The 144,179-nt window shown below is 39.4% G+C and overlaps 8 protein-coding genes and 1 long non-coding RNA gene across 25 annotated transcripts; 3 read left to right on the top strand and 6 right to left on the bottom strand.

Moving 5' to 3' along the window:
* The first annotated feature begins 23,686 nt into the window (after positions 1–23,686).
* On the top strand, positions 23,687–39,955 carry LOC133709459 (uncharacterized). 16 transcript variants are annotated; one of them, XR_009846293.1, is made up of 12 exons: positions 23,693–24,336; positions 24,898–25,079; positions 32,434–34,070; positions 34,174–34,397; positions 34,533–34,648; positions 34,758–34,877; positions 35,014–35,215; positions 35,505–35,633; positions 35,749–35,931; positions 36,397–36,476; positions 37,285–37,338; positions 37,413–37,686. XR_009846293.1 is itself a non-coding variant. In XM_062135209.1 (6 exons), exons 1-4 carry the CDS (start codon positions 23,880–23,882, stop codon positions 38,653–38,655), a joined length of 543 nt encoding a protein of 180 aa, XP_061991193.1. In that variant the 5' UTR covers positions 23,687–23,879; the 3' UTR covers positions 38,656–38,717; positions 38,977–39,063; positions 39,158–39,955. The 16 variants fall into 16 exon arrangements, 4 of the variants coding, with proteins under 4 accessions (XP_061991193.1, XP_061991195.1, XP_061991194.1 ...); XR_009846292.1 differs by having other exon boundaries at positions 37,285–37,686; XR_009846289.1 differs by lacking the exon at positions 36,397–36,476 and having other exon boundaries at positions 23,694–24,336.
* Positions 39,956–43,149: 3,194 nt separating this feature from the next.
* On the bottom strand, positions 43,150–50,246 carry LOC133711058 (phloretin 4'-O-glucosyltransferase-like). The gene is made up of 3 exons (XM_062137234.1): positions 48,595–50,246; positions 45,979–46,351; positions 43,150–43,670 (listed from the first exon to the last, which is right to left on the bottom strand). Exons 1-3 carry the CDS (start codon positions 49,596–49,598, stop codon positions 43,317–43,319), a joined length of 1,731 nt encoding a protein of 576 aa, XP_061993218.1. The 5' UTR covers positions 49,599–50,246; the 3' UTR covers positions 43,150–43,316.
* A 149-nt stretch (positions 50,247–50,395) lies between these two features.
* On the bottom strand, positions 50,396–51,819 carry LOC133711056 (uncharacterized). 2 transcript variants are annotated; one of them, XM_062137232.1, is made up of 2 exons: positions 51,685–51,819; positions 50,396–51,431 (listed from the first exon to the last, which is right to left on the bottom strand). In XM_062137232.1, the coding sequence occupies exon 2, from the start codon at positions 51,335–51,337 to the stop codon at positions 50,600–50,602; it is 738 nt and encodes a 245-aa protein (XP_061993216.1). In that variant the 5' UTR covers positions 51,338–51,431; positions 51,685–51,819; the 3' UTR covers positions 50,396–50,599. The 2 variants fall into 2 exon arrangements, with proteins under 2 accessions (XP_061993216.1, XP_061993217.1); XM_062137233.1 differs by having other exon boundaries at positions 50,396–51,450; positions 51,685–51,793.
* A 35,496-nt stretch (positions 51,820–87,315) lies between these two features.
* LOC133710850 (uncharacterized) lies at positions 87,316–88,681 on the top strand. Its single transcript, XM_062136989.1, has 2 exons — positions 87,316–87,740; positions 88,361–88,681. The coding sequence occupies exons 1-2, from the start codon at positions 87,471–87,473 to the stop codon at positions 88,481–88,483; spliced, it is 393 nt and encodes a 130-aa protein (XP_061992973.1). The 5' UTR covers positions 87,316–87,470; the 3' UTR covers positions 88,484–88,681.
* A 1,720-nt stretch (positions 88,682–90,401) lies between these two features.
* On the top strand, positions 90,402–90,912 carry LOC133708091 (uncharacterized). The gene is made up of 2 exons (XR_009845562.1): positions 90,402–90,612; positions 90,705–90,912. It is a non-coding gene; the product is annotated as an uncharacterized LOC133708091 (long non-coding RNA).
* A 364-nt stretch (positions 90,913–91,276) lies between these two features.
* LOC133708459 (uncharacterized) lies at positions 91,277–92,067 on the bottom strand. The gene is made up of 2 exons (XM_062133918.1): positions 91,892–92,067; positions 91,277–91,799 (listed from the first exon to the last, which is right to left on the bottom strand). The coding sequence occupies exons 1-2, from the start codon at positions 91,969–91,971 to the stop codon at positions 91,481–91,483; spliced, it is 399 nt and encodes a 132-aa protein (XP_061989902.1). The 5' UTR covers positions 91,972–92,067; the 3' UTR covers positions 91,277–91,480.
* Positions 92,068–92,598: 531 nt separating this feature from the next.
* Positions 92,599–97,839, bottom strand: LOC133710454 (uncharacterized). Its single transcript, XM_062136520.1, has 5 exons — positions 96,409–97,839; positions 94,302–95,573; positions 93,777–93,896; positions 93,566–93,703; positions 92,599–93,067 (listed from the first exon to the last, which is right to left on the bottom strand). Exons 1-5 carry the CDS (start codon positions 97,702–97,704, stop codon positions 92,849–92,851), a joined length of 3,045 nt encoding a protein of 1,014 aa, XP_061992504.1. The 5' UTR covers positions 97,705–97,839; the 3' UTR covers positions 92,599–92,848.
* Positions 97,840–101,751: 3,912 nt separating this feature from the next.
* LOC133711440 (protein argonaute 4A-like) lies at positions 101,752–104,430 on the bottom strand. Its single transcript, XM_062137566.1, has one exon. The coding sequence runs from the start codon at positions 104,428–104,430 to the stop codon at positions 101,752–101,754; it is 2,679 nt and encodes an 892-aa protein (XP_061993550.1).
* A 24,038-nt stretch (positions 104,431–128,468) lies between these two features.
* LOC133711439 (F-box/kelch-repeat protein At3g23880-like) lies at positions 128,469–132,916 on the bottom strand. The gene is made up of 5 exons (XM_062137565.1): positions 132,909–132,916; positions 132,455–132,514; positions 131,680–131,689; positions 130,454–131,622; positions 128,469–128,743 (listed from the first exon to the last, which is right to left on the bottom strand). Exons 1-4 carry the CDS (start codon positions 132,914–132,916, stop codon positions 130,462–130,464), a joined length of 1,239 nt encoding a protein of 412 aa, XP_061993549.1. The 3' UTR covers positions 128,469–128,743; positions 130,454–130,461.
* Between the last annotated feature and the right edge of the window lie 11,263 nt (positions 132,917–144,179).

Raw genomic sequence — 144,179 nt, 5'->3', positions numbered from 1 at the left:
TGCCCTTAGAGGAACGTAATAAACAAATATAGTGTTACTATGGTGTCATTGCTTGACGATATGGATTGATTTATTAATTTTCAATTTCAATTTTTTAGATCGCACAAAATCCTTATATGTCTACTAATGTGGTCCAACTTGTTTATTAGTTGTATAAGAAAATATACCGTCCATAAACAACAAGGTGGCGGAAATAGATTTTATCGAAATCGACTGTTGGATGTTAACACACTATAAATACATGGGTTGTCTCAATTTTTCAATTTCCATATTTCGAATATATTGATTGCACAAAATCATTATATCCCTACTAATGTGGTTTTAACTTGTTTATTAGTGTATAAAAAAATATACCTTCTATGAGCAACAAGGTGGAGGAAATAGAATTTATCAAGATTGACTGTTGGATGTTATCATGATAAAAAGAAATGGTTATGGTCAAAATTTTAGCTATTTTTGTCGTCGTTTGGGTCTCGATCTATTAGGTCAACCGTAAACCTTAAATACCCTATAAAATTAATATGCTTATAACCGCTCACTCGCAACTTCTTTTTTTGATCTGTCAGCTCTCACACTCTCGTGGCTATGAGCTACATCAACTAATGTAAACATTTCAGAAAATTTATCTACTCATGGTTAAGCTCCCCTTAGGGAGCTATAAGTGCATAAATGGTTGACCGCTTTATTGGACATCTAAATAACAGTGGATCGGGTTAAATTTTTTATACAATACCTATCAATACACTACAAGTAGATGGGTAATGTCAAATTTATCAATTTTAAGTTTTAATTTTTTGGATCGCACGAAATCCTTGTATCCCCACTAATGTGGTTTTAACTTACTAGTGCATGGAAAAATATACCTTCTATGAGCAACAAGATGGAGGAAATAGAATTTATCAAGATTGACCGTTGGATGTTATCATGATAAGAATAAATGGTTATGGTCAAAATTTCAGCTATTTTTGTCGTTTTTTGGGTCTCGATCCATTAGGTCAACCCTAAACCCTAAATACCTTACAAAACTAATATACTCATAACTGCTCACTCGCAACTTCTTTTTTTGATCTGTCAGCTCTCACACTCTCGTGGCTATGAGCTACATCAACTAATATAAAATTTTCAGAAATTTTATCTACTCGTGGTTAAGCTCCCCTTAGGGAGCTATAAGTGCATAAATGGTTGACCGCTTTATTGGACATCTAAATAACAGTGGATCGAGTTAACTTTTTTATACAATACCTATCAATACACTACAAGTAGATGGGTAATGTCAAATTTATCAATTTTAAGTTTCACTTTTTTGGATCGCACGAAATCCTTATATATATATCCCTACTAATGTGGTTTTAACTTGTTTATTAGTGTATGGAAAAATATACATTCTATGAGCAACAATGTGGCGGAAATAGATTTTATCAAGATTGACCGTTGGATGTTATCATGATAAGAATAAATGGTTATGATCAAAATTTCAACTATTTTTGTCGTCGTTTGGGTCTCGATCGATTAGGTCAACCCTGAACCCTAAATACCGTATAAAACTAATATGCTCATAACCGCTCACTCACAACTTCTTTTTTTGATCTGTCAGCTTTTACACTCTCGTGGCTATGAGCTACATCAACTAATATAAAAATTTCAGAAAGTTTATCTACTCATGGTTAAGCTCCCCTTAGGGAGCTATAAGTGCATAAATGGTTGACCGCTTTATTGGACATCTAAATAACAGTGAATCGAGTTAACTTTTTTATACAATACCTATCAATACACTACAAGTAGATGGGTAATGTCAAATTTATCGATTTTAAGTTTCAATTTTTTGGATCGCGCGAAATCCTTATATCCTTACTAATGTGGTTTTAACTAGTTTACTAGTGTATGGAAAAATTACCTTCTATGAGCAACAATGTGGAGGAAATAGAATTTATCAAGATTGACCGTTGGATGTTATCATGATAAGAAGAAATGGTAATGGTCAAAATTTCAGCTATTTTTGTTGTCGTTTGGGTCTCGATCGATTAGGTAAACCCTAAACCCTAAATACCCTATAAAACTAATATGCTCATAACCGCTCACTCACAACTTCTTTTTTTGATCTGTCAGCTCTCACACTCTCGTGGCTATGAGCTACATCAACTAATGTAAAAATTTCAGAAAGTTTATCTACTCGTGGTTAAGCACCCCTTAGGGAGCTATAAGTGCATAAATGGTTGACCGCTTTATTTGACATCTAAATAACAAAGGATCGGGTTAACTTCTTTCTACAATACCTACCAATACACTACAAGTAGATGGGTAATGTCAAATTTATCAATTTTCTGGATCGCACGAAACCATAATTAAATTGGTTGAATTTTTTTATCACATCCTTAAAATAATGTAATACACTCATCTAGCGGTCAGCTTCTCCAAATTAAGCTTTCATTGCTTTGTCACTTTTGAGAGTCCACATATTCTTATATGTAATGAACATGTTATACTACATTAGTAGACACATTGATATTACTTTCTAATAACCAAATTGATAAGTTTTATTTTTGACCTTTTAGATGTATCGACCGAGTAGTTACACATGTCGTTTGAAATTATTGGCATGGTTGTTGGCGAATACGGCATCGGTCAACCTAATAGTTACAAAATTAACACTTCAGTTACAAACTTAATAATAAGTCTCGACGAGGTTATCCTTCGAGTAATCTAATGTATAATTATAGTATTGTTATAAAATTACAATAGATTAAATTGATCGAAGTCGATCTGAAAACAAAATTAACTGAATTTTCTACAATAGACATAAGTATTACAATTATCTCATCTAGTGATCGGTAATTAACTAATTACTGACTGGAAACCAATGTACAATCAAAATCACATGTAGTGACAATCATAAGTCCCCGTTTGTCTAATATTCAGTACATAGAGACGCTTTAATCTGGTCATATCAAGTACTTACACTAACTTTGAAGTTAGGATAAGCAAAATAATGAAAACAGCCAATTTCCTCTTTATACAATGTTTTTCTGTAACATGTACTAGAATTGAAGTTCTTTACCTTCAAATGCAATTACATATTATCTGCAAGTGTGCAAGTTCAACTCTTTCCCTAGATATGAACCGTCTAATAAAGGCGAGTCGTCCTTGGAGACTTTTTAACTAGCGTAGATTTCTTGGCTCAGGCATGTCTTGAATGGCCTTAATCTTTGACTGGTCTACTTCAATGCCATGATGTTTCACAATGAATCCAAGAAAGTTGCCTGAACTGACGCCAAAAGCACATTTGAGAGGGTTCATCTTGAGCTGGTACTTGCGTAGTCTATCAAACACCCTTCTTAGATCTTGCAAGTGATCCGTCCTCTTTTTTGACTTCACCACTAAATCGTCGACATAACATTCCACGTACTTGTGAAGCATGTCTCCGAAGATTTTCTGCATAGCACGTTGATATGTTGCACCAGCATTTTTTAACCCGAATGGCATGACTTTGTATCAATAAATGCCTTTGGGAGTGTGGAATGCAGTAAACTCTTCATCTTCTAAGGTCATTCTTATTTGATTGTATCCGGATGTCCCATCCATGAAGGATAAAGTTTCATGCCCTGTTGTTGCATCCACCATGAGTTCAATGATGGGCAAAGGGAAGTCATCTTTCGGACACACGTCATTTAAATCGCGGAAGTCCACACATACACGGAGTTGTCCGTTCTTCTTCTTGACAGGAACAATGTTTGCAATCCACTTAGGATATTGAACCTCTCTGATGAAACCTGCAGCAATCAATTTATCAACTTCAGCTTCAATTTGAGGAAGGAGTTCTGTCCGAAAGCGTCGTTGTGTTTGCTTGATCGGTCGAGCCTCAGGTTTAATTGCGAGACGATGAACCGCTACCTTTGGGTCAAGGCCAGGCGAGCGTAGTCGCTTCCAAGAAATTCGATTCCAAGAGGGGTTGAATTAGATCGAAACAATGATGTTTGCGGTCGATCGTTTTATCTCAACAAACTCTAAGTTTGGAGGACTCTACAAGCTCCAAGCTTGGAGTGAGCACGAACCCCCACAGTTCGGCTTAATTTGGTCTCCCCTATGATAAAGAAAGGGGGGTAGAAGAAGGGAGGTTGCAAGTCCCCGAAAAAGAAGAGAAATTGAATTTAAAAACTCTAAAAAAACGGGAACGTTTAGTAAAAAATACCTCGAAATAGGTCGCCGGAAAATTTGGGCGGAAAAAGTCGCCGGAAAGTAGCTGACCAGAAGGTTGACCGGTGTTGACCAGAAGGTTGACTGATGTTGACCGGAGGTGCTGACGTGGCTGCTGGTTGCTGATGTGTCACTCTGGTGCTGACGTGTCAGCTGACTGGACGCTGACTGGATGCCTGCGTGGCAGAGACTCTGGGCTGACGTCAGTGGGCCGCTTTGTTGGGCTTCTGGGCTTCTGTGCTTCTAGGCTTGGTGGGTCCGCTTCTGCTTCTGGGCCTAGGGCTGCTTCTGGGCCTAGGGTTGACTTCTGGGCTTGGTTGACTGAAGCAGAGGCAGAGGATGCAGGTCGCCGGCGGTTCGGTGGAGCAGTCACTTCAGGCGGCCGGTTCGGGTGGTTCGAGGCCGGTTCCGGTGGTGATTTTTCGGCTCCGGTGATCTGGGGTCAGGCTGCAGCTGCTGGCGGAGTATGGTAGCAGTAGGCAGGGAGGAAGGCTTCGAACCGGGCAGAGAGGAATTTGATCTCCTCAATGGTCAGCTCCTCTTAGGGAAGTAGAAGCTTTTAAAGGGTTGACCGGTTTATTTCATGTCAAAATGACGGCAGATTTGGTTAATATTTCATAACAAGAACAAATGGTAATGGTCAAAATTTCAGCTATTTTCATCATTATTTGGGTCTTGATCTACTAGGTCAGCGCTAAAACCTAAATACCACATAAAACTAATATGCTCATAACCACTCATTTGCAACTTCTTTTTTCAATCTGTCAGCTCTCACACTCTCTTGTGTATGAGCTATATCAACCAATATAAAATTTTTGAGAAGTTTATCTCCTCATGGTTCAGCTCCCCTTAGAGTTGACCACTTTGTTTGATGTCAAAACGACGACGGATCGGATTAATTTCTTCACACAGTACCTATTAAAACGCTATAAATATATGGGTAATGTCAAATTATCGATTTCAAGTTTCAATTTTTTTCATCGCACAAAATCCTTATATGCCTACTAATGCGGTTTAACTTGTTTATTAGTTGTATTAAAAAATATACCTTCCATGAGGAACAATATGGAGGAAATAGACTTTATCAAAATCGACCGTTGGATGTCATTATGATAAGAATATATAATTATGGGCAAAATTTCAGCTATGTTCGAAGTTGTTTGGGTCTCGATCTACTAGGTCAACCCTAAACCCTAAATACCATATAAAACTAATATGCTCATAACCGATCACTCACAACTTCTTTTTTCGATCTGTCAGCTCTCATACTCTCGTGGCTATGATCTATATCAAGTAATGTAAAAATTTCAGAAGGTTTATCTACCTTTTGTTAAGCTCCCCTTAGGGAGTTATAAGTGTATAAGTGGTTGACCGCTTTATTTGACATCTAAATGATGGCGGATTGGGTTAATTTTTTTTACACAATACCTATTAATACGCTATAAATAGATGGGTAATGTCAAATTTATCGATTTCCAGTTTCGATTGTTTAGATCGAACAAAATCCTTATATGCTACTAATGCGGTTTAACTAGTTTATTAGTTGTATTGAAAAATATACGTTCCATGAGGAACAATATGGAGGAAATAGACTTTATCAAAATCGACCGTTGGATGTCATCATGATAAGGATATATAACTATGGTCAAAATTTCAGCTATTTTCGAAGTTGTTTGGGTCTCAATCTACTAGGTCAATCCTAAACCCTAAATATCATATAAGACTAATATGCTCATATAACCGCTCACTCGCAACTTCTTTTTTCGATCTGTCAGCTCTCACACTCTCGTGGCTATGACCTATATCAAGTAATGTAAAAATTTCAGAAGGTTTATCTACTTTTTGTTAAGCTCCCCTTAGGGAGTCATAAGTGTATAAGTGGTTGATCGCTTTATTTGACATCTAAATGATGGCGGATCGAGTTAATTTTTTTACACAATACCTATTAATACTTTATAAATAGATGAGTAATGTCAAATTTATCGATTTCTAGTTTCGATTAGATTGCACAAAATCCTTATATGCCTACTAATGCGGTTGATTTCATGTCAAAATGATGGCGGATTGAGTTAATTTTTTTATACAATGCCTACTAATACGCTATAAATAGATGGGTAATATCAAATTTATCGATTTTCAATTTTTATTTTTTGGATTGCACAAAATTCTTATGTCTACTAATGTGGTATAACTAGCTTATTAGTTGTAATGAAAAGTATACATTCCACGAGCAACAATGTGTAGGAAATAGACTTTATCAAAATTGACCGTAGGATGTTATTATAACAAGAAGAAATTGTTATGGTCAAAATTTCAGCTATTTTCGTCGTCGTTTGGGTCTCGATCTAGTAGGTCAACCCTAAACCTTAAATACCACATAAAACTAATATGCTCATAACCGCTCACTCGTAACTTATTTTTTCGATCTATCAGCTCTCACACTCTCGTGGGTAGGAGCTATATCAACTAATGTAAAAATTTCGGGAATTTTATCTCATCAAGGGTCGGCTCCCCTTAGGAAAGTAGAAGCTTTTAAAGGGTTGACCGGTTCATTTCATGTCAAAATGACGGCGGGTCGGGTTAATTTTTTTACACAATGCCTATCAATACGCTATAAATAGATGGGTAATGTCAAATTTATCGATTTCCAATTTTAATTTTTTGTATTGCACAAAATTCTTATATGTCTACTAATGTGGTATAACTAGTTTATTAGTTGTATTGAAAAGTATACCTTCTATGAGCAACGATGTGTAGGAAATAGAATTTATCAAAATTGACCGTAGGATGTTATCATGATAAGAAGGAATGGTTATGGTCAAAATTTCAGCTATTTTCGTCGCCGTTAGGGTCTCGATCTATTAGGTCAACATTAAACCCTAAATACCACGTATAACTAATATGCTCAGAACCGCTCACTCGCAACATCTTTTTTTAATCTGTCACCTCTCACACTCTCGTCTCTATGAGCTATGCCAACTAATGTAAAAATTTTAGAAAGTTTATCTACTCGTGATTAAGCTCCCCTTAGGGAGTTATAAGTGCATAAATGTAGATGAGATTTAGCAATCACACAAAACCCAGAAAGTCGTAACAAGCGGAAAAATTAGATGAAATTTGTAAAATGTAGAGCAGAAAATTGACGTAGATCGAGAGTCGTAAAACTAGAGAGTTGATGTAATACCCGAGACATTTTAGAAATAACTAATTTTATTTGCATATTATATTTAGTGATAAGAACTTATTAGCATAGAATATCTTTCTCGCATAAGAAATGTTATGAAACCACGAGAGAATAGGTTAAATATTTTCTTATTATCTCAATAAATTTGAGAATTTATTCACAAACATAAATGAGTTATTCTTAATAAATGAAGAAATTGACTATTATTACTTTTATCAAGAAATTAAATATCTTCATATAATAAATATGTGTGGGTTTCTAAGCCTACGGGGGGCTATTATTTTTGGTTGACACATAGCAAAATCGGGAGAGACCCAGAGGCTTCGGGAAAAAAAAAGAGAAGAGAGAGAAAGAAAAAGGAGAGCAGGCAGAACTCTCTTCTGGAGAAGGAGAGTAAGCTAGAGAGAGAGAGAGAACGAGAGCTCGGTGCTCTCAGAACCGAAACACGACCCGACAGAGGAAACCCAGCCAGAGCGCCGACCTCCGGCCACCGATCGACGACGCAAGACCCCCAGTCCCTCCGACTAGTCGACGCCGTAGCGCCTGTGGCCTTGGATCGCCCATGCACGGGACGAGGAGGGCGACTCGACGGTGAAAAGTGGTGACTGCTCTGGCGAGTTTCCGCCATTTCCGGCCACCGTCTGAGCTTCTTGTGCTTTTCCGACTATCCTGGCCTTGGCTTCCACTTCGATTACGCCTGTAGACGAGGAATCGAGAAGTTTTATGGATTGTAGAGCGAGAGCCGTCAGTTCATCTCCATTCCAGTTTCAACAGAGAGCTCGGGAAGCTGAGTTTGAATGATTGAAGTGGGATTCTGATTTTCCGAGGTATAATCTCGATCTGATGTTACAAATGGTACTCTGGGATAATCAGATATTAATCCCTGAGAATTGAGAATTCGGGTTGGGTTGTTACAGTTGAAATTTATAGAAGTTAAGAAGAACTCACTAGGCTAGCTGCTGACTGCGAGTAGACAAAAATTGGGGATTTGAGAAAGAGTTTCGCCGATGTCAACAAATTGGAGTTGAACCAATCTGGAATTGAAATAGCCTAACATAAATTTGGAGGAGGGAGACGAGAACGACGCCGTTTCATTCGCCGGGATATCCATGGCTACCCATCGGCGATGAAGAATGTCCAGTGACCATTTGAGGATGAGCTGTGAGCCTGTGACAAATAAGTGATTCCTAAATCCTTCTGATTTGTTAAAGTTACAGTAATTTTTCAACCAAAAGAGAATAGAAGAGCAGGTCATCCGGTTGACATTTTGCACCATTAGATTTTAAACTTCATATCCAACGATCCAAAATAAGGTGATGTGCCCAAGCATTGCAAGCTCGGAGCACGGAAGAATTTTCGCTAATTAGGTGATATATGTATGCCTACTTTAACTAGGGTATATATATATATATATATGCCTTGCTGCCGCTAACAGATTTTTTGGGGAGAGAGTGAGACAATTAACCTAATTGTATTGGAGTTTTGGGTAGAGAGTTTTATTACTAAACTCTAGTTGTATTCTCTCCAATTGATTATAGTGGAATTTCTGGCCAGCTCCGAAAGTGGACGTAGCTCAATCACATTGATTGAGTGAACCACTATAAATTCTTGTGTTCTTGTGTTTGTTTTCTTTTTCGTTGTTTGGTTGCTCATCTAGTTCCATATCAATATTGTGTTTGTTACGTTTTCGCACAACAAACTGGCATCAGAGCTCTGGTTCTGAATTGGGAGTTGATTCATTGATTGGAAACCATGGTTGACGAGAAAAAGAAAGGGGCTGAGTCTTCAGGTTCTTCGCGTTGGTCGACTACCAGGCCATCAATTGGTAATGCCAAATTTCAAGTTGAAAATTTTAATGGCACCAACAATTTTGGCATGTGGCAGTGTGAGATGATGGATGTCTTGTGTCAACAAGAATTGGATATAGCTCTAGAAGATAAACCTGCAGATATAGATGAAGTGGAGTAGGCGAGAATTAACAAGCGGGCTTGTGGTTCTATCAGAATGTGCCTTGCTAAAGATCAGAAATTTTTTGTCATGAAAGAAACTTTTGCAAAAGAGTTGTGGAAGAAATTGGAAGACCAATATATGATCAAGAGTGCTGAAAATAGATTTCACGTGAAGATGCTGCTTTTCCGATTTAATTATCGACAAAGTGTTTCTATGTCTGAACACATCAGTGATTTCAATAAGATACTTGCAGATTTGGCTAATTTGGATGTGCAAATTAGTGATGAGGATAAAGCTTTGTGTTTGCTAAATTCTCTTCCTGACGAGTATGAGCATTTGATTACAACTTTGTTGCATGGAAAGGATGATGTGTGTAATTAATTGATAAACAATGAGTGCCGAAAGAAAGAGAAGCAACTTCATAATGTTTCAGGTGAAAAACTTGTAGTAAGGGGCAGATCTAATGAGAAAAAACCTATTGAAAAAAGAGGTAAATCTCGTTCCAAGTCAAGACGTAAATTTCCTGCAAAAGATGAGTGTGCTTTTTGTCGCAACAAAGGTCATTGGAAGAAAGATTGTCCTAAGTTGAAGAATAGAGACAAGAAGGGTTCTGAAGTGAATGTTGTAAGAGATGATGAAGATGACAACTTTGATTTTGCTTTGAGTTGTTCATCCGCTTAATTTTGAATATTTTGAAGAAGATGAGATTGAGTTTGCTTTGGCTAGTTCATCTGCAGTTGGTTATTCTGATAAGTAGATTATGGATTCAGGTTGTTCACATCATATGTGTCCTAATAGGAAATGGTTCTCTACTTTCAAGGAGTTGAAAGGTGGAGTAGTTTTGATGGGAGACAACAGTCGTTGCAGAACAAGAGGGATTGGTACAATTCGTCTCAAGATGCATGATGGAGTAGTCAAAGAGTTAACTAATGTCCGGTATGTTCCAAATTTGAAGAAAAATCTTATCTCTTTAGGAACTTTATAATCAAAAGGGCACACAATTACATTGAAAAGTGGAGTTGCTAAAGTTGTCTCTAGTTCACTTGTGATGATGAGAGGTGAAAGATTCAGAAATTTGTATTTTCTACAAGGGAGCACAGTGACAGATGAAACAACAATATCTGAGACTATAGATGATGATGCAAATTAAAAATACAAAATTATGGCATATGCGTCTTGAACATGCTGGTGATCGAGAAAGCAATGGAGGGATTAGTGAAGCAAGGTCTATTGAAAGGTGCAAAGACCAGAAAATTAGAATTTTGTGAACAATGAGTCTTGGGAAAACAAACTAGAGTTAAATTTGGCACCGTAGTTCATTAGACTAAAGGTACTCTAGATTATGTTCACGCTGATGTATGGGGACCTACCAAAACTGCATCTTTGGGAGGTAAGCATTATTATGTCTCTTTTGTTGATGACTTCTCTAGAAGAGTATGGGTGTACATCATGAAGCATAAAGATGAAGTCTTAAATATATTTGTGAAGTGGAAGAAGATGATTGAGACTCAGACCGGTCAAAAAATTAAGAGGCTCAAGTCAGATAATGGTGGTGAATACAAATCTGATCCGTTCTTGAAACTATGTCAAGATAAGGGCATTGTGAGACACTTCACAGTTAGAGAGACACCACAACAGAATTGGGGGGGGGGGGGGGGAGCAGAGCTCATGAATCGGACTTTATTGGAGAAAATTCAGTGTATGTTGTCTAATGCTGGATTAGGCAAAGAATTTTGGGCTGAGGCAGTTATGTATGCAAGCCATCTCATTAATAAGTTACCTACTGCTGCACTTGAGGGAAAAACTCCCATGGAGAATGGTCTGGTAAACTTGCTACTGATTATCACTATTTACATATTTTTGGTTGTCCTGCTTATTTTATGTCAGGGAAAGCAAGCTTGATCCAAGGGCCAAGAAAGCTATATTCTTGGGATTTAATGAGGGTGTTAAGGGATTCAGGCTTTGGTGTCCGGATGTGAAGAAAGTTGTTGTAAGCAGAGATGTAACTTTTGATGAGGCTATTATGGTTTATTAGAACAAGCAGAAAAATTCTAAAGAGCAGAGAATGACCGTAAAGAGTTTACAGCAGGTGGAGTTAAAGAAAAAAAATTGTTGAAACTCCAATTGATCCAGTGAGTCCTATTGTTGATTTAGATTATTCAAATATTGAGGACATGAGTGTTGAAGTAGAGGCTCCAACCCAAGAGCCTACACAACAAGATGGACCAATTGCAACAAGAAAGGGAAAAAGGAATCCTCAAAAGCCAGCTTGGCTTAATGATATGGTGACTTATGCACTTCCAGAAATTGAAGAAGAAATTCCTACTCCTTATGAAGAAACTTTCATACATGCAGATTGTGTAAAGTGGGAAAAAGATATGCGTGAGGAGATGAAGTCTCTTCACAAGAATAAAACATGGGAGTTGGTTCAGTTACCGCATGGGAAGAGAGCAATTGGTTGCAAGTGGGTGTTTGCTAAAAAGGAAGGATCACAGTACAAGGCTAGGTTGGTAGCTAAAAGATATGCACAAAAAGAAGGAATTGACTACAATGAGGTATTTTCTCTTGTTGTTAAGCATTCTTCTATTCGTATTTTATTGGCCTTGGTTGCATAGTTTGATCATGAGTTAGCACAGCTTGATGTAAAAACTGCTTTCTTACATGGGGAATTAAAAGAAGAGATACATATGACTCAGCCAGAAGGATTTAAAATTGCTGGTAAAAAAAATTGGGTCTGCGAACTACATAAACAATCTCCAAGGTAGTGGTGCAAGCGGTTTGATAAATTTATGTTCGGTCAGAAGTACACTCAGAGTCTTTATGATCCATGTGTTTATTTTCGCAAGCTACAGGATGTGACCTTCATTTATTTACTCTTATATGTTGATGATATGTTAATTGCATCTACGAGTAAGGTGGAGATAAATAAATTGAAATCACATGTGAGTGGTGAATTTGAGATGAAGGACTTGGGAGAAGCTAAAAAGATTTTGGGCACGGAAATTGAAAGAGATAAATCAAGAGGCAAAGTTTGTTTGTCACAGAAGGAATATTTGAAGAAGATACTTCATCGGTTTGGCATGAATGATAAATCTAAACTTGTAAGTACACCTCTTGCCTCTCACTTTAAGCTTAAATCTACTATGTCTCCTAGCACAGATGATGATATGAAATATATGGCCAAAGTTTCTTATGCTAGTGTTGTTGGTAGCCCGATGTATTGTATGGTGTGTAGACTTGATTTTTCACAGTCCTTAAGTGTGATGAGCAGATATATGCATAATCCAAGTAAAGGTCATTGGCAAGCAGTAAAGTGGATTATACTGTATATTCTTGGTACTGTGGATGTTTGATTGGTTTTTTAACAAGATAAGACAAGTCAGCGTGTTGTTGGATATGTGGACTCTGATTTCGCAGGTGATTTGGATAAGTGCCTATCTACTACAACTTTTGTGTTTACTCTTGCTAGTGGACTGGTGAGTTGGAAGTCGAATTTGCAATCTACAATTGCTTTGTCGCCTACAGAAGCTGAATACGTGGCGGTAACAAAGGGTGCAAAAGAAGTAGTTTGGCTTCGTGGTTTGCTTGAGGACTTGAGAATTATTCAAGAATATGTGGATATTTATTATGACAGTCAAAGTGCTATTCATTTAGCAGAGAACCAAGTTACTCATGCTCGTACTAAACATATCAATGTCAAATTTCACAAGATTCATCTGATGGTGGAGGATGGTGATGTTCAACTCCTCAAAATTGGAACTGCAGATAATCCTGCTGATATATTGACAAAGTCGGTTCCATTGAGCAAGTTCAAGCATTTGTTTGTAGACTTTGAAATTCCCTAAGGGGATGTCGGAGCGGCGATTGGTTTTGAAGTTCTACTTTGGGGAATTTACATCAAGTAAAGCCAATGTGGAGATTATTGAATATTGACTTTAATTTGATTGGTGAGCAAAATCCAATGTGAAGGGCCCATGGTGAAGATCACGTGGGCATGACTCTCTAGGTTAATTATGAGATATATGTATGCCTACTTTAACTAGGGAATATATATATATATATATATATATATATATATATATATATATATATATATATATATATATATATATATATATATGTGTGTGTGTGCCTTGCTGCCGCCAACAGATTTTTTGGTGTGAGAGAGTGAGACAATTAACCTAATTTTATTGGGTTTTTGGGTAGAGAGTTTTATTACTAAACTCTAATTGTATTCTCTCCAATTGATTATAGTGGAATTTCTCGTATGCTCCGAAAGTGAACCATTATAAATTCTTGTGTTCTTGTGTTTGCTTTCTTTTTCGTTGTTTGGTTGCTCATCTAGTTCCATATCAATATTGTGTTTGTTACGCTTCCGCACAACACTGGGGTCAACATGGAATGTGTAAAAAAGCTGTGTCTTTGTTTCACTTAGTGAAGAGATCTGGCATTGTACCTTATGCCATTACCTTTGTTGCAATATTCTTGTCTACTTGCAGTCATGCTGGTTGAGTTGATGAAGGTCTTCCTTTGTATGATTCAATGAAAATGGAGTAGGCATGTTAGGAAGGCTAGTTGATCGAAGCATATGAATTTGTTCAAGGTTTGGATGAAGAAGGGTTATGTGATGGAAATTTGGGGTTTCGCTTCTTGGCGTCTGTAGAATTCATAAACAAATTGAAATGGCAATCTAATGGCAAGACATGTTACCATGTTTTACTCTCCTATATGTATGGGGAGGAAGGAAAATTGGAAAATGTTCATAAAGTGAGAAACCAAATGAGGAATAAGGTTTTCAGAAGGAGTTGTAGTTGGATTGTGAATACTGGTTCTATGAACTATTTCATATCTCAAGACAAAAAATTATTGGTTTTATGAACCTGTTCTTGTCTTGAGACCAAAAGCACCTTCAGTATTTGTTGAAAGCAGATTTTCTCAGACCCCTCATGTCTGCATATTGAGAAATGGGGACTTAGCCTGAGTAGGTTAGTCAGTTGCCTAGCTATATGTCAAGCGAGCTCTATTCCTGTTGTTCATGTCCGTCAAAAAGCATGACTTCTACATATATATACAACATGATCATTTCTACATATCTAAAAACATCACACGCATGTCATCTCTTCAATTAAATGATGCTTTGATCTCAGTACTCAGCATCGTTCAATAGTGACTCTTTCTTCCATTTGGAATATTGGTCACTCATATTTCATGATTTCATCGACTCTTGAACATGTTTTTGTTTTGTACTCTATCGGTTTCCACTGGGAATATAAGTGCTAATATTACGATATGCATGTAGAACATGCTTAAGAAAAATAAAAATAAACAGAGCTCTGGTAGTTTTCTTCTCTTCATAAACCAAGAAAAACCGAACTAATTAAGAATTGATTGACATGCTTATTCGGGAAGATGCTTGCTAAATTTGTCATCAAGCCATACAGCATGTATAAACTATAATTTTTTTGCAGATGGAGGAATTTTTTCCCATGAATTCCATTTGAAATGCTTGTCAAAGTACTCAGCAATTACTGTCTAATTGAGACGAGAACCAGTTCAACCAGTTCATTTGAACCATGTATGAGCTCTACGAAAATTGATGAACTCATCATTGTTAAATACATGATGGTTGATAAACCATATCGAGATCAAATCATACAACAACATATCATGAACTATAAATCTGCTGCACAACAAACACAAAATATCTGCAGAATAGCTTTCCTAGTGAAACTAGGACTCCACCTGGATCAATAGCACTCTGGATGCCAGCAGAAACAACTTGGCCTAGGTTAGACATCTTGAGCAGCAGGAACAAGGATCAAATAGCAGCAACACAACTCAAGCAAAAGCCTTATGTATGTCAACACCAACTGCTTCAGAATGGGGCTGAACAATATGCAAATTACTGGTGATGGATACAGGGACTTTGCTCCCTATATATATTGGCCAAAAACAAGGGTTAGACTCATCCCGTAAGGAGTCTAACATCGACTCAATGTTTATCAATTAGGAGACTTATGGTTTATCACAAATACTTAATATAAATCAGGTTATTTACTAATGAGTTTCCTATACTTCTATTAAGAGATATACATCTCAATAGATAACCAAAATTAGAGTCATATTCGTGTACTTCTTGTTATTTATATTTAGCTAAATCAATTGGCTTTAAACTCAATGTATATCAGATAATGTTAAGTCCACATTTTTCTAACAATCATCTCTAGTCTGAGCTGTGTTGTAGCTCTAACTTGCATATGTTTGTAGCTGATGTTGCTAAAATAATTATCAGAGGGCTTTAGTATTCCACAAGAGCTACTTCAAAATAGTTTACTTGATATCCCTTACTTTTGCTATATTCAGCAAAGGTATCACATCGCTTCCAATTATAGGAGATTAATTTTGATGATATGTACGGCAACAACTTTAATCAACCACCTGTTGTGGTACACCAGAATATTTCATACTTAGATGGTCGTGGATTAAACTGATTATGAAGGCTTACTGGCTGAAGCATTGTTAAGAATCATCATTCACATTTCAAGGCATTGATTGATCTCCTGGGTAACCAACCTTCATTTTTCTGCAAATATTCTGTTGATACGTGTAGCCACGTACAGTTATTTCTTTGGCACCGGTATGTGAATCATTTGTTTATTACCTTTAGCAAGGTGCAAAATGAACTCAATAAACTTGCAATAATTTTGACAGTCTGCAAAACCGTGTAAATTTTATATAGCGAGCCTATGGCTATATATTTGCAGTTCCCTTTCATTTTTATTACCTCTATTTCCATATTGCCATTGATCATTTTCCCTCTCTCAAAGTCAGATAATTTGAATTACATAACAATTGCCTGTACTTCATCCTCGCATACACAAAAGAACAAAAATGAAAAAAAAAAAAATACTTCAGTAAGTTGTAAATGTTGAAATTGTTGAAGGAAAATCGACTTAGTGTGCCTTATCAAACTAGGAGTAGTAATAGGAGAGAAGGTTCCAGAGATCCTAATCCTACTCGGATTAGTATTCCTTGTAACATTAGAATATGTACTTTGTAATCCCTATATATAGGGCTCCTATTCTCAATAATATGATATACAATTCTCTCATCAATCTCTGTCAAATCTATCATTCTTAAATAAGTTATCAGCACGAGCCCTAACCACGAGAATAAAATCCAAAAACCGAAACGTCTTGATAGGGACCTCAGATCAAAATGCTTCCTTCATCAAAGTTGTTCGTCTCTGTCTCTTCTATCTGACCTCCAAATTTCAGTCTTATCGGAGTTGTTTTGAGACTTGTACACCAATCGAAGTGAAAGCTGTTAAGAGGCAAATCTGCTCCGATTTTCAACAAAAAATCCTTGAAAACCGCTGCTGCCACCTTCAAGCATCACTGCAGCAGCTCCTAGCCCGCGCTAGCCTCATCTGCATGCCTGCCCCTGCAGCGCCTACGCGCCCCTGCGCACGCATCTGTCGGCCAGCTCCTGGGCTTACCTCGGCCAGACCTATATCGGTCACACGGCAGGGATTGAAAGATTGTTTGCAATCCCTGAACCAGGATCGATAGCACGCCTGCAATCCTACACACCTGCATCAACACGTGCGTGTATTGAGAATTTCAAATTCCGAAATTCATGAGTAAGTTTTCACTAGTAAGTTGTTCCTATTGTTGAAATTTAAATTTAGTTTTATTTTTCTTCGGGGACTTACAAAATCCCTTCTTCTACATCCCACTTTTCTGTAACGTGGGTTCGATTTGCTAAAAGCGGAATCGTGGGGATTCACGCTATATACTAACTAAGAGCGTTCGTGATCTTCGGACTAAGAGCGTCCGTGAGCATCGATTTTTACGAACTAAGAGTGTTCGTAGGCTACGGACTAAGAGCGTTCGTAAGCATAAAAATTTGACCATATAAATGTCATTGGTTTCAATCTAGATCCAAAAAATTTGGAAACTATCAACATAGACAGTGGTTATAACTTTTTCTCACTAGGCGTACTCAAGAGTAATTGTGCTGTCTAGGAAAGGTTTGAACTGAGAGAACAGTTTTAAAAGTGAGCAACGCTCCACCAAAATCTCGCCTTACCTTACTTGGTCACAACCAAATTGGAATTACCAAACAGATTGAGTAACTACTACTTGTCTAAACTTGATTATCCTTTTGGATTAAATTTAGAAACTTTGACGTAATCATTGGCTTTCATTGAAATAAAGTGTCGTTTTTGATTCGAACTTTATTCATTCAAGTATGTTTCCCGGAGAGCTAGAATGCCTCGTGGATAGTGCTACTACGCACACCATACTTCGAAATAGGCAGTTATTTCTTGAGATGATGCCTACTCGATCTTCAGTGACTACGATGGCAGGGTCATCTAAATTGATTCATGGTCAAGGACCAGCTCAATTCTTGTTGCCACATGGCACAATCATTAATGTCACTGAAGCTCTCTACGCTCCTAGGGCAGGAAGAACCCTATTGAGCTTCAAAGATATAAGAGCCAATGGTTTTCATGTGGAATCACATTGTGAGAATGGACAAGAGTTCCTTTGCATCACCTCTAATGACTACGGACATAAACGAGTATTAGAGAAACTTATGTGTCGATCTAGTGGGTTGTATGCAACCACTATTCGAATAATTGAATCCAATCATGTTATGGGAGATGATTTATGGGATTCTGACACATATAGGCTTTGGCATGACCGTTTGGGACACCCAGGTCGTGATATGATGATCTGTATATTAAAAACTTCACACAGACATCCATTTTTCAGAACGAAAAGAAGTAAAAATCAGATTTTGGACACCGAAAGAGCACCTGCGCCTCACGGCGCCGTTCAGCCCCAGAACCGGCCATCCTTGGCCGACGCCGCCATCCCCCTGTGGCCTCAAGGTGGCATTGACGCCACCAATGCTCTTTCTACTCCAAATTTTGCTTCTAAAGTCAATTGTGACTTCGTGGCTCAACCAAAATCCTCATTGGTTGTTTCTAAAGCCCATCATTCGTTCTGCAAAGCCTGCTCTTTAGCAAAATTAGGATCGACACCATCCTATGCAAAGGACACCAAAGAAAATATACCATTCTTGCAGAGAATCCAAGGTGATATTTGTGGACCTATTCAACCACCATGCGGACTATTTAGATATTTTATGGTGTTGGTTGATGCATCGACACGCTGGTCACATGTCATGTTATTGTCCACAAGGAACGCTGCATTTGCTAAACTCCTAGCACAAATAATTAAGTTACGGGCTCACCACCCTGATCATCCTATTAAGTCTATACGATTAGACAACGCTGGAGAGTTTACATCAAAAACTTTTGATGATTATTGCATGTCCATTGGGATTGAAGTTGAACATCCAGTTCCTCATGTTCACACCCAAAATGGTCTCGCAGAAGCCGCCATTAAACGACTACAAATGGTCGCTAGGGCATTGGTAATGCGCACCAATCTCCCTATTTCTGCTTGGGGCTATGCAATATTGCATGCAGCTGTGCTTATTCATCTGAGGCCCACTGCCACTCAACCCTTTTCTGCGTCCCAGATGGTGACTGGGTATGAGCCTAATGTCTCACACTTACGCATATTTGGGTGTGCAGTTTATGTGCCAATTGCGCCACCACAGCGCACCAAAATGGGTCCTCAACGACGATTAGGAATTTATGTTGGATATGATTCTCCAACCATTGTCCGCTACATAGAACCCTTGACAGGCGATCTCTTTACCGCTAGATTTGCGGATTGCCACTTCGATGAGACAGTCTTCCCGTCGTTAGGGGGAGATAGGAACATAAATGTTCAACAGGAACGACAGGAATTGTCGTGGTCTGTCCCCACTCTGTCTCATCTTGATCCCCGAACCGCATAGTCCGAAATTGAAGTGCGGAGAATTCTCGATCTTCAAAACGTAGCATAATCAATGCCTGATGATATCACTAAAGTGACGAGATCACACATACCTGCTGTAAACGTGCCTGCAAGGATTGATGTCCATAAAATTAGAGGACATGACGCCATCTCAAGGGCAACTGAGCATGGCGCCAACGTCCCCTCTCATAGTGATGGCGACGTTGTGGCTAGGCCCATGGCTCCTGCCAAGAAGCGTGGGAGGCCTATTGGTTCGATGGATTCTCGCCCAAGAAAGAAAGCGAGTTTGGCACAAAATAATCCATTAATCATCGATGTAAATAATCCATCTCATGAGAATATTCCGGATTATGGTTATGTCCAAGAGACATCATTGGGGGACGCTCCAATGTCAGAACCAACTCCAGAGAATAGAGAGATCTCCATGAATTACACTAGTGTACATGAGATGATGGATAGAAATTCTATGGCAATTGATGATGCATTTGCATATCATGTTGCAAAAGGAATTATAGAATATGATGATATCGAACCTCGCTCTATTGAAGAATATCAACGAAGAGCGGATTGGCCTAAATGGAAAGATGCGATCCAGGCTGAATTGGATTCACTAACAAAGAGACTGGTGTTTGGGCCTATAACACAGACACCCCCTAATGTAAAACCTGTTGGCCATAAATGGGTCTTTGTTAGAAAACGTAATGAGAAAAATGAGGTGGTAAGATATAAAGCCCGCCTTGTGGAGCAAGGTTTCTCACAACGCCCTGGAATCGACTTCGAGGAGACATATTCTCCAGTAATGGACGTTATAACGTTCCGCTACCTTGTCAGTTTGGTAGTTTCCGAAAAACTTGACATGCAGCTTATGGATGTGGTTACAGCATATCTCTATGGGGATCTAGATTCAGAGATATATATGAAGGTTCCAGATGGACTTCAATTACCCAAATCAAGTGGCTCTAAACCACGGAGCGCGTTTTCAATAAGATTAAAACGCTCACTATATGGATTAAAACAATCCGGACGGATGTGGTATAACCGTCTAAGTGACTACTTGATTGGGAAGGGATATATTAACAATGAAATATGCCCATGCGTGTTCATTAAAAGAAGAAGTTCAGGATTTGTAATCGTAGCAGTCTATGTCGATGACATGAACCTAATTGGAACTCTAGATGAGTTGAAGGAAACTGCTAAATACTTGAAATCCGAATTTGAGATGAAAGATCTTGGGAAAACACGGTTTTGTCTCGGTTTAGAACTCGAGCACCGTAGTGATGGGATTTTGATCCATCAGTCTGCATATACTCAGAAAATTCTAAGGTGCTTTCATGAAGATAAAGCAAAGCCTGTGAGTACTCCCATGATTGGTCATGGTCTTGAGCCCGGAAAAGATCTTTTTCGTCCAAAGGATGAGGACGAAGAATCATTAGAGGCCGAAGTGCCCTATTTAAGTGCAATAGGCGCATTATTGTACTTAGCTCAATGCACAAGACCAAACATCTCCTTCGCAGTGAACTTGTTAGCTCGACATAGCTCTGCGCCAACACGCCGCCATTGGATTGGTGTAAAGACAATCTTTCGATACCTAAGAGGTACGATTGATATGGGCCTATTCTATCCCTACAAAGAGAAAAGGAATGACGGAAGGATGAGATCGGACCAAATTGGATCAAGAGCCATCATCCAAAATGCCATGGTCGGCAACATTGCCGCCGCCACCACCAAGGGTGGCCGGCCTCACCCTCCTCCACTCCATCAAAACGAAAATGATATTTTGATGGGTTTTGCTGATGTAGGGTACCTCTCTGACCCTCACAAAGGTCGCTCCCAAACAGGTTATGTCTTTACCATGGGAAGCATTGCGATATCTTGGAGGTATACGAAACAGACCCTTGTTGCTACTTCCTCGAATCATGCAGAGATTATTGCTATACATGAAGCCGTTCGTGAATGTATATGGCTAAGGTCTGTAATTAGACATACTCAAGGAAGTTGTGGTTTGAAGTCTACCACAGATGAACCTACATGCATTTATGAGGATAATGCAGCTTGTATTGAACAAATGAAGTTAGGTTTCATCAAGGGCGACAACACCAAGCATATATCGCCTAAGTTCTTTTATAATCAGCAACAACAATCACTTCTAAAGATTAAAGTGAATCAAATCCGATCAGAGGATAATGTAGCGGACTTATTCACTAAGTCGTTACCTAAATCCACATTCGAGAAACATGTGAAGAGCATCAGATTTAGAAAGTTATCCAAACTCCCATGATTGTAGCAATCAGGAGGAGATATCGACGTCAGGGGAGTTATGATGTCTACATGTTCAATCTCGAAGAGTGAAGGACGTGTTGTGCTCTTTTTGTCCTTCGACCAGGATTATTTTTGTCCCACAGGGTTTTTGTTACCTGGCAAGGTTTTTAACGAGGCAACGGATGAAGCGTCACCACCAAGTTTGAGCGGCACAAGGGGGAGTGTTGAAGGAAAATCGACTTAGTGTGCCTTATCAAACTAGGAGTAGTAATAGGAGAGAAGGTTCTAGAGTTCCTAATCCTACTCGGATTAGTATTCCTTGTAACATTAGAATATGTACTTTGTAATCCCTATATATAGGGCTCCTATTCTCAATAATATGAAATACAATTCTCTCATCAATCTCTCTCAAATCTATCATTCTTAAACAGAAATGGCAATTACCAACAATAAAACTCAACAAATGTGATCAAGTAAATTATGATCTGAGCAAGTACCAAACTTGCAAAGTAAAAAAATGCCAATTCCCACCATCCAACTAATTAGCCCAATCCCAGTGCATAAAAAATCAGTACAATTAAAGAGTCTTAAAACAATTGGATCAGTTATCAAGTTCCAAAACAATGGATCAGCTATGAATATGAAGCATACCAAACATTGGAACCACAAAATGACAATACACCTGAAAAGCCCTAACATACACATGGCTAGGATGACAATGATGATTGTGATGATGATGCATCACTGGGGCATGTAGAGGCTTTACGTGTGTTTTTGCCTTCTTGGGTGCTCTTTTCTCCTATATATATAGAAGATAAACTGTGACTTAATAAGGTATAAATAGATTTATCTAAGGCAGAGTAAAATCTAATTTGGTATTCATCAATTCAAGCAGAGTAATAAGAGCTAACATCCATCATTTAGTAACACATCCATCAAGAATTTGACACTCGAAATAGAATAATAATAGAAAATAATAGGGCTAAATATTGGTTACTACCCTGTGGTTTAGGTCCAAAATCAATTCAGTCCCTGGACTTCTAATTTCATCAAAAACACCTCTGTACTTTCAATTTTGATCTAATAGGTCCAATTCGTTAATATTCTGCTATGGGTTCAACTTATAGTTGGATTATTTGATGAAAAACTTTTTATTTGATAGATTTCTAATAGTGAGATCCACTCCTAAATTGATTATGCATGCCACCTCAACACCACATCATAAAACATAGACCATATATGAGCCACGTCAACAAGTTAAATGAATCAATTATTGGAAGACTAACAGATTGGACCTATTAGATCAAAATTGAAACTGGATGAGTGTTTTTGATAAAATTAGAAGTCCAGGGAATGAATTGATTTTGGACCTAAACCACAGGGTAGTAATCAGTATTTAGCCCAAAATAATAACACATCTATCATTTGAAACCATATATACATTCTTAATCTTCAACAACAAGCACAAGACTTGACAACTAATCAAACCAACAATGAACTTATCATTTTAAAGCCTCTTGCTATGTAAGCATTAACACTCTGACTTGAGCTTCATCAAACCAAGCAACCTAAAACTAATAATTCAACCAAGCAACCCCTAAAACAGTCATCCCTTAATCAACCAACTGTAACTAATTACCTAATATTTATTTTATCTGCTACAGCTTGCTAGATTGCACATTCCCTTGATTTAGTCCATTAGCATTCACTACTACAAAAATTGAATCAGACGACACCTCTCAGACGACGCATCATAGTTTTCCGTCGTCTGATTGATTTTTATTTTTTTGTACGTCGTTTTTATAAAACTCGTCGTCTGATATGGAATTATGAACTAGTTCACAAGACGTTTAAAGATAAAACTGTTGTGTGACCCTAAAAAAAATTGAGCGGCAAGTTTCCCACCATGTCTGTGGTGCCAAACCTTGTCTCAAACCCCAAATTTTCTCCCAACATATATTAATCATACGACGAGAAACAATAAAAACTGTGGTCTGATTAATATGTTTGGCAGAAAGGAAGAGATGTTTCACCATCATTTTTCTCCAACTCCCCAACGAGGGAAGTCAAATTGATAGGAGGCAAATTTCAAATTTTAAACTCATGTACTCAGACAACATTTTTATAAAATTTTGTTGTGTGAGTCTTTGTAGGGCTTGTCCAAATTCATAGGGCAGGGCTTGAGACCCTACACTTAAGCCAAAAAAATAACAAAAATAACAGCATATCGACCCAAAATCCAAAACCCTCACTCCTCACCCTCGACAGCGCCCCGCGCCTCAGTCTCTATCGACACAAACCCAAAACCAAAACCCTCACTCTCTCTTCGACAAAGCTCTCTCTCTCCTCGACAAACCCTATCTCTTCTTTGACAAACCCCACCAAAGAGCTCTCTCTCTTAGACAAGCCTCGACCACATGGGTTATTCGATCTGGGAAATAGCGAAGGCCTTCATCGACGACCACTCCGAGCTCACCGCTGACCTCTACACCCAGGCCATCGTCATCGACCCCAACAACTCTGAGCTCTACTCCGACCGCACTAGGCCAACATCAAATCCAACAATCTCACTAGTAAAAACCCCTCCTCTCTCTCTCTCTCTTGCAATTTCCGAAGCCTGTTCTTCGTCGTCTTCTTGTTTTGTTTCTGAGACCTAAAATTGAAGAAATTGAACCAGAGATAGGAGACCTCAGATTGCCAGGGCTTTGAAGTTTTCTCAATTAGATAGTTGCTTCTCACCTTGTTTACGTTTTCATGGTGTTCTTCTCTCCTATTTGTGATTCTTCGTCACCATTCTCTTCTGGATTGTCAAGTTCCTGAATTTCCTCATCTGGGTCTCATTCAATTTATTCTGTTCTTCAATCTTCTGGGCCGGTGAGTTTTCTCTTAGCTTCCTTTATTTTTCCACTTTTTCTCATCTGGGTCTCCTTGTTTTCTCAATTTCAAGTTTTCTGGGATTCAAAGTTGGGGGTTTTTTCCTCAATTGCTTGTTTCAGTGACACAAAGTTGGGTCTCTTTTGTTTTGGGTTCTGGATCTTGTTGCTACTACATGTTGGGTTTCTGGAGAGATTTTGGTTCTGGGAGTTGATCATTCTCAGTAGATTTGGTTTTTCTTCCTTGAATGTTAGCTACTAGGTGGATTAGAGTTGGAATTTTTTATCAGAAAGTTGGAAATTGAGGCCAGTCTCAGTGTTGTAAACTAGGGGATGTGATGGTTTTTGGGCTCTTAAGTTTTGTGTGAGGAGCTTGAGCTTCTTTGCTGTTGCCAACTCTGTTGGGGGTCTTCAGGGAAACAATGTTTCATGCTCAGGGAACTTGTAGTGTTCTTCTTCCTTGAATGTTGTTAGAAGCACGTTTTTGTTCTCAGCTTATTAAGTGAATTGGGTGTTTTAGTTTAGTTTATAATTTTACAATGTCTTGACTGTTTGAATGTAGGTTCAAACTCTGACTAACCGCAAAGAGGAGTTCCTTAAATTGCTTGAATCGTATAAGCCGAGTCTTGTATACTTGCAAGGAGAGCAGCTTGAAAATGATGAAGTTGGTTCTTGTGTCTGGAGAGATGCTGATTTGCCAACTGCTGAATCTATATCCAACATCTTTCCACATTGCCTACAATTGTAAGTATTAATTATGTTGAACTCGTGAAATGTTTAACTTTTTTCTTTGTGACTGTGTATATGCATTCTATTCTCTTTGTTGTAAAACCATAGTTACATGCTCACAACATATGCACAACAATCATAAAAGGATTAAGGCTTACCTTCAGCAATAACAGGCATGGATTCCATCTTATGCAACTGCTTAACTCGATCACTGAATGTGGTCTTCTGTTACTTACCAACTTGCTTCTCAATGGACAGAACAATATGCAATAGTCGTGGTAGTAATCAGGGACCAATTCATCTGTATATATATGAGACTTAAACCTCAAGAAGCTTCCCATTAAAGCATTCCTTGTCGGTTTAGGTTTCACGGTTAGATTCCTAATGTATCACAACTTGTAGCCTTTCTTGTAGACTAAGCAATGGATTACTATCCTTAATGAATTGATACACTACTTCATTAAGTCACTAGTATTGATTTACTGTTTGTATCCATGTTAAACTAGGATTGATATTAAGCTAATCATCAATTACTTTATGATGATATGTGTTATGTCCATATTTGATCTTACAATCTCCCCCTTGGACTCACACATATCATGCTCGATGATTTGAACCAGAAAACATCAAAACCTACTTAACTTACTGAAGTGCGCGCCAGATAACAAACTCAAATCGAAAATCCATTCCAACATGGTCAGATCACAGTTACTTATGTAGAGCAAGAAACAGTATACATTTTAACAAAAATGCAGAGTTTCAAAACCACTAACACAAGCTTCTGCAATCCACATATGTTCAACCAGAAGTGATACAATATATGTTAATGTGTATCAACAAGTAAACATATATTAGGTCCTACTTTATGTTTCTAAAACCAGAAACTCAAGCAAATTCACTGAACACTGATGGCTTAAAAATATTGCTTGAACCTTAACATCATGCTTCACATGATTTAAGCCATCTGATAGCAAGTATAACTTTAAACACAAAATCGATAATTTTCAGAACATTCAACAAAAAACTGCAGCAATAACCAGAATCTGAAAATACCTCAAAATTTATTAATAATAAAATCTGTCATTACAAACAAGTTGTGATAAATAAAGTCAAAAGATCACAACTAAAAAATACAAGAACTCAAAAACCTTAGAAATTTAAATTGCTCCAACTGGATTAACTCTCTACTGAACCTAAGCATCTAGATTAGCTAAAACTCCAATGCTGACTGTATGTTTCTGGAATGCTGCTACTGACAAGGCCTTGGTGAAGGGGTCTGCTAGCTGCGAATTCGTGTCAATGCTCAAAACAGCTATCTCACCATGCTTAACCCTTTCTCTAACACTGTAATACTTTAAATCAATGTGTTTAGAATTATTTGACCTTTTACTGTTCTTACTGAAGAAAACAGCTGCTTCATTATCACAATAAATCACAAGTGTGCCTACCACAATGTGACTTAACACTTTGGTCTGCATCAAGAAATTTTTGATCCAAAGTCTTTCACACACAGTTTCATATACTGCAATAAATTCAGCTTGCATGGTGGAGGTTGAAACTAGAGTTTGCTTCATGGTTTTCCAAGCAACTGCACCTCCTGCTAGCATGTACACATATCCACAAGTTGACTTCTTGGAGTCTGGATAGTTCCCTGCGAAATCAGAATCTGAAAATCCAACGAGTTTCAAATCCTCCACTTGCCTATAAACTAGCATGTGATTCTTTGTTTTCTGCAGGTACCTCAACACTTTCTTCCCAGCTACCCAATGTTCATGGCCTGGATTAGACTGGAATCTCGATAAAATCCCTACTGCAAAAGACAAGTCTGGCCTAGTGCAGACTTGTGCATACATGAGACTTCCTACAAGTCTAGCATAAGGCTTTGACTCCATATTTTCTTTCTCAACATCACTTTTGGAACTTTGCTTCTTGGTTAGTTTATCACCCTTGGACATGGGGACTTCTCCAGCTGCACACTTCTCCATACCAAATCTCTTCAAAACTTTGGTGATATAATTCTGTTGAGACAAACCAAGTAGTCTCTGTGCTCTATCTCTTTTAATCTCAATGCCTAGTACATAGGATGCTTCTCCTAAGTCTTTCATGTCAAAATTCTTTGACAGAAAGCTCTTGGTGTCTTTAAGCAGTTTAAAATTACTGCTAGCCAAAAGTATATCATCGACATAGAGTACTAGGAAAATAAAATTGTTCCCAATTGTCTTCAAGTAAACACACTCATCAACAAGATTCTCTGTAAATCCAAAAGTAGAAATCACAGAATCAAATTTCTTGTACCACTGTCTAGAAGCTTGTTTTAGGCCATAAATTGATTTTCTTAATCTGCATACTAAGTTTTCACTTCCAGCTTGCACAAAACCTTCTGGCTGCCTCATATAAATCACTTCATCTAGTTCACCATTCAAGAAGGCTGTTTTAACATCCATTTGGTGCAGCTCCATATCAAAATGAGCCACTAAAGCCATGATTATCCTAAACGAGTCTTTTGTAGAAACTGGAGAAAAAGTCTCAGTAAAATCAATGCCCTCCTTCTGTGTAAAACCCTTGGCAACTAATCTTGCTTTATGTCTCTCTACATTGCCATTTGCATCTCTTTTGGTTTTGAAAACCCATTTACAACATATAGGTTTCTGATTAGGGTCAGGTTCAACTAATTCCCAAACTGCATTTTGGCTCATGGAATCAATTTCTGCTTCCATTGCTAGCTGCCATTTGTGAGATTCATTACTTTCAATAGCCTGGTTAAAAGTAGTCGGATCATTGTCCTCTGCACAGTCCATTTCAATTTCTGCTTCTTGCAGATAAACAATGTAGTCACTATCTTCCCCCCCATAAGTTGGTTTTCTTGCTCTCTGTGATCTTCTAGGCTGAGGGTTGACAGGGACTTGATCAGTTACATGGTCAGTTACTTGACCAGTGACAGTTACTTGGTTAGTTACTTGACCAGTGACATGGTCAGTTACTTGTCCAGCGACAGTTACTTGGTCAGTGACTTGACCAGTGACAGGTACTTGACTAGTTACATGGTCAGTTACATGACCAGGTACAGTTACTTGGTCAGTTACATGGTCAGTGACATGACCAGTTACATGACCGGTTACTTGATCAGGGACAGTTACATGGTCAGTTACTCGACCAGTGACTCGATCAGTTACATCTTGTTCTAAAGGCAATACAACACTTATATTCTCATCCGACACAATTTCCTCAAAATCTGAGGTTAAATCCTCAAGGTTTGTATTGTGAACTTTTTCACTTAGAAACTTTACTTGATGTGTTTCAAAAATTCTAGGTGAATGATGAGCAGAATATAATTTATAGCCTTTAGATTTATCTGGATAACCTATAAAATAGCAACTAAGTGTCTTAGGATCAAGTTTATTCAAGCTTGGATTATAAATCCTAGCTTCTGCATGACATCCCCAAACATGGCAGTGATGAAGACTAGGTTTTCTGCCACACCAAAGCTCAAAAGCAGTCTTTTCTATAGCTTTGCTAGGTGTTCTGTTGCAAATATAATTTGCAGTTTTTAAAGCCTCACCCCACAGAAATTTAGGCAAACCTGTTGTACACATCATACATCTAACCATGTTCAAAAGAGTCCTATTCTTTCTCTCTGCAACACCATTCTGTTGTGGGTTATAGGGTGTTGTATATTGAGCTTTAATTCCATTGTCTTGCAAAAACAAGGCAAATGGACCCTTTTGTTGGCCGGATTCAGTGTACTTGCCATAGAACTCACCCCCTCTATCTGATCTTACTGTTTTGATTTTCTTTTCTAGTTGATTTTCTACCTCAGACTTAAAGATTTGAAAAGCTTTCAATGCTTGTGCCTTTTCTGAAAGTAGATAAACATAACTGTATCTAGAAAAATCATCAATGAATGTGATAAAATACACATTCCCACAGATAGTTTGATGCCTAAATGGTCCACATATATCAGTGTGTATGAGTTCTAATAAATTTTGGCTTCTATATGCAGTCTTCTTTCTAGTATTAGTTATTTTTCCCTTAAAGCATTCAACACAGTCTGTTAGATCAGAAAAATCAAGTTCATTTAGGATGTTGTTTTTCACCAAAATTTTTAGTCTCTCTTTTGAAACATGGCCGAGTCTTCTATGCCATAAAAATGCAGACTTTTCATTTAGTTTGGTTCTTTTAACACCTGTTAAAGTGCTAGTACTGTTGGTGTTATTTTCAACAAGTGAAATTTCTTGTTGAGCCATTGAACAATTTAACTGTAAATAATCATTCATAATAACACCAGAACCAATTTGAACAGAATTTTTAGTAATAAGAATTCCATTACTATCCATAACAAGTCTACAACCAAATTTTACTAAAAGAGAAACTGAAACCAAATTCCTTCTCATGGAAGGTACATAAAAAACATTGTCCAGAACTAATAATTTTCCTAATCCTAAATCGAGCTTTAAGGTTCCAATAGCCTTGACTGCCACTCTCATGCCATTGCCTACACACAGGTTCACTTCATCACTTTTTGGGATTCTCCTCCTTATGAATCCCTGCAAAGAATTAGTAATATGAATATGTGAGCCTGAATCTATCCACCAAGACTGTGGTTCAACATTTATAAGATTAATTTCTAAGGAAAAAACTGTATTAGAAAAAATCTTACCCTTTTTGGCTAACCAATTCTTATAGCCAGTGCAGTCCTTTTTCATGTGTCCTACTCTTTTGCAAAAGTAGCACTTGAACTTGAATGACCTGTTTTCCTTGGCCACTGCAGCTGTTGAACTCTTAGTTATGGCTTTGGTAGGCTTGAGCTTGTTCTGGGGCTTTTTCCTTTTAGGCTTCTCAATGAGGTTAATGGTTGTAGCAGGTTCCTTTTCTTCCTTGATCCTAGATTCCTCATCCACACAGATGGATATAAGTTCATCTAGAGTCCAGTTTCCCTTTTGAGAGTTGTAACTGGTCCTAAGATGACTAAAACTGTTAGGCAAGGAATGTAGTGCATAATGCACTACTTGCTCATCCCTAACCCCCATTAAGAGTTCCCTGAGTCTGCCATTTATATTGATCATCTTCATAATATGCTCTCTAACTCCCCCTGAACCCATGTACTTCAAATCATGAAACTCCTTAGTCAGCCTAGCTGCTTCTGCTTTTTCACTTTCTTTAAACTTAGCACCTATGAGTTCCAGAAAATCTGATGCTAGCTCAGGCTCTTCTATACTTCCCCTGACAGTCTTAGACATAGATGTTCTGATGAGGTTCTTAGCCATTCTATTGGATCTATGCCACTTCTTGTAAAGGTCAGTATCTTTCTTGGTGCTCTTTTCATTTAACTCTTCAGGCTTATCCTCAGTAAAGCAGTAGTCTATGTTCTCATGCATTCCCATATAATTTTCCACAGAGTCTAGCCAAGCTCTATAGTTGGTTCCAGTTAACATCAAGACACTGTTCAAGTTCATGTAAGAGTTACCTAAGGAGCAAAACAAAAATTCGAGTGAGTTCTCAGTTTGTAAAGAAAATATGTTTAAGTTTTCTGTGTTTTATTTAGCTTTAAGTAACCAAAACAAGAGCATACAGAAAACGTAAACAACCATACTTGCATTCATGTCAGTCCATAACAAAAACAATATTAAGCATCACTTTTGAGCAGAAACTTAATATCCTGGAGCTCTTTATCAATATGCCATGTTCAATGAAAACAAGTTATCCAAAGAAATTTATCCACATCTTTAGACAGAAGAAAAATTTCTAAGTATCCGAATTTATTTTCATCAAGCATGCATACTGCTGTTTTGTATTCTAAAACCACACTTGACCACTTCTTTGGAAGATAAAATTGAAGCATAGTTTTAAAACACAAAACACAATTTCAGTTTTGTTACTCGATCAGGTACAGTTACTTGGTCAGTTACTTGACCAGTTACACGTACCTGATCAATGTTTTCTGCCAACATCAATGAAAGATGCTTTGTGCATCATAATCACTTATGCCAACAGAAAACCACAAAACATATGAGCTCTTTTACTTTACATTCTATCCAGATTCATCCTTGTAAGAAAATTAAGCTCTTGTATCTGTCAACTTTAACGTGTAAACAAAATCTGGGAGATTTCTGTTCTTCATACAATTTTACACAATCACAGATACAATACCATATCATCAATCAATTCAACATGCATATTCAATCATAACCAAAATTGATTCGATTCCAAGAAACCACAGAACAATCAAGAAATTGTAAATTTCATCCGGTCACCATCTACTCTAGCCTAACGCACGCCGGGAATGCAACTAGGGTTCTTGGGCATAATCAAAAATTCAATTATCATGCTATGAATCAAAATCAATCTCACAGAAAAACCTGTTTTTTTTTTTTGTTTTTTCCCCAATTTGCTGCTAAAGAAATCATAGCGGAAGCGTGAATTTTATAATTAACCAGATGCAGCAGTCGACTTAAGTAACTTACATTGATCAGGTACCTGACCAGTTACTTGGTCAGTTACCTGGTCAGTTACTTACTTGGTCAGGTACCTGATCAGTTACATGACCAGTGACTTGGTCAGTAACCTGATCAATTACTTGACCCGTAAAGCAAAAACCCTTAAAAAAAAAAAATTTATGTTTGTTTTGCAAAACCCTAAAACGATTTTCATATTTGTGAGCCTATGCTCTGATACCAATTGTAAAACCATAGTTACATGCTCACAACATATGCACAACAATCATAAAAGGATTAAGGCTTACCTTCAGCAATAACAGGCATGGATTCCATCTTATGCAACTGCTTAACTCGATCACTGAATGTGGTCTTCTGTTACTTACCAACTTGCTTCTCAATGGACAGAACAATATGCAATAGTCGTGGTAGTAATCAGGGACCAATTCATCTGTATATATATGAGACTTAAACCTCAAGAAGCTTCCCATTAAAGCATTCCTTGTCGGTTTAGGTTTCACGGTTAGATTCCTAATGTATCACAACTTGTAGCCTTTCTTGTAGACTAAGCAATGGATTACTATCCTTAATGAATTGATACACTACTTCATTAAGTCACTAGTATTGATTTACTGTTTGTATCCATGTTAAACTAGGATTGATATTAAGCTAATCATCAATTACTTTATGATGATATGTGTTATGTCCATATTTGATCTTACATTTGTGACTGTGTGTTTAACTAGGTGTACTGCAGATTGCTGCATTTCATTTCCCGGGTTTTAGTTGATGATTCTTGTTTTGTTCTTTGCTGCATTTCAGATCATAAAAGCATAAAATTGGAATGCTACTTTAGAAGAAATGAGGATAGTAACCCTAGTGTCCCCCCATTATTGTCTCATATGGTTAAAATAAAACCAGTGTGATTATTTGTGCAGAAGAAGAGAATCTGAACGAAGTCTGGAAGAAAGAGGTGGAAACAGTCTTTGAATCTCATGGCCTTTCATGCGAATTGAACTGGGATGAGTGTAAGATGACTGTTACTGCAACAGAACGTACCCTGTTTACAGGGGTGCACGTGCTCTCTGTGTTCTGGCATGTGGTCTTGGCACTAAATGGGTACTGACATCAGATCCTTTGTCATTGTTTTCTTATCCGATATGATCCTATATGTTCAACATGATTTCTTGATTTAACTAGTTGCTAAGTTAGGCAGGTGTTCTTTCACCTTCTTTAGGCATATAACGTAATTATACTTGTTCTTTCATTACAACACCAATAATCACTACACAAATAACCTCAACAGACAACACTTTTTGCACAACGAATATTTTTTTTTTTGTTGTGTGATGAGGGAAATTGAATCATACAACACCTTTAAAAAACTTTCGTTGTATAAGGCTATTAAAATTTTAAAGTTTTTAGCTAAAAGGTAATTGCACAACACTTACAAGAATAGTTTGTTGTGTGAATGAAAAAAAAAAAGAGCGGCACATTTTCCTCCTAGCTCGACGCAAATATGGCTCCAAATTTGTACTACTTAGTACAACAGAATAGTTATATCTGTTGTCTGAGTGTAGCTTCTAAAATATCATACAACCGTTTTTTACTTTTCGTTGTATGATAAAGGAAGATGTATTAGGAAGATTTGGATGTGTCTAAATTTGCCCCAAAATGGCACCTATTCCCCCCTAAAACCTACAAATTTTGATCGAGATATATTTAGTGATTGTATGCTTCCACAACCAAATTACTTATTTGTATTGTGTGAATGAGTAATTTCTAAACCTAGAGCCAAACTACATGCTTTGATTGTATAGAGCGGGAACTTTCCCTCTTTGGAATGTTTAATTTTTACATAATCAGATAACATAACTTGTGTTTGTGTTGTCTGATTCATAAATACAAAAGAAAAGAGAGCTATCCCACTTGGATAAAAACCCAAATATTGGGTCAGCTTCTTCGAGTCATCTCCTCAAAGGCTCAGTCCCAACTCCTTAAACAGCCTTTCCCCAATTGATTCAATTTGAAATCTCAAATCACCAAACCCAGACGTCTTCATCTTCCGTTTTTCCTTAGTTTCCTTTTTGTTTCAATTTACAGAAATCCAATCGAAGATTAACTCCATTCCCAAATTTCCTTCTAAGCCCTAATTTCTCTGAATCCCAGTTTCCTTTCAATTTCGAACCACCCCGTCGTCGTTACTGGGCCGCCGTCCTGCTCTGAACTGTCGCCCAACGGCTTACCCCCTGCCCTCTCCCGCGAGATTCTAGTCTACCATAGGCTAGAATTTGAGGTCGATGACGGCCTCCATCAAACCCTTGCCGTCCGATTTGGTCAAGAAGCTTCTCTTCCAGCTCTTGAAGGGCGTCGACGACTGTCATGATAACAGCATCCTCACCGAAACCTAAACCTAAGAATCTGCTGCTTGATAAGAAACAACAGAGCCTCAAGATCGGCGATGGGATCAGTCAGTCTTTCGCTTTCTTCTACGAGTCTTTTGTGCCGGAGGTTTTGCTTGGATTCACAGATTACTCGACTCCGAAGGACATTTGGGCTGTCGGCTGCATCTTCGGTAACTTTCTATTTCCATTCATACTTTCTTGATTCAATTGAGATTTTAATGGTTCAATTAGTTGATTTAGTACTGTTTTGTGTATTCTGAAATTGAATTGTAGCTGAGATGGCATGGTGACTGGGGATGTACAGTTGATTGGAATTACTAAGATTCTCCCAGGTGGGGCTTTGGGGATTTGAATAAAAACTCCTTTACTGGGATTTATAGCTTTCTAGCAAATGGGTTCTTCATGAAGCCCAGCATCCTTCATGGAACTTGTTCTTAGCAAATGGGTTTGCACATTTCTATTATGCTCTTGGCTCATCTTCTCTCCAGTATACTCAGGTGAACTCCAATGCTTCTATTTCTTGGATTCTTTTGGTTCTTCCTAAAAGTTTCGAGCTTGAAATGTATCAATATCAAGAAAATTAATTAGTGTTTGTTTTCTATTAATGTGTGTGTTCTATTTATTTTTCCTAGTGGTGGGATTACATGGTGACTCTAAAGTGAGAGCAGTATATTTGGGAGGGTGGTTGGTAGTGGAAGGTTGGATCAAGCCTTCACTTTTTGATGGCATTCCCAATGGAGATATGCTTGTGAGCATCCTTCCAGAAATTTCTTTTTGATTTTCAGAATGGTTGGAGTTTTTCTTTTCTGGGTTCTCATTGTTGTTTCAGCTAACTCATTTGTGGCCATTGACATTAGGATGGAACAGTGGTACAACTAAAGTCGGTAACTTTGGATAAGTATGTCTTTGCAGAAAATGGGGGAGGGGCCAATGTCTCTGTTAGTAGAGATGTTGCATCTTCATGGGAAACGCTGAGGGTAAGATGCTCAATCAATGGTTCCAATTTTCTATTGGTTGTTAGCCGATTATTTGGAATTGAAGGATCTGCCACTATACTCAACAGGGCATGATCTGTGTGTTTCTGTTTCTCTATTAATTTTACACTTTCTGCAGGTTTGAGAAACAAGATGGGGTTGTATTGATGGCTACTACTGGAAATCTCAAGCAAATTGATGATGCCTTAAAGTGGCCTGGTCGCATGGATAGAGTATTTCATCTTCAAAGGCCAACTCAAGCAGAAAGGGAGAAGATACTACACATAGCTGCAAAAGAAAAAATGGATAATGAGCTCATTGATTTTGTAGACTGGAGAAAGGTAAAATGTGAGGATGGTTGCTGCAGCTGTCAGTTTTCTCATTGCATTGTGGTTGTTATATATGTCCTCTGAGAGTTATGTCAATGTTCACATCATTGCCTAAATATAGTCTTAAATCATATAATCTCTTTTGGTGACTTGTGGCTTCTAGGACTTGATTACTTGTACCAGTCCTTCTATCTATATTAATTTCTGATACTTCTATCTACCTTTATTATATGTTATTTATTTATCCTTGATATCTTTTGTTATAATCTTTTCTTCACATGGCAACATTCTATACATTCAGGTTGCTGAAAAGACTGCTCTTTTAAGGCCTATAGAATTAAAGCTGGTACCTGCATCGTTGGAAGGTAGTGCCTTTAGGAGCAAGTTTCTCGATACAAATGAGCTTATGAGCTACAGTAGTTGGTTTGCGGTAAGGCACAATTGATGCTGTTTTCTCTCTCTCTCTCTCTCTCTCTCTTTTTTATCTTTTTAAGCCTTGATGCATTTTTCAAAATGTAATGGGTAATCCTTATTGCTTTTTGCAGACTTTCAGCAGCATTATTCCAAAAGGAGTGCGGAAAACCAAAATTGCAAAGAAGCTAAGCAAAATGCTGGTAAATCATCTGGGGCTAACATTGACTAAAGAAGACCGGCAGAGTGTGGTTGATCTAATGGAGCCATATGGTCAGATAAGCAATGGAATAGAACTTTTAAACCCTCCTCTTGAGGTAATAAGTTATCTTATGCATTTTGGTTGTAAATTAACATTGCTTTACTTGTGTAAAGCTAATACTGTGCATCATTAAATTCTCTCATCTCATTTGTACATTAATATCGGTGCAACTCTGTGTTCTTATTTAATTTAAAGTAAATTAGTTGTTTCAATATACTTGCTTTTCATTAGTTAGCTGCAAGAGTGTGAATAGCTTGGTGAAGTATAATTTTCTCTTCCAAAGTTTTCACTGTGTCAAATGATTTCTCCTATTTCTGCTGTTTAATCCCAACATAGTAAGCAGCTTAGACTGAAGTTATCAGTGCAGTTTGTTGTCTATGCTTAATTTATTGAGATTTTTTTTTTATTTCTCAAAAAATGCTGATTTATTTTTTTCACTGATGACCTTTGTTATTATCCAAGAAAATAAATTGTCAGTTTATTTTACTCCTGGAATTCACTCCTTTTTTCATACTCATAGAGTTGGGATGGAAGCTTAGGTTCCATTTGTTTCTGCAAGACAGTGAATTAACATAAGTTCATTAACATAAGTCTTGGCAGGTTTGCCTCCTTCTCTATATCTCTATAAGTATTTTGTGCGTATATTGTAACTCTTTTTATCTTTATCTTCCAGTTGTCTTCCTCAAAAATGCTGAAATTGGCTATTTGCTTTCCTCTGATTCTGATATGATGGCTTAAATTATGTTATAGATGCATTATAAGTTACACCAATATGCTCTTACTGTTTTTATTCATCTATCTAAAAAATTTAAAAGTTTGTTCCTCTCAGCTAATTGAATGTAGAAGTAGGAGAACTAGATGAGAACTAGGCTGAACTTTTGTATTGCAAAGAAAAGTAGGAAGTCCATTGTCCAACTGTGTCATGGTATAGCTACTTGTTTGATAGATTGTAGTTGAATAGCCATGCTTACGATTCTAGCTGTGTTCATGGTTTATGATGTGAGGTTTAGTTACCTGAGTTTTTGTAATGGCCAATGCTTGATGAGTTTAGTACTTTAGTGCTTTTATCAGATTAATTTGGTCCTATTTGAGTGTGTCCAGTGCGTTAATAAGTCTGACTTGTTGAGTGAAATTTCAAATATTGAACTCTTTGGTTCTGGAAAATGTAGAGGTTTTAGGAATTAGGAACCAGAAAATGATTCCACCAGAAGATGATAATTAATTGAGCTGTGATTTTTGCTTGAGAGTTGTTCTATTTCTAAATGCTATATCTGCCTTTATAATTTATGATATATAACTGCATGAATCATGATCATTTCACAATCGCAGTTTATGAAAAAGTCTTGCTGATTTTGTATGATTTCCTTGCCAAAGTATCTTCATTTTTTCTTTCATTGATGGCTTGCAGATCATGTTGTTCAAGTAAAGGACGGTGCATGTAGTTGATGCTGGATAAAGACAGGTGGGGAACTAGATTTGATTCCATGGCTAAACAAATCAAAATTTAACTCACCAATAATCACTTCAACTTTATAGGTTTGACACTATGGCTGCACAGACTAAGTTCCGGGAATAGTGGGAAGACAAGAGTTTGTATCAATATGTTGGCTGTAGAAACCAAGTTCCTGCACACACTATATGTGGCATGTTTAATTTGGAACAACGTAGTTGTATCAGCTTTTGATGTCCCAAGTAGATGGCCATGCATTTGAATACTTTTCTTCTATTAATGGTTGCTTGGATGATTGGGAAATGCTCCCTTTTAACATTTGAGATATATGGAATGGGTTTTTGATTACTCATTTGAGCATTTGCAATGTGTTTTCTTTCCAATTGATCAATGTTCATTAGGTAAAATGGAGCTATATATGCACAAAATATAGTAAATGAAAATGATTGTACAACAGTTTTATAGTGTGGCAATCCAACGTTGTCTGAATACAAAAATTGGGTCATTCACTCAATACACTCTTTACATATCACACAATGGTTGTAAAAGAACTATGTCTTCTGATTTTACAATCACACAACAATAAGAACTGAATTATGTTGTCCAAGACCAATTCACACAACAACCATAGTGTACAACTGAAGTGTGATGGTATATCAGACGACGGTGAAATGAAAAAAATATTGTCTGACAAGGGTTTCCAACAACAGCTTGGAAACAAGTTCTGTTGTATGAAAGATGCACGTCATGCTGCGCGGCAGCTGTGCTTGGCATCTGTCGAGAGATGACACAACGCTGATAACAAAAATATGTCGTGTGTTTGTATATCATACAACGGTGCACCACCCTTGTGCAAAATTTAATCAGACAACGCTCCGATACACAACGGTGAGCCTCCAAATCACACAACGAAAAAAACCCGTCGTCTGTTTCGTTTTTTGGTGTAGTGAATATTGTCATCATGTACGAAAACAATCACAATACCAAATCCCGCAGCAAGGCGCGGGCAAATCTTCCTAGTTGGTTCTATAGCATGGTGGTATTGCCTTCTGTTTATAGGTTGTTGGTGACTTCCTTACAGATTAAAGTTTCAGGACTCTTGGGCATTCAATAATATATGTTACTAGATTGCATTTTACTCCTTTCTCACTTGGTATATTTGTGCTCTTAGGTATGATCATGTTCTGTTTGCTTGGCTTGAAATAGCATATTATGTTTTGAACATATGATGATATGAAGGCACAAATCTTACTTTAGAAGGAAGAACATAAAATAGCAGTTATATATCATCATTACTAGAACCTCTTTTGTTTGGTTGGCAGGTGGTAGTCAATGTTGGCTGTGACACAGGAATTCTTTCTATCTTTTGTGCTCAAGCTGGTGCAAAATGTGTAAGTACTTTACTTGATCATTATCTTTTGCATTCAAGATATTCAACAAGTTTATGTCTTGTTATGTTCTCTATCCTATACTAAGAGATAACACTTCGCCACCATAGTTTCCTCTTTCTTTTATCTGATACTTGATGATTATGATTGGTTCTATTTTATCTAAATATTCTTTCTATATAGGCTTCTTAGAGAAAACAATTGGTGAACTTCCTGATCTATCACCAGCGTTCAAAACTGACTGAAATTTTGTTTACTACAGTTTATAGGAAAGAAAGCTGCCTATGCCTTGAACGAGGGTCTGGGAGTAATTGAAGATAGGTCATGTACAACGACTTATTGTATTCTTGTAAGTACTTTGCTTTCCCTTGCACCGACTTATTAATCTGACTTACACATGTATAAGCCAACCAATGGTACTGCCAACTTTTTTAGTTCTGCAGGATTTGATATTGATGAGAAGGTTGATGTTATAATTTCAGAGTGGATGGGATACATGCTTCTGTATGAGGTAGCTATCAAAAATTTTGTATATTATATTCTTAAAATGTTGGTTATTGGATTGTATAATTACTGCTAGTTTATAATTGTGCCTCTGAACATATACATGGGCATATATGGTTCGAAATTATTTTGTTGAAATGCTAAATGAATTTGGTACAACATTAGATGCTAAATGAATTTGGTTCTGTCATGCTGATTTTGTTGTTGACTGCTTGCATTTGTACATAGCACCTATATATTCATGTTGCAGGTTTCATAGCTATGTATGCTACACTTGCCAGTCGCGATGTGGACTATTGTTTGATTCCAGATTCCCACTTTCTTTCTTAAAAGGACGAGGTGGACTTTTTGAGTTCATTGAAAAACGACTCAGAAAATGGACATATGGTTATTGTGATTGCTGAGGGAGCAGGACATGATATTCTTTTATAGAGCTTGTAATCCATGAACCAGCAAGATGCTTCAAGAAATAAGCAACTTAAAGACGTTGGGTTATGGATATCTCAGAGGATCAGGGTATTACTCGCAATCCTACAGAGTTAGTGCTTGGAAACTTCCAAAGCTAGACTCCAATGAGGCCATGAGAGCAGCAAAGCTTGCAAAGCTAGACACAAGTAAATTTCTGGATGTATTTTGCTAGGAGAGTACTATTAGATGTACTCCTTTTGGGGATAAAAGATTAACTTTGCACAATCCATTTTGGTGCATGATGTGAATTATAACAATTTCTTCTATATATATATATATATTGATCAGTTAATTTGGTCTTTTTTGATTCCACATCCAGCAAATATAATGCATTGAATCATTCTATTAGGACAACAATAACCACAAAAAAACTGTCGTATGTGCACAATAGTCACAATGACCCAAAAATAAAAACTGTCGTCTGAATGTAAAATAGATAATGGATACTTTGAAAAACTGTCGTCTGAATGAAAGTCACACAACGGGCATAAAATAAAGCGACCTCTGAATTGCCTTCACACGACAGTTTCTAAAGTCGTCCGTCGTCTGAAGAATAGTCACGCAACAACTAATGCTGTCGATAGGCTGCCGGCATGCTGCGCGCCATGCTGTCGAGCCCTTCACACGACGGTTCCCTACAATCGATCTTCATCAGACGGCGCCTCAATAGACAACGCTTTGCCTTCATCAGACGACGGTTTTTAGCCGTTGTCTGATTCAATTTTTGTAGTAGTGATTATATTGCAGATTCCATTGATCTGCTGAATCAGCTTGCACATTTTCTTGCTCCTACAGCAAAAGAGTTTGAACCAGTATCATTATACGTTTGATTTAGATGTAAAATTTTATAAAATGATAAAAGTTATGCAGTGGTAGATCCAGAAATGAAAGTTTGGGTGGGCTAAAACAGAAAATAGCATGAGAAGTAGCATCACCCTCCCTGAACAGAAAAGAAAATTCATAAGAATGAGGAATTTCAGCAATGCTAAGTACTAACGGTCCATCTTCTACATACTGGAGAAATAACATAAACATCTTGTTCTCTAATGTTCCATCCCAGTAACAGCAATTCATTAAGGACGTATTGCCCCACTCCTGCAATGCAAAATATTCCTATTGTATTTGTAGCATGAGAAATGGCTTCTATCCTCAAACACTTGACAATTCAAAACACGATATCATTTAATTCAGAAATACACATGATCATCATATATTTATACCAACGGCGAGTATAGGACTATACCCTTTACTTTGCTTAGGATCCTGTGGAATAAAGCTCATGCTCCATATACCACATGATATACTATTTTCTGGACTCTAGCAACACTCACATCAACTTCGTTTTCGGGGGTATACTTCTGATTACCATACCAACAAAAAGACTCAGTTTTTAACCTTTGATCTAAAGCTACTACAAAAGACTTAGTTTTTACTGATTACCATAGAAACAAAAACACATAGACAAACCCTTTGATCTAAAGCTACTACCTTTCATATAAACAGAGCTAGAAGAATTGATAAATAAGTAATCAGAGAGTAAGAGAGAGACTTTTCATCTGAAATGAACTCTAATTGATCTAACCACAAAGCAGAGGGGATGAAGTCCTAAATCTGGGTTGGCTTCAATAACAAAACCACATTGTTTGTTAAAGACTATATAAGTACATGTTTAAGGAAAACAAAATTGGGAGAGAATTTGCTATGCTTTCATTAATAATAGGGGCCTCTTTATATAGAGGATTACAAACATAGAGGAAGAGTTGTACATGGAAACATAATCATACAATGATTGGATATCTACGAATATCTCCGAGAATATCTCTAACATAAACCCTATTACAACATGCACAAGTAACCTATAGTTTGGGTCATACACATATTCTGGATTTATTTGAACAGTACAATTCTTTTTCCCAAAATTCTCAGGAGGGTTTTAGCCCACCCCATGCTTGCTTTGGATTAACCCCTAGAGTTATGTCAGGTGAATTACATTTTTAAGTACCGACTTGCATTTTACCTTATGTATGTAGAAACTCATCTCACACAACCACTTATTTAATAAAAAAAATTTAATAGATTAGAGTTTGTGCCACATCAACTGCTACATAAAGTGATATCCAGTTGATATATACCTAATAAGGTTGTTCGTCTACCATTGCTCAAAAGACATGGATGACAAATTGCGCGCTAAATAAGGATGAAGATCATGAACTTAAAATAGCTAAGTGATCGAAGAAGAGAATGGTGACCAACATTCTTCGCTAAAAGTTAGTAAAACAAAATCTCTTCACTAAAGTTAGTAAAACAAAATCTCACAGAGAATGGAATGATTGGTTATTGATCGACTAGTTGGTAGTGGTCGTGGTCCTCATGGACGAGAGAAACAGACTTCTTGAGAAAGATGGGGAATAGATGAGGACATGCAAAGAAGTATAATAACTTTTTGTTTGTCATCAAATTTTTTTTTTTGTTTCTTCTCATTTGATTAATGGGCTAAAAAGTTCAATCGAATAGGTCGAAAGGTTTCCTGTTCTCTAATGTTTGTAATTTCGATGTTAATGAAAATTTTGTTACATGCACTAAATATATAGAAATTTCAAAATCGACGGATAATTATGTAAAATCCGATTTCATTTGTTTTAAAGATCGCTTAGTTATCAGTAAAGAAAAAAAATGAAAATTTTGATAATTTTAAATAAATTTAAGCAAATTAGCATTAGTGATTATATTATATTTCTAAATAAGTTCAAATTCCAAGACAATTAGAGAACTCCTTTAAAATTGAAAAGGAGCAAGCACTTATATATATATATATATATATATATATATATATATATATATATATATATATATATATATATATATATATATATACGGAGCGGTTCCAAAGAGGACGTTCGCACTGTTGCTAAAGTGCGGACGTCGATGTAGCAGCTTGGCTCGGGGCGTGACGGAGCGGCGGAGCTTGCCGGACGGATGCCAGGGGTCGGATGGACGGGTCTGCAGTGGGTGGAGTCGCCGGCGACGTGGTTGCAGCCTTGCCCAGAAACTTGCAGTTGCAGGTGAGCTTGCTGCCCAGAAACCTGCAACTCCGACCTCGAACGCTGCCCAGAACCGTCCGCCAAGCCCCGAGCCGCCGTCGCCGCCTGGAACACCGCCGCTGCATCGCCGTCCGCACTTTAGCAAAGTGCGGACGTCCGCTTCAGAACCCGCCTGTATATATATATTTGTCAAATTAATTGGTGGTTAGGTTCATATATGCGTCATGCATCAACCGGGTTGTTGCTAAAATGTTGAAATTCAAGAGAGGTTGTTGAAGTGTATTGTGTGAGTATAGATTAAATTTTTGTCATCCAAAAATAAGTTTACATAAAAATAAAATGGTGACACACTTTTGTTAACGAAATAGCCACAAGACCTATACATAATCACTATAGTGAACGAGAATCACATGAGATTACAATTCGTCAAACATCATCATGCAATCTATATATTCAATAAGAATAGTCACTGAAATTAAACATAAACTTATAATTTTCCATCAATATATATGACCAAATGTCAATATAAATATATTGAATTTCATATGCAATCGATTTTATTTTTTGCAGTAGATAGGCATTAATCGCTTTAGGCTAGCAAATAGCCACGTCCAATGTCATCCAAAAATGCCTTGAGATTGTTATCGGAAGATCCACCTTCACTCACAGCCTCTCTTGCCAACTCCTTCCATTTCTTAGCATTGCTTCTCAACTCTTCACTTCCCATGACCAAATCCAGACACCTCTTGAGCTCCTCACCCACAACAACACCCTCCGCATTCGGTGCTACCCTCACCCCTGTTTTCCACATGTCCTCTATCAACTTGGCATTTGTGCCTTGGTCTGTCCACTGGGGAAATGCCACCACTGGTACCCCACAAACCAAACTCTCCAAGCTTGAATTCCACCCACAATGTGTCACAAAACAACCCAATGAAGGATTCTGATGTAGGACGAGAATGGGCTTGGTTTAGCCAGAAAGTTAGAAAAATAAAGAAGCGGCGTAGAATCAAGAAGAATGATTGGAAAATAGGTAACTCACGCATAATGAGGTTATTAGCTGCTGGAATATTCAAGAAGATTAGCTTTTGGACTTTTCGGGTTTCTCGTGCGAAAAGTCAGATTCTGAATTGTGAATCAGATTGGAGTAAATTTTGGCCAGAATGTCCGTTTGAGATGCATGATACCTTTCCGGAATGGGAACGACGAGATCTTCAAGACTCACTTTAGTGAGCTCTATCAAATTTAGGCCAAAATGTATCGCCTTAATTATACGATTCGTGATTTAGTATTTTTAGGCTAGTTTTACATTCTTTTTATTTTAGGCTTTCTAGTTTATTTTGGATTTGTTTTGTTTTAATCCGTGGGCTTTAGGGTTTCATTGTTAGTCGCCCTAGGGTTTCTTTTCCCATATATAAGCAACCTTAAACGGCTGCAGAACTATCTTTTATCATATTATCAATCAAAATTGAGATTTTTCTCTCTCTCTGGTGGATTCCAGAATTATGTCTTTTAGGGTTTATCGCTTGTAAACCCCGTTACTTCCGCCCGCGTCAGTTGGTATCAGAGCGGGTATCGCCCGCTTCTTAGCAGACGACGATCCAAGGGAGAAGTTCACTACCACCAACCTCAACGACGCTGGTCGTAGAGTATCTATCAAAGAAAGTTTCGTTGAAGAGGAACATACCAAGGGATTTGCCCTAGGACAACCTCATCAATCAAAAAAAAAAAAAGGAAAAAAAAAAAAAGAAGAAAGAAGAAACATGGAACATTGGATATTCACAACGCCAGATTACGACGACTTCCGAACTACATGTGTCATCAAAGACAAGGTATGCTCTGTAATAATTGACAGTGGTCTACGAGAGAATTTTGTAGCAAACAAAATTGTGGATTATTTTCAATTGCCGACAGTGAAGCTGAGTGATCCATTCTGGATTCCATTTGGAGAGGATGAATATGCACAAGTAACAGAGGTTTGTAAAGTTCCTGTCTCTATGGGAAAATTTTATAAAGAAGAGATTACTTGTCATGTGATTGACATGGATGACACTAATGTGCTTTTTGGAAGGCCATGGCATGAAAGCGTCAAAGGTGGTTATTGCAAAGATGACACATATTTATTTAGGTGGGAGTCACACAAAATTAAAATCAAGCCTGGAAGGAAAAGCATCAAGAATTATCCTCCTAAGGTTTTCGAGAAGAAGTTAAAGTCCAAGTTTTCTTTGCCGGTTGAGATTAATAGTTTAATTGAAGAAAAGCCAGAAGAATTTCTAATGGAAGCAGCTCCACAAGAAATCATCCATGATAACCAAGAAGAGGTTAAAGATGAAATTGTTCATGTTGACATGGTTATTAATAATGAAGAAGTCTTGGAGCCTGAAACTAATCATTCAGAACCAGATGTCATTCAAGCATGCAACCTTGAGAGCCGAGAAGAATCTACTAAGGATGCTTCTGAAAGCCAAAATGCATATGACAGACTCATCTATGGTGTTGGGTTCATGATTGTGCCATTAGAATATGCAGAAGATCTAGCCAATAATCCACAAGTTCAAATGTCTAATTTTTTCTTAGGTCTCTTGTCTGCCTATTCTTGTTTTTTATTCAAGATGAACTCGAGGGCGAGTTCTTTCATAGTGGAGGAGAATGATGTAGGACGAGAATGGGCTTGGTTTAGCCAGAAAGTTAGAAAAAATAAAGAAGCGGCGTAGAATCAAGAAGAATGATTGGAAAATAGGTAACTCACGCATAATGAGGTTATTAGCTGCTGGAATATTCAAGAAGATTAGGTTTTGGACTTTTCGGGTTTCTCGTGCGAAAAGTCAGATTCTGAATTGTGAATCAGATTGGAGTAAATTTTGGCCAGAATGTCCGTTTGAGATGCATGATACCTTTCCGGAATGGGAACGACGAGATCTTCAAGACTCACTTTAGTGAGCTCTATCAAATTTAGGCCAAAATGTATCGCCTTAATTATCTGATTCGTGATTTAGTATTTTTAGGCTAGTTTTACATTCTTTTTATTTTAGGTTTTCTAGTTTATTTTGGATTTGTTTTGTTTTAATCCGTGGGCTTTAGGGTTTCATTGTTAGTCGCCCTAGGGTTTCTTTTCCCATATATAAGCAACCTTAAACGGCTGCAGAACTATCTTTTATCATATTATCAATCAAAATTGAGATTTTTCTCTCTTTCTCTGGTGGATTCCAAAATTATGTCTTTTAGGGTTTATCGCTTGTAAACCCCGTTACTTCCGCCCGCGTCAGATTTGAAAGAACCTCCACTTGACTACACCACGGGACTATCATCCCAAGCTCTTCTAGTTCCTCTCTGCAACTCAGCTCCTCGTCTTCTTTCTCTTCCTTACCTTGTCCACTCTTTTCGTTTTCTCTAATCACCCACAGAAACGGACGTCCGGAATCCAACAACCCTTTTGCAATTTCCTCCATTTGAATCTTGGACAGGACGGAAATGCTCCCAAACGAGACGTAGACGACAGACTCTTTTGGCTTTGAGTTCAGCCATTCCAGGTACGCTGACTCCTTCGACTTCTGGAAAAGATCGCCTCCGAATGATTTATCGGACTGGTCCTTGCCGTCCAAGAAAGCCGATGGCATTAAAGGTGACGCGGGCGGAAGTAACCCTAGGTTTACAAGCAATAAACCTAAAACAAAGATTCTGGAGTCCACCAGAGATAAAAGAGAAAGCTCTCAATTTTAATTGATAATATGATAAAAGATCGTTCTGCAGCCGTTTAAGGTTGCTTATATATGAGAAAAGAAACCCTAGGGCGACTAACAATGAAACCCTAAAGCCCACGGATTAAAACAAAATAAATCCAAAATAAACTTGAAAACCTAAAATAAAAAGAATGTAAAACTAGCCTAAAAATACTAAATCACGAATCGGATAATTAAGGCGATACATTTTGGCCTAAATTTGATAGAGCTCACTAAAGTGAGTCTTGAAGATCTCGTCGTTCCCATTCCGGAAAGGTATCATGCATCTCAAACGGACATTCTGGCCACGCACGAGAAACCCGAAAAGTCCAAAACCTAATCTTCTTGAATATTCCAGCAGCTAATAACCTCATTATGCGTGAGTTACCTATTTTCCAATCACTCTTCTTGATTCTACGCCGCTTCTTTATTTTTCTAACTTTCCGGCTAAACCAAGCCCATTCTCGTCCTACATCATTCTCCTCCACTATGAAAGAACTCGCCCTCGAGTTCATCTTGAATAAAAAACAAGGATAGGCAGACAAGAGACCTAAGAAAAAATTAGACATTTGAACTTGTGGATTCTTGGCTAGATCTTCTGCATATTCTGATGGCACAATCATGAACCCAACACCATAGATGAGTCTGTCATATGCATTTTGGCTTTCAGAAGCATCCTTAGTAGATTCTTCTCGGCTCTCAAGGTTGCATGCTTGAATGACATCTGGTTCTGAATGATTAATTTCAGGCTCCAAGACTTCTTCATTATTAATAACCATGTCTACATGAACAATTTCATCTTTAACCTCTTCTTGGTTATCATGGATGATTTCTTGTGGAGCTGCTTCCATTAGAAATTCTTCTGGCTTTTCTTCAATTAAACTATTAATCTCAACCGGCAAAGAAAACTTGGACTCTAACTTCTTCTCGAAAACCTTAGGAGGATAATTCTTGATGCTTTTCCTTCCAGGCTTGATTTTAATTTTGTGTGACTCCCACCTAAATAAATATGTGTCATCTTTGCAATAACCACCTTTGACGCTTTCATGCCATGGCCTTCCAAAAAGCACATTAGTGTCATCCATGTCAATCACATGACAAGTAATCTCTTCTTTATAAAATTTTCCCATATAGACAGGAACTTTACAAACCTCTGTTACTTGTGCATATTCATCCTCTCCAAATGGAATCCAGTATGGATCACTTAGCTTCACTGTCGGCAATTGAAAATAATCCACAATTTTGTTTGTTACAAAATTCTCTCGTAGACCACTGTCAATTATTACAGAGCATACCTTGTCTTTGATGACACATGTAGTTCGGAAGTCGTCGTAATCTGGCGTTGTGAATATCCAATGTTCCATGTTTCTTCTTTCTTCTTTTTTTTTTTTCCTTTTTTTTTTTTGATTGATAAGGTTGTCCTAGGGCAAATCCCTTGGTATGTTCCTCTTCAACGAAACTTTCTTTGATAGATACTCTACGACCAGCGTCGTTGAGGTTGGTGGTAGTGAACTTCTCCCTTGGATCGTCGTCGGCTAAGAAGCGGGCGAAACCCGCTCTGATACCAACTGACGCGGGCGGAAGTAACCCTAGGTTTACAAGCAATAAACCTAAAACAAAGATTCTGGAGTCCACCAGAGATAAAAGAGAAAGCTCTCAATTTTAATTGATAATATGATAAAAGATCGTTCTGCAGCCGTTTAAGGTTGCTTATATATGGGAAAAGAAACCCTAGGGCGACTAACAATGAAACCCTAAAGCCCACGGATTAAAACAAAACAAATCCAAAATAAACTAGAAAACCTAAAATAAAAAGAATGTAAAACTAGCCTAAAAATACTAAATCACGAATCGGATAATTAAGGCGATACATTTTGGCCTAAATTTGATAGAGCTCACTATAGTGAGTCTTGAAGATCTCGTCGTTCCCATTCCGGAAAGGTATCATGCATCTCAAACGGACATTCTGGCCACGCACGAGAAACCCGAAAAGTCCAAAACCTAATCTTCTTGAATATTCCAGCAGCTAATAACCTCATTATGCGTGAGTTACCTATTTTCCAATCACTCTTCTTGATTCTACGCCGCTTCTTTATTTTTCTAACTTTCCGGCTAAACCAAGCCCATTCTCGTCCTACATCAAAAGGCCCGATTCCGATCAAGTTGTACCTGTCTATTGCTTTTAACGCCTCCGGTTCTAGTGCATCAAACGTGTTCACTAGTATGATTGGCCTGCTTTCTTGTCCGAGCTTCTCGAACTGTTCTTCGAACAATTGGACAGCTCCGTTGTACGGATTCGTAGCAACAATGAAGGAAGGAAGGTCGCGGCTCTTCAGCGCTAGCGGCAATCCTGGTATTTCTACTGCATAGGAAGGGTCACTATCAGCAGCAGTATTGTTGTTGATGAGATCTTTGTAGCCGTTGAAGTAGTAGTAGTATATATCGAAAACTGTGGCTGGCTGAATCCAAAGGAGCGCGGTTGGGAGGTGGAGTTCACGTGCCAGTTCCGCCACCCAAGGAAGAAGTAAGGCGAACAATAGGCAAGTGTAAGGGTGGTCCTCGCTTGCACTAGACACTACAAGATCCGTGATCGCTTGCTTGCCACGACGCTTTAGCTCGGACATGAAGTGCTGAAGATCGTCCCCGGACTTTAACCCTCGGTCATATCCGTCGGAAAAGGAGGCGAAGGTCAAGCCACTAGGAGTACTAATGCTATTGCCAATGCGGTGGTGGGCGGAGAGGGACGTGACAAATGTTACATGTACACCGGTGATGCGAATGAGACGCTTGGCGAATTGGAGGGAAGGATTGATGTGGCCTTGAGTGGGAAATGTTACCATAATGAAGCGGTGTTGCGTCATGGCGGTGGTTGCGGGTATGGAGGCGCGCGCTGGAGCTCGGATTAGTTGCGAGTTACGAAAATATAATAGATTGGTGAGCTTCAGGTAGCGCAGTGAAGTGAAAGTAAAACACTCGATAATGTTGGGAGATGTAAGGTGGCGATAGTATATCAAGAGTTTAAATAAGGGATTGGGAGGAAAACAAATGACGTTTGAGGTGACGAATTGGACATGGTTGAGATAAAAAAAGATGAGAAAGGACGTGGTCCGAGTCCGACAAGCAGATTTAAACCAAAACATATATGCATACATGATTTGTCCAGCTAATTTGGTTTTGTTTTTAAGATCAAGAACAAATCAGTTAAAACAAAATTTAGGAAGACCAAGCTTGTTGCGATGAACTAAGGGCTCCATTGGTCGTTTGTATAGAGCATCGGAGTAGATTCAGATCATTCAATTGTACCGGAACTTGTAAATAACTCAGTGAAAGATAAGAATAAAGAGACCAAGTTCTAGTTGGCCTGTTGAAGAATTGCAGAAATGAACAACACCCTTTAGGATCATTCTTGAACAAATTATTTCTAAACATTAGCATACAAAGGCATCGTGACAAGGTTAAACAGGACGATGAACCAGCTTAAGGTTAAACGATGATCAACCAGGTTACAGATGAAGTATGAATCTATACATAATGAATCCACATCAATTAAACCAGGGCGAATTGTCAAACTGAAACGAAATCTCACTAGAAGTCCATTTAATTTTGAAACCATTTGGTTAGGCACACAGATGTAAGAGCTTCAGTGCATAATGACAGCAAGCCTGCATATAACAGATCAAGGCCATTGAAGGTAAATCCATACGGTCAAACCTGATAAGGCTTCAACCTTTTTACACAAGGAAGGCACACTCCCTAAGTTTGCACTCCGCAAAAACAAAAACAAAAACAAAGTCCATCATTCATTCGTAAAATGTCTACCAAGTAGGATTTGGACTCGATTGTATGGATATACATGTAAAACATTAGGGTACTACCTGTAGGAAATGTCACTAATAGATCATGATAGTATACAGCCTTCACAAAGTCGCTACCTAGGGATGTTAAAGACTGAAACTCGAAAAAATCTTGATGTCTTGTATATCAATCTAATGGCAAGATATATCAAGTATACTCAATACCAAAAAACCTTTACACTAAACTTATAATCCTACTTCACACCAGAGGTGATGACAAGCTTTGTACCGAAAAAAGAGAGAAAAGAGTCAATGACAAGCAAATAATAAATAAATAAAAAGTCAATGACAAGCTTTTACTAAGTTTCATCTTCAATATCCTGCAGAACAGCACCACGTACTTTTGCCCTGCGATATGCAGGCACGACCCGATTAACAACTTTTGTTGATTTTGTATCTCTAGTGGCTTGTTTTTCTGGAGAGTTTTGTGCGCCATTAATGTCCGAAGAACCAATCCTTTGTATCTTTTGCCTCTTAGTATACAGCTCAAGTTGGCTCTGGATGCTGTCGTTTCTTTCCTTTTCTGCTGATACCACTTTGGACAATTGCATAGACCGCTCACGTTCTTCTACATAAGACTCGTTGATGCTTTTGAACTCTTTGAAGAGCTGAAGAGAGAGATTTGCAATAGCCTCAGTAGCAGCCGAGCCCACAAGCTTTGTCATAGCAATGGAAATTTTAGGCATTCCTTTAGCCTTCTGAGCAACTAACTTTGCAGCTGCAGCACCATCTGAGTTTAACGGTCCCTCCAAAACAAGCTTTGTATCCTCAGATTTTATGGAATTGACAAGATAGTCTATGAACTCCGACCAAGTGCCTCCTATTCCAATGCTGTCCTGCATATCATCCAACTGACTAACCGACCGTACAGCCTCCCACGTATTAGAGTGGAAATCAGTGACATGGATTCCGAGGTGCAAAGAATCCGGCGCATGAAGGTGGAACAAGAATTGACGTTGCGGCGGAGTTGAGCCCATAACCGCCCGCTCAACCGAGAGCTGGCCGAAAGCCGGCTCCAACCGGACCTCTAACCCCATTGTCACAGACTCAGCCCTTGGCCTATTTATGCAATTCTAGGTGAGATTTGAGTGAGCATTGCCCCTAAACCCCTCTCTAATCAAGAAATTGGCCCTAAAATTCAACAAAGAAACTGACAGAACCTTAGCTGAGAATATAGCACGCATCAATACTGAAACAGAAATTCGAATGCTAAATATCATGATTTCCACAAACAACAGAATCTCAGCAGTGTATTCAATCTAACAATCCATATACCTATCCAACAAATTTCACCACCCATCATATGATTGAAATATAGAAAATAGAGAAAGCGACTGAATTTGCAACTTAATATAGATATTAGATTGTTGAGAGTTGACGGTACCTAATTTGAGGCCGCGAAGTCGGTTGAGGGCGTCCTTGCAGAGCAGAGCGGAAGAGGAAAGCTCAATCGAAACAATTAGGGCGAGTTGATCGTTTAAAGCTCGTTTTACACCTACCGCACAACGCCGTATTTGAGCATTGAAACGACACAGTTTCTAATTTATTATTATTATTTTTTTTTTTTTAACAATATGTTACCTTCAAGGCTTCAACCAAATCAATCCAAATTGGTCTCTTGATTAAAACTTTTAGAGGACAATTTATTATTTCACTGAATTGTAACACTATCACCAGTGTCGCACACAACCATTTATTAATAAAAAAATCTATTAATTAATACAAGTAGTGTCATCACTTGACTGTCTCTCACTCTCTCATATATGGGACATTGTTCACTAGTTTACAAAAGAAATGTCTATTAACTGGATTCTGCTCAATCCCCGGAGGGATAGATTCTTCAAGAAATGAAGGGTTTAGTTGGATAAAGAGGCCAATCACTTTTTTCCTACCAACACTAGGAAATAGTACTTAACAAAATATTTTTATCCAAAGCATTCTAGCAAGATATGTCCACGAACTTTCATTCGATTTGAAGCCATCCAAGATATACAATTTGCAGAAACAACACTACTAACAATAATCCCCACAACAAGTTGCACTGGGGTCAACATGGAATGTGTAAAACAGCTCTGTCTTTGTTTCACTCAGTGAAGAGATCTGGCATTAATGTACCTTATGTCAATACCTTTGTTGCAATCTTGTCTACTTGCAGTTATGCTGGTTGAGTTGATGAAGGTCGTCGATCTTTCTTTGTATGATTGAATGAAAATGGAGTAGACATGAAGCATATGAATTTGTTCAAGGGCAGGATGAAGAAGGGTTATGTGAGATGGAAATTTGAGTTTCGCTTCTTGGCGTCTGTAGAATTAATGAACAAATTGAAATGGCAAGATAGCTTACCATGTTCTACTCTCCTATATGTATGGGGAGGAAGGAAAATTGGAAAATGTTCATAAAGAAAGAAACTAAATGATGAACATGGTTTTAGGAAGTAGTTGTAGTTGGATTGAGAATACTGGTTTTATGAACTATTTCATATCTCGAGACCAAAATTACTAGTTTTATGAACTAGTTCTTGTTGAGACCAAAAGCACCTTCAGTATTGTTAAAAGCAGATTTTCTCAGACATTGCTCAAGTCTGCAATTGAGAAATGGGGGCTTAGCCTGAGTTCGTTACTCAACTGCATGCCTAGCCATATGTCAAGTGAGCTCTATTCCTGTTGTACAGGTCCGTCAAAAAGTATGACTTCTACATATACAGCATAATTTCTACATATCTGAAAACATCATATGCAGGTCATCTTTTCAATTAAATGATGCTTTGATCTTTATACTCAGCATCAATAGCAACTCTTTCTTCCATTTGGAATATTGGTCACTCATATTCCATCGACTAAAATAAAAATAAATAGAGCTCTATCACTTTCCAATGGGAATATAGGTGCTGATATTATGATCGATATGCATGTAGAACAGAACATGCTGAAGAAAAATAAAAATAAATAGAGCTCTGATAGTTTCCTTCTATTCATAAACCAAGAACAACCGAACTAAAAATTGATTAACATGCTTATTCGGGAAGATGCTTGCTATATTGGTCATCAAGCCGTACAACATATATAAACTATAAAGTACAAACACAGGTTTTGCAGATGAAGGAATTTTTTCCCATGCATTCCATTTGAAATGCAGCTCAAAGTGCTCAGCAATTACTATCTAGAATCAGTTCAACTAGATTTACCTGGCATACTGTATACTTTCATTTGAACCATGTATGAGCTCTGTGCAAATCTATGAACTCATCATCTCTACCAATAAGTCTGAGCTGTGTTGTTGTAGTCTAACTTGCGTCTGTTTGTAGCTGATATTGCTAAAAAATTATCAGAGGGCTTTAGAACTATTCCACGTACAAGGGCTTCTAGAAGAACTATCAGAGGGCTTTGTACTATTCTACAAGAACTACTCCAAAAGAGTCTACTTGATTTCCCTTACTTTTTCTGTGTCCAGCAAGGCAGCAAAGGCATCACATCACTTCCAATAATAGGTGGTATGTAAGGCAACAACTTTAGTCATCCATCTGTTGTGGTACACCAGCATATTTCTTGAGAAAATAGATAACTTCATTGCTTATCCATGGCCAGAGGCAAGTACATCAGATGCTGTCTCATACCAAAAAATCTAAATAGCACAAGCCGCCAAGCAAAAGACAGATGACCCTCACTGTTAACACATACGCTCACTTATTGAACCTAAACAATAAGAAATCAAGTCCTCATTACTAACCCCTCTTTGAAAAGTAAACCCAGTCACCTAGAGACCTCAATTGGTGTACAACTAGAGAAAACTTAGAAGAAAGTAATAGAAGACCCAATTTCAAGTTGTAGGCAAGAGACCAGGAAAGCCTAAGGCTTTCCTTTGCCCTTATCTCTAGGGCTAGAAATCGAACCTCCAATTGCAGCTGGGACGTTGGCTCTTGTTCTCATTTCCGGCGGTCTACCCGTCTTCTTCTTCAGAGTGACAAGATGCACATCATTGCCATCCTCGATCAAAGGTTTGCCAAGTAGAAAAGATTGGGAGGACCTGCGCACAGGACCACCGCCAAGCTTTCCCAGATCCGGGGCGCTACCACCCCCTGCGAGAGCAAGATCGAGGAGCAGCAAAGCTTGCTGTGACGGCATCTATGGAGGCGATGGAGAGGAGGAAGCAATAGCAAGTGGCTAGAGGCTAGGGCGCCGTAGAAGACTAGGTTGAGAGAAATATTCTCGTAGGGTTTTTACTTTCTTTTTTTGTACTTAGCAGGTTACACCAGCATATTTCTTACTCAGATGGTCATGGATTAAACTGATTATGAAGGCTTACTGGCTTAAGCATTGTCAAGATTCATCATTCACATCCTTATATTCAAGGCATGCATTGATTCTCCCAAGTAACCAACCTTCATTTCTGCAAATATTTTGTTGCTACGTGCAGCCACAGTTATTTCTTTGGCACCGGTATGTGAATCATTTGTTTATTACCTTTAGCAAGGTGCAAAATGAGCTTAATAAACTTACAATAAGTCTGACATGCTGCAAAACCCTGTAATTTTTATATAGGGAGCCTATGGCTATATATTTGTAGTTTCCTTTCATTTTTTTTACTTCTATTTCCAGATTGCCATTGGTAATTTTCCCTCTCTCAAAGTCAAATAATTTGAATTTGGTATCATCCTATTTGCCTGTACTTCATCCTCGCCTAAACAAAAGAACAAAATGAAAAAAAAACTTCAGCAAGTCTTTAAATGTTGAAATGGCAATTACCAACAATGAATCAAACTCAACAAATGTGATCGAGTAAATTATGATCTGAGCAAGTACCAAACTTGCAAAATAACAAAATGCCAGTTGCCAACAGTCAACTGATCAGCCCAATCACAGTGCATAAACAATTGGTATAATTAGATAGTTAAAAACAATTGGATCAGTTATCCTCAAGTTCCAAAACAATGGATCAGTTATGAAACGTACCAAACATCGGAACCACAAAATGATAATACACCTGATCGAAAAGCCCTAACAAACACTTGGCTGGGATGACAATGATGATGATGATGATGACGATGATGATGATGTATCACTGGGGCATGTAGAGGTTTTATGTGTGTTTTTGCCTTCCTGGGTGCTCTTTAATTTTCTCCTATATATATATATAGAAGAGAAACTAATAAGGTATAAATAGATTTATCAAGGTAGAGTAAAATCAAATTTGGCAATCATTTATTTTGAGTCTGGAAGAGTACTGTACCGTCTATACGGGCGATTGGATACAATATCTAGAACAAAAATGCACAGTCAGTGTCTGAACACTTTGAGGACTGTCAAAATGATACCTGGACTTTCAAACGTATCAATGTGATACCTGGACTTATAATTTGTTGTCAACGTAGTACCTACGTCAACTTTCTGTCACGGCACTGTCAAGTTGACCACGTGTGACGCACGTGAGGCCCAAAAAGAGAAGTAAATGACTGATATGCCCTCAAATGACTTTTTTATGAAAAAATAATTAATTTAAATGAATAAAATAATTAATTCTTAAAAATGAATTTTATAATTAACAGAAAGAAATAAAGAAATAATTAAAAAAGAAAATTTTCTCTCTCATTCATCATCAGCTACACACAATTGTTCTTCGCAGGGCTTCGTTTATGTTCACTAGCCTCCGAGAATTAGAAGCCGCTGTGCGAATTGCGAACAGTACCGGTGAACCTCTATTTGTTCAGAGATCTTCACACTCACTCAGCCCCTAAATTCTACCTGCGTCTCTTACCCAAAACCTCACCTACTTCTGATTAACCGTCGTCTCTGCCGCTAGGGCCTTAGGGTTCTTTATTAGTCTACTTTGGTAGCCAACTAGCGATGAATCCAAATCCATACCAACCTACAGCACCTCCACCTCCCGGGCCTCGAATGCTGCCGCCTAACCCTCCAATGATGCCACCAATGCTCCAATGGTGCCGCCCAACCCTCCGGTGACGAGCACTTTCTGGGAGATCACAATTGTGCGTGATCAATTCAAGAACTTGCAGGACGCTCTTGGTGGGATGAGGGGAAGGAGGGAGGAAGCGGAGGATGGAGGCGTACCAGCGGCGGAGGGAGGAGAGGCCTCGAAATCGTCGTCCAGCTTAAGAAGATGAACATGAATGTTGGATGAGGAATGGCCGTGCCAGCTTCTGTACTCGAGCAAATGCGCTGCTCAGAAAGAACTTAACTTTCCAGGTCTCTCTCTCTCTTCTTGTTTGGGTTCAAATTTGGTTTTTTTATGAAATGAAAGAGCCTCAAGATTTCTGGGTTTGCTTGTTTTTGTGCTTTTCTTTCATTTTGGTACATAAAGATCGATTCTTTGGTTGCTTTTTTTGTCAAGCTGTTACTTTTATGGGTCCATTTCAGTTGCTAAATTATAGTGATACAAAGATTATGTATTGGTTTAATCACCCAATGTTAAGATTCTTGTTTGGGTTCAAATTTGGTTTTTTTATGAAATGAAAGAGCCTCAAGATTTCTGGGTTTGCTTGTTTTTGTGCTTTTCTTTCATTTTGGTACATAAAGATCGATTCTTTGGTTGCTTTTTTTGTCAAGCTGTTACTTTTCTGGGTCCATTTCAGTTGCTAAATTATAGTGATACAATGATTATGTATTGGTTTAATCACCCAATGTTAAGATTCGAGTTATGTAATTCTGTATGTTCTTTTATGCAGAAAAGGAATATGAAACAGAATGTTCGGCATGTTTCAGTCCCAATTTTGCCATGTATAATGCTCCTTCTCATCCAAATTTTTGTCAACCATGAATTGGACAAGCCTGAGAATAGGTGTGGCTGTGTTTGTGTTGATACTGACGGAGACAACGAATGTGAGAAAGTTTGTGGATTGGAATACTCAACTGTGGATCAAGGGTTCACTTCTCTTCCAAAATGGGTCTGTCCAGCTTAAGAAGATGAACATGAATGGGTTCAAGAACATGAACAATTGCTGGGAATTCTTTTGCTTTTTTTTTTTTTGCTGGGTTTAAGAAGATGAACATGAAATTCCTAGGTTCAGATACTTATTGGATTGGGATTTTTTTTTTTAGAATGTATTTGATTGCGATCTTGATTAATAGAACAAAGAAAAAAAAATTATTCAACTTTTATTTTCAATATAATAATTTATTCAGTTTTTATTTTCAATTTTGAATTTATTCACTTTAATGTTTGATGGAGTGAAAAAGTCTTTTTTGCCCTCATTTTCAGCCTCATGTGCGTCACATGTGATCAAAATTGACAGAGCCGTGACGGAAAGTTGACGTAGGTACTACGTTGACAACAAATTATAAGTCCAGGTATCACATTGATACGTTTGAAAGTCCAATTATCATTTTGATAGTCCTCCGAGTGTTCAGACACTGACTGTGCATTTTTCCCCAAAAAGAATTACCACAAAGAAAAAACGACAGAGAGAGAGAGAGAGAGAGACTAATACTAGATCCTTCGAATTCAAGAGTAAAGCTATTCAATTTTGTATATTTAAGTGAGCATTCCTCTTTGGACATGCATGCATGGCTAAGAAGGGGCTTACCTCTATGTGGAATACAAATACATGGATAAATTACTGACCAAAACCAATTGGAGAGAAATTGAAAATAAGGACTGTCAGCCACTATTTGGCAACAGTATACAGAATCACCAGAAACATGTAGCAAAAGCTTAAATGGGTTTGATATGTATATTATTTTAGCATGAAAGATGAGGTGCTTAACTGGGTTTGATATATATTACCTTTGATTGGTAAAGTGAAAAAATGATTGGGATATAGACAACGTCTGCAGTCACCAGAGAGGTCGCCGAAGACTTTTATAGAACCAATAAATTTTTAAATTTTTATTGGGGCAATAAAACCAATAAAATTTTGGCATTGGGAAAGGGAGACTAATTTCCTTAAAATTAGATAAATAAAACTTTGATTGAGGAAGAATATCCCGGATGTTACAATAGGGGGACTATTGTAAAGCCTCTAGCACTCGGGTTACAGGTATTACGTCTACCCCCCCCCCCCGATGTTGCAATAAGCCTCCCCGCTTGACTGGGTTCCAAACACCCATTTTCAAAAAAAGAATATGAGAAGATTACATAAATTCAAAATATTTTATTGGCGGGAAATAAAAGTTTATTGGAAGGAAGAAGAACTAATCTCCCCAAAATTAGACAAATAAAATTTTGATTAAGAAAAAAGATGAGGAGATAACTAATTACATCAAATTAGGGATCAATAAATGTTGGAAAATGTTTTATTGCCTCCCAATTGCGCTCAATAGAATGTTTATTGCCCCCCAATAAATATTTTATTAGGAGACAATAAAACATTTTTTTTCTTTTTTCTTTCCTTATGGGCTTTCTGCCCCCATTTTACCAAAAAAAAAAAGGTTCAATGATAGCATGCATTCAAGCCTTTTGCAAGTCCACCAACTAAAGAAATGCTCTGTCCATGCCAATGCCAAGTAAATAAGCAAACTAGAACTGAAATTATACTCATTTCAACATCACTGATTAAGTAAAAACAGAAACCAATATACTCAAAGAGTCATCACATTACCAGCAATTTCTTCACCAATTCAACGTTTCCACCATATAAGATCAAAAATAAGTCGTGACTTTAGTCTTGAACTCCTCGTAACAAACTCGGACTTCGCTCACCTATTCATCCAGCAACAAAACTTCAGTCGTCCTCAATTTCAGGCACACGACATCGACAAAGTTGATGTCGACGAAAGGATCGACGACGTGCACTCATGTACGATTTCAAATCTCCGGCGAGCGTGGCTTCCAGAAGGCGCTGTGAAACCTCGGCCTCGCAGTCCACTGGAAATATCTGTTTGCTAGAGATAACCGTCATTTTCCGACAGTGTTTGAATTTTGTACTAGTAGTAGTGATCGGAACTCGGGTGAGAGAAAAAGAGAGATGAGATAGTTTTTTTTTTTTTTTGATCCAAATAATCATTCATTCATCTCAAGCCAGAATGGCACAGATACATACCTTCCCTTGTCAACTCTAGGGCAAGTTTAGGATGTGGTATGCTAACACCACACATTAGACAATCAGTGCTCACTTATTCAAAAGCGAGCCTACACACTATAAAATAGTAAATAGGCTAAGTTCTAAACAAAATACAAAACTTCATTTTTTCTTGCCCTTCATAGTAGGGCTAGGACATTTAGAGAGATTAGCAAAATAAAGACTCCCTTCTCCTGGATCCCAAATACGAAACCCTAAAGCCTGAGCCCGTCAGCCTGGTCCATACTTAGGTCCAAATCCAATTTCGGATTACTCTGGACACCCACAACGTTTTAGAGACCTAAAACAAATTGGGCACCCAACAAGGTTTGGACCTCCCAAAACATCTGGGCATCTAACCCGTTTTGTCTTCGGCACTTGCCTCTGTGAGCACCGCCGTCTCAAGTCGATGAGTTAGGAATCTCGTTGCTCCATCCCGGCTAGAATTCATCCCCGCACCTGCAAATCGGGGATGGACCACCACGGTGCTTGAATAACAAATCGTCATCGTCTTGTTTTGGGGACAAAAACGATCCTCTGCCGCATCCCACAATCGGCCAGAGCTGATCATCCGTCTCTTTCCTCTCGTACCACCACCAGCCCATTCCAAATGCAAACAAACAAAGAAGCATCGAATTAAAAGCCCTCCTGGATCCTTCAGTCACTTACCACCAGGAGTCTGAGGTGGATTGGGCAGCCAATCAAGAGTGATCAGCCTTTGATACGCACCGCAGTTCTCCGTCGTCGCCAAAATCAGTCATGGAGACAATGATTTTGTTTGAGCCCTACAAGGGTGAATCCATAATTCTCGCGCTCCATTAGATGGTTTTCTCAGATCAGCCCATCTATTCCACTCACCCACAATAGTCGATACACTTTTACTAGGAGAAAAAATGATGCTGGGACTTGTTTGGTGGTCGCCACACAAGATTGGCGTTGGAGAGCCATCAGTAGATGGCTTTGGAGGGAGGCCAGTGATGACCACCATTGAAGAAACATAGAGATCCAGCGGCTAGGGTTTGGGGACCACATTCTTCTTCTTTTGTAACTTAAATAGAGAGATGAGATAGTGGCATATGTAGTTCATTAATTAAGCCGAGAGTAAAATCATCGTTTTACCTTTAAATTAGGTGGATGAGAATAAAATATGTTGGTTGGGTAAGTGAGAATGTCTAGGCTACAATTCACTACTAGAATAACTTAATCACACGACAATCATCAGACGACACATGAGTTTTTGCTGTCGTTTGAGTTAGTCAGATGACAAATTTTTGATTGGCTGTCGTCTCACCTCAACTCAGCCAACACATCGTCATTTAGAAAATTTAAGAAATTTCAGACAACAGTAACAAGGACATCTGTTGTCTGATCAACCGAAAAAACAAACAAAAAAATCATTTACATTTATTTTTTCCACTCAAAACACTCCAAACCTATCTGAAAAAAATCAAAAACCCATGCTCCCTCCTTTAGCTAAAAAAATTAGGTCACTCTCCCTCCCAAATCGCTCGCGGTCGCACTTACCACTCGTCGAGCCTCTCAGCCTCGCACTCACACTCACTCGATGCACTGTCAGCGACTGCGTCTCTCTCCATCGCGCGTGCCGTCAGTCTGTCCACCACGAGTTCTCTCTCCGTCAGTCTCCCTGGGTCGCGACTCTCTCTCTCTCTCTCCCGGTCCCCCCCCCCCCCCCCCTCTCTCTCCTTGTAAGCTCTTCTTCTCTTTCAGATTAAGTTCAGTTTTCCGTTTTTTCTTTGGGTTTTGGTTGGGTTTATTGATATAATTGGGTGTATTGATTGGGTGTTCTGATACTCTTGTTTTCTGATGGTGAGATTCCAGATCTGGGCATAGTGTGAGATGTGCTTAGATTTGAAAGGATTTGGAAGAAGTACCCATGGCTGATGCTTTACCTGAGAGTTGATTCAATGAAAGGATTTTTTGGAGGCTATCACTATGATATAAGGGGAATGCTCAATCTGTGTGTCGACATATGCAAAGAGGTGTTTTCCGTGATTCTTTGGTGGGCTTAAAGATATTCTTAGATTATCTAAAATCATTTGTGCACCAACTTTTAGATGGGCTAGCAATTATATGTTTTCACCAAAGATGTGTATAGCCTATGTCATTTAAGCCTCAAGGATTTCTCCCTTAAAGGTTACTGCATTCTTCTAGTCCATTTTTTTCTTTTTAGCAAACTAAGCATTTCTTATATATCATGGTATTAATACGTTTTGGTGGTGTGCTAAATTTTTTTACTTCTCTTCTGTTCTTTGTGTTTTAGTCTTCTGAACTGACTTTTTTTTTTCCTATCCTTTTGAACATGATAGCATCCGGATATCTTTTGCCAAGCTTGCATTCGAATGCAATATGTGAAAGTTCAGGGGTCAGCTTCCTTTGTGATCTAAATTATAACATTCTATCGCCTGGAAATTCTTTTTATGCTTAGCTTGTTACATATTAGGTTGAATTCTTCATGGAATTGAAGAAGTAACTTTGAATAGGAATTATGTTAGTCCTTGGCTTATTACTCAATTGTAGTTTGCAACAGTGGACAGTCGAGACTATCAGGTGTATAAGTTTGTGTGCATGTGCTGCTTCTGTTGTATTATCTCTACAGGAAAAGTAGAATGTACATGAATGAAGTTTGTGTGTGCTACTTCTGTTGTATTATCTCAGTTCCTAACCTTTATTGTTCTAACTCACCCGTAATCATAACAAGCGGTCTATATCTATCATTTGTGTGTCAAGGAACGAGTCTCATTCATACTTTCTTTCTGTTTCCAGTTATGGACGTGGACGGGTTGCCTGGAAGAGAATGCTGAGAAGAAGAGATTCTGGAAGTTTCTGCTGATATGCACAAGGAGCCATCTGTCCATAATTGTTTCTTGGGGAAGGAAATGTTCCTTTTTGACAACCATTGGAGCAAACACTGGAACCATATTGATGTAGTCAGAACATAGTGGGGAAAATTTGTTGTTAAAACATATATGTAAGTAGCATCGCATCTAGTTGGTTAGTACTTGGGTTTAGGGACTTATTTTGATAACATGGGATTGATGAATTAATCTGGACATGAATTTGTACTTTTGTAAATGTGTTGGATATGGCAATGTATGAAATAGATGGCAGTAATCTACGACAATGTGGTATTTTAGATATGTTTAGAATATGAAATTTCATATTTGCAACCAATTGTGCAAAGCCAATTCAGACAATAAATATAGGTCAAGTGTCTATTGTCTGAGAGAATCTCAGACAACACATACTTAAGGCCGCATATAATTCATGTTGTCTGAACATCTATTCACACAACAGATATAACAAAACTTATGTTGTCTGAACATTTATTCACACAACATAACAAAACTCATGTTGTCTATCCTCATCTCAGCCAACATATATAACAAAATCAATGTTGTCTGAGATTCATTTCACTCATCATATATAACAATAAACTGTTGAACGAGGTTTATAAAGTACAACTGAAAATAATAAAATGTGTCGTCTGAATGTCCAGTGAGATGACATTAATTCATTTTGGAACTGTTATTTTCTCACACAACTGAAAAAAAATGAGGCAATGTTGTTGGAGATTCATTTCAGACAGTGGAGGTATCTCAACAGTGTGGTCTGAGATTCATTACGCACAACATAGTTCTCTTAAAAGTGTTGGGGTAATATAATGTGAGACAACAATCATTAAATGGACTGTTGTCTGAATATCTAACAGACAATAGTTTTTCCAAATTAAAATAGTTTGGTAATTTTCAGACAACAGTTATGAGCTTATATATGTCGTCTGAGTATAAAACAGACAACTGGACGTTTTGAACTGTCGTCTGAATGAAGTCAATCAGACAATAGGCTACTAGACAACAGCAACTTTTTCACCCAGACGACAGTTCAGGAACTGTCGTCTGATTAACTTTGTGGTGTAGTGATTTGGGTATTAAGTCGAGACCTGTTTTGTTTAATTGGGTTACACATTTTAAGGGTACAAGCCTATCCTATAATGATAGACTTGTCCGCAACATATACTTTCCTACAAAAAAAAAAAAATCTTCTCTCTCTCTCTCTCTCTCTCTCTATGATAGTACATCCCCTCGTCTCTTTCTTCTATCTTCTTAAAAGTGCCGGATCACGCACCCACCTGATAAATGGATCCATCTGTGATAATTCGATGGTTTCTCATTTTCTTGATCGGTGAAAGATAAATGATTTTTTCTCTGACCGGCTTTCTCTCGTAAAGTCAAAGATGCCCAAGACAAGGTACAACTGTTGGGAAGGAGGGAATTACTACAATGATCACTAGCAAATGATTGGATGAGGACTAAGTTGATTGATTTTTGGGTTGATTTGGTGATAGATTTCTACCTAAAGTGATAAAACACAACTTAGTATGTTATACACAAAATAAAAATTTAAAACTTATACATTAAAAAAAAATCTCTTTGGCAATTCAAAGCCAGCATATTGTAAAGGCGGTCATGAAGCAATTCATCGGAAAAAAAAAATTATATGAAACATCAACTATATAAATCCTTTAACGACACATATGCATTGCATTACAAGCTACTTCTCATCCATAGATTTTGCCCTTCTCCGTCATTTTATTTTATGTTCTGATAATTGAAATTCAACGCCAAACACACCCTATGGGTGTGGATAATTACTTGCGCAGTGTTTATACCACATATGTGCAAAGGTGCAAACACCGGAAATATACGGCTCGATAGCCACTAAAAGCAATGAAATAATCATCAAAGGCTATAAAATATGCGCCAAACATCAGTCACCCAGCCCTTGACATATAAGGGAAAGCACTCCCACATCGAACAATGAGCAAGCGCACCGCCCAATATCTCCTATAAAAAAGGGAAATCCTTCACAATCAAGTAGATACTGACTTAGGCATGGAGGGTTAGAGACCGGTAACCCCGGTCTCCCTTTGACCTATTTCTGTGCTGGCAGGTATTTGATAGAGTGTTCAAGACCCTCACAACTCTGTAGATAGCGGCTCCCGACACCGCATCAACAATTGACACATGCCTGCATATGACGCCTCAATGCGTCACTAGTGTTATACACCATCCGCACAAAGTGCATATAACAAATTCTAACCATAAAAAGGGGGAAGAAAGGGAAAGAAAGAAACAAAAGGAAAGAATGATAGCGACAACAAAACACTCACCCTCATCATCCTCTCTCGAGCATTTCGCTCGTCCTCCACACATCCCCGGTATTCACAAGGCGACCGTCATGGGAGGCATGAAGCAAATCATGTACCATCTTATGCACAATAGGGTCCACAGCAGTAACAAACTTAATAGCCTCAACTACTGCCGTGTGGACTTTGTCTTTTTGAGCTCGATGAGCCCGATGACCCTGCGATGACGACCCACCTACCCTAACACTCTTAAGCTCGGCAGGATGCCCACTGGACGCGCTCCTGGATCTGTGAGACCTCTTCCATGCCAGCGTATCACCTTCCCTTCATCACCACTAACATAAGCTGCCTCATCGGGTACAGGCTCCGTGGGTTCCGACATAAGGGTCCTTGGCTCCAGCTCATTCTCCAGTTGCACATACATTGTACCATGAAGGTCATCTGACGGTATCTCCGGCACCACAGAGCCCTCCCGGACCACAACACCTCGATTTAACTCCTCCAAAACAAAGGAACTGGTAGCAAGAGAAAGGAACTGGTAACAAGAGTAGGCATGTAAGCAAGATCCACATTCTAGCCACCACCAATCACAATCCCGGTAGCAACCTTAATCCCGGTAGGGTCACCACCCTCCGTCTCAGCAATTTCACCATATGTATCCTCCACCTCCTCAATCTCCTCTTCAGACGGAAGCCGAGCATTTATCCCGAGGTGATGCACCACATTCTCGGGATAGGAGGCGTAATCATCCACAAACAGCCGAAAATTGATCAGATCCCCCGTAGGGATCAGCTCAATCTTTACCAAATCGATATCTGCCTCCCGGGTCCCACGGCCCTGTTGCCACAATCCCTCAATGAAATCTTCATCAGACATCTCATCAAAGGGACCAAGAACCTTCCTCCCGGTATTCTCTGACGGCATAGACTCTGCAAACACAAAGACATTTAACACAAAGAAACGAAAGAAACTTCTGATAAGGCCACAGCGAGACACTTACGTGGAACGGCCCCCAGCTTCCACTACGCATACACAGCCAACCTACACAGCCGATACACACTACGCTTGTAATCACCCCCAAAAGATTTCAAAACCCTCCAGATCCTCTTAGTCTTCAACTTTGACAGGTGGAACGACTGCTTTACTGTAAAGCCAAAATAGATAATATAAATAGGGAGTTAGCCACAAACAACGGAGCAACAAGGACGACGCCTACATATCGGCTGAAAGGAACCAGGGACTTGATGGAACATCTCGGGATCTTGCCACCGACCACCAACAAGGAAAACCTTGTCCCGCCATTGCTTGAATATAGACGACGGTAGATTATCTACAATTTTAGGAAACTTCCCAGTAGGCTTCAGCTGGATACACCTAAAGCTCCCAGTCTTTTGCTAATAATCCAAACAGTAGCATGAATTAAACTCATCAAAGGTAGGAAGGTTCTGGCCATAAAGCCTCCACAAAACAAGAGTCCCCATGATCTGCCTCAAAGTATTCGGCTGGATCTGACCCACAACAATATTCAAGCACACCAACAGATACTGCAAACCCTAGCATAACGGGAACGACAGCCCACAGAGGAATTGGTACTCATACACTGTCGTCCAACCAGCAGGCGGATTGCTAACCACATCTCAATGTAGAGAGATATACGCTAGTTCACCTGAAACTCATCTCAGTCTTGGTCATGAAATGCCTTAGAGGATAAATGTGAGTCCCATCAGATAAGAAGAGACCCATATTGGCGGCACCCTTCACCAGGTTAGAAGGCTCGGAAACATCGGCAATGACAGTTTGGTGCCCAGTCTCACCTTCCTCACGGTTGGCCATCCGTAACTCCCACAACAGCTGCTCTGTATCGATACCTTTGAAAGCCTCGCTCAAGGAACTAGACAATTGCAACCGAGCTAAGTCCAGAGAACTAAACCACTACCAGTAGAACAACTCAACTCCGAACCCACATCGTCACTAGAGATGAGTATCGGTTTTTCGTCAGAAATCAGAATAGGCTATGACATGAAAATACTACACCAAAGTTACTGATAGGAGCATTTTATGCAACGTTTATAATGTCAATCCCAATATTAATCTTTGTTAGTTTATTCTATTTTCTTTTTATTTATTTACTTTTGTGCTTATTAGGTATTTTGGAGCAAAATATACAAAAAATAGATAATATGGAGAAAAGATGTGCAGATAAAGAAAAGCTTGAAGTCCTGGCCCTAGCAAGTGACCTTGATGAATCGAGAAGCCCAATCTATGGAGATGACGCAGCAATAAAGAAGAAAATATTGCTGATGATATGGCAAATTCTCGTTGGACAAAGTGTGGAGAATCCAAAATCAAATAGAGTAGCAAGAAGTTGGCTTTCTCTACAACTCAAGGAATCTTAAACCAAAAAGGAATGAAAGAGGACTCAAGGAGCAATATAAAAGGGCTATGCAAATCTGAAAAAGTTTTGGCTCTCCTCTCTCTTCCTCTCTTCTCCCCTCCCCACCCTCTCTCTCCAACGACTTCTTATTTTTCTTCTTTAGTTTGTTTTTATTTTTCCTTTTATGAGAAACTAACTCTTTAGTTAGGGGTTGTTGAAGCCCCAAATCATGATTGTAAACTTTCTATAACTTTCAACTAGTTTTGTTTATCTATTGGATGAGAACCTAATTTCTATTTTTACATTGATGATTCCTTTGCATGTTTTCTTTGGTGTGCAACTTAGATTGCATGTTTAGGGTTCTATTACTAAGAATAATCATTGCCTGTGCCTTGTTTTGAGGGTTCTGTTGAGAGTTGTAGAGTAATTGAGACGCGTCGTACTCAAGATGCCTTGTGATGTTTCGTTTTTCTATTGCGTAATGATTTCTTTGTGTTAAATCTAGAGTTGCGTCAACCTAGGTTGCATTTTAGAAAATAGGTTAAGTGTAGAGCGTCTTTCACTTAGCATACAAGTAAGGAAAAACAATAGGTTAATTCAGGAGTTGGGTTAACTTGAGCATCTTCATCCATAGATAGATGTAATTAGGTTGAACATGATTAGTTTACTTGATTGATTGGTGGTGGATGCAAATCCCCTAACTTGTTTTATCTTTGATTTTCAAAACCCTGAATCAAGTCTTTTTATTTTCGGAGTCATTTACTGTTTCATTTTTATTTAATGGGAAATGATCATTTACCCAATTTTAGCTTAAAAATTGCCCACTTACCCAAACACTCTAAGAGATCATTTCCCTAATACCCAATTAAGTATTTTTTTTATTCCTTTTTATTTATTTTTGGGACAATTTTTCCCTCTCCTTCTTTGTCACTTAGAGAGAGAAGTCATCGGAGTCCTTCCCGGACTCCGGCGACCGGTCACTGGAATCCTGAATCCGGCTACCGGACCAGTGACCGGATTCCGGCGTCTGATTTTATTACCCCCCAATAATACCCAGTAATCATATTATTGCCCCCCAATAATCATATTATTGCCCCCCAATAAACATATTATTGCTCCCCAATAACAAGTTTATTGTGGATCAATAATTAGTGAAAAATAAAGATGTTTTGAATTTTGAAAGCTTTTGGAGGTTTATTCAAATAAATAATCTTATTATTGCCCCCCAATAATCTTATTATTGCCCCAACAAACATTTTACTGCCCCTCAGTAATCTTATTATTGCCTCCAAATAATCTTATTATTACCAACCAAATCATAATCAAAAAAACAATCACTACTGGCAAAATCTATTCTAGTAAACACTGAACCATACACCACCCAATAATCATTTGTTTATACATTTATACCAACTGAAATCATAATTGCCAAGTCAATTTTGAAAAAGTTTGCTAGGCAAAAGTCAAAAAATCACCAAACCAAGCATATAATATGTACTAGAGAAACATACACCAATGATCTTCTACCACGTATGACTCAATGGCCCTATGAGTTTTCTTCTTTGTTAATTTCCAACTCCATTGTCTTCATCCCACCAAAATTTGCAGAGCCCAGTACTACGGAACAAGTATCATCATCATCATCGTGCTCTACAGCTGGCTTCAACTTCAGCATACTCGTACCTAATGTCCTTCTTCTTCTTCTTCTTCTTTAACATTTAACTCACAGACTTGCTCCTTTACCCACTCATAAATGGATCCGACAGGCACTCCTCACCGGACATGAAGTATCCAGCCAAAACCCGACCTCTACTCCACCGTAGTCGTCCACAACGACGATGATTTCAACTCTGAATCCGAGTGAGACCAGAAACAACAGCGATGCGACAATTTCAAGATCTCCACAGACAAAGAACCCGACCGGTATGCTCGCGACGAAGACGACGACTCCTCCACCCTCCCTCTACTCCTCAAACGCCTCCCAAGGACTTCGGCAGCGGCGCCTCCCTCAACTACTTCGACGACAACGACGGCGATTTCTGCTCCGTGATCGTCAAGAGCGACCGCAATCGGACCACGAGGAGGTTGCGTGACTAGGGAGGCGGCGGCAGAGGAGCAGATCTATCGCTGACTGGGATGATGAGGAGGACCAACGGCTGTGGCAAGTGTGCAGACCTCCGGCGACGGGCTCGGGAAGCAAATGAAAGAGAGAGTGTGGCATGCTTTTAATTTTATAATGAGATTTTGTCCAAAATAGTGTTTTTACTTTTAAATGGGGCTTACTGGAGTAAGTGGGTTCATATTTGCTCAAATTTGGGTATTTGGTCAGGGCCCCTTTATTTAATTATTTCGTCAACCAAAACACCTTCAAAAATTATCAAACTTTGTCAGTAGTTATTTTGTCGTGTCTAGAGTCTGTCTGTAAATGTTTGTGACATTTAGAATAATTTAGAGTCATCTGCCAGTCAGATCTTTCTAGCTGGACAGTTTAGATTTTGTTTTGTTTCGAGTTTTAGATTAGTGACTAGACCACAATCTCTTGCGGGAACGATCCCTACTTACCTATAATGTTTTCGACATTCTTGTAGGGTTAGTTGTAGGCATTTTTGTGCATCTATTTAGGTGTATAGAAATGTCCTATCAGTTACCACCAATGAACAGCCCAAAAAATACCCTATCACCCAAATACCCAGAAAACTCATAAACCCACACTTTGTAAAGAAGGACATGCAAAACAAAAGAAAAACCTCGAAACAGCAATGCTTGGATATCTGATACAACCTAAAAACATCACACCCAAACCACATCAAAGGCATACTACCCACACCTAGAAACTGATCCAAACATGCATTGAGCAATAAGCAGAAATCGCCAAGCAACATGATCTAAAGAAAAGTATAGCTATACCTTAGAAAACACAGATGAAGCACAGATCGACAGAAGGAAACGCGAGCAGCAAATCACCCCAGTAATCTCCACAAGAACAAGAACAAATCTAAGCACTTCAAACACTCAACACTCACAATGAAATCACAGAAGGGCACACGTCTAAGATTTGTTTGATTGAGACTTCCCCTACACACCACCAACCCTTTTATAGACGAAGGATACCAACGAACCATCGTAGTCGTTTAGCAACTAAAAGACATGTTCGCTAGGATCTTGACACTTGTCTAAAGTTGTCCCTTTGTATACCCCGCATGCGAGCCGTCACCTCGGTTACGGAAATCATTAATGAGGGTTTATAGAAAAGGAAAAGACGCCTCTTTCGCATGACCAACAAACCCCAGAACAACACGTGTCTCCCAATATTCCCCATCACATGATGTACTACAGACCACCAGAAGACAAAATAACAATATAAAAACCCAAGTATACACCACGGGATCGGTCGCATCCACACAACGGGACTCGGCTCTCGACTTCTCTTGCCTAGGGATTTGGGGGACTAGGGAGTAGGGCGGCAGGCCCTATAGCAGGGAACTCCCTGTGTCCATCTCGCCGTACACTCCGGATGTTTGCAATTGAACAAACTCCCCACCCAAGATGACTCTTGACCGGGGACTTGTAGGACTTGTTTATACCACATGTGTGCAAAGGCGCAAACACTAAAAATATACGGCTCAATAGCCATTAAAAGCCATGAAATAATCATCGAAGGTTATAAAATATGCGCCAAACACCAGTCACCCAGCCCTTGACATATAAGGGAAAGCACTCCCACATCGAAGAATGAGCAAGCGCACTGCCCAATATCTCCTATACAAAGGGGAAATCCTTATTCCCAAACAAGTAAGTTCACTATTACACTCTATACCTTTCCATGTCTTTATCTAGCTTATAAGTAGACATTGAATTAGGCATCGGAGGGTTATAGACCGGCAACCCTGCTTTTCCCCTGACCTATTTCTATGCTGGCAGGTATTGGATAGAGTGTTCAAGACCCTCACAACTCTGTAGATAGCGACTCCCAACACCGCATCAACACGCAGTTATTTCACAAAATGTGGAAAAAACTCCACTTTTTTTTTTGTTAATTTTTTTTCCTTTTTCTTCATTTTGTGAATTAGCCTTGTTGTCCTTCTCGAATATTTCAGTTCAAAATTTTTTTTAATATTTGAAAAATATTTTGGTAATCCGTTTTGCACTACTAGTAAAATGAGCAACACACACATATTTTTATACATACTCAATGGCGGAGCTAGGATTTTAAAATGGGGTGGGCTAAAAAAAATTTTAATAAAAGTTTACTAATGCTTTAAATTATTTTTTTTCCTAAGTTTTACTAGTAACATGTTTTATTCTTTCCTTAAATTAAACCACATCATATATTAATTACATATTAAATAATCAAATAGCTAACTGATCCAAAAAAATCAACATTATAACGTTTGATAGAAATTCGATAACAAAAGTCTAATACAAAAGAACATATCTACTCAAATTTTATCTTGTTCTCTTGAATAGAAAAAAAAAATCTTTAATTATGAAATTTGTATCATAATTCTAGCCAACCCTTATTCTGACCTAATTTACCTAAAAAAAGCAAGCTTTTTATGTGAATATGTCTATCAAAAGCATAATAGAAAATAAAACACAATCAAGTACTTCAAGCAAAGAAATAACATAGATATGACCCAAAAAACATTAACATATGGGCTAACTTTAGAAATTTGAGGTGGGTTACTTTTTAATATTTAATTTTTTAAACTAAAATTAAGCCATAAATTAATGTTTTTTCAAAATTTGGGGTGGGCTGTAGCCCAGCGGAGCCCGTGTGTAGCTACGCCTTTGTACATACTGAGTTTCACACTAATAAAAATCAGTGAATTTTAGTTTGTAGATACAGACATCTATGTGAACTGAATGATTGTGTCCTAGTGAAGAACATGCTCACATTATTACTCACTGAAATCAGTGTGACTATATTTTCTCACATATATCTATGTATCAAATATTTAACCTACCCTAATATCTATGTAAATTTTTTTGTTAGTAATAATAAAATTATAAATTATATATCAACTTTCATTCACACAGTCATCTATAACAAATGATTTTAAGATTTTTCACACTGTTGTCCGTGTGAATGTGGCAATGACACTAATATCGGTATTAAATTTTACACAGTTATCTGTAGCAATTGCTACTTTTTCCACAAACATCTGTGTCAATATTTGATTGACAGATGAGTGATAAAAAACCAAATGACTTTTGCATCTCACACGGATATCAGTGTGTATTGAGAATTAAAACGATGAAAAACAAATCTCACACAGATATCTGTTGCATTATTGTTGTTAATACCCACAGATATCAGCGTGGACCCTAATAATAATTATTAATTGCCATAAAGCTAGTCACTATTAATTACCTCACATTATATATTTCTAAACCCAATAAATTAAACAATTAACCCCATTATGAGATAATGCTCCTCTCTCTCTCTCTCTCAATTTCAGTACCAACACCTCCCATGGTAAGGTATTCCACGTTTTCAAAAAAAAAAAAATTACCTAATGACACTACGACAAATTTGGGCATTAGTGACCAAATCCTAGTGACCAACCTGTAATTGGTCATTAATATAATAAAAGTAGTGATCAACATTAGTCACTGGTCACTAAAACAGTTAGCGTAAAAATTTCCAGATTCCCGCCTTATCATTTGATTATTAGTGACCAAATGTATAATTAATATATAGTGACCAAGTTAGGCCTGGCCACTACATGATTACCGTTGAAAAATACGTTGTCGTTTTAGGGTTAGTGACCAATTATTTTGTCTTTTTTTTTTTTTATGTTTTTTAATGAATTTTCAAGCGGCAAACTTTTAGAGTAGGTTTGATAACTCGCATACTAAATTGTGAACGAATCGAAAGTTGGACTCCATCGCGTTCTTCCCTCGGCAACGACTTCGACTTCGACTTCATTTCCGTCAGATTAAATCTTCACTAGGTTTTAGTCTGTCATTTGTGTGGCTCATCGCTAATTTCTTTATCCTATGATCTATGAGTTTTCATTTTCTTTCTAATTTCTGGAATTTCAGGAAGCTTAGTGTACGAATCTGAGGACAATTCGAGAACTGGAAAATCACAATCAGCGGTTGTAGATTTTGATAATCTGAGAGCTTTGGTCACTAGCAACAGATTTGAAGCTTTGGCACCGAATTTTGATTGTGATTCAGGTACGATTCCATGTAAAATTGTAATCGAAGCTTTCCTGTGCCTATTTGGTTGCTCAGAAAATGATAGAGAGTTAAACGAACTTCAAGTTTGAACCGCTGATTGTTTATTGATGAGAATCACCATTGAATTTTGCTCTCAATGAATTTGAAGATTTTGTTTTCCGTATAGATGAGCCAAAAGTGTAATTCCTCTTTGGTTATAATATGTATCTCATAGTTAAAGTATTATCATTATTTCCTTATCTTGTTTTGTTGAACCCTGTGTATGTAGTGAACTCCGTCGGTCATCGTGTTCTTCCCCCAACTTCGACTCCGTCGATCCTCTCCTCCACTTCGATTGGTATTTCTTCTTCTCCTCTAACGAATTACTTGATTGTAAGTATCTCTTTCATGATTGAGAGGCTTGTGGAACTGATTTCACTTCATGATTGAGCTATTTGACAATCAATGAGGTCAAAGGTTTTGTTTCGTGAAGTCAAATTGATTGAGCCATGTAGGTTTTGTTTATTTGGCAATCAAATTGATTTTGGGGTTTGAATAGAGAGGTTTCATGGAACAATTTGGTACTGGAGTTAATTTTAGGGTTTAAGCCCCTTGTGAGTAATTTAAGTTGTTCTGCGGGGAAAGACATCAACGAAGTCATTCTAGCTTTAATTTGTTATCAAGTCATGGTGCTTTGATTATGAGAATTTCCTAGACTCTGTCTAGCCAGTGGTTTAATGATGCTTCTCTCTGCATTCGTTACCAAAATCAGGAGAAATTGAGTTTATAAATTGCCAAAACATCCGAACTTTCCGTTCTAGTTTGCCAATAGTGTTTTATAGGGCATAGCTAACTTACTTTGTGAAACACTAGGTAGGCATCCTAAATGTTTGAGCCAAATGAGGTGTATTTCAAGATGCTATGTATCTCTTATCAGAAAACTATTGCTATTTGATATGTTTAATTTTGAAAGAGGCTTTTGTGGAGAATTTATAAACACATTTATTGGCATGAAGTATATGACAATGTATTAATTTTGTCAAAAAGACTTGAACCCCTTAATCTTTGTGTTGGTGCCTAGATCTTCTTGTTACTCATACGCTACTGTTCCTTTTGAGTGTGTGTGTGTGTGTGTGTGTGTGTGTATAGATATATTTGTATTTGTATTTGAGTTTGAGTTTGAGTTTTGATTTTATTTTCGTTATTTCTAATGATCATGTTACTCTGCATTTCATACTTCGACTTCAAGGCTTAGCTGGAGACGACAAAGAAGGATTGACAAATAAACGATTGGCTTTTTGTATTTCTGGGTTTGGTAAGAAGTTGCTTCAATATATGTGTTACTTGCCAGTAATAACTAATTCTTATTCTCTTTGGGTTTGGTGAAATTGAAATTTCTTTCTTATGGATGCCTAGATTTTTGTATTTTATCTTTGCCAATAACAGTCGGGGTTCATTGATATTCTTGCTGTTCTCATATGCCAATAACAGTCGGGGTTCATTTATTTGTTTGGATCGTTGCTATTGTTGTTATTATCCTCTAATGTTTGGTTTTTGATATTTGAGCTTCAAGAGCTAAAAACTACATGTGAATTGTTCTTTTAGTATTTGTTTTTAGTTAGATTGACTCATAAAATTTGGTCTTTAGGAACCAATAAACTATCTCTGATGCCAAGTTGTTTCAGTAAAAATAATTCTCTTATTTGCCATCCCTTTTGTATTTTTGATCTGAACTCTTCTTGTTTCTTGATTATCTGGTTCCTTTTATAAATTCTTGGTGGTGGTTTCTTTTTTGTTTTTCTTTTTTCTGTTTCTGTTATTGATTTTTTTTTTTTTTTTTTTTGTCTGTTAACACATCTAGAACTGTCAATATATGGGGTCTTGTTGTGTCTTTGGTTCTTATGGAGCTAATAAGTTATTCATTAACTTGTCTAATTTGTGCAGCTTGCAACTATTGAATAGGAGCCAACAAGTCTCAATATCCAGTTTACAAAAGAAGGTAAGACTTCTTTTGTTATTGCTTATTACAAACTTTTTAGGGTTATGAAACATATAGTATGCTCTATCTTATATTGAAATATACAAAAACATAGATAGTATTTCTTGGCTAGTATAATCAAAGCAAGGTGGTCCTTATTCATGAATAGTTTTCTATTGATCTTTAGTTTTACAGCTTAGTTTTCTGTCTCTGTTCTGATATTTGCTAGAGTTAGCCTCTATCGTTCATGGATAGGAGTTGGATTCAGTTACGCACTAGGGGAAAGCAAGAATATATCAATGGGGTGAAACAATTCATGAATTTTGCAATTGCCCACAAGAAGCCAGGGTCTGAACTAATTCCTTGTCCATGCATGGATTGCAATAATTTTCGTAAATATAGCCCAGACCAAGTTGAGGATCATTTATATGCAAATGGAATGGCTATGTATTACACTAAGTGGACAGATCATGGAGAAGAAGACAATGATTTTGAACCAGAAGATGATATCATGGAATTTGAAAATGAAGAGGATGTTGATGATGTAGTTGAGATGTTAAATGAGTTCCAAGCTCATGATGATAGTGATTCTCAAGAACATGTCCATAACATAAAAGAAAGTAAGTTTAGACGATTGATGAGCGATGCTGAGCAAGAGTTGTATCCAGGTTGTCAAAAATTCTCTAAATTATCCTTCATTGTGAAGCTGCTTCATTTGAAGATAATGTTTCGTGGCAGCAACAAGTTCTTTACAGCGTTGCTTGAGCCCGTCAAGGAGGCATTACCTGATGGAAACACATGTCCCAAATCTTATTACGAATCAAAAAAAGGTTATTCATGACTTGGGTCTTAGTTATGACAAGATTCATGCATGTAAAAATGATTGTGTACTCTTTTGGAAGAAGTATGAAGATAAATTGGAGTGTCCAGTATGTAATGAGCCTAGGTAATAGTGATTCTATACATTCATCAATGACAGCGATGCAAAAGATGGTGACTTTAGTGATGAAGATAATGAGTTTATGTTGTCCTCCCAAAAATGAAGGTATGCATACATGATTCACTTGTGCTGTTGCAATTGCATAATATCATAGAAACATAATTTTAGTGTGATATACTAAATACTGGGCATTTCTTAGATGCAATTCTTTAGTCGGAATGGACTCTTGGAATTTCATGGTAGAAGGATTTTGACTATGTTGTATTTTGTGAAAGTATCTGCATTTTTTTTTATGGCTTTTAATTTGTCTCTGTTATGATGTTATCCTGTTTAAGCTTCCATCAATATCTCAATTCCATTGCTTACATGTTGTTGCAAAATCAAGATTAAAGATTGATAGATTTTATTTTAGCATGTCTGAAGTTGTTACATAGAAGATTTGTATCTGGATATATATGATTGATGCATATTTTTCCATTGCTACCTTCTTATTGTGTTTGCCCATGTGCTCTTGTAAATTAATCTAGATATACACAATATGTACAGGTGCAGCATTGAAAAAATTGGCAGATGAAAAAGGCATCAAGCAACATACAAATTATTGAAGGCTTATTGAACTTCTAGAAAGACTTGTATGTTTTTCATTTTATTTTGAAATGGCTATCAAGGATGGATATTGACATTTGTATATTTTGGATTTACAAAGTTAGTATTTCAAGATGAAGGTTGATGTTTATTATTGGATTGATATAGTCAGCCCTTGTTAACGAGTTTTACAGTACATTTTCATATAGTGGTTTTGGAATATTGAAGGCTACTATGAGCAGTTTATTGCATAAAAAATTGAATATTGTTCACATATTTGATTTGTATTGACATTGAATGACCAGATTTGTTATAGTTAATAATGCCAATTGAACAACCCAGAATAAATGCCAATTTAGTTACCTAATTACCAATGACCTAGAAATATGGTCACTAGAACCATGCGAGGGCATGGCTTTAAATGAGCAGATTTGGCAATTTAGTGACTATTGGTAATAGAATTTAGTGATGAACATGTAGGTCACTAAAGCCATTATTATTTGTGACCATAAGACCGTGGTCACTAAAGACATGTTGAATTAGTGATCATAAAATCGTGGTCACTAAAGACATTTCGATTTAGTGACCATAAAATCTTGGTCACTAAAGACATTTTGAATTAGTAACCAACTTACAAATGTTGGTCACTAAATAGAATCAGTGAGGGACCTACAGTGACCACCCAAATTTGGCCACTAACCACATTTAGTGACCAAATTTCCTAGTTTTAGTGATCATTGTCGTGGTCACTAATACCTAGATTTGTTGTAGTGTGGCTATATGTCTAAGCCATATATGGCTATCAATCTGGTTAGCCATATCAATACAATTTTTTATTATTTACCTTTTTTTTCTTCTTGCCCCTCTACATTCAACTGACCTTATTTTTATCCCATTTGTGTCTTTTGTCGGTTTTAGTTATAATTCTCTTTTTTTTTAGAAATTTTATGTATATAAATTTTTTTTTATAATAAAAATTATACCATTGTGAAGATCACAATGAGATCTTTGACTTCAGCCTAATATTGAATATATTTAGGCTAAATTATTTTAAGGTCCTTAATTTAATACATAATAATGAATTATGTTTTCATAATTGTTTTCAATTATGTCTTACAATTATATATATTTGTAGATAGAAACCCTAAGCGACTGCACTAGTCGCCGCCACTGCGCCTCCTCCTCCACGGTGCCGCTATTTTGCTACCGGAATGTTACAGTGCAAGATTCTTGCGTGGAACTGCCGGGGAATTGTGAATCATGAGACACAAAGAGCTCTTGTAGATATGGTGCATGAGAGAAACCCTAGTTTGATCTTTCTTGCTGAAACTCTAGCAGAACCCGATCTTTTGAATTCAATCAAAACCCGGTTAGGTTTTGAAGGATGTATTTGCTATCAAGCTGAAGAGGAATCTCAAGGTGTTGCTTTACTTTGGAGTGCAGACATAACAGTAAATTTCCGATCTTCCTCTCCTCATCATATTGATGTGGAAGTAGGAAAAAAAGGGTCGTCAGATCTTTGGAGGTTTACGGGGCTGTATGGTTTTGCAGCTCGTACTCAACGACATCAAACATGGAATTTAATCAGAACCCTTGCAGGGGAAGCATGTACGCTGCCTTGGCTTATGGCAGGCGACTTCAATGAGATATTGTGCCAATTGGACAAGTTAGGAGGGCCACCTTGGGCTGCTGGTGCCATGGATGATTTTCGGGGAACTATGAACAGCTGTGGATTGTATGATATGGGGTACTATGGTAGCAGGTTTACCTGGTCAAATAGGTTTACTGAAGAACGTTTAGACCGTGCATTTCAGTCCACTCTATGGCGTGAAAGTTTTCCGTTTTCTAGGGTTCTTACTCTTCCTCCATCTGACTCGGATCATTGTCCTATATTGATTGAGGTTAGTGCAGAAAGACTTCAACCTTGGCAAGCCCCAAGAAGATTTCGTTTTGAGGAATTGTGGCACCAGTATCCTAAATGTACTGAGATTATTAAGCAGTGTTGGGCTCAACCTCTTACTGGCAATGCTATGAACCAGTTAGGAGCCAAAATCAATAACACTGGAACTCATTTATGGGAATGGCACAAGAAAGAGGTCTCTAAAAGTAAAGGTGAGATGAGGGTGATACAAGAAAAGATGAAGGATATTATGTCGCACCCGTATACCCCTCAGCAATATGAAGAACAACGCCAACTGCATGTTAAATATAGTGCTCTTCTTGCGCAAGAAGAGACCTATTGGAGGCAGAGATCAAAAGCTTTTTGGTTGAAAGATGGCGACAAAAATACTGCATTCTTCCACCGGAAAGCATCTAATAGAAGAAGTAAGAACCGAATCAAAGGTTTGGTTGATGACGCAGGTGTCTGGCGCTCTGACCCACAGACTATGCAGTGTATACTCATGCAGTATTTTAAAGATATTTACACTTCTTCTGGAACTAATGCAAATGCAATTTTTGAAGTATTGGAGGCTGTTGATGAAAGGGTGACTCCAGATATGAACAGCGAACTGACCAAACCTTATGTTGAGAGTGAAATAAAGGATGCATTATTTCAAATGCACCCTTCAAAAAGCCCTGGACCAGATGGCATGTCACCGTTTTTCTTTCAGAAATATTGGCATATACTCTCAACTGATGTGTGTTTAGGTGTGAAGACGTTTTTAGAAACGGGAGAATTGGAGTATTCTGCAAACTTCACTCATTTGTGCCTCATACCAAAAATTCCTGATGCCACAGAAGCAAACCAGTATAGACCAATTGCTTTATGCAATGTTCTATACAGAATTAGTTCAAAAGTAATGGCAAATAGATTGAAGAAACTGCTGCCCTCCATCATCTCACCTTTGCAGAGTGCCTATGTACCTGGAAGATTAATTTCAGACAATACTCTTGTGGCTACTGAGGTAGCTCACTTCATGCACAAGCTGCGTACTCAACAAGAAGGTTTCTTATCTCTCAAGTTGGACATAAGTAAAGCTTATGCCAGACTTGAATGGGATTTTTTAAGAGCAATACTAGCAAAGCTGGGATTTCATGCACAGTGGATTACTATTATTATGCAATGTGTGGCCTCAGTTCGATACTCTATTTTGATAAATGGTCAACCTTCTGAAGCAATTGTACCAACCAGAGGAATTAGACAAGGTGATCCTCTCTCACCTTACCTATTCATTTTATGTGCAGAAGGCTTGTCTGCTTTAATTTCCAAGGCTGTTGCTAGAGCACAACTTCAGGATTTAACTATGTGCCCTGGAGCTCCCACTTTGCATCACTTACTTTTTGCAGATGATAGCTTCATTTTTGGAACTGCAACTGAAACTGAATGCCTTACGTTGAGGCACATTCTTAATACTTATGAGCTTGCATGAGGGCAAAAAATAAATTTTCAGAAAAGCAGTGTGGTGTTTAGCAGGAATGTGCATCCATCTATTCAAGAACATTTGGCTTCTATTCTGGCAGTTAAAAAAGTTGAAGAGCATGACAGATATTTGGGGTTGCCCTTGAGAGTGGGAAGGTCCAAAACGCAGATTTTTGCTTACATTAAGGAGAAGCTTACTAAGAAGCTTATTGGCTGGAAATCCAAGCTGCTCAGTTCTGCGGGTAAGGAAATTTTAATCAAGGCAGTTGCTCAAACATTACCATCCTATGCTATGAATTGCTATCTGCTGCCAAAAACTTTGTGTGATGATATTCATCAGTTGTGTGCTCAATTTTTTTGGGGTGATACCGATCAAAAAAAGAAGATTCATTGGAGTAGTTGGGGTAGACTTTGCTTGACAAAACAAGAAGGTGGTTTGGGTTTTAAAAATTTATATGCTCATAACCTGGCTATGTTAGCAAAGCAGGCTTGGAGGATACTTTCTAATCCTCACTCACTGATTGCTAAATTGTACAAGGCTCGATACTACCCAAATCACTCTTTTTGGGATGCAGAATTGGGCGAAGCTCCATCTTTCTCTTGGAGAAGCATTCTTGAAAGTAGATCTGTGCTTGCTGCAGGGAGCCAATGGAAAGTTGGTGATGGGGCCAAGATTGAGGTATGGAAAGATAGATGGATACCGAACTGTCCTAGTTATCTCCTTCATAAACCCATACATACAAATATCACCACAGTTGCGGATTTAATTGAGCATTCAACCAGAAACTGGAAAAAAGTTCTTTTTGAATTATTTCAGCCTACAGTGGTTGACAAGATACTTAGTATCCCACTAAGTAGAATTGCATCTGAAGATCGACTTAGATGGATGCCGGAAAGAAAAGGTAAATACTCGGTTAAGTCTGCATATTGGCTTGCTCGACAGCAGGTAATGGGAAACTTCCTAGCCTCTACTTCATCAGGAGACCCTTACCAGTTTCTGTGGAAGAAAATATGGAATGCAAGGGTACCGGGAAGGGTGAAAATCTGTGTATGGAGAGCTGTGAAAAATATCCTGCCTACAAGAGAGCAGTTGAGTCATAAGGGCTACACTGGTCCAGGGAATTGTTTGTTATGTCAGGAAGTGTGTGAGACAAACACTCATGTCTTTCGCCATTGCCCTGTTGCTAAAGAAGCTCTTAGAATAGCAGCTATCCCACTTCAAAGCAGCATGCCTTGCCATTTCAAAGATTGGATGTTAACTCAAGGGAAGCTTCTTGACAACGGAAATTGGGAGAGGTTAATTATGCTTATTTGGGCTCTTTGGAAGAACAGGAACAAGAAGTTGTGGAATGATACCACTCAAACAGCACAGGCCATTGTAGTTGGTTCGTTGACTTGGTATCAGGAATTTTTACAAGTGCAACAAATGCAAATGCAAAGTCAAGCAGCAAAGTCTAGTAAATATTGGACTCCACCGCCAACTCAAAAGCTTAAAATCAATGTTGATGGGGCTTTCCTACCCTCTAAGCATATTGGGGGTATAGGTGGAGTTATCAGAAGAGAGGATGGCTTTTTTGTTGCTAGCTTTTCTCAGTCCTTTCAATATGTGTCGTCTCCAAAGCAGGTGGAGCTGTTAGCCATTAGAGCTGGAATTGACTTACTGCTGCAACTCAGATTAGAGAATGTCTATTTGGAAAGCGACTGCCAGCTTGCCATCCAAGAGGTTGTTGCAAATGATTTTGAGTTAAATGAAAATGCCAACCTCCTTGCTGATATACATCATGGTAGTAAACTTGAAAAAGATCTGTCTTTCCTGTTTGCTCCCCGAACTGCCAATATAGTGGCACATAGATTAGCTGCTTTTGGTTATGAATCCAATACCAATCAGGTATGGATTGATCGAGCTCCAGCAATTATTCTGGATGCTTTAGAGTTTGATTGTAATCATTTACCCCAAATTCAATAAAGCTTTGTGGTTTTTACTCAAAAAAAAAATTATGTCTTACAATTCTGCCTTACAGTGGGGAACCTCTTGCATGAAAGTTAAAGATTCCAAAGCATATTCCTTCAACATAAGCCAAATATGGCTATTTGGCAAGTCAAATATCCCTTACCGTGGCTGATGCTCTAAGAAGCTCGTCGATGCTCATATTGGAAGCGATCAGAGTGAGGACTAAGAAGAGGTGGTAGGTGGTTTTTCAGTTGAGGGATTTGAATGATTTGAGAGTAGATTTGCAAAATCGAGATTTCTATACATGAATATCGTACGAAAAGTATCAAAAGAGTGTGCAGTACATCCAACAAGACTGTCATGGAAGCTGGCGAGCTCTCCCCAAGCTTGCAGGTTTGCCTTCGATTTGTTCCATCGATAAGGATTGTTGGTTTACCACTATTCTCAAAAATATCTATAAGATCTATAATATGTTGTAGACTTGTAGTTACTAAGTTATAAGCTTGGACGACCTACTACTCGGATACTACGATAAGATTTGATTTTTGGGTTACTACGTACTATTTCCAAGAACTTGATGAATATCTTCTCTTAATATTGCAGGTCTCAACAGATGTGGCAAGAGCTGTAGGTTGAGATGGACTAATTACTTAAGACCTAATATCAAAAGAGGCAATTTTTCTCAAAAGGAGGAGCGGACCATTAATTCTACATCTTCATTCTATCCTTGGAAACAAGTATACTTCTTCAACCAATTTCCTTGATCCGATCATGTTCATTTCTATCTCTATGCTTTGAATATCACAAACTGACTCGTCTTATTTGTAACTACAAGATGGTCAGCAATTGCAACACAACTAGACGGGTTAACTGATAATGAGATCAAGAATTTCTGGAACACTCATTTGATAAAAAAAAACTGACCCAGATGGGGATCGATTGGATGACTGTGATTATATTAATTTATCTTTAATATTGTATCATGTAAATTAAGAAAAACAAAAATGCTAAAATTATACCCTTAAAATACAAATAGTGAAATGAAAATTTTTAATTTTTTTAAATCTCATCAGTTGACATTGATGTTTAAATACCAAATATTTTAAACGATATATTGATGTAGAGATGGGTCCCACTAAAAGACTCACACGGATTTTTCCATGATTGAGGAAAGACCAAAGGCCACCCCACTAAAATGAACAGATATTGCATTTGTGAGTGTAGGGCAGCCACTGAGCTTCCCACACAGAATTTAGTAGCTATTAGGATTTATACCCACTAATTTCAATTAGTGTGTATAGCTCTTTTTGAAAGGAACTGTAAGCATTTTATTAATGGTTCAAATGGTTACTCTCATAGAGTAGTACATCAGCAATACAACTAGGAGTATGGGAGAGCCAAGTCTCATTCTGATGTGACTCAAATCCAATGCTAGCAAGACGATGAGCCACCTTGTTACAGCTTCGAGGAGCATACTTGATTTGCACATCTGGCATGCTATGTAATAGCATCAGAATATCATCTATAATGCTGCCTAAGTCTGTGAGTGCAGCTTCAGTGCATGAGATATCTTGGACTGCAGCAAGACAATCCGTCTCAACTATGGCCTTACCAATATTCAATTGTCGAAGAAGATCCAAGCCTTCTCTTATAGCTAGCAGCTCTGCATGCTTGGCTGAAGAAACATGCGGCACAAAGTGAGCTAAGGCAGCAATAAATTGGCCCTTAGAGTCACAAACTATGCCTCCAAGGCCCCCATGATTAAATCATGGCATAAAAGCTCCATCCACATTAATCTTAACTGTCGAGCCATGTGCAAGTTGCCATCGTACTATGACCTGTGACCGTTTGACCTCAGAAGATGCATGAGCTTTCCTAAACTCATCCAGCCAAGTCATAGCACTTAGAAAATATCAGCAGCCGGTTTTGACTGATTCTCCCATAACATACCATTCTTGTTCTTCCAGAGCGACCATATACCCATCAAAAGCCTCTCAAACACCTCAGCTTGTAGGTTTAATGCTCTTTCTAAGATCCAATCCTTGAAGACAACATTAGGTAGAAAGGAATTCTGCAGATGAAAATGAGGAGTAGAAAAGAATTCAACAGCAACTGGACACTTACAAAAAAGATGGGCAGTGTCTTCAAATGAATACATATATAGCAAGCATCTTGAGTCTCCTTCGTAGCCCTTTGTGAGAAGTCGGTCTCTGGTAGGTAACAAGTTGTGACATGCCCTCCAAACACATATTTGGACTTTTCCAGGAACCTTGGCTTTCCAAAGTCGTTTCCATAGCTCAGAAAACGGATCCCCAGTTGATGTAGAAGCCAACACTATTGAGACTAATTTCTACTACATGTTTAGTACAATTCTCTCTGCATCTTGCTTAGTTATTTCCTTAACAATGTCATTTCTAGCTTGTTTTATGTTTTTAGGTAGTTTTGAGTCTGGAAATGGAAGGCAAGGAGTTATATGCGCAGAAATGAGAAGAAATGGAGAAATGAAGTTTTCCCAGTTCTACCAGGAAAAGGAATCCCAGTTGAAGTAGAAATCCTAATGCAACTAGGAATGAGCTCGAAAAAATGATGTTCGGAAATGAAGAAATGACAGAGTCCCAGTTGGACTAGGAAACCTGATGACACTAGGAGTCCTGATGCTACTAGGAGACCTGGTGAGACTAGGACATGCTGTGTCTTGAAGATGACTCAAGATAGTTCAAGAATGATCTAGAATAATGAATAATTTCAGCAATCATGAAGTGGGCTTTCGAATTGGATCATTTGGAGAAGCCTGGCCTAAAGATTGAAGCATGTGACTTGCACATGAGTCTCTAGAATCATCCGTGACGTTTTGAGGAGTCCATGGCCCATTCTCATTGCTTTTTGCCGTGACATATATATAAAAGAAAATATTCAAGGAATTTCGGCAACATCTTTTTGGGATAGTTTTGGATTTCTATGGAATTTTGGAGAAGAAAATATAGGAATAAATATTGATTTATGATTCCTAATTCCAAGGAGGCAGAAATATGGTCTACATACAAGGAAGAATTTGGCAAAAGAAATGTTACTTGCTCTCCACTTCTCATGCAATTTTCTTATTGGCCGAGTGACGTAATTAAAGAGAAATTCAAGGGAACCCTAGCCCTTGCCGTTCACCATATAAATGAGGTTTGTGAAGCCATTCTACAAACCACAAAATTCAAAATCAAAAGCCACAAACACTTCCCCTTCTCTTCCAAGTTTCGGCAACTTCAAAGAAATTCAAAGTTCAAGGCCATGAGCAATCCTCCTCTCCATTCAAGCATCCTTGCCGTGATCCTCATCCATTCCACCACCTTTTGAAGCTTCTTGCGTCCTTGAAGATCAAAAAGTGTAACCATGAACACCTTTATTTGTTTTCGGTTTTTGAATGTAAACTATTTCGGGTTTTATATAAAATTGCGATTTGGTTTTATGATTTGTGATTTCGATGGTTGATGAAGTGTTGATTTTAGATTTGTGATTTTCGAATACTATGAAGCATGTTTTAGGTTTTAGGTTTTCTTATTGAAAAATTGCGATTTCATTATATGTGAGCATGATTGTTAATTTCGAGCTTCAATCCTATCTTTTATGTGTTAATTGATCTTTTGATGCATACTTAGGTTGATGAACATGTAATTGAATCCATATTAAGGTGCTAGCGTTCTAGGCTTTAATAAATTAAGTGGAAAACCTATAATTACTTAGGTAAATTATCAATGAGTCTTGCATGCTTGATTAGCGTTCTAACTTGTGTTCTTAGCTTGAATTGATCAAACTTCCAATATGTTTAATGCGTTAAAAGTGTTTTTGTTAGTGATTAGCTACCACTAGTAATTGCATGATTAATAGGGTTAACTATGGTGCGTTCATCTAGTTAATTTAATTATGGGAAGTAAAAAGAACTTTGTATGCGTTCATCTTTGTTCTTGATTGATTCTATGCTTTGACATATTTTGATTCGTGATTTGATGTTTGAAACATTGCCAACATGTTAGTAGTAGTTAATTCTATCTAATTTCATTCCATCCATATAATTTTACTTGATTCTGTGTTTTGATGTGTCACATGTATATATTTACTTGGTTGTTAAATTAAATAAATCCTAAATCCCCTTCTATGTGTAAATCGTAAAATGTATATATATTCTTTAATTTGTTTTGCTAATGTTTTATTTTTCAGGAATTAATAATTCCCCTAATCCCCGGTTGAGAACGATACCCTAATTACTCTTACTACATTGATGGGGTTTTAAATTGAGCACTAATTTTATGCAGGTCAAACACATCACCTAATATATGCTCCCTAGCCACCCAATATGCTGTCTTAACTGTGAAAAGACCCCTACGTTCTGGTTTCCAATACAATCTGTCCCTTACAGGACGACTACCAAGAGGGATAGATAAAATGTGTTCAACAATCTCAGGAGGAAAGAGGGTACTCACAGAGGCAGTGATCCAAGACCTCTCATTGGAGTTAATTAAATCTGCTACTTTTTCAACATGGTAGTTTGTAGGTCTTCGAACTTGATATTGAGGACAGTTAGGAATCCAATCATCATGCCACACATTTATACTCATTCCATCCCCAACTCTCCATTTAACCCTGCTTTGAGTACCGGTCTCCCTTCAAGGATACTCCTCCAAGAGAAAGAAGGAGCATCTCCCAATTCTGCATCCCAAAACGAATAATTTGGAAAATATTTTGCCTTATACAGTCTAGCAATAAGAGATTGGGAATTTGAAATAATCCTCCAGCCCTGTTTTGCGAGCATGGCAAGATTGTAGGCATATAAATTTTTGAAGCCCATCCCTCCTCCTTTTTTGGTTAGGCATAGCCTTTCCCAACTCCTCCAGTGAATCTTTTTCTTGTCATCAGTGTCACCCCAGAAGAATGAGGCAAAAAGTTTGTGAATGTCATCACATAGACCTTTAGGTAATAAGTAACAATTCATAGCATATTGAGATGAGATGAGAAGTCTCCACACAATTCATAGCATTAGTGTGTATAGCTCTTTCTATTAATGTTGATTGACAAACTCTATTCTCTTAATAATAGCATAGATAATTTATTTAAAAAATAATAATAATAATAATAGCATAGATAATTCATTAGTCTTTCGATTCACACTAAATTTCAAGAAATTGCCAATCTTATATATGGACCTTGGGACCATTTTAAGATTTCATAAACATGAGATGAGATGTGTTACAGTGATTAACTGCCCGTCATTGGCCAAAACAAAAGGCTACTTAGTCAATGAATACATAAAATAATTCGACGATATCGCTGTTGATGATTAACCAGACGAAATATATTAAGATCAACACGTTCAAATTTCAAGGTCTTGCAGCTGGTCATTGGTCAGTGTTATTATAATTGACGAAGAATTGTCAGCTTTCTTCGGTCTTCTCGTTAAGCCTACGTGCTAAACTAAACTACATGATGTATTTCCCCCATGTGTTGCCATTCCCAGCCTCCCACGTCTATTTAATTAAGCAGACGTTGATGTTCCCTAATTTTGAACCAACTTTCTCAATGATACACTGATACACTCATTCAGCCATCACTTTTAACCATAAGATAGCCAGAGAGGAAGAAAAACTTGAAAAATGGGGAATTGGGTTGGGAAGGAAAGGGCTGTTCACCCAGACCCAGTTGATGAAGATGAAGGACTACATGGTGTTGGATCAAAAAGTCTGATGAGAATTAAGGTGCGGATGACTAAAAGAGAGCTCAAGGAGTTGATGGCGCAGGTAGACATGACCAACGGCGGCGATAACTCGGAGAAGCTAGGCGGCTTGATCCTGAAAGAATTCTTGGAAGGTAGGCTCTGTGCTCGTGTTGTCGCTGTTGCTGCTGATGAAGATAGTGATCCAAAGGTATCAAAATATGTGAAGGGTTGGTATCAACATGTTGAGCACCAGTTCAGAAGAAGAAGAGCACCATCTTCTGTTGTAATTAAGCTTTTAAAGTTACAATATTATCGTTTCAGTTCAGTTTGAACAAAAGGAGTTAACCCAAAACACGTATTGTTCGTTTCGCATGGAATTTAGATCGATGTTGTAGATTTATTAGATTGTTCTAGTTGATCAAGATGTAGGTATCAAGTGCATGATCTTTAGGTCCTGCCATAATAGTAGTGTCTTCTCTCTAGAAAAGAAAAAACCACAGCCCCCCCTGAGTCTAGATTTAGGTGCGTTACAGCGAGATCTAGCTAGATTGACAGTTCTGTGAGAGGGGCTGGCTTCCTCGTCCAGGCTTATGCCCTAGAAGTTTTTCTCTTGTTAAGTTAAAGTTGTCCCATCTCAGTCTCTGTTCTCCCTCATTAAAATCATCAGATCTGAAACCACCATCCATCTCATCGCTCTTCTCTATCGATACGTACACCTTCATGCATATATATATATATAGTTGTTTGCTAGCTCGATCTTGAGTGGTTGTATCTGCTACCGAATCGTTCAGCAGTTGTCATGACAGCGAAGTTCAAACCTTATGACAGGGCAGAAGCTGGGATCCCTTTGCAGGATTAACTCAAACTTCTGATTCACCGCAGCAGAGCACACTCCAGTGCATCAAAGGGAAAAGTTCAAAGTCATACCTCCATATTGAGCAGAAAACTTAAAAAAATTTCTTGCAAATAGGATGAGACTTTTGGTAATCAGGTATATCTTCAAAATTTGAATGAATGCATCCCCAAGGAGGTGAAAGAAGATCACAAATGTAGTTTATGATTTGGTGAACACCTTGTGCTTTTACCATTGACCATGCAATTTGCAGTTTCTCGATCTCAATAGATGTTGGATACCTGAAATTTGCTCTATTTTTGCTTTGGTAATTGGGCCAACAGTTATTCGTTCAATACAACGAAATAGTCGGTTCTTGTAGCTGGCTCATCACTCTCTCCGAGTCTTTACTTGTCTGTCAGACGCTTACAGCAGAGTACGTTCCAACTACATTTGAAAAACAGAAAAACTGACTTCCGAAACAAATTTCTAACTCAAGAACTAAAAGTCCAGCCTTCAAACATCTACAAAATTCCATTCGATTTAGCCTGTAACATGGTTTTCTCTGAACACAAAAATTTGTTAAAAGAGTTCAGAACCCTTCTATATGTGATTGAAAAAAAAAAAAAATAATAATAATAATAATAATAAAAAGATCACGCACAAATCAACATGTAATCAAGAAAAGTCCTTGATTACTGTTTCCATACACTGGCCTCTATTCCTCAAGGGAAAGCCTTTGATGAAGTGATATTTCATTAGGCTTTAGATATAAGAAATTTTTCAATGTCATCTTCATCGTTGAGGATACTCGTTGTTTTTGCATTCTTTTGGGAGCTGTTAGTCACATCTTTTATTTATTTATTTTTATTATTATTATTTTTATCTTTGTGTGAGACTATGTTGACGGTGTCTTCAAGTAGCCGCACAGAATCAGGATTTCCTTCATCAAATCACAACTTCCAGACTACCGTTCCATCCAATGGCGGAGCTAGCTAGGATTTTAAAATAGGGTGGGCTAGAAAATTTAATGCACCGGTCGAAGTGGTTACACAAGTTTCTAGTGGGCATTTGCAGTCGCATCGCAATCAATATGGTGGCATAATTAGAGACCATATAGTGGGGAATGATAGTGATCATGGCTCAGCTGATCAATGGCGGAGCTAGGATTTTAAAATAGGGTGGGCTAGAAAATTTAATGCACCGGTCGAAGTGGTCACACAAAATACTGGTGGGCGTTTGCAGTCGCATCACGATCAATATGGTGGCATAATTAGAGACCATATAGTGGGGAATGATTAAACCACATGTTTTATTAGTAACATGTTTTATTCTTTCCTTAAATTAAACCACATCATATATTAATTACATATTAAATAATCAAATAGCTAACTGATCCAAAAAAATCAACATTATAACATTTGATAGAAATTCGATAACAAAAGCCTTAAGACAAAAAAACATATCTACTCAAATTTTATCTTGTGCTCTTGAATATAACCAAAAAATTTTAATTATTGAATTTATATCATAATTCTCAGCCAACTCTTATTCTGACCTAATTTACCTAAAAAAAGCAAAGCAAGCTTTTTATGCGAATATGTCTCTTAAAGCAGAATAGAAAATAAAACACAATCAAGTACTTCAAGCAAAGAAATAACATAGATATGACCCAAAAAAATTAACATATGGGCTAACTTTAGAAATTTGAGGTGGGCTACTTTTTAATATTTAATTTTTTAAACTAAAATTAAGCTATAAATTATTTTTTTTCAAAATTTGGGGTGGGCTGTAGCCCAGCGGAGCCCGTGTATAGCTACGCCTTTGGTTCCATCGAAGAGAGGTCCTTGAATAACTAAAAAGCATCCAAATACCGGAAAGAACTTCGCTGACCAGCCCTGGTCAGGGTGGGCTAACCACAGCCAATAAAAATTTGACAGCTGTCCATTTATTAAAAAAAAAAAATTGTTAATTGAAACCCCAAACAGAGAAAAGAGATCTCATTTACCGTCTTGGATAACCCCCCCCCCCCTCCTCCCTCCTCTCTCTCTCTCTCTCTCTCAATACGGGTTTCCTTTTGCATTCTTTTACTGAATTATAGGGATTGGAAGCGATGGGTATTGGATTCGAAGAGATGGAGCGATGGGTATTGGAATCGAAGCGAGACGATGGGTACTGGATCACTGATTAGGTGGTATAAAATTTTGTTTCAGTGTTCTAATCCAAAGAGTTCGATCATCAATTCTGGGTAATTAGATTTCGATTTGTGTTCTCGTTTAGCTTCTTGAAACTCTTTGACAAAAGTTGGTTACTTGATTCTAATTGGATACCCTGTTGCAGGTTAATGTATAGTGAAAATTGTACTGGATTGCTCTATTGAAGAACAAATGAGTCTCTACTATGCATGTAGAATTCGATGTTTGTTCTGTGATGGTTCAATTTTGGTTTGCAATTTGTGTATCAATGCTCTCAGATTTATTAGAGATTTACATGTATTTTTGACATCTTTGGGATTTTGGTTGTTATCTTTGCGGTTTTGGTTGTTTAATGTTTGGGGTTTTGGTTGTTATCTTGTAAGAATGTTGCAGTAATCTGCATAGCCAATTGTATTCATTATTTGCTTCTGCAGCAAAAACAGAGAGTAGAAGTTCACAAAGGATTGAAATTGAAAAAAAGATTATGATAAATGAAGAACCAAATGTCCGTAATGACCAAAACCCAATGGAACATGCATATCAATGGTTGAAATGCAAAAATATATCGCTTGAACGAGGATCATTGTACAATGCTTAACAACTTGTCCAAGAAGATCGCATTCTCTAAAACAATCACAAGAAGTTCAACCAAGTGTTGTAAAGCTTGAAAACCAACAACAGATATCAACATACACAAATATTGGTATAGGATGCGGAACAATAATGAACAAAAGCCGAGTTGCAAAGGAAATGAGTAAGCATTAATTCTCCCTGTTACAATGTAAATCACAAGCACAAAAACTAGCTAGTTAAAGGGTGTACATCCGAAGGCACAAATTGACCCAGTTGAAGAGTAAATCGATCATCTTGAAAAAGGGTAAAATCCCAATCAAATTCTATTAAATTTACAGACTTTCCATTTCACAGAACACCCTTTGCACCAAAATCAGATAGCAAAACTGAAGCACATTCATTCATACACGGTCTTCTCCAAAATAACTTGAATCCATGTTTGCCACCATAATTCTTATAGAACTTATATGCACTCTCAACATCTATAAACTCTTTTCCAAGTATCACCTCTTCAATTGCCTCTTCATTGTTTCCAATTTCATTCACTACATGCAAATCATCAATAGGCTCACAATAAGAATCATCACACTGCTCTTTACCTTGTAAGTCCTCGGAATCACTTATTGGTTGATTGCCCAAGCTTGTACAATTTTCACTATCCATTAACCTGCAACAGGGTATCCAATTAGAATCACGTAACCAACTTTTGTCAAAGAGTTTCAAGAAGCTAAGCGAGAACACAAATCAAAATCTAATTACCCAGAATTGATGATCGAACTCTTTGGATTAGAACACTGAAACAAAATTTTATACCACCTAATCAGTGATCCAGTACCCATCGTCTCGCTTCGATTCCAATACCCATCGCTCCATCTCTTCGAATCCAATACCCATCGCTTCCAATCCCTATAATTCAGTAAAAGAATGCAAAAGGAAACCCGTATTGAGAGAGAGAGAGGGAGGGGGGGGGGGGGGGGGGGGGGGTTATCCAAGACGGTAAATGATACCTCTTTTCTCTGTTTGGGGTTTCAATTAGTAATTTTTTTTTTTATAAATGGACAGCTGTCAAATTTTTATTGGTTGTGGTCAGCCCACCCTGACCAGGGCTGGTCAGCGAAGTTCTTTCCTCCAAATACCACAAGCAATATTATTTCAAAAATAAATAAATAAATACCACAACCAATAGCTCCACTATGCAATAATTTAAAGTTAGAAGTTCAATATGTAGGCGAAGGGAACAAGGAATTATATGCAACAGGAAATGGTATCAACCTACGCAACTTGCAAGCATGTTGTATTCAAAGTGGCGAATTTATAATGCACCTTTCTGGAATATAGAAACCAATGAAAATTTAGGAAGCGGGCTATGTGCAAATCACAAATTCATGTAAGTAGATGCAATGCTTGATGAGAATACAATTACCACAGCATTTAACCAACCATGAATCAAAGTCCAATAACTTGCAAAACCAAAGGTGATCAAGTAAGTTATAATTTAAGCGAGTCCCAAGCTTGCAAGATAACAAAATGCCAACTGCCCACTGATCAGTTTCAAATGATGAAGTGCCAAAACAATTGGTACCGTTGCAAAGTTTCAAAACGCTTGAATCAGTTATCACATTCTAAAACAACTGATCAGTTACAAACTGTACCAAAGGAAAGTCCAAAGCTTTCAGAAAACTGATTGTAACCAAAAAAGCCATAGTATAGTCACAGTTACTTCTTTTCTGGAGCTCTCTTGCTCTTTGAAGGGGGCTTGGTCTTCATCTTTAGAACAGTTGTGGGATGAATGAACTGATTTCCAGTTAATGGCAGCGAAACAGATGGCTGTGTGGACTGGGATGATGATGGTGATATCGGCACTATTTGGGAGGCAGAGGCTTCTATTGGTTGAGCCCTATCTGTGGTTTTTGCCTTCTTCGGTGCTCTCATGTCCTACATAGATATTGAAAATGTGTTTTAGTAGAGTCAGATAGATCTATTGAGGATAATACCTATTTGGGGTTCACCAATTTAAGTCAGAGTAACACCAGTTAACAGACTCATTTAGTAACCCGCATCCGTCAATGACACCCTGATAGTACAGTAACAGAAAGTCAAGCATGCAAGCAAGTCATATTCCATCTTGCAACGAAAAATCGAGCAAGGGACCAAATCGATCAGCTGAAACTATATACTTGATCTTAGAAAACAACCAAGCAGACCTGACAAATAATTAATCAAATATAGATCTAATAATTTTGTAGGTTATCCATATATAAGCATTAAAAAACTGAAAGGAGCTTTATCAAACCAAGCAGCTCTAAGAAATCATACTATAAATCAAGCAACACTAAAAGAAAAGTAGCCATATAAGCATTAAATCCCTTCATTGACCTCCTATTACAAACAAAACCAAGTAATCCCTTAAATCAAGCAACCCTAACTAGTTACCTGTTGTTTGTGTTCAACTACTGCAGCTTTAGATTGCACATTCCCTTGATTTAATCCATTAGCTTTATATAGAAGATTCCGCTGTGCTGCTTCAGCATTCCCATAATCCGCTGCATTAGCTTTCACATTACCTGGCCCCTGCAACAATAAATGAAATTAAGTAACTCATTCATCACCCTAAGATAGATAGTTTAAATACAACAGTACTTACTCTTTGACTTTTGACAGATTGGTCTTTTAAATTGCAGGTCCTTCTGAGCTTTGTCTCATTTGGTGCAGGTTGTTGCAACTCACCAGCTTCTCTAACACTCGATTCTTCAGATCTACCAAACTATAGGGGAAATTGGATATTATCAGTCTATCAGAGAATAAAATGCAATTCAAAAAGGGCTTAGTACTAGCTCCTTCAAGGTAAAAGCAGTCGATTGTCCAAAACAAAAAATTAAGAATTGTCCAAAAAGAAAAGGTAACAGCAGTCAACTTTGTTTTTCCTTTTCCTTTGGACTTGCTCTTTGGACTTGCCTTTAAGAAGGGTTTACCTCTATCTGCTACACAAACATGTAAGAAAATGGCTTACCAAAACCAATGGAGAGAGATTAACAATAAGGACTATCAGCCACTATTAGGCAAATGTAATTAGAATCAAAAGAAACAAACCAGTAATAAAAAAAATGGAATTGAACATTAAAAGATTTTGCATATATTAGTATGAAGTACGAAATATTGCATATATCACCTTCAAGTTTTGACCCCCAAAGACATCTTTAAGTGAAACAAAGCTTGGAACGTAGAGATATGATGCGTCAATCAAAGATGGTATCCCATCAACCTCAACCCCCACAAAGCCCCTTCTTCCAGGAATATGAGCCTGCAACCTATTCTGTAACAACAAGACTTTCCGTTCCTTTGAAGAATTCAGAACTTGAGTTGAAGAACCACACCCTAAATGCAAATCCACTTTAATATCAAGCTCTTTAGTCCAAGGCTTCTTAACATCATGATCCTTCTTCACCCAAACTGTGAAATTATAACTTGAAGGAACAGTTATAGAGAGGCACCCGTTCACAACTCCAAGGTTACATTTAGTTATCTTGTTATCCAAAATAAAAGGAGGTAGATGTATCTGTTGGAAACACTCACTTTCAATGTCAAACGCATATATAAAACGAGAACCCTGAGTGGGTAGACCTATCCAATGAAGACATCCATTAAGATAAATTCCTGACTGATGATCAAAATTGCACATAACAGAGTCCCCAATATGTCTCCAACTCGCAGAGCCAACAGTCAGAACCATCACCTTCGGAGGTCCACTTCTAAGCACAAACTCACGCGGAGATGAAGCTTCTATGAGCCTTGAAGAAGTAAAGAGAACTACTTTGTAGACACCACTGATGGGACTAAACCCAAACCCAAATGCACAACAAGATTGATACACAATTTCCTTAACAGACTTTGGACGAGTGGATTCTAGAAAAGCCAATATGTTATTAGTGATGGCATCAGCAGAAGGCCCACAAGAAATGGGAGGAGGATCATCTTGCTTGATAGGTTTTGGAAGAGGTAAAGACTCACATGTAATGGGATTGGATATGTAAAATCCGTGACAATTTAGCTCCTTCTTGTACAAGCAGAGGAAGCCATTACATGATCCCACAATGTCTTCGCTGCTTCTATGAAATGTCGTTTTCAGTGCTGCCACACCGTTTGGGCTCGAAGCATCGTTGAAGTCGAGCAAGAAGTACCTACACGAAGCTATCACCAAATGGCAAGCGGGTGTTCTGGCAAATAGGTCTTTGGTGAATCGAGGATCTGAGAACAAAGATCGCCAAGACTTGCATACTCGCCTGCATTTGATGAGTGTCTTGATTGGGATTTTACAGTGGATGTCAACTATGACGCGGTTTGGCAATTGCAGAAGGTAGGGTGTCTTATCAATGCTGTGCAATTGCTCTGCTTCTTCTTTGTCATTATGTGTTGTTTGTGCCTTCTTGGGTCCTCTTTTCTCCTATATAGATGGTGAAACTGTGGGTCAATAGTGTACTAATTGATTTATCTAAGGCAGAATATTACCATTTGGGATTCATCAATTGAGGTCACAGAAATGATGGTTAACAGACTTATGTGGTATTACAGGCATTGTTTTACACCCTCAATATTACAATATCATAAAAGCAAGCATCAAAGAATCTATCTTCCATCATTTGAAACTATATCGAGACTAAAAACAGATCCATCACATGAAAACACACAAGGAAATGAAGGAACCAAATCCATCACCTGAAAAAATATACATACATAATCATTGACAACAAGAAATCAGAATGACAACTAAATGACTAATCAAACCGACATTGAATCAATCATTTTGAACCATATCAGTATGGAAGCATTAAAACCCTGAAATGAGCTTCATCAAACCAAGCAACACTAAATATCATATCTTAAATCAAGTAAAACTTAACAGAAAGAACAAGAAAGACTCTCTAGCTCTCGATTTATTGGGTCTCCAGACTATAGGGGCAATTGCATGGATACTATCAGTCTATCAGAATACAACCAGAAATCACCAAAGAAAAAGAAAAAAGAAAAAAGAAACACTAATATTAGCAGCTCCTTATAGGGGTAACATAGCTTGGTATATACAATTAACGGTCTCTTTGGACATGACATCACAAGGATCTTAACTATTAGCTATCAGCCTCTATGCAGCAAAAGTAAATAGAATCACTAGAAACATATCAGTAATAACAAATAAGTTTGAAAGTTGCACATCACATGAAAGAGAGCTTAATACAATACAATCAAAGACAAAACACTTGATTGGGTTTGGCAGATATTACCTTCAAGTTATGACCCCCAAAGACATCTTTAAGTGAAACGAAGCTTGGAACGTAGAGATATGAAGCGTCAATCGAAGATGGTATCCCATCAACCTCAACCCCCACAAAGCCTCTTCTTCCAGGAATATGAGCCTGCAACCTGTTCTGTAACAACAATACTTGCCGTTCCTTTAAAGAATTCAAAACTTGAGTAGAAGAACCACACCCTAAATGCAAATCCACTTTAATATCAAGCTCTTTTGTCCAAGGATCCTTAACACCATGATCCTTCATCACCCAAACAGTGAAATTATAACTTGAAGGAACAGTTATAGAGAGGCACCCGTTCACAACTCCAAGGTTACATTTAGTTATCTCGTTATCTAAAGTAAAAGGAGGTAGATGTATCTGTTGGAAGCACTCACTTTCAATGTCAAACGCATATATAAAACGAGCACCCTGAGTGGGTAGACCTATCCAATGAAGACAGCCATTAAGATAAATTCCTGACTGATGGTCAAAATTGCACATAACAGAGTCCCCAATATGTCTCCAACTCCCAGCACCCACAGTCAGAACCATCACCTTCGGAGGTCCACTTCTAAGCACAAACTCACGCGGAGATGAAGCTTCCATTAACCTTGAAGAAGTAAAGAGAACTACTTTGTAGACACCACTGATGGGACTAAACCCAAACCCAAATGCACAACAAGATTGATACACAATTTCCTTAACAGACTTTGGACGAGTGGATTCTAGAAAAGCCAATATGTTATTAGTGATGGCATCAGCAGAAGGCCCACAAGAAATGGGGGGAGGATCATCTTGCTTCATCGGTTTCGGAAGAGGTAAACACTCACCGGTGATGGGATTGGATATGAAAAAACCCTGACGGTTTAGCTGCTTCTTGTATAAACAGAGGAAGCCATTGCATGATCCCACAAAGTCGTCGCTGCTTCTAAGAAATGTTGTTTTCAGTGCTGCGACGCCGTTCGGGGTCGAAGTATCATTGAAGTCAAGCAAGAAGTACCTACCCGAAGCCATCACCAAATAGCAAGTGGGTGTTCTGGCAAGTAGGTCTTTGGTGAATCGAGGATGTGAGAACAAAGATCGCCAAGACTTGCATACGCGCCTGCATTTGATGAGTGTCTTGATTGGGATTCTGCAGTGGATGTCGACTATTCTGCGGTTTGGCAACTGCAAAAGATAGGGTCTCTGATGAACAGTGTCGTGCCCTAGGTCTGCTTCTTCTTCATCGTATTGTTTCTGGGGTCTGTCTGGTGGATCACGGTGCCGTTGTAGCTCCGTTATCTTCATAGTTGAATCGCCGTCGTTTCAAAGCTAGGGTATTACTGGTTAGATCGGAGAGCTATGTGAGGAGGAAGAATTTGAAGAAGTGCTCGGCTTCGTTGGGAAGTGTAAAAGCAACAAGACTTGAAAATGGAAATATCAACAAATGAGCGCGCATTGGAAAATGGAAAATAATGGACTTGGGTCAGCTTATTGGGTTCGGCTACATTCAGCTTTCCTTTTCATTTTTCTTTTTAGGCAAAATTACAAATGGTTATTGAATTTTGACTCATTCGACACATTAATATTTTTTCAAATATATCATTTTTATTTTTCAATGAAAGAATTTTCTTTTATTAAACAAACAAAAAATATACAAGCAAAGATCCCAACAAACTTTTGGCCAAAATTGCATACAAACTGAAAAGAAAAACAACATAAGCCCAACAACAGTACAAGCCCATCAAGGGAGGAAAATCCAACAGGAAGTCCTCCAAGAAAGGAAAAACATAAGGATGTTTTTCCTTGTGCGCTCTCTTGGATTAGCCAGCACCGGTCCCGTCATTTGGTCCTCCATTAAGTGTGTCGCCCAACTCCTAGGCAAGAGGTCCTCTGATGCCTCCGCAGGTGACACTGTTAGTGCCCGCATTTGTAACTCTGTTGGTTTGGCGAGTGTCGCCGCTGGCCTCGTCGTCTGATGAGTCATTGTCGAGTTGTAAAATTCTTTCGAGCCTTCACCGTCAGCGGGCCTCTCGGTCCTACTTTTCCCTTTAGAGTTGCTCAAGTGCTTGCCTCAACCTTTGCATCTCGCCAATTAGAGGCAAGTTCAGATCTCCAATTGGGTTTGGGGCAGGTCCATTTGGGGGTTGGATTTCATTGTTCCTAGTCCTTAGTGACAAAAAGGAGATTTCGTCAGGTGCTGCTCCTGCCATCACTTTTTAGGAAAAAGTATTTCCCCACAGACAGTGCCACTTGTTGGTGATGAAAAATTCCATTTAAGATTTTGACCCACCAATAAATACAGACTGGAGCGAGAACTGAACCAGGAACAATCGAGAATCTTCTCTTCGTCCTTGACCTTGACGACGACGAGTTGGACGCTTCTCTTCTTTGCTTCATCGCTAACCTGACTACGACGAACCTGAGGCTTCTCTTCGTCACTGACCTGAAGACGATGAACCGGAGGCTTCTCTTCATCGTTGACCTAAGGACAATGAGCTAGAGGTTTCTCTTCGTTGGTGACCTGACGACGACGAGCTGGGAGACTTCTTTTCATCGTTGATCGGACGACGAAGAACGGAAGACTTCTCTTTGTCGCTGACCTATCGCCGACAAATTAGGGAGCTTCCTCTGTCCGTTGATTTGAGGAAAGGGGGTACCCACAGAAAACTCTTCAATGCCTAAATCAGTATATTTCTTAGTCGACTGTAGTAAACTCAATCAGAATTGGATGTCATACCTGGTCATCTTGCCCTTTATTTATTGGTGCACTACGGCTTGGGCTATAAGTAAACTTACATGGGAAGTCGCCAATGACTTGGGCGGCAAATCACGATTAATACCGTACTTAATCCTGTAATTATTGCCACTAATGGCTACAATTATTCTCATACTTAATTGTGCTTTGATTGCCGCAATTACTGTTGTAATGATTGCTGCACTTACTAATGCAATCATTTCCACATTTATATTTGTCTTACTTGCGGGGCTAAAATGGTTGACCACCCCCACAAAGCACAATCCATGGAGATAGAAAGGACACAAACAATATGCGATGGAGCCGTATTACTTATGATTTAGGAGAAACTAGAGTTTAATAGTTCATCGTGCATTAATGCATGATTTACAAAGTCACCAACAGTTCTAGGTTTGAGTTTTTTCTCAATCATAATAATTTGACAGCACCTATGACTTGCCTCTGCAACTTCAATATGCCAATTCACTATCCAACATACAGTTTTAGTCTTAGCCTCTTAGGTCTTGGCAGAAACCCAAGAAGACCATCAACTTCGAAATAACATGTGAACGAACTTATTCCAATTAATATTTGCATTTCTCAGGCTCAAACTCAAACTGCTACTCTAGTATGTTGAACATTATTTGCACAATACTAAATAGACAACAAAAATGCTCTCTTCTGACTCTCATACGAGAGGATTATAGACGGCAGCTAGTTCTGGTTGGTGGCGGTCCTGTACGTGCGACGACGAAGGGTGTTCTTTCAATTCTCTCTCTCGTCTACTCTTGGGCGGTGACAACAAGTTTGCTCGACAATACTCCATGTTCCTTGGTTGATGTCTATCTACTTTCGGTTTTGTTGCTTTCTATGAGGACATGATCGGTGTTGCTGCAGCTGATTTGAGTTTGGCTAGGACTCGGTTCTTTGTTTCACCAATGGTGATTACTGCAATTGGCAGAGGCGTAGCCTTCAGTGGCAGTGTTGATGGCGGGGTACTATTGTTGACATAAGCAAATTTCGGGTGGATCTGCTGGTCTGACGAAGTGGTGAAGGTGAATCGGTTTTGCTCAGGCTCAGGACCCCTTTCTATTGCTTTCAGTGGGGCTAGAGGAGTCAGATTCGGGGCTCTCAGCTGGCTTAAGTATGCGGGATTGAGGGGCTGTCCTCTTAGGTCTACTGGCAGGTTCAGCGACTGCAAGTGGGATGACATGGGTGGCAGCATACTTGTGGGGATGGCTATTGCTAAGATTTGCTCTTGTTGGGCTTGTCCGATTTGTTATGCTTGACTATGGCTAATGGCCCAAACCAGGGCCGTTGGGGTTCTGTGGGCTAGGTCTTGGGCTCACAGGCTTTTACGGTTTATATTTTTTATTTTAGTTTTGGTTCTCCATCCTTTTTTATGAAATGATGATGAGCTAGTTTTTTTCTTTTTTTGAGTGAAGAGATTGATAAGGAAATCAGATGCTATGTTGACTCTTTTACTTTACTTTAGAGATATAGTTTTTCTTGTTTTGGGCTTAATCCTAAAAGGTGGGTGTGCTAGGTAGTTTACTAGGGGTGAGCTTTGTAGTGTACTCTAAGTAACAATTCTTATTGTCGACCCAGAGAGGTGTGTCGTTATTATACTGCTTGATGAATTGCATAATGGATGACCTTTTTGCCTAAAAAAAAAACTTCAAACTACTCATAAAGGCCACACAAACCAGCATTACCGAAACTTACATTCCTATACACATAACTCTGGGAGAGATATATATAACACAAAATTGTCAAATCGCAAAATATGACCAACTTAATGAGCATTACAATCTAGATTAAATTGCAATTTATGTCACCCTTATTTACACAAAAAGCAAGTAACAGAAAAGTACAAGTAATGGGAGGTGAAAACCTTATGTTGGAAATAGGGGTCATCATTTGGCCCTTAAGCCCTAAACCCATTTGAAGTCCGCCCAGCCCAATCCTTGTATTAAGGAAGGACGGCCCAACCATTTTTCAAATAGGGTAGGGTAAGGACCATAGAAATGAAGCCCAGCCCAGCCCGTTTGAGCCCATAAGAGCCAAGCTCGACCTGGCTCTTTAAGCCCGTCCAAACAAGTCCTAATAATCTTCTATTTTTTCTATATTCTAAATATGTTCATTTTTTTATCATCCACATACAACTTATCCTTTTATTATTTTGTAATTGATAATGTTATTAACTTCAAAAAAAAATGTAGATATTAAATACAGTCAATATAAAAAATGAGTATTGGATTACCCACCGATACAACCATTGAGCCACATTTTGATTTTATTGTCAAACAAAGTAAGGCCCTTTCGGCTCTTGTCAACCCTATTCAGAAGGCCGACCCGACCTGACCCTTTTGACCCTTACGGAATGGGTCTTAAAGGCGGGTAATGACTTACATATCGAAGCCCCGACTCTATCATAAGTTTCATTGACTTTGACTAGGCTCTTCCGACCCGACCCTATCCTGAACCCTAAAATTTAGGGTAGGACTGGGCCAGGCCCGTGATGACCTGGCCCGGCCATGATGACCCCTTGCTGGAAAGAAACAAAAATAAGTAGCTAAGCGCAATGTCCTACAACCTAAACCAGTCCTAATCCTCGATCAACAGAAGAACATGGAGTTGACGACATTTTTATGTAGCCTGGGTAATTCTTGCACTGGCACATCTCCAGCAACAGTAACACTACCTTGGCTTGAGGCAGTCTCTGACATTTCATCAAACCTAATGAACTGACTCATCTGTGCTGCTGCTAGATGGGCATAGCATATTGGAGCAACTAGAGATACGGCCGTCGTGCTCCTTTGATAAACATACGACAAAGAATGAACTAGGTCTTGCAAGTCATCTGCTGAAAAGCCAAGTTCATCATATAGAACATGATAATGAGTAGGCCGACTTGTTCCAATCATCCCAGCATGAGAACACAAGTAGAAATCATTGTTTCTTGGATCACAGACTTTGTTGTCAACGATAGTCCCAGGTGGAACATTATCAGAAGAACCACCAGCCTGAAAGAATTTTGTGTGATGTCTCTTTTGTGCAATAATAACCATGAACTTTGGCGACCAGCTCTCGTCAATGAACTTGCAGGCCTTAATAATCTGATCCAATTCCAGATTCAAGACTTGGTTGAACTGTGATTCACTCACTCCATCCCTGAAGATAATAATCTGCTCCGGTTTCCTGTAGTTTGAAGTATTATAAAAGTCTAGCAAAAGTTCTTTGACTATGCCTTGGTCCTCTTTATCAGACACAGGCTTGAACAGATTGGCAACCATTTCTACTTTTGGTGACTGAGTACGAACTGCAGCTCGGTAACGAGAAATCCAAGGCCAGTGCCTAGAACTGACCACTGCTGCAATAGAAGGCATATTTGACTGCCCAGGTGAGCCATGTGACACATCCATCCCTAATATCAGAGTAGGGGACTTGGAAACCAAAGGTAGAGAAGGAGAATGCTCCATAGTTAGCAAGGAGTTCATTCCACCTAGCTTTGCATTAATTTTCAGGAGCACGTTAGTGATGTATTGATCGTTCACCTTCGTAGGTGCAATGCACTGCGTTGCAATCCCAATGTCTGAAAGGTTTTTCCTTTTCCATGGACCATATATCTCAGAATTCTTCCTCTCTGGGAGAATGCACAACAAAAACTGTGGTGGTCCTGGAAGTTTGGGCTTAATGTATTCAAACATCTTTTCTACTCTAACCGGAGCTGACTGACGTCTGTTCTGAATACTCTCTTCAAACACACCAAATGGAGGCTTGATGGAAATTCCTTTCATATCTCCACACTTTATCATAGTGTCAACCAGGTACCGAATGTCACAGCGAGCAGAGAAATTCACAACAGCCCAGCGTTCTAGTTTTACAGGATCTACTAGTTTTTTATTGTTGAAATTCCATCTCCCATTCCTAGGAAAAATGACATCTCCATTTCCCACTTTCAAATTTGGGGCTGACAACACACGACCTTCAACCTGCATGAGTTCTGTACCAATCGATATTCCAGCAGAACGAAGCATCACGTCAGCCTCATACTTGCTACTCCTCAGTGCATCACGCAAAGTTGACATTCGCTCCTGGGGCTTCTGCCTAGACTTCTCCACTAGTGAAGCCCTTTGGATATTGGACAATGACTTGGTATAGCGTTGCAAAGAAACCAAGTCACAAAGCTCAAGAGGAAAGTAGGATGGTTTCTTTGGCTTTCCAACATTTATGCATGGAAAATCTGCTGAATCGCGTAACTGCATCTGCTTATACTGAGCAAAGTATTCACACACTGTGATCTCTACTCCATCTCCATTCTGTCCTTTTTTTGATTTCAAAAAGAAGGTCTGCTGTCTGCAGGGTTTATCACTCAATCCAGTGATTTTGTACTCCTTCTTGGAGGCATAGGTCACAATCTTCAGATTTTTAAGCATCCTCTTAGCCTTAGTCCAATCAATCTGGTAAGGAGTTTTGACATTTTGGTTCTCGATGAGGAAATTCACAACAGGACCAGGTTTTAGAATCATTGTAGTGGATACATCCATATTCAGACATAGGCCACCTTGGGTGGCCCGGAAGCTTGAATGTAAACCCCTACAGCCTAACACCCCTCCTCCCAGCTCTATAAAGCTCCTCGGCTTGTTATGGAAGAATGACTGCCGAACAAGGAGACAACCCTGCTTTGCTGCATTCTGCCTAAGAATGATGTCAAGAACTCTAACTGCTTCCTGAAAATGGTCAGAGTCCTGACCTCGTAAGGCATTCGCAATTGCTTGCATTGGGATTATAGCAGCAAAGTTGAACTGCACCTTTATTGTTTTGGAACCAAATGACTGCTTTACTCTCTTCCTATCACCCTCCCTCTCTTCTAAAAAGTAACCGCGTCGGGATCCCCCAGACCTGCTCAATGACATGTCATCCAATACGATCATGAAATCAAGTCTTTTATGAGGGAGTTGACCAACAGTAAACAAGCTTTTCTCTCCATCATACGCAAATTCTTTGTTTGCCAGCTCCATGCCGTATATCTCTTTAATTTTATCAAGAACTTTGCATCGAATGCCTTTTCCTTCAACTGGAGTTCCGTCATCATATTGCATTGCAATACTATAGTGGTAAAAGTCATCTGTATATTTGTTCACTCCCACCTTGAAATGGTTAGTAAGAAGTGGAATCCTTTTACCTCTAGATCCAATGCCAGACCTCTTCATGGGAACACGTATACGAGTAGATACGTTGTTAATTTGTTCAAGAGGTTTTTCTCCTGCTACAATTAACGCCTTCGTTGACATTATGGCACCTACGTACACCCACTCTCACAGAATTACTTTTCAAAAACACTCTTTATACACTCTTCTGTCTGATTGATTGCTTACCATGGTATACTGTCCATATATATAGGCACCAATTATAATCCTATTGGTCCTACAAAGAATCAATCCTTCCCATTACAGGAGAAACATCCTATTCCTGAAAGGAACAAACTTTGACACATATACCATGTCTAATTAGGAAGTTTAACCAAGTCTACTAGGATTTCTCATCAAATCCTAATACAAATATGAATTCTTCACTTGCAACTCTCCACCTGGGTGCATCCAAAACAATTACGAAGCCTTAGGGATGGAAAAAAAAAAAAAAAAACAGAGAGATAGAGGTCACTAAGCGGTTGGACTGGGAATGTCAACATCTGTGCAGCAGAACTTACAACCCCCCTCTCACATTGGTGTTGCAAAGGTCACTAGTTAACGATATATAGGTACTGATTCAATTTTTCTTTTTCTTTTTTTTTTCTTTTCTAATACATGTTCACGCCATTATGATTTCTGAGATCCATTACAAACAACAGAATGAAACAAATTGAAGCTGATTCTTCAACATGAAAAAGATAGAGCAGTACGAATCACATCTTATGTAGCAAAAGAACACTGTCTCAGAGCACAATTAAAAGAACCTTCAATGACTTAGGCTGAAGCAAGAAATGAAGGGTCAAACCTTAACTGTATCCCTATGGAAGCACTAAAACCCTGAAATAAGATTCATACAACAAGCAACCCTAAATTAATCATCCCTTTAATCAAGCAATCAGTTACCTGTTTTGTTCAACTAGTAGAGCATCAGCTTGCCTATTCCCTGGATCTGCTGTATCAACTTGCACAGTCTCTTGCTAGTTGCTCCTACAACAACAAATGAAATCAAATAACTAATTCATAACCTTATATTCATTTAAAGGAGTACATTGAACTCTGAAAAAGAGTTTTTAGTTACAACAGTGTTGACTGCTGATAGCTTGGTCTTTTGATTTACAGGTCCTTCTGTTATGGCCTTCACCTCCACAAATCCCACATAATATTTTATTGTAAAAGGACCTTCTTAGCTTTGTCGATCTCATTGTGTTCAGGTGCTTCCAACACAGCCGCATTTCTAGCCTTTAATTTCTTGGGTTCCCCAGACTCTTAAATTGCAGAGGGGCAATTGGATACAATCAGAGAACGTATAAAAACAATAATCAACAAAAGAAAAAGAAGTGATTAATACTATCCTTGGAATGTAAAATTATTGATTTTGCATATTTTTAGTAGAGTACAGAGCTGTCCTCTTTGGATATGCCTTTTCCTCTATTTATATAATCACTATGTGGTAAAAGTAAATAGAATCACTAGAAATGTCCAAATAATAACAAATACGTTTGAAATTACACAACGCATGAAGGAGGAAAAGCCTAATTGGGTTTGACATATATTACCATGGAGCTTTCAACCCTGATAGCATCTTTAAGTTAAACAAAACTTGAAATATGGTAAACATAATGCCTGTGGAATGATCTGCCTTATGATTCACCATGTACGTACATCTCCATTAATAAGTAATAACTTGAATGATGCACCAATGCGCCATTTATGTTCATTGCTAAAACCTAGAAGGAGAAACAAACTTACCAGAAAACTCTGTAGTTTTACTTGGTAACAATACATTAAAAGGAGAAGAAGAAGACATTGCTAATGTTATTAATTTACGTTCACCTCCAACTATTAACAATTGGGGAGGTCAACCTATGTGCAGCAACATGCTATATAAATCGATCCCTCTCCCATTGGCTACTTTTTATATATCTATAGGTGGTGAGACATTTTTCCATATATGTTCGCACCATTATGATTTTCCAAAACCATTACCAACAGAACCAAATAAATTAAATTTTATTCTGCATCATGTAAATTAGTACAGGATTAAAGAGCTTAAAAGTCAAGGAACATTCAGCAGAAAGGAATGTTGTAATAGCAGAAAAGGAAGGTATAGTTGTAACTTTCAGTTTTTTCGAAACTAAAATGCTACAACCTTGAAAAAAAAAAAAAAAAGAACAAGAATACAACAACTGTTAAAACCACAGATTCTTTGCATATCTCTTCCACAGATCAAGCTTCAGTTACAACAAAATCTCCTCCATTAATTGATGCATCTCTAGCTTGATATTGCTATTGTCAAGGATCTGTTATAGCTAGAGTTTAGCATCAGTTACTAGGATTAAGCAGCTAGTTAATTATTGTAATTACAATTGAATGTTTTCTGTAAATGTAAACTTATAAACTGCTATATATTGTAAAGGGTGCAATTGCACAAATCAATGGAAAATCTATTTCTTCATGGTATCAGACTAGGTTTCACGTTCTAACCTGTGTCTATCTCTTCTTTTATTCGTTTCTCTTCCTCAATGGCCCCTTCCTCATCTTCCAACACCCCTGCCCCCACCCAAAACACTTCTCAATTCATTAAACTTCATGAAGCCAATTACTTGGTGTGGCTACGCCAAATCAAACCTTACCTCCGTGGTGCTAATCTCTGGGGCTATGTTGATGGCACCATTCCAGAACCAGCCGTCACCATCACCACTCCGGCAACCACTGATACTCCTGCCAAATCTATTCCCAATCCGTCCCATGACGACTGGGTTACCGTCGATCAACAAATTGTGAGCATTCTCAATACCTCCCTCACTGAAAATATCGCTCATCTTACCGTTGGATTCGACACTTCCAAATCCATCTGGGACTGCTTGTCTCGCCATTTTGCTCAGAAATCTGCTGCCGGTGCTACAAGTCTAAAGCTTCAACTATTTGATCTCCAAAAGGGCACCCAAACTATCGATGCCTATCTCCAACAAGCAAAGTCAATTGCTGACTCTCTCGCCTCCATCAATCAACCAGTTTCTGATGCCGATCTTGTTGTAGCCACACTCCATGGCCTTGGTCAAGAATACCTCATGCTGGTTCGCATCCAAAACCAATTGGCAATGGATGGAGTGGCCCAAACCCTTATAAACTTATAGGCAAGGTCCCAGTTTTCCCATGTGGGATGACATATATTCTCAACATGCCCCCGCACGTGTGGCGAATTTTCAAGCCATACATGTGGACAACTTTGGGTGACGTGGAGCCCGTGTGGCCGTTAGGCATGCACACGTGGGTAACCCGCTCTGATACCATGATAAAGTAATCTGGGGTTCACATCCAAAACCAATTGGCAATGGATGGAGTGGCTCAAACCCTTATAAACTTATAGGCAAGGTCCCATTTTTCCCATGTGGGATGACATATATTCTCAACATGGAAAATCTATTTCTTCAACAACAACCAAACTTTTTCTCAAAAGTCCGTTGATAACCATACAACAATTTCACGGCGCCATGTTTCTTCTGAAGCTCCTGAAAGCCTCATTGTAGGATTTCAGTTCCTGCAGTCAAAGAAACAATATAATCAATTAGATCAATTGATTATAGTTGTAGCATTTTAGTTCAATAGTGGCCAGTTAGCTTGCTTATTCAGTTAGCCTAATACATCAAAATGAGATAAATTCAATGGTCGTGTTTGCCTATATTTCATCTTCACATTAAACAAAACAATAAACAAACTTGCCAAATTTTTGGAGACAGACGGCCATTATCAACACTAAAATCAAACACAAATGGGATGAAGTAACTGATAATTATGGTTCAAGCAAGTACCAAATTTGATAAATAATAAATTGCGAGTTGCCAACTGATCAATTTCAAATGACAAAGTACCAAAGCAATAGGAAAATTTACTAAGCATCAAAAACAACTGAAAAGTAACAAAGTGGACCAAAAAAAAGTGCAATGCTACCTGAAAACTCATTATACACCTAAGAAGAACTACTATACTTAAGACTTACTTGTTTGCCTGAGCTCTCTTCCTCTTTGCAGGGGACTTGGTCGTTATCTTTATCCCAGTTGTGGGATGCATTAACTGGTTTCCACTTATTGGCTCTGAAGATGGCCGTGTTGGCTGGGATGATGATGATGATGCATGAACTGGTTGGGATATAAAGGCTTGCATTGGTTGAGCTTTATGTGTGGTTTATGGTTGGGCCTGAGCATCTAGAATGCTATTTGAAGCAAAGTTGGTGATTGCAACATCATCTGGGGCGTCATCAGCATGATGTACGCTATCCATGGTATCATGGATAAGGATTATGCCATCCCTAGGCTGGTGGTGGACAGCGGCGGCTCCGGAGGTAACGGCAGCGGTCACACTTAGTCCAGGAATCAACTTTTGATTCATGCTTCATTTCGCTCGAGAGAATAGATGTCCGTGTGAAGTCTTTAATAGACGAATCATCATATCATGACCAGAATGACCTATCCTGTCGTGACAAATCCAATATGTGTCTAAATCCAAGAGATCTTATCTCATAACTTTATTGGATTTAATAGCTCGAATAGTGACATAGAGTCCACTAGAAAGACACATAAACTTCTCTAAGATGCGCCTTTGTTCGCAATCGTTAGAGGTATTGCAAATGAAATCATTTCCGTTCTCTACATGCGTTTTTGCATGGAATCCGTTGGCTATACACAGGTGCGATTTTCCCTAGGAGCGTAGAGAGTTTCTGTGACAGTAATCAAGGTGCCATTTGGCAAGGGGAACTTGGGCTATTCCATGTCCTTGAATTAATATTGATGGCTCAGCCGTCGTAGTCACAAAGTAATATGCTCATAATCAAAATAGAGTCATAATGAAAAGAACTCAAAATTTTATTCATAAGCCAATGGTGTACATCATTGTCTCTTAACCATTCAAAGAATCTCATCCGTGCTAGCTAATGCAAAACAAAGGTAGTCGTTTGACTTCTTTCAATTACTCCAAAATAAATATGACCAGGTGAGTAGAGAGATGTCGGTGGAGCAAAGCTCGCTTAAGTACCACTTATCTCAAAATCTTCCTAGACATCATACTCATTTTGGATGAGCCTATGTGAAGAAAAACTAAACCAATGACATTTACTACAAAGTATATGGCAATTGCCTATTACATCTCTTGGAAATATAAAGACTTAAATAGAATTGGCGATCTATTGATCCCAGCCAGATTTGTAGTCTTCAATCCTTCACTCTAGATCAACTTCTTGATCTTATTGTTCCATGTAGTGAACTTCTCTTACTTCACAATATGCTTTGTAGGCGGTGACAATTTCTTCACGAGCTCTACAAATGTGTGCCCAATGATCGGATACTCCACATCGAGAACATACATCTCTTTGCTCAGACTCCATTGATTGAGGCGCTTTTAAAGCGTCGTTTAGATGGCTCTTAGTGTTGGTGGCGCCACCAAGATGGCCAGAGGCGTTGCCTCCCACTCTCTTTCCACATTTACCTCTTCGGTTCCGTGTTCGCCTATTTTGGTGGTTACCTTCCCAAGTAGAGCGATTATATGGACCAGAACGTCCAGAAATATCCCTAAGATTAGGGTTTCGCTCTTGGCGCCCTCTCTTAGAGGCGCGACTATAATTGGATTCCAGAATATGCTCTGTTTCCACGGATCTCGAATTATAGTTCTTCACAAGGATGTTGTCATGCTTTTCAGCTACATTCATAGCTCCAATAAGCTCATGAAACCTTGTGATCCGCCCTGCAGTAACATCGATTCGATAGTTCTTAGCAACCATCAATGCAGAGACGGGGAAGGTAGAGAGAGTCTTCTCAATCAACATCGCATCTGTGATCTCTTTACCACAGAATTCCATTAAGGATTTAATGCGAAGTGCTTCCGAGTTGTAGTCAAGAACTGACTTGAAATCACAGAAGCGAAGGCTATGCCATCTCACTTCTAGATTAGGAAGCAGGGAGTCACGGACGTTGCCAAATCTTTCTTCGAGTGAGACCCACAGCCTTCTGGGGTCTTCTTCATTCATACACTCGTACTGGAGCGAATCATCCATATGACGAGTCATTAGGATGATGGCTTTCGCCTTATTTGCCTCTAAAGATGCTCTATTTGCTTCCAAAGCTTGAGCTTGCTCAACAGTTAGCACGTCCTGGCTAGGCTCAAGAATCGTATCCAGGATTCCATCGGCCTTGAGATGTTGGCAGACATCACAAACCCACCTGTGATATCCAGCACCAGTTGTTCCTAATGGAGCAAAGTCCAATTTTTTAAGGTTACTCATCTTGAAAGAGAACAAGAAAAAGGGTTAGTTTCGGAGCGGAAAAAGCTACCACGAAAACATATAACATTTCTGAGCGTAGTCGCTTCTAAGAAATTAGGAATTTCCGAGCGTAGTCGCTTCCAAGAGGGGTTGGATTGGATCGAAATAATGATGTGTTTGTGGTCGATCATAACTTCTCAACAAACTCTAAGTTTGGAGGACTCTACAAGCTCCAATCTTGGAGTGAGCACGAATCCCCACAGTTCGGCTTAATTAGGTCTCCCCTATGATGAAGAAAGGGGGGTAGAAGAAGGGAGTTTGCAAGTTCCCGATAAAAATAAGAGAAATTGAATAAAAACTCCAAAAACGGGACCTTTTAGTAAAAAAATACCTTGAAATAGGTCCCCGGAAAACTGGCCGAAGGTGATGTGGCAGTACTGGATCTGACGTGGCAGTGCCGGAGGTGACGTGGCACTATGGAGCTGACGTGGCTGTCGGTGAGTTGGCGTGCTAACGTGGAACGGAGGTGAGCTAACGTCAGTGGGCCGTGGCTTGGGATGCGGCTTGGGCTGTGGCTTTAGGCTGCGGCTTGTGGCTTGGTGGATTTCTGTCAGCAATTGGGCCGCGAGCTTTTCTTTTTTTTTCTTCTTCTGCTTCTACCAGTTTTTCTAGACGAGGTTCAGTCGGATGGTTCAGTAATTTTTAAGCCGGCTTTCTGGATTTGGCTTCCAGTTCCTGAATGATGGCATTGGGGGGCTAATTTTGGCAAATTTTGGTAGAAATTGGAAGTCCGAAAGGTGGTGAACCGGTGGAATATTTGCTGTGGGTGGTTTGGAGCTTCCGATGGCCGGTTCGGTAGGTTTCCGGCCTGTTCTGGTGGTTCTGCCGCCGGTTCTGGATTCTTGGGGTCAAGAGCTTCAAGTTGTGTGGCGGAGGCAGAAAAGGTTTCAAGGTTTTGTATTCGGATTTAGGGTTTTAGTTATTTGTTTCAGGGTTAGGGCTTCGTGCTGATAACGTGTTTAAGGAAAACTGAAATTGTGAGAGAATTGAGTTGTGCTTTCATTGATAATAGGGGCCTCTTTATATAGAGGATTACAAAACATAGAATCAGAGTTGTACAAGGAAAGATAATCGTACAATTAATCGGATATCTATGAATATCTCCGAGAATATCTCTAATTCAAAACCCTATTACAACTAGGTCAAGTAACCTAGACTTTGGGCCAGACACATATTCTAAATTTACTTGAACAATATTGAATTTATTCAAAGATTCATTTAGTCATGTTGCAGGGGTCGGGTGTGACACAAGCATACATATTAGAGATACTAAGAGTCATGCATGCATATATATCAGGTATTACAAGAGTCCAGCATAAATATGACTACGAGCTCAATGTGGTTGGCAAAAAATTCCGATAGTCCATTGGCTAATTTTTCCACTTTCTTAGCTCGCTTTGCCGGTGGCTTTTTTATGGGCTTCCAGACCCATGGATAGATCTGGCCCTCCAAAAGGTTGAAAAAAGTCGAGACAGTGATATGGGCCCGATAACAACCCATAAACTAAGAAACCCAGATTGATCTGGACACCCAGCACAGGGCACCCAACTTCAGCAGTCACCCGCCTCTAGACGTTGTCCGACCATCCTCTTCGGCCATACCTGCAACTCTGGCCAAATACGGGACCGCGACCATCTCCAGCCACAACTGCATCGATCTCCGACATCAGCGACATCAACCACCAGAACAAGATCCAGCTTCCTTCCTGCAGCAGCCCAACCATCAATAGCAAACCTTCACTGGTTCCGCCATCAAAGATTAGCCAATCTCTTCTAGAAGGAGAACGACGCCCAATCCAGATCCATGCTCTCCTCCCTAGAGAACGGAATTGGCCACAAAGTCACCCCCGTCGGGGCCGTGGTACGAAACAAAGAAGCCGAAATAGTGATGCCAACCAGAGCACGGCTCGCCATCCCTATATATGCGGAGATTATATATGCGGAGATTACATCAATTCAAAATCTTTTATTAGGGGCAATAAAAGTTTATTGGATTTTATTGGGAGGTAATAAAAATTTCATGGGGGAAATGGAGACTAATTAATGTCCCTTAAATTAGACAAAAAAACCTTTGATTAAAGTGTACATACCTCCAATAATATGGAGTATTTACTACATCACCAAGCATAAGTAACACCCACTTTGGGACATCCACAAGGCATGGCAAGGCCCAACCGAGACATGCATCATGTAGCCCTATGTTCAGGCTACGCGGCGGTATCCGGAAGTCACAAATCCGCCACCGGGAAGCCACCTTCCCGCCCTTGCCAAGATGTCACCACAACATAGCTTTCTACATGCTTCTAAGCTTTCTATACTAGAATTATGTGAAAACTTATCCCACATCGAAGAATAAGTATAGGAAGGGCATTCCTTCATCTATAAAAGGAATGCCCCCCTCCCACAACTCAACATCCCATTACATACTTTGTAATCTTGTTAGGCCGCAAGGCTCGACACACTAGTATAAGCTTTCAAGTGGACGTAGTCTCCCGCTCAGGCGGAGGCGAACCACTATACATCTTGTGTCAATCTCTCTCTCTCTCTTTATTTATAGCTAACTAGAGTCCCCTCGGACACTAACGTTAACATTGGCGCCGTCTGTGGGAAGCCAACACAGTGGCTTCGTCACCTACCGTGAGCTAAGTCTGCTTAGCGGAGCTTGAAGAAATTCCTTCCTTCTTTGAGTTTATGTTTGAATTAATGTCTCTTGGCGGCAACTAGAGCAGAGTGTGCAGAAATTTGCACCTTGCGGGCTGGTCAACACGCGGTCAACGCCCAGCGGAGTTAGTCAACGCCCATAGAGTGGTCAAAACTTGCAGAAACACCAGCGTATGGGGCGGTCAATGCTCGGTCAACGCCCATCAGGGCCGGTCAACGTTTGGTCAACGCCGAACAAGGCTTGGTCAAGGCTAGTCAACGCCGAACAAGGCTTGGTCAAGGCTAGTCAACGCTGATGAAAGCTCGGTCAACGCCCATAGGGCTGGTCAACGCCCAACTCAAAAAAAAAAAAAAAATTTTGCCGGCAAAAAATTTCTCCGGACACCCAAGAAATTGTTCTCCACACCCAAACAATTTCTCGTGCAGCGCTTTCCTTCTTCCGCTCCGCCCAACTTCGCAGTTCCGCCCACTACAGGCCTCCGCTGCGCTCCTCCTTCGATATGCCGCCAGGTCTGCTGCGAGCTCGAGCTTCCACTCCGAAACGGCTCCGCCGGATTTCATCAGCGGACACACTCCGCCCAGTGCGGCACCGCCCGGCTCTCCCCTGCGCACTGCAGTGCCGGTGTGCAGTCCCCGCTGCGAGCTCCCTGTTGCAGATTGCATCTCCGTCGGATTCTGGCAGCGGATTCCGCTCCGCTGAACGAGAACTTCCGCCAACCTTGGCTCCGCTGCGAAACTCCGGGCAACTTCCGCTCCGGTCCGTCACTGCGCACCATGCTCCGCTAGGCTGCCTCGACCGGCCAGCTGCTCCGCCGAGCACCATGCTCCGCTCCGCCAGACTTTTTCCCCGCCGGCTGCACTACTCCATCAGCGATAACCAGCTCAGCTGTGCTCCTCCGCCAGCGACTGCAGCCTCCTCCGCTTAAACATGTTTGTGTTTAAGCTAGTTGACAGAGCTTCACTCCCGGCGGAGCTTCAATACTCTGGGCAAAGTTTCAACTTTCTGGGCGGATCTTCAACCTCCTCTTCATACTCAGAAAACTGCTTTGGGCACCCATTCAATCTCGCAGTCCCTCTTTGCTGCCTCAAGCCTCGGGTGCAGCTCAACGTCTTCTCTCTGCCACAAACTAAAAAACAGATGAGTTTTCTTCAGTGCAGAGCTAAAGCATCTAAATATGCCTATTATCATCAGCTACAGCATATATATTATATTCTCATTACTTTGCAAACGCACATACATGCCATGCATTTAAAGTTGGTAGCCCATGATGGCATTCATATGTCCACCACTCTACATATTATACGCACATGCCATCTGTTAAGCATGCTATGTGTATATGCCTACCACGTGCTTATAGTAGTCAACAGGCCTACAAGATCATTTCCTATGCTTTAATAGTCTCTGCCTGCTTTGCTAATTACGTGATCTGCCATGCTCTACTATAGTACCACGTATGTGCAACGTCACACACTTATCGGTCCATTAATTGAGCTATGCTTATAGCCATATATCTTATGGGCAGGAACGTGTACACACATGTATAGGCTGCTACTTGCATATGTCAATTCAAGTGATTATTTGTGCCATTTGACTAGTGCATTTACATATAAATGATGCCGTCACGGCTATGCTCCATCATCGCACATAAGGAATTCCGTTCCTCACCCATTTGACATTCAAAGTAAATAGACATATATGCATGATATTTGTCATCAAGCACTACATTTGCTTATACACTTTGCTTATAATTCCATCAAAGTACATATGCAAATTTTTGGTGTTGATTTTTTCAAATCCACATATTAATCATATATTTTGCTTCAAGGAAATTTCTATTTCCATTGCGCATTCAACCGCAACTACGACTCGACGGACATTATTGGAGTACTTTATCCGCCAAGCAACAGACCGTCATGCTCGGATAACTCCGCTAGCCTCCAAATCGGCATAAGTTAAGTAACAACATCTTATCTCTTACGCTCTTTCAATTAGAGCTATTGCCATGTCTATACATGTCTCCATGACCCTTAAGCATGCCTACGACATGTTCTTGGCCACTTTACTACTTGCACATGCTTGCTCTATGTGTTTGTCATTTTTTCATGCAAATACATACTGTACACATCCACGGTCTACGACCAAAACCGCCATGCGGTCAGGCAACGCCTCATAATAGCCATTGATCCGGCAGCAAGGGACTAGTTAACGCAGCCTACGGCAGCCATTGATCCGGCAGTTAACCCCGACGCTTGGGTACCAAAGATTGGGATCGCTTCCCAACACCCTCTGCTCCGTGCAGCTCCCCCTCAACAAACATGGCTGGGGAGTCGGGGACTCTCTAGCGGGGCCTACCAGGGGCCCGCCCCATTGAGCTTCCGCTCACGAGCTTCCCGCTCATGCCTTCCCGGCGCCCCATTGAGCTTCCGCTCACGAGCTTCCCGCTCATGCCTTCCCGGCAACCCATTGAGCTTCCGCTCATCCCCCTCGAGCTTCCCGCTCATGCCTTCCCGGCGCCCCATTGAGCTTCCGCTCACGAGCTTCCCGCTCATGCCTTCCCGGCGCCCCATTGAGCTTCCGCTCACGAGCTTCCCGCTCATGCCTTCCCGGCGCCCCATTGAGCTTCCGCTCACGAGCTTCCCGCTCATGCCTTCCCGGCAACCCATTGAGCTTCCGCTCATCCCCCTCGAGCTTCCCGCTCATGCCTTCCCGGCGCCCCATTGAGCTTCCGCTCACGAGCTTCCCGCTCATGCCTTCCCGGCGCCCCATTGAGCTTCCGCTCACGAGCTTCCCGCTCATGCCTTCCCGGCAACCCATTGAGCTTCCGCTCACGAGCTTCCCGCTCATGCCTTCCCGGCAATCCTCGAGCTTCCCGCTCACGCCTTCCCGGCATTCCCAATCTTCACATTCATGTCTACTCGACACCCCACACATTAATGGAACATGGAATTCTTCTACCATTTGCCGCTCCCGACAAATTGAATTCTTTTCGCGTTCCATTAATACAAGCGACAACCAAACAAACGCTTACCTTCGCAGCGCTCATACAACGTGCATTTATCATATGCAATCCATATGCTCACACGACCATACGCGCTCTCGAGCTTGTACGTCATAATCGATCGTCCTCGACGCCATTCGCGTGTATACATCAACATGTCTCACGCACCTCATACGTTTATATTGTTGCTCCATGCAACGCGCATTCTACGTATGCCTGCTTTTTGTTTTTGTTGTGCAGGTTAACGAGTCCCTTCTTGCTTACGGAGTTCGGGGACTTGTAGGGGCCCCGTGCCGCCCGGTTACTTATGCTTGATGACTTCATGATTTGAACTCCCCAACCAAGAAGCTCCTCTTACTTGGGGACTTCGGGCACTTGTACATACCTCCAACAATATGGAGTATTTACTACATCACCAAGCATAAGTAACACCCACTTTGGGACATCCACAAGGCATGGCAAGGCCCAACCGAGACATGCATCATGTAGCCCTATGTTCAGGCTACGCGGCGGTATCCGGAAGTCACAAATCCGCCACCGGGAAGCCACCTTCCCGCCCTTGCCAAGATGTCACCACAACATAGCTTTCTACATGCTTCTAAGCTTTCTATACTAGAATTATGTGAAAACTTATCCCACATCGAAGAATAAGTATAGGAAGGGCATTCCTTCATCTATAAAAGGAATGCCCCCCTCCCACAACTCAACATCCCATTACATACTTTGTAATCTTGTTAGGCCGCAAGGCTCGACACACTAGTATAAGCTTTCAAGTGGACGTAGTCTCCCGCTCAGGCGGAGGCGAACCACTATACATCTTGTGTCAATCTCTCTCTCTCTCTTTATTTATAGCTAACTAGAGTCCCCTCGGACACTAACGTTAACATAAAGAAAAAAATGAGGAGATTACATGAATTCAAAGGGTGGTTCTATTCAGACTTCAAAATTTTCTCTTTGGACCTATCTAAGTTTTTGTCAAAATTTAATCTCTACTTTACCCCTCTTTTATAATTTGGAAAAAAAAATGAATAGGATGAATACAGTTGAAAAGCAAGAGTCATCTCCTAAAAACACTTCATCCCTTTGCAATTGTTTTTAACCCATTGACAAATAAAAATGTCATGGATGCACTGCTCAATCCATCATGGTTTGATGATAAACCTTGGCAAGGTGCTACACACTGTAACATGGCAATGTATGAACTATACTAGAGATAGAAGTAGGTGATAGACCTTGGCATGGTCTCCAGAATCAGCTTCCCATTAACACTCGGTCCAATGCCCCAAATGGAGATCAATTCCCCATACGCAACCGGCTCTTTAGTGCCCGCAAATGAAATCGGCACAATCCCATTAAGAAAAATCATCACATAGGACTCGGGTTTGCCGATAATTTTGGCAACGACTTTGGTGGCATCCTTGAGAATATCAGAGGCTATTACTGCATCCATTGGAATAGATCTGGTTTAGCATTGGCATTTTTTTTTTCCGTTTTCTTTTGGATTCGTATTTTTGAGAGCATAAGATGAAAATGAAAGCTTTTGTTTAAGAATGGGTGGTTTCAAAAGAGCGGCATGTAGATAGCAACATATATATTGTAGTCTTAGGAAGATAAGAGAAGTTGAGAATATTGTCTTCTTCAATCACAACTGTGCTAGTTTAGTTATTTATAAAGATCAAAGAAAGGTTAAAGAACTGATGTTCAAAGAAACTATAATTTAACTGATGTTCAAAGAAACTATATTCAAAACCTTTTATTGGGGACAATAAAAGTTTATTTGGTTTTATTGGGGGGCAATAAAAGTCAATAAAAGTATTTATTGTCTCCTAAAAAAATCATTTTAACTAAGGGCTACGACCAAAATAGAATCTTAGGTCTACCCATTTGTATCAAATTTCAAAAATCAGTTCAGTTAAACAAATTTCAAAAAGCAGTTCAGTTAAACTTCAGGTGCATTTTTAAGAAGTTAGGTTGGAAATTGTTTATTGAGAATGATTTCTTAAAAAAAAAAAAAACTGGGCAACTGGTAAAATGCTCTGGGCACCTAGATCTTCTTCCTTCTTCGTCGATCAGAGTTGCAGTAGACAATAAAAATTCGTCTTGAAACTCTATTCTTTCTTTAATCATCCTTTCATATTTGAAAGCCTCAGTAACAAGATCCCCAAAGTCTTTAATCATCATAGCATGAAGAATCAAATCAAATGAAGTGAAGGAGAGCAAGAAGCCCTAGCCCAAACACAGAGAGGACGATGACAGAGAACGGTTACTATCGGAAATTCGCAGAGAAATTCTCAAGGCTGCTATTTCCAGCGGCGCTGATTCCCAGTCGCTAGCTGGTCATGTGTGTCAAGAACATCCCCGAGAGTTGCGGCGTCGTTTTAGGGCTTCTCAAGGGGTACATCAGCCTCAGTGGCGCCGTCGCTCTTTCTAGGTCAAGCAATCTCAAACTCCAATCTGAAATCAATGTCAATCAGCAGCCTCTCCCCATTCACGATCACGTTAAATGTAATGAAAAGTATGTGAAATCAATTCCGATAATCCTCGATTTGGCTGCCTCAGAGGGATTTGGCCGCCATAATTTTCGCCGTTTTGAGGTCGATCGTTTCAGTCTGGAGAGAGAGAGAGAGAAAGAGAGAGAGAGAGAGAGAAATGTGTCAGTGTCGTTGCTGTTAGGGTATGAGAGGGAGTGGCATGATGTGGTTTATTAATTAGGTTGAAGGCAAAATTGTCATTTTAGGTTTAAATGGGGTGAGTGGGCACACAAATATGTTAGTGGAATAAGTGGGTTCATGTTGGATCAAATTTGGGCATGTGCTCAAGACCCCTAAATTATGAGCACGGGGTAATGGTTCCCACGTGCAAGGTTTTAAATATCTATCGGAACTTTGAAAAATGGAGATAACGGAAATATCGGGGATATAGGAGAAAGTATATCGTTTTTGAAAGAGTCAATTTATTAGAATTACATATAAATACATATGAATGTCAATTTCATCTATATCCAAAAAGAGACTCTAGGTGGTTGAAATAAAACCACTCGCTGGTCTACGAAAATGCAATAATCAGACTAAGACAGATGACCCATATAGTACGAATTGAAGTGATGAACATGATAGTTATAGATGCATAGTCAATACTCTGTACTCTGTTCTCATCTTGTCATCCATATATGGTTCCTTCTGCAAAGTCATCATTTGAATAATTGAACCTTTATCTTCTTTCTTTTATTCAACTACAGAGTACAGAGTTACAGACATAGTCACAGACTACATAGTACCAAATCTCTCCTCACACAGATTTGCATTTGGAGAATTACTCCTCACCTAGATTCGCCTTGAGGGTATTTCTCCTCATCTAGATTCGCCTTGAGGGGATATTTCTACCCACCTAGATTCGCCTTGAGGGGATTTCTCCTCACGCAGATTTGTCTTGAGGATATCTCTCTTCACACAGATTTGGATTTAGAGAATTACTGAGTTTTTTCTATTTTTTGTTTTTTTTTTTCATCAGATTTTACAGATATTTCTTCACTTTATCGGGGATATATCCCAAATATCTAATATATCGAGGATATTTGACGATGTCGAAGAAATTTCACAGAAACGGTAGAAGATAAGATATGCACCCCCTAAGATATATCAGGCCGTCGAAAAAAGGGAGATATCGAGAAATATATCGGAAATATCACAGATATTTCAAACCTAGCCCACGTGTTTTAGGCTCCAATTAGGGGTCATCATTTGCCCTTCGACCCTAAGCACGCCCTAAGCCCGCCTGATCTGACCCTTGCATTCGGGCTGGCTGGCCCGACCCTTTCTCAAATAGTACCGGGTATGGGTCATGCAAATGAAGCATGGTCCGTTCCCGTTAGGTCTAAGCTCGGCCCGACCCTTTGAGCCGGCCCAATTAGGGACTAATAATTTTCTATTTTTTCTATTTTTAATTTTTTTTAAAATTTTTTTATAACATACAACTTATCTCTCTCTTTGTAATTGATTTCGTAAGCTTTATTTTCTTTTCTTTTTGTTTCCTTTGTTAGACAACAATTAATTTTGGGAGATTTATAGGGATAGTTAATTGAATATTACATAACTAATATTTACAAATGTTATTACGTTAATTCCAATATATATATATATATATATATATATATATATATATATATATATATATATATATATATATATATATATATATAGTAGACCTCCTTATTTTTACCAAAACACCATTGAACATGAGATACAACAATCTGTTACTCTACTTTTTATCTCTATCTTCAATAATGAGAAGAAAGAATCAAAATAACATAATATTGCTCTCTTATGAGTAGGTCTCTCCTCCACCAAAATTAATTAGAGAGTTGGTTCTCGATCTTGATATGTTCCTGGAATCCCTTTAAATTTGCGAAAAGATGGATTTCAAGGGTTTTGGGTTGGAAGATCAAGTAATAACTGTATCATAATATTCAATAAATTTAGTTTAAGGAAATTCCAAATCAGATTGTTTTGAATTTATTTTTGTATTGAATGGTGGGCCATGTATAGAAATTATTATTTTTACTTAATTATTTTAGATAAATTATAAAACTATATAGGCAATATAAGGAAATTCCGAAAAGAGAAAAAACAATTTAATTGAATGTTATATTTGGGAGAGGTAAGAAGTGTTCAAGTAAAACCCTAATTTGTGTTTGGCCCAAACTCTAGGTTACTTGACCTAGTGGTAATAGGGTTTAATTAGAAGAATCTAGAGATTATCTTTCCTTGTATGATTCAGACTCTATGCATTGTAATCCTCTATATAAAGAGGCCCCTATTATCAATAAGAATATACAGCAATTTTCTCTCAATTTCTGATTCCCTAAAACACGTTATGAGCATGACGCCCTAATCCTGAAACCCTAAATTCGTAGCCTCCAAATCCCAGAAACCTTCGCAGCCCACCTTGAAGCTCTTAGTTCCAGGAGTCCAGAACCGGCGGAAATACACCAAACCGGCCTCCGGAAGTGATAGATTTTCCCCCACCCGGTTCAAAGCTTTCCCTTCTGCATCCGATATCCATACTCCACCATCAGAAGCACCTTGACCCCAGATCCCCAGAACCGGAAAAATTATTCCCGGAACCGGCCAAAAGACGTCTAGACCGACCATCAGAAGCGCTGCATCTTCAGCCCTTGCATCAGCCAGCCCTGCGCAGCCTCAGCCCAGAAAATACTGAAGTAGCCCGGCCCAGCAGAAGAAACCCTAGGCCTAGAAGCACAGCAGGAGCTCGGCCCAAAGTCAGAAGCCCAGCAGCCTGAAGCCAACTGACGTCAGCCCTGCGCCATCACCCACGTCAGCATCCAGTCAGCCCTGCTGCGTCAGCAACTGATCTGCCACATCAGCAGAAGGTGCCACATCAGCAGCTATGTCAACCACCGCGGGCGACTTTTTCCGGCCAAATTTTCTGACGACCTATTTAGAGGTTTTTTTTTTCTAAAAGTTCCAGTTTTTTTTAGAGTTTTTAAATTCAATTTCTCTTCTTTTTATCGGGGACTTGCAACCTCCCTTCTTCTACTCCCATTTCTTCTTCATAAGGGAGACCAAAAGCCGAACTATGGGGGTTCGTGCTCATTCCAAGCTTGGAGCTTGAAGAGTCCTCCAAACTTAGAGTTTGTTGAGAAGAAAAACGATCGACTACATACATCATTGTTTCGATCTAATCCAAAATCCCTATTGGAATCGGTTTTTCTTGGAAGCGTCTACGCTCGGAAAAACCCTAATTTCTTGGAAGCGACTACGCTCAGAAATTTCTATTGCTTTCATGGTAACCTTTTTCTCTCCGAAACTAACCCTATTTTCTTGTTGTTTTTCAGGATGAGTAACCTGAACAAGTTGAGCTTCGCTCCACTAGAGACAACAAGCGCAGGATACCACAAGTGGGTCCGCGATGTGCACCAGCATCTTAAGGCTGATGGGATCCTGAGTACGATCCAAGAGCCAAGTCAGAACATGCTTACTCCTCAACAAGCTGCTGCTTTTGAAGCAAATAGAGCTACGAGAGAGGCTAATGAAGCAAAAGCCATTATTCTCATGACAAGGCACATGAATGACGTGCTCCAAAATGAGTACCTCAATGAGGAAGACCCAAGAAAACTATGGGTAGAACTCGAGCAGTGTTTTGGCAACATTCGTGACTCCCTGCTTCCAGACTTAGAAGTGAGAGGGCATAGCCTCCGCTTCTGTGATTTCAAGTCTGTACTAGACTACAATTCGGAAGCACTTCGTATCAAGTCTTTGATGGAATTATGTGGGCAGAAAATCACTGATACGATGTTGATCGAGAAGACTCTCTCCACCTTCCCCGTCTCTGCATTGATGATAGCCAAGAACTATCGGATTGATGTCAATGCTAGACGCATCACAAGATTTCATGAGCTAATTGGTGCCATGAACGTAGCTGAAAAGCACGACAACATACTTGTGAAGAACTATAACTCTAGACCCGTGGGAACCAAGTCAATTCCGGAGTCTAATTATAGTCGCGCCTCCAAGGGAGGAAGCAAGGAGTGAAACCCAAGGAGTAGGGATAATTCTAGACTTTCTGGTCCATATTCTCGCCCTAAAGAGGAAGGAAACCGCCAAGATAGGCGTGCACAGAACCGTGGAGGTAAACGTGTGAGAGAGAGAGAGGCCAAGCCTCTGGTTATGGTGGTGACGCCACCAAAGGCAATAACCTTCAACAAGGCGCTCCTAAAATGCCTCGATCAAGGGAGCCTGACCATAATGATGCTTGTCTCAGGTGTGGACTACCAGGACATTGGGCAAGAGCGTGTAAAACATCCCAGAATGTTGCAAACACATACAAGATGTATCGTGAAGCAAGGGAGGCAAATTACATGGAACAAGAAGATCAAGATGGCGATCTCGATCTAAGGGTGGAAGACTTCAAGGATCAAGACCCAGAAACTGGCGATTTTGATTAAGTCTTTTTATTTTCCAAGAGATGTAGGCAATTGCCATATTATTTTTAGTAGATGCCAATGGTTTAATCTTTCTTCAAAGTAGGCGAACTCAATGTAAGTGTGATGTCTAGGAAGGTTTTGAGATAAGTGGTACTTAAGCGAGCTTTGCTCCACCGACATCTCTCTACTCACCTGGTCATATTTACATTGGAATTACCGAAAGGAGTTGGATGACCGCCATTGTTTTGCATTAGCTAGTCTATTGGATTAGATTTTCTTTGGTTAAAGAAACGATGATGTAATTCCGTTTGGCTTATTAATAAAAGTTGAGTTCTTTTCTTTATGACTCCTTTTTTTAATTACGAGCTTTTCTTTTAGGAATGGATTCTGGAGAACTACAATGTCTTGCGGATAGTGCGACTACGTACACCATTCTACGCCATAGGAAATTATTCTTAGAGATGTTGCCTACACATTCCTCTGTGACTACGATGGCTGGGCCAGCAGGTTTAGTTCAAGGACATGGAATCGCCCAATTCCTATTGCCAAATGACACCTTGATTAAAGTCACTGAAGCTCTCTACACTCCTAAGGCAAATCGAACCTTATTGAGCTTCAAAGAGATATAAGAGCCAACGGATTCCATGCGGAAACGCATAATGAGAATGGAAAAGAGTTCATTTGCATTACCTCTAATGATTGTGGACGGAAGCGCATCTTAGAGAAGCTTATGTGTCAGTCTAGTGGACTTTATGTCACTACAATTCGACCAATTGAATCCAATAATGTCATAAGAGAAGATCGGACTTTATGTCACTACAATTCGACCAATTGAATCCAATAATGTCATAAGAGAAGATCTCTTGGATTCTGACACATACTGGCTTTGGCATGACCGACTAGGACATCTTGGTCGTGATATGATGCTCCATATACTAAAGACTTCACACGGACATCCATTCTTCAGAGTGAGAAGAAGCAAGAATCGAAAATTGATTCCAGGACTTAGTAAGACAGCAGCCACCGCAGCATCTGGCGCTGCAGCTGTCTTGGGATGCCATAGGGCCGCCCAAGTCCCTTGTGACGACGCCATAAATGGCGCCAACCATGAGCATGACGCCATGGTTATTCCTCCCAATGGCCATGACGCCATACATACTAATTCCCATGGCTCCAAAGCCATGATGGGAGATGTAGTCACACATTTTGCTTCTAATAGCGCTACAGACGCTCAGGCCCAACCAAAATCCTCATTGGTTGCTTCTAAGGCCCCTCGCTCGTTTTGCAGAGCCTGTTCCTTCGGGAAATTAGGACCGAGACCATCCTACACAAAGGATCCTAAAATACTCATCCGTTCTTACAGAGAATCCAAGGGGATATCTGTGGACCAATTCAACCATCATGCGGACCTTTTAAATACTTTATGGTATTGGTTGATGCGTCGACACGCTGGTCACATGTCGCGTTGTTGTCCACTCGAAATGCTGCTTATGCTAAACTCCTCGCCCAGATTATCCGTCTACGGGCTCACTACCCTGACCATCCTATTAAGTCAATTCGACTTGATAATGCTGGGGAGTTTACATCAAAAACATTCGATGACTATTGCATGTCACTAGGGATTGATGTAGAGCATCCAGTTCCCCATGTTCATACCCAAAATGGTCTCGCTATCAAACGACTACAGATGATAGCACGGACATTGGTTATGCACACCAATCTCCCTGTTTCTGCTTGGGGATATGCAATATTGCATTTATGTGCCTATTACGCCGCCACAGTGTACTAAGATGGGTCCACAACGACGAATGGGCATTTATGTTGGATATGAATCTCTCCAACTATCGTCCGCTACCTTGAACCCTTGACAGACGATCTCTTTACCGCTAGATTTACGGATTGTCACTTTGATGACACAGTCTTCCCATCGTTAGGGGGAGATAAGAACACAGATGTTCAACAGGAACGACAGGAATTGTCGTGGTCTGTCCCCACTATGTCTCATCTCGATCCCCATACCGCACAGTCCAAACTCGAAGTGTGATGAATAATCGAGCTCCAGAACGTAGCAGACACTCTGCCTGATGTGTTTACTGATGTTGCCAAAGTGACGAGATCACACATACCTGCTGCAAACATGCCTGCAAGGATTGATGTCCCGAATACTGGACATCACACCACTCTTGTGACACCAGGAAATGGCATCATTGCCCAGAATGGCAATGATGTGGCGTCTACGGCCGCAGGTCCCGCAAGGAAGCGCGGTAGACCGATTGGTTCGAAGGATTCTAGCCCTAGAAAGAGAGCGAATGAGGCACAAATAAATTCTTTGATCATCAATACTCAAAATCCATCCCATGAGAATGTTCCAGATTATGTTTATGTCCAAGAGACATCATTGGGGGACGCCTCAATGTCAGAACCTATTCCTGAGAACGTAGAGATCTCTGTAAATTACACTAGTGTACATGGGACGTGGGAAAGAAGCTCCATCATCATTGATGATATATTCGCGTATTCAGTGGCGCGTGAGATTATTGAGACCGATGACATCGAACCACGCTCCGTTGATGAATGCCAACGTAGAGCTGATTGGCCAAAATGGAAAGATGCGATCCAGGCATAACTTGATTCTCTAGCGAAAAGAAAGGTATTTGGCAAAGTTGTACCAATACCGCCCAACACCAAACCAGTTGGTCACAAATGGGTATTCGTTAGAAAGCGTAATGAGAGAAAAGAGATTGTACGATACAAAGCTCGCCTTGTGGCGCAAGGCTTCTCACAACGCCTTGGAATCGACTATGAAGAGACCTATTCTCCCGTAATGGACGTCAGAAAGTTCCGCTACCTTGTCAGTTTGGTAGTTTCTGAAAAACTGAACATGCAGCTTATGGATGTGGTTACTGCGTATCTATATGGGAATCTAGATACAGAAATATACATGAAGGTCCCAGATGGACTTCAGTTACCCAAATCAAGTAGCTCTAAACCACGGAGCGCGTTTGCGATTAGATTGAAACGCTCACTATATGGATTGAAACAATCCGGGCGGATGTGGTATAACCGTCTAAGTGACTACTTGATTGGTAAGGGATATGTCAACAATGAACTATGCCCATGTGTGTTCATAAAAAGGACAAGTTCCGGATTTGCAATAGTAGCGCTTTATGTCGATGACATGAATATAATTGGTACCCTTAAAGAGTTAAGGGAAACCGCTGAACACTTGAAATCCGAGTTTGAGATGAAAGATCTTGGGAAAACACGGTTTTGCCTCGGTTTGGAACTTGAGCACCGTAGAGATGGTATCCTGATTCATCAATCAACTTATACCCAAAAGATGCTTAGGCGTTTCAACACTGACAAGATTAAGCTTTCAAGCACCCCAATGGTCGTTCGTAGTCGTGATCCAAAGAAGGATCCATTTCGTCCAAAAGATGATGGTGAAGAAGTGCCATACCTAAGTGAAATAGGCGCAGTATTGAACTTAGCACAATGCACAAGACCGGACATCTCATTCGCTGTGAACTTGCTAGCTAGATATAGCTCTGCGCCAACACGACGCCATTGGACTGGTGTTAAAGATATCTTTCGATACCTAAGTGGTACGATTGATATGGGCTTGTTCTATCCCTACAAAGAGAAGATGGATTCGGACCCATCAAGTGCTAGGGACGCCACACATGGTGGACTGCATCCCCTCTCCCCATCCTAAAACGATATAAGTGTTTTGGAAGGTTTTGCTGATGCTGGGTACCTCTCTGACCCACACAAAGGTCACTCCCAAACTGGTTATGTTTTCACCATGGGAAAGACAGCGATATCTTAGAGGTTTACAAAGCAGACCTTAGTCGCTACCTCTTCGAATCATGAAGAGATTATTGCTCTTCACGAAGCAGTTCGTGAATGTATATGGCTTCGATCCATAGTTACGCATGTTCGAAGCAATTGTGGTCTGAAGTCTACCACAGATGAGCCAACGAACATTTATGAGGATAATGCTGCTTGCATTGAACAAATGAAGCAAGGCTACATCAAAGGCGACAACACCAAGCACATATCACCTAAATTCTTCTACAATCAGCAACAACAGAAGCTCCTCAAGATCAAAGTGAACTAGGTTCGATCTGAAGACAATGTGGCAGACTTGTTTACTAAGTCATTGCCTAAATCCACGTTCAAGAAACATGTGGCAAGAATTGGCATGTGGAAATTATCTGAACTCCCATGATCGCAGTCATCAGGGGGAGATGTCTACATGTTCGTCTCGAAGCGTGAAAGGTGTGTTGTGCTCTTTTTCCCCTTCGACCGAGGTTATTTTTGTCCCACTGGGTTTTTGTTACTCGGCAAGGTTTTTAGCGAGGCAACGAGAGAAGCACCGCGTTTGGGCAACACAAGAGGGAGTGTTCAAGTAAAACCCTAATTTGTGTTTGGCCTAAACTCTAGGTTACTTGGCCTAAACTCTAGGTTACTTGACCTAGTGGTAATAGGGTTTAATTAGAAGAATCTAGAGATTATCTTTCCTTGTATGATTCAGACTCTATGCATTGTAATCCTCTATATAAAGAGACCTCTATTATCAATGAGAATACACAGCAATTTTCTCTCAATTTCTGATTCCCTAAAACAAGAAGCGTTTTTTTTTTTTTTCCTATTTTTCTGTCTTTGTCCTTATTTCTTTTCATATGACTTGACAAAATCTATTAATAATTAAAAAAAGTTAGAGGTCCAAGTATCAAATTTAGGGTCACTAGACTACCCTATTAAATATAATTAAAAAAAGAAATTCTTAGATTACCTATATAACCATTGAGTTACATTTTGAGAAAAAAAAGTAAAAATCATGCATTTCTTTTCGTTAAACAAAATAAGGCCCTTTTTGGCCCTATCCGAAGGCCGGCCCGACCCGACCCTTTCAGCCCTAACGGCTCGAGCCTTTCAAGTGGATAAGGCTTAGCATATTTAAGCTATGACCCTAAATTTCGTTGACTTTGATTAGGCCCGGCCCTACCCGACCTGACCCTAAGCTCTAAAATTTAGAGTAGGGTCGGCCCTTGTCCGACCATGATGACCCCTAGTTCCAATCCTACCAAAAAAAACCATTACCAACAATAGAATCAAATAAATTAGCAGTTATTCTGTAACATGAAAAAGAACGAAACTTGTAAAAATAGAATTAATTCATTCATAGTAGAAGTAGGATTCAACATCTTAAAAAACAAAATAACTCAGAGCACGAAGGGGTTTATCTTGATCCTAGGAAGCCTTTGGGTTCCCCTTGACAAAGTCAAAAAAAAAAAAAAAAAAAAAAAAAAAAAAACACTCAGAGCACGAAGGACCCTCCTAATAGCAAAGGCCTAAACAAGAAAGGGAGGGTAAACCGTAACAAAAGAAGCAAAAGGAATGCTTCAATGATAGTTCTTGTCCCACAGAATATTGAGTTGACAGCGTAATGTTTCTTCTGAAGCTCATTAGATGCCTCAGTATAGCACATCAATTCCTGAAATCAGATTAAACAATATGCAGTAGTTAATAAGAGAAAATCACCGACCCATAACATGAATGCAAACTGCATAACATCACTAAAACAGGGTCTCTCCCTTGAAACTATGGCAATATCATTATCACTATGACAAAATTTACCAATGCATAAAACTTTTTTTTTTCTCTTATGAGAAACGAAACTATTATTAAAGATACAAAAACTATACATAACAATGAAGAAGGCAAAAACTATAGAACCTAAACAGAAGTTCCCAAAAACAGCAGAAAAAAAGACTTCCTGAAATCTATAGATACAATGGCCCACAATGAAGCCCAAAACAGACACTCATTACTGATCTACCATCTGACCCATCCCATTATCAAATGCCCTCCTATTCGGCTATTCCTTTGTATGCACATAACCCAGAAGATTGTCAACAGACCACATTTCCCAAAATCCACAGCCCTTATTTTTACTCCAAGAGAAGTAATGAATTACATAAAACAAGAGAATCCCATTTTAAACTCGCTTCCCTATATATATGTAACCATAAATATTAGGAAACTGGTCACTAAAGGAAAAACTGATCATTACTTTCCTCAGCATCCTTACCCTCAGCATCCTTACACATAAGAAACCAGTGCGGAAAAGATAACATGACATTCACCTTCTCTGAACTACCTGATAACTAACTGACACTCTAGACGAGAGTACTTTTAGCATTCCATATTACAAGGGAACATGTTAAGAGAAAAATAGAGTTCCCCAACAAAAGCTTTGAAAAAGATTTACAAGAAAAGACTCCAGCCTCCAAATCTCATATCTAAATCTGAAAGGAGAATGCTACAAGCTCACCTACTTCCTGCTCATCGAGATTTCTTTGGATCCCAAAATACCCAAAATATTAGCTAAAAGATATTTAAATCAATGCACATCACAAATGCTTCATTCCTGCCTCAAAGCAGATTTACACCAAATCTAACATCATACCAAACTAGTGAAAATAACAAACCAGTGTACCTAAACATAATCTAAATCTACAAGCTTTTGCAACGGAAAAACATCACAGCAACTATAGCATGACCAAGACCTCGATACTTAAAATATTTCTGACTAATAGTCAATCATCTTCTCAATAGAACAAGTGCTCAAAATAATTAAAGAAATTGAAGCAATGCTGGTAAGTTTCACATTCCCTTGAGTAGAATTATCAACCAGTCCATTGTTCAAATATTGGTAAAAAAAAAAAAAAGAATCTTTTAACTTTTGATTAGTTCCTACTCATGGAACATATGATATTTGGCTAGAACCTGGCAAATGAAAGTCTTTTTGGCTGAGTCAACTTCCATAATACAGACACAAAACAAAAATAAAATATTATTTTGAAATACCAGTGATTAATAATATAAATATCATTAGTACAAATATCCATCAGTTAGTATCACAAGACGAAAAAGATGATAGTCCAACTAAATATATTAGTGATACACACCAACGTCTGATTTAAAAGAGAATGGGAATAGCCAACTCTCCTACAGCACAAAATTTAGAAGGGGCTTGCCACTTATCTCAGTAATAACAAAACTTGGAAAAAAGAAGTAATCAAAATTGAAGGGAGACAAGTTAAGACCAAGATAAATAATCTGCAATTAGTTGGCAAAGTAAACATAATTGCACCAAAGCGACCCATCAGTAATCAGTAATTAAATTACTTGAATATATTACCTTTGGTTCTAACCCTTGATGATGTCTTTCAGCAAAACAAAGCTTGGAGTATGTGCAATTTCTTGAAACACTAATGGTAATCCATTGACAGGAACCCATTTATACCTCTTTGTTCCAAGATCATAAGTATGAATTTCCCAATCACGTAACATCAACACTTGCCCCTTGTTTGTAGACATCAAGACTCGAGAATCACTTGCCTTTTCAATTTCAAGCTCTTTGGTCCAAGACCCCTCAACACCATAATCCTTCATGACCCAAACACTGATGACACCTCTTCTGCGAAGAAATATGGACAGCCAACCGTTGAAGATTTCAACGGTTTTGATTTTTAAAGCACTAGGATGTGGTGGCAACTCTTGGAAGCGCTCATTTTCGACATCAAAGGCAAATATCGAAACCGAATCCTTGCAAGACTCACCAATCCAGTGAAGAAATCCATTAAGATACACCCCCTTTGAATCAGCATCCCCTAAAACATTAAACCCCAAATCCCCAATGGTTCTCCAAACCCCAGAGCCAACAGTCATGACCTTCACCTCCCTTTTATTAGTAGGACCTTCACTCGGATACTTAAACATGACTATCTTGTACACATCACTGATAGGACTATACCCTAAGCCACAAAAAAAGGAGCATTTCATTTCAGGCGTTGGAAGAGTCAGAGACTCACCAGTAATGGGATTGTAAATGTAAAGACGCCAAGGATTAGGCCAGTCATTGTATATGCAGAGGAATCCATTGCATGAACCGATGACCTGGCCGGAAATGAGAGCATTGCGGTCTCCAGAAAGCTTGGTCAAGCAGTCGTCTTCGGTTTTCGGCCTGTCCCAGAACTCGAACATATTTCTGTCGGATGCCTTTTCGAAGTCGAAAATGACGAGGCTCTTGAGATAACAAGTGTCTCGGAGCAGAAGGTAAGTGGGTGTTCGTGAAAGGAGGCTTTTGGTGAAATGAGGGTCGGAAAGCAACCGGCGCCAAGACTTGCATACACACTTGCATTGGGCGAGCCATTTCGTTGGGATTTTGCAGAAGAACTCCAGCACTATGCGGTTTGGCAGTCGGAGAATGTGATGCTCTTCTTCTACTTCGTCTTCTTGGTTTGGAGGGATGTCAGTGTTCTTGGTTTGGAGGGATGTCAGTGTTCGATGGTCGGTGGCTGTGGGAAACTTTGGTTTTTTTCATCGATGATTTACGATGAAAGAAAGCGACCCTTCGCTGCGTACCTGAGTAGTACTGTAGTAGATAAGAGATCAGAGGTAGAATGGGATAAAAAAAACAGTGCAAATTTTAGTATAAATAATACCAATTGTCAGGGACAAGAACAAAAGCCACAAACTAATAGATGATTTTTCTCTATAACCCAAAGCTATGGCTCTTTCTTTTGTCCCTCACGCTAGCTCTGTGGATGAAGTCATATGAATTTACTCCATATAGGTAAATGTAAAATTTAAAGAAATGAAAATTAGAGAAGATTTAAGGATAGAGAAAATGGTCACTTTGCCCCCAACTGTGACTGTCTTGTTTCTTTTCAGTTTTTATTAACAACAATGGCCACCTGTAATTGAGGAAATAGAAGATTATAGAAGAAAATTATAGAAGATTATAGATGGATGGCAGCCTGTAATTAAAAGAAAACAGAAGGGTAAAACTGCCACTTCATTTCGACATGGAATGAACAGTGCTAGGGGCTTTAGATATATGTATAATGCCTGTTAGAATCTTTTCTTAAAATAGTTTACCGGATAATCGTATAAACATAGTCAAGGCGATGTCATCCGCAATGGTTATGTTATCCGCAGCAACAAAGCTGCTCTCTGTTTAATTATCGGAGATTCTAACGGTACTTCTTTAGTAGCAAGCTCAAAAATTTTGAGTATTATTAATGTCTTGCTCGCTGAAAGTCTTGCTCTTTGTGATGGTCTTTGTCAAGCCTAACGAAGTGGTGTTAAAAAAAGTCCAAGTGGAAGGTGACTCATAAACTCTTTTCAATTGCATTACCTGGTCAATTTTCTATTCTTTGGAGGCTCAAGTTTCTCATTGGAGACATTAGAAAGTTTTCTACATGTTTTGGAGATATCAAGTTTTAATCACATCTCTAGAGAAGTCAACTTTGTTGTTGATTCCTTAGCAAAAATGGGTTATAATTTGGGTGCAAGTCGTATATGGAGCCATGATCTTCCCAATGCCATGGCTGCTGCTGCTTTATTTGACCCGAACATCTCCCTTGATCCAATATGGTCCTTGTAGCTCATAATGACATCTTTGCATAATTTTGAAATATATTTGTGCGTGCATTTACGATTTCTCGTTTTACCTTATTCCTTACCCATTGGTTGAATTCCTACTCGCCTTACCCGACGCTTACTCGTCAACCATCTCACCGACTTTCAAAAGCATAATTTATTTACTCCTTATATTTTTCAAACTCGAGCAAAATTCCGACCAAACTTACCTTGCCATTTTTTTTTATCTACATACAAGTTTGGTAAGGCCCAATTCTTATTTAGTCTTGCCAACATTTTTAATTTTTGAGTTTTCTTTTATTTATTTGTTCAACTTTTACATCATATTGGTTTTTACACCCTATTTTTCCTATCACATGCCTTAGTTGATCCAAACCCTTTTCTGCCCGCGCATTGAGCTTGCTTCTACCTATACAAAGCCGGAAAGCCCAAGTCTTTCCTTCACTTTCACGTTCTCGTCAAATTGGGCAGAGGGAACTGTTCAGCTCCTCCCTTCCACGTTCCCAGCATGCATATGGTCACTCCTCCAAGAACATCACTCCAGATATTCAAAAGGGAGAGTCCCAAACCAGAGACTGTCGTCCACCCTCCTCTTCTCGCCCTTTCTCTCTTTGCTGGGCACATCAGTGTGTTTGCATGCCTCTAAATTCCTAGTTAGGGACCTCCGATCAAAAAACTTTCTTCAACAAAGTTGTTCGCCTATGTCTCCTCTATCTAGCCTCCAAATTTCAGCTCCATCGGAGTCGATTTGAGACCTGTACACCCCTCAAAGAAGAAGCTGTTCGGAAGCGAGCCTGTTCCGGATTTCTGCTTGAATTCCCTCTCTTGCTCTACCCGAATCCCTCACATCTTACTTGAGACTGATACAAACACTTGGGAAGATTCTGGAACCATCAAGTTCCCCTTTCTTTCCTCGAATTTAGGCTCAATACATTCAAAACAACTCTTCCACATATTGATAAGTTTCTGTTTCACTCTGCATGTTCGAGATGGAGCAAATTTCTTGACCTGCAACTGGGCTCGATCCAATCAGCTCCCTCAGCTCTCTTTCCTGTTGAAATCCTCAAGAGAAACTCACCTTTTTTATTAGTCTTTGGTGAGTATCATTTTTTCCATAAAACTCTATATATTTTTGGTTGTTATTACGAATTCTTGAAGATTATGAACTTGTCACTGCTGTTGTTGGTATCTTGCTGCCTTAATTTTGATTTCTCATCCATTCTAATGTCTAGGGATTCTGCTAGGTCATGGCTGCACCTTGAGTATTAGAATCGTATTTGGTTCAAATGTTATTTGTTGTTTGTAGCTGTCCAAATATCATGTTTCAATGCATTATGTCATCGAGCTACAGCACCTGCCCATATAGTATTAGAAAGTAACTTGAGCTATAGATCATTAGGAGCATTAGACATGCCTCTTAAGTGTGTGGGGTTAGCTTCGACTGGCCATATTGGGTACCAAATTAAAGAACTTTGAGCAAAAGAGCAACTTTCTGCAGTTTTTCACTTTTCGGTACATTCTAACCCAGTTGCATTTATTTCAAAACTGGTGCTAAACCACTCGGAATTTGGGATCAGTTTCTTCGAGAGAAATATATTAGACACATAGATGAACATTCCGGATTTTGAATCAACTCAAAAGAATTTTTCTAGAATTAGTTATGAATTTTTGAAGAAGGTGTATAGAAGCTGGTATTTCTGGACAGAATCTGCACATTGTTTTACTTTAGCCTTTAAAACCTTTACTCTTTGTTTGGTTTCACTTGAAATTCATTAACCATTTCAATCTTACTGAGTTGGTTGTCAAGCCATCCTTCTTTCAAAATTTCCCAAGAATTTGTCTCAAGTGCTTTGAACCCTTTTCCTTGGCCATTAACAGTTCCTACTTATACTCTGTTTCCCAGCTTTTGACAACTTATCTTCGAAAGGTGTTTTTGCCACTTTTTCCTGAAAAACCAACTCTCCCTTAGTGCCCAAATGGTCTGGTTATTAGCTAGTCAATTAGGTTAAAGGAAAGGTTCTCCTTGGAGAGTATTGCGTGTGAATAGCTAGCCTAGTTTATCGTTATTAATGTCGCTTATTGATCTAGGCTCGATACTGTGGTGGAATCTTGTGAAGTTGGTGGTCGCTATAAGGTTGCATTGAGGCCAAGTGCTGCAAGAGAAAGCTCGAGTTCCAGGTAGGGGATGCATTTAACTCTATCTATGCTTTTCTTGCATATACTATGTTTTATATGAGGCCTCTTGCATGTTTTGGAAATTATCTGTTTTTACAACTTGAAATGGTTTGTGTGGATTGGATTGATGTGTTGGCAATTGATGGGGATGTAAGGAGAGGTCAGTTCCTCCTTGAGCCACCGGTGGTGGGCAGTGTGCACCATGCCCTTGTTATTGAATTACCCCCTTTGTCTCTAGCCTTGTGATTATTGAATTCCGGAAAGTGATTGGCTAGATGGACGGTTATGATGAAAGTTGTGGAAGAAGATCAATTGCCGTGGGATTGTAGTTACGTGGTGACGATCACGTGGAATCGCAAACCGGTTTTTATCTATTACTTTTTCTCAAAACGATAACTCATATTTTTAAACTTAGATATGGGGGTGGGCATGGGCAATGACTGGATGTAGGAGCCTAACTCCTACTTTAGTTTGTTTTGCAGGCTGTTGTTGTCGAAGCTTGGGTACGAAGGATAATCCTTGGAGGCCAAAATTTGTTTTGTTTAAAGTTTATTTTATTTGGCTTGTTTGATTTCGTTAAATTTTTGTAACGTTATGTATGGTTGATGATGCGTGTGATTGTCTACCACCAAAGTGGAACCCTAGAGTTAGAACCTCCATTTGAGTTTTGGTCCTAGTGGGCTAGACCTAGAAGACTAACGTAAATTACCATTCAATGAACCTAATGTAAACTTGGGCTAAGAACTAAAAAATGACGTAGGTTCTAAACTCAACACAACACCACCTTCCTTTCCTCTTCCTCGCCTAGTTCGTAATCTTGTGGTTACGAGCCAAGCCCACTATACGAGCCTAAGAATTTTGGGCTTATAGAGTTCTTGTTTTCCAACCTAAAGGCCTTGTCTCTTTGAGGAATTCTAGACCCAAAACACTTACTCCAAGTGTTGCGAGTGTAGGGTTCCTTGGGGAGGCGGCGCTGTGGTAATCCTGTCTCCGGGTCGCCACAACTACCCTGTCAGTTTGGTAGTTTCCGAATAACTGAACATGCAGCTTACAAATGCAATCACTACGTATCTTTATGGGGATCTAGATACGGAATATACATGAAGGTTCATGGTGAACTTCATTTACCCAAGTCAAATGGCTCTAGACCATGGAGTGCGTTTACAATGAGGTTGAAACGCTCACTAAAGTGACTACTTGATTGGGAAGGGATATGCCCGCTCGTTTCCATAACAAGTTTCGGATTCTATCGCGGTTCATGTTGGACATGAGTTTCATTGGAAGCCCTTAAAGAGTTAAGGTAAACCGCTGAACACTTGAAATCCGAGTTTGAGATGAAGGATTTTGGGAGAACACAATTATGCCTCAGTTGGGAACTTGAGCACAGTGTTGATATATGCTTAGGCATTTTGACAAAGGTCAAACCTTCAAGCATCCCTATGATCGTCCGTAGTCTTGATCCTGAAAATGATCCTCTTCGTCTAAAGGATGATGACGAAGATGTGCTAGAGGCAGAAGTGTCTTACTTAAGTACAATAGGCGCATTATTGTACTTACCCCAATGCACAAGACCGGACATCTCATATGTTGTGAACTTGTTAGCTAGGTATAGCTTTGCGCCAACGCGACGCCATTGGATTGGTGTAAAAGATATCTTTCGGTACTTGAGATGTACGATTGATATGGGCTTGTTCTATCCCTACAGAGAGACGATGGATTCGGACCCATCACACACCAGGAACGCCGCCAACACTGGCCTGCGTCCACTATCCCCATCTCAAAACAACATGTGTTTTGGAAGGTTTTGCAGATGTTGGGTATCTCTCTGACCCACACAAATGTCATTCCTAAACTGGTTAAGTGTTCACCATGGGTAAAGACCGCAATATCTTGGAAGTCTACAGAATAGACCCTAGTCGCTATATCTTTGAATAATGCATAGATTATTGCTCTTCACGAAGTGGTTCGTGAATATATATATATATGGATTGGATCCATAGTTACACATGTTCAAACAATTGTGGTTTGAAGTCTACCACAGATGAGCCTAAGAGCATTTAGGATAATGCTGCTTATTTTGAATAAGTGAAGCAAGGCTACATCAAAAGCGACAACACCAAGTATAATCAGCAACAACAACAAACTCTCCTCAAGATCAAAGTGAACTAGGTTCAATTTGAGGACAATATGGCAGACTTACTCACTAAGTCATTGCCTAAATTCCACTTTCGAGAAACATGTTGGTAGTATCATTTGCGGAAGTTATCCGAACTCCCATGACCGTAGTCATCGGGGGGAGATGTTGACATTAGGGGGAGATGTCTACATGTATGGTGTAGGGGCTCCGTACCGCCCGGTTACTTATGCTTAATGACTTCGTGGTTATAACTCCCCAACCAAGAAGCTCCTCTTACTTGGGGACTTCGGGGACTTGTACATACCTCCAATAATATGGAGTATTTACTACGTTACCAAGCATAAGTAACACCCACTTTGGGACATCCACAAGACATGGCAAGGCCCAACCAAGACTTTCATCTTGTAGCCTTATGTTCAGGCTACGCGGCGGTATCCGGAAGTCGCAAATCCGCCACCGGGAAGCCACCTTCCCGCCCTTGCCAAGATGCCTCCACAACATAGCTTTCTACATGCTTCTAAGCTTTCTATACTAGAACTATGTGGATACTTGTCCCACATCGAAGAACAAGTAAAGGAGATGGCTTCCTTCACTTATAAAAGGAATGCCCCCCTCCCACAACTCAACATCCCATTACATCCCTTGTAATCTCGTTGGGCCGCAAGGCTCGACACACTAGTACACATTCAAGTGGACGTAGTCTCCCGCTCATGCGGAGGCGAACCACTATACTTCTTGTGTTTCTCTCTCTCTCTCTTTACTTATCGTTAATTAGATCCCCAACGGATTAAAGCATTAACATTGGCGCCGTCTGTGGGAAGCCAACAATTGGCTTCGTCACCTTCCATGAGCTAAGTCTGCTTAGCGGAACTTGAAGAAATTCCTCCCTTCTTTGAGTTTATGTTCGAATTAATGTTTCTTGGCGGCAACTAGAGCAGAATGTGCAGAAATTTGCACTTTGTGGGCCGGTCAACACTGGTCAACGCCGGTCAACACGTAGTCAACGCCCAAGGAGTGGTCAAAATTTGCAGAAATTGCTCAAAACACCAACATATCGGTCGGCAATGCTTGGTCAACGCCCAGCAAGGTTGGTCAACGCCCGGCGGAGCTAGTCAACGCCCATCAGGCTTGGTCACACTTTCGGTCAACGCCCAACCCATGAAGGTCAACGCCAACTACAAAAAAAAAAAAAAAAAAAAAAAAAAAAAAATATTTGGATTTACTCTGGGCACCCATGTCCAGTTTCAAAATTTGCATGCGCGCCAAAGGCTACTCCTCCGCTGCACACGCACACTCCGCAACGCAGCCTTCGCAGGCGCACTTCGCAGGCGCACCACAGCTCCGCTCCGCCCCGCTGCAGCCCTGCCACGTCAAGCATTAGCTCCACCGGCCCCGCTATCTAGCTATACCGCCAGCGAGCTCTACTGCTCAACCATCAGCGGCCAAATCCAGTCACCGGCGGCACACCACCGCCCAACTCACCATGTTCCGCTGCACACCTGCAGTTCCGCCAGCCACCACCGCCAGCGAAGCTCCGTCACCACCAACCTTCCACCGCTAAACACCATCAGCAGCTCCTTTTTTCGCTAGGCTAGCAGGCCCAACTCCCGACCTTCCTCCGTCAAGCGGACACCGCCGGAAGGGCTCCACCGCCGAACTTAGCCAGCGGCTCCTCTCCGCCCAAATCCGCCGAGTTTCCTCCGCTAGCTAGCTCGGACGGCGATGCTCCGCTGCACTCTAGCTTCGGCGATGCTCCGCTGCACTCTAGCTAGCTCGGTCAGAGATGCTCCCACCACCACCTAGTGCAACGAGTGCCAACACCAACGCCGCTGGGAGCAACAACTAGCGACCTCCGCTCCGCCACACTTTTTCAGCGGCACACCTCCGCCGAACTTCAACGCTGGCTAACCGGTCAAATTCCGATCCGCTAGACGAAGGCTCCGCTCCGCCGGCATGTTCTTCAGGTTCCGCCGGCGAGTCTTCTGCCAGCAGGTTCCGTCCGTCCGCTAGCGGGTCTTCCACCCACGAGTCTTGCGTCGGCGAACCTTCCGCCAAGCCTCGGATGCAGCTCAGCGCCTCCTCTCTGAACCAAACTGGAAAGCAGATAAGTTTTTCCTTCGGTGCTGCAAGGCTAAATTGCGAACACATGTATATGCCTATTATAATTGACAGAGCATATATATAATTTAATATATCCTCATTGCTTACTACACGTCCTTGACCAAGCACATATATTATCTTATCATTTCTTGCAAAAGTTGGTGACCTACCATATGCAACACATGTGCACCTATGAAAGTCCATGTCAGGCATTGACAATCGATAGCTTTATGATATACATGCATATGCATATATATGTACACATATTTTAAACCCATCTAATATGCATCCTAATACTCTGATAAATCCATGTCTCCATGTCTCCATCAGACCATGACATGCATATCCAATTGCATTCACATTATGCAGCTATGTGTATATGGCTACCTGCTTATAATAATCATAAGCCTGCAAGATCACATGCTCCGCCCATAGTTTCTTGTACTTGGTCATGCGGCAGTGCCTTTTAAATTCCTACGACATATATAATTGTATATGTCTAGCAGCTTTATTCCAAGAATGATCAATGCCTATATTGTTTGTTCAAACTTGGTCATATACTACTATATATGCAGCGGCACTGAGCATATATATTGCTGATTGCACACACTCGTGTCCGCATTTAATTGATGCTTCGCTTTTAATGGCCTTACTCAAGTGCTCCACCATTCTTCTCCGCTCAATGCACTTAACAATCATTTAACACTTCAAAAATGATTACATGAAGCATGCCTTTAGTCCATCTAACATGGCCAAATTGCAATTCATCTTAGATTGCTTATACAAATTGCTTCAAATCTTTTCAAAGTACATATGCAAATTAGTTATGTTGATTTTACAAATCCACATATTAATCATTTCTTTTGTTTCAAGGCAATTCAACTATTTCTATGGAGCATTCAACCGCCACTACGAGTTGACGGACATTATCGGAGTACTTTCTCCGCCACAATGCAATGGAGCGTCACGCTCGGCCGACTCCAATTCGCTCCAAATCGGCATAAGATAAGTAACAATATCTTCTCTTACGCTCTTGCAAATTGAGCTACCGCCGATGCCATGACTATACATCTCTCTATAAACCCTTACGCATGTCTACGACATGTTCTTGGCCACTTTACTACTTGTACATGATTGCTCTATGTGTTTGTCATTTTTTTATGCACATACATACTATACACATCCACGGTCTACGACCAAAACCGCCATGCGGTCAGGCAACGCCTCATAATAGCCATTGATCCGGCAGCAAGGGACTAGTTAACGCAGCCTACGGCAGCCATTGATCCGGCAGTTAACCCCGACGCTTGGGTACCAAAGATTGGGATCGCTTCCCAACACCCTCTGCTCCGTGCAGCTCCCCCTCAACAAACATGGCTGGGGAGTCGGGGACTCTCTAGCGGGGCCTAGCAGGGGCCCGCCCCATTGAGCTTCCGCTCACGAGCTTCCTGCTCATGCCTTCCCGGCAACCCATTGAGCTTCCGCTCATCCCCCTTGAGCTTCCCGCTCATGCCTTCCCGGCGCCCCATTGAGCTTCCGCTCACGAGCTTCCCGCTCATGCCTTCCCGGCAACCCATTGAGCTTCCGCTCATCCCCCCTTGAGCTTCCCGCTCATGCCTTCCCGGCGCCCCATTGAGCTTCCGCTCACGAGCTTCCCGCTCATGCCTTCCCGGCAACCCATTGAGCTTCCGCTCACGAGCTTCCCGCTCATGCCTTCCCGGCAACCCATTGAGCTTCCGCTCATCCCCCTTGAGCTTCCCGCTCATGCCTTCCCGGCAATCCTCGAGCTTCCCGCTCACGCCTTCCCGGCATTCCCAATCTTCACATTCATGTCTACTCGACACACCACACGTTAATGGAACATGGAATTCTTCTACCATTTGTCGCTCCCGACAAATTGAATTCTTTTCGCGTTCCATTAATACGAGCGACAACCAAACCAACACAAGCGTTCACGTACTCATCATTTACACGCTACAAACGCTTACCTTCGCAGCGCTCATACAACTTACATTTATCATATGCAATCCATATGCTCACACGCCCATACGCGCTCTCGAGTTTGTACGTCATAATCGATCGTCCTCGGCGCCATTCGCGTATCTACATCAACATGTATCACGCACCCCATACGTTTATATATGCCAACGCATATCGATGCAACTCACATTTGTTGCCCAATGCAACGAGCATTCTACGTATGCCTGCTTTTTGTTTTTATTGTGCAGGTTACCGAGTCCCTTCTTGCTTACGGAGTTCGGGGACTTGTAGGGGCTCCGTACCGCCCGGTTACTTATGATTAATGACTTCGTGGTTATAACTCCCCAACCAAGAAGCTCCTCTTACTTGGGGACTTCGGGGACTTGTACATACCTCCAATAATATGGAGTATTTACTACGTTACCAAGCATAAGTAACACCCACTTTGGGACATCCACAAGACATGGCAAGGCCCAACCAAGACTTTCATCTTGTAGCCTTATGTTCAGGCTACGCGGCGGTATCCGGAAGTCGCAAATCCGCCACCGGGAAGCCACCTTCCCGCCCTTGCCAAGATGCCTCCACAACATAGCTTTCTACATGCTTCTAAGCTTTCTATACTAGAACTATGTGGATACTTGTCCCACATCGAAGAACAAGTAAAGGAGATGGCTTCCTTCACTTATAAAAGGAATGCCCCCCTCCCACAACTCAACATCCCATTACATCCCTTGTAATCTCGTTGGGCCGCAAGGCTCGACACACTAGTACACATTCAAGTGGACGTAGTCTCCCGCTCATGCGGAGGCGAACCACTATACTTCTTGTGTTTCTCTCTCTCTCTCTTTACTTATCGTTAATTAGATCCCCAACGGATTAAAGCATTAACATATGGTCTCGAAACGTGAAGGGTGTGTTGTGCTCTTTTTCCCCTTCGACCGAGGTTATTTTTGTCCCACAGGGTTTTTGTTACTCGGCAAGGTTTTTAATGAGGCAACGAGAGGAACACCACGTTTGGGCGACACAAGGGGGAGTGTTCAAGTAAATCCAGAATATGTGTCTGGCCCAAACTCTAGGTTACTTGACCTAGTTGTAATAGGGTTTTGAATTAGAGATATTCTCGGAGATATTCATAGATATCCGATTAATTGTACGATTATCTTTCCTTGTACAACTCTGATTCTATATCTTGTAATGCTCTATATAAAGAGGCCCCTATTATCAATAAAAGCACGACTCAATTCTCTCCCAATTCAGTTTTCCTTAAACATTAATAACTTTCTTCAAAAATTCTTTTTTTTTTTTAATTTCAATATTTCTTTTCCCAATATTTATATATCATTTGACGAAAGTGATTCTCCCTATACTAATTTTTAACGACATAATAGATGTCATTAGTCGGAATTAAATTATGTGAAAGATGTCCAATTTTTATTGGGGAAGCAAGGGATCCAATGACTCAATGACTATATATAGATGTCATTAGACGAAATTAATAGTCATAACTCAATGACCATTGATTGTTAGAGCCAATAAGAACATGATACTTTCACAAATTGCGTGTCATGTTCTTATTGACTCTAACAATCAATACCTATTTCAAATAAATATTGGACGGTTTATGTTAAAAGTAAATATAATTTATACAGAAGGTGAGATTCCTAATGTGGGACAAGGGGCTGGAGAGTCTGGCTTGTCTGTTGATAGTAAGGATGGCTCTCGGGGGTCCAAGTTCAAGCCAGTTGGGCCCCTGAGGGGAAGAGGCTTGCCAAAAAAATGGGCCGGTTTGGAAAAAAGGCTTTTGCGTTGGGGGTGCTGGGCAAAAGAAAGGGGAGCCGAAGAAAGCTAAATCTCCAAAGAAAGGTGGGTGTTCTGAGAAGATTGCTTCGAGCCATGGGCGAGCTCTTGATCGTTCCTCTGTGATGGGTCCGACATCGACCCATCACGAACAATGAATGTTCTATGTTGGAACTGCTAGGGGATTGGGAACCCCTAGACATTTACAGGGCTTAAAGCGTTGATTTCCCTCGATGCTCCCAGTTTAATTTTCCTTAGTGAAACGTCCTGTACGACAAAAGACATCACCGGTCTTAGAAGACAGTTGGTTGGAAGAACTCGTTTTTGGTTGACTATAATTTTGTCAAGAAGAAAAAATGGATTGGTGTTAGTAGGGCAGGTGGATTGTGTATTCTTTGGAATGATGATCTGAAAGTGGCACAGGACTTGGGGATAGTCATATCGATGTGGTTTTTTGGGAAGTCGGGGATCTAAAGTGTTGGAGGTTCACAGGAATTTATGGAAAGCCTAAGTTGGAGAAGCAAACCGTACTTGGAATTTGTTACAAAACTTGAGTCTACATGGAAATCTACCATGGGTGGTGGGGGGGAGATTTTAACGAAATTTCTTCGTGCTATGATAAGTCGGGTGGAGCTTTACGGAGTGCTAGTTAGAGGAAGGGTTTTCAGGATGCCTTGAGCTTTTGTGAATTGGGGGATATTCAGTTCTTGGGGACTAAATTAACTTGGATAGCTATAAGGAGTGGTCAGGAGATCAAAATTAGACTGGACAAGTTCGTTAGCACATTGGCTTGGAAAGATCACTTCCTGGCTTCTTGTGTTTGTCACTTGCCCCCTTCCATGTCGGACCATGTGCCTATTTTGTTGGAGGTCAGAGAGTTTAAAAAAAGGAGGAAGAGTTTTCGGTTCGAGGAATGTTGGTTATAGGATGATAAGTGTTGAGGGGTTGTTAAGAAGAGTTGGGAGAGAGTGGTTGGTGGGGACTCTTTTAATTTGTGGAAAAAATTCAAATCACTTGTAGGGAGTTGAAGGCGTGGAGTGAAGATAGTTTTAGGTGCGTTAGGAGAGAGATAGAGTGTGTTAGAGGACAGCTGGTGATATTCTCCGTTGACTCTCCATCAGCACCTCCAGATATTTGTCGATCAGAATTAGAGGTGAAGCAGAATGGGTTCTTGAGGCAAGAGCAGAGTTATTGGCAACAACGGGCCAAGATCTTTTGGTTGTCAAAGATCTAAACACCAAGTTTTTTCACCAGAGGGCAAGCAATAGAAATAAGAAGAATTCAATAGCTT

The sequence above is a fragment of the Rosa rugosa genome, chromosome 5 (genome assembly GCF_958449725.1).
Source record: "Rosa rugosa chromosome 5, drRosRugo1.1, whole genome shotgun sequence".
NCBI lineage: Eukaryota > Viridiplantae > Streptophyta > Magnoliopsida > Rosales > Rosaceae > Rosa > Rosa rugosa.
This window is presented reverse-complemented; position numbering and strand designations above follow the sequence as displayed.

What these genes read in the sequence shown, in the direction of transcription:
- LOC133711058 (XM_062137234.1), bottom strand. Translation starts at nt 49,598, where the DNA reads ATGTATGCATATATGTTTTGGTTTAAATCTGCTTGTCGGACTCGGACC. An exon ending in TACAACTTGATCGGAATCGG is followed by an intron (nt 46,352 to 48,594) that starts GCCTTTTGATGT and finishes TCCGCCCGCGTC; the next exon opens with ACCTTTAATGCCATCGGCTT. An exon ending in CAAATCTGACGCGGGCGGAA is followed by an intron (nt 43,671 to 45,978) that starts GTAACGGGGTTT and finishes GTCCTACATCAG; the next exon opens with AATCCTTCATTGGGTTGTTT.
- LOC133710850 (XM_062136989.1), top strand. Translation starts at nt 87,471, where the DNA reads ATGGGGAATTGGGTTGGGAAGGAAAGGGCTGTTCACCCAGACCCAGTT. An exon ending in ATGAAGATAGTGATCCAAAG is followed by an intron (nt 87,741 to 88,360) that starts GTATCAAAATAT and finishes ACCTTATGACAG; the next exon opens with GGCAGAAGCTGGGATCCCTT.
- LOC133709459 (XM_062135209.1), top strand. Translation starts at nt 23,880, where the DNA reads ATGGGTTATTCGATCTGGGAAATAGCGAAGGCCTTCATCGACGACCAC. An exon ending in CAAATCCAACAATCTCACTA is followed by an intron (nt 24,036 to 24,897) that starts GTAAAAACCCCT and finishes GTTTGAATGTAG; the next exon opens with GTTCAAACTCTGACTAACCG. An exon ending in TTTCCACATTGCCTACAATT is followed by an intron (nt 25,080 to 32,416) that starts GTAAGTATTAAT and finishes AAATAAAACCAG; the next exon opens with TGTGATTATTTGTGCAGAAG.
- LOC133711056 (XM_062137232.1), bottom strand. Translation starts at nt 51,337, where the DNA reads ATGGGGTTAGAGGTCCGGTTGGAGCCGGCTTTCGGCCAGCTCTCGGTT.
- LOC133708459 (XM_062133918.1), bottom strand. Translation starts at nt 91,971, where the DNA reads ATGGGTACTGGATCACTGATTAGGTGGTATAAAATTTTGTTTCAGTGT. An exon ending in AGTTCGATCATCAATTCTGG is followed by an intron (nt 91,800 to 91,891) that starts GTAATTAGATTT and finishes ACCCTGTTGCAG; the next exon opens with GTTAATGGATAGTGAAAATT.
- LOC133711440 (XM_062137566.1), bottom strand. Translation starts at nt 104,430, where the DNA reads ATGTCAACGAAGGCGTTAATTGTAGCAGGAGAAAAACCTCTTGAACAA.
- LOC133710454 (XM_062136520.1), bottom strand. Translation starts at nt 97,704, where the DNA reads ATGAAGATAACGGAGCTACAACGGCACCGTGATCCACCAGACAGACCC. An exon ending in TTGGGGGTCATAACTTGAAG is followed by an intron (nt 95,574 to 96,408) that starts GTAATATCTGCC and finishes CCATCTATATAG; the next exon opens with GAGAAAAGAGGACCCAAGAA. An exon ending in AATCTGTCAAAAGTCAAAGA is followed by an intron (nt 93,704 to 93,776) that starts GTAAGTACTGTT and finishes TTATTGTTGCAG; the next exon opens with GGGCCAGGTAATGTGAAAGC.